This window comes from Phyllobates terribilis, unplaced genomic scaffold, assembly GCF_046119375.1.
Source record: "Phyllobates terribilis strain yellow unplaced genomic scaffold, ASM4611937v1 Scaffold_3__8_contigs__length_932513732, whole genome shotgun sequence".
Lineage (NCBI taxonomy): Eukaryota > Metazoa > Chordata > Amphibia > Anura > Dendrobatidae > Phyllobates > Phyllobates terribilis.
In genome coordinates this window covers 121128535-121272713 of record NW_027362763.1, presented here as the reverse complement: position 1 = coordinate 121272713, position 144179 = coordinate 121128535, and the positions used below count along the sequence as shown (strand labels likewise).

The 144179-nt window shown below is 46.1% G+C and overlaps 1 protein-coding gene across 1 annotated transcript; it reads right to left on the bottom strand.

The window, feature by feature from the left end:
* Positions 1-24787: 24787 nt before the first annotated feature.
* WDR35 (WD repeat domain 35) lies at positions 24788-143888 on the bottom strand. Its single transcript, XM_073674116.1, has 29 exons — positions 143737-143888; positions 136218-136335; positions 133168-133239; positions 132163-132255; positions 130859-130987; positions 128985-129118; positions 128726-128891; positions 127462-127607; positions 126590-126715; positions 122410-122595; positions 118024-118056; positions 117309-117332; positions 116978-117038; positions 93532-93676; positions 93383-93452; positions 90924-90977; positions 77893-78002; positions 62918-63128; positions 62665-62745; positions 62399-62535; positions 46080-46283; positions 44582-44728; positions 39850-39982; positions 39483-39593; positions 34563-34727; positions 31415-31555; positions 29958-30111; positions 25106-25346; positions 24788-24994 (listed from the first exon to the last, which is right to left on the bottom strand). The coding sequence occupies exons 1-29, from the start codon at positions 143758-143760 to the stop codon at positions 24844-24846; spliced, it is 3567 nt and encodes a 1188-aa protein (XP_073530217.1). The 5' UTR covers positions 143761-143888; the 3' UTR covers positions 24788-24843.
* Between the last annotated feature and the right edge of the window lie 291 nt (positions 143889-144179).

The window sequence follows — 144179 nt, the reverse complement described above, 5'->3', positions numbered from 1 at the left end:
CATCGTATTAAAGGGAGGATGGATGGGATCATGTATAGTGAGATTTTGGCCAACAACCTCCTTCCCTCAGTTAGAGCATTGAAGATGGATCGTGGCTGGGTCTTCCATCATGACAATGACCTAAAACACACATCCAGGGCAACCAAGGAGTGGCTCCGTAAGGCTAAGTGCCCACGATGCAGAAATGCTGCATATTTTTTCCACTTCTCCCTGGCAGGAAAAACGCATGCGGTTTTTACATGCGTTTTTCCTGCCAGGTAGAAGCGTTTATCAAGCGTTTTCACTTGCATTTCTGCATGCGGGTTATCAAGCGCTTTTCCAAGAGATTTTAGCATCACTTGGAAAAGTGCTTGACAACTTGTTCACACTATATAAATCCATGCAATCGGCATGAATTTATAGTAGTGTGACCAAGTTAGTTAAAAAAAAAAAAAAAAGAATAAGAATGGTAAAAAAAAAAAAAGATTATACTTACCTTCCAATGTCCTCCCGGTGTTTTCTCCGCTGCGTCCGGTGTTTTGGGCGGCTCGCGGTGTTGTGAAGGACCTGCGGTGACAGGTCCTTCACAACACCGCGACCCATACAGCAGACCAGACAGAGGGGAGAAAACATCGGGAGGACATCGGAAGGTAAGTATAATCTTTTTTTTTCAATTTTTACCATTATTATTCTTTTTTTTTTAACTAACTTTTTTTTATTTTAAATTCTTTTTTTAACAGTTTCTATGGTACCCAGGTCTGGATGAGAGTCTCCTCTCCTCCAGACCTGGGTACCATCCGCACATTGAACCGTGTGATATCCGCATGTACAGATGCATTGATGCAGATGTCACGCGGTCCAATGCAAGTCAATGGCGGCGATTACGCTGCGTGTCCGCAAAATTAATGGACATGCTGCGTATTTTTCCGCGATGATAATCCGCAGCGGAAATTTCCGCAGCATGTGCACAGCACATGCGAATTATCATTGGGGACCATGGGGCACGTATTACCAAGCGTTTTTTAAGCGTTTTCGCTGCGGAAATTCTGCGTCAAAAACACTTGAAAAACGCATAGTGGGCACACAGCCTAAGAAGCATTTCAAGGTCCTGGAGTGGTCTAGCCAGTCTCCAGACCTGAACCCAATAGAAAATCTTTGGAGGGAGCTGAAACTCAATGTTGCCCAGCGACAGCCCCGAGCCCTGCAAGATCTGGAGAAGACCTGTATGGAGGAGGGGGCCAAAATCCCTGCTGCAGTGTGTGCAAACCTGGTCAAGAACTACAGGAAACATCTGACCTCTGTAATTGCAAACAAAGGTTTCTGTACCAAATATTAAAGAAGTTGTCCACCACTTTATATGAACCCCCCAATGTATCTCCCCGGGGCCCAGAAGTGTTTTCGTAAAGACCTTGCGGTGCCTTTTCAGCCTCTGAGCGGCGCTATCGCTGGCAGCTCAGAGGCATTACGTGACCCGTCACTGATGTCACGTCAAGTGAGGCGTGACATCAGTGACGCACTCCCCGCGGTGGACGCTGGGCTGTGGGCAGGGTTACCCCGTGCGTCACACCTAGCATCCACCGCGCGCTTTCCCAGCGAATAAGGAGAGGGAGATTGCGCAGTGGATGCTGGGTGTGACGTGTTGGGTGACCCCGCCCACAACCCAGCAGCCACCGTGGAATGCAGAAGTGAGTACCCCCTGCTGCAGCCGGAACTTGACGAGACATCAGTGGATGTCAGAGACGGCTACAGCCGGGGGTCAAGTGATGCCTGTGAGCGGCCAGTGATAGCGCCGCTCACAGGCAGAAAGAAAAAGCACCACAAGGTATTTAGAGAAACACTTATGGGCCCTGGGGGAATACATTGGGGGATCATATAAAGTAGTGGACAACCCCTTTAAGTTCTCTTTTTCTATTGTATCAAATACTTATTTCATGCAATAACATGCAACTATGTAAAAATCATACAATGTGATTTTCTGGTTTTTATTTTTAGATTCTGTCTCACAGGTGAAGTGACCTACGATAAAAATTACAGACTTTTCCATTCTTTGTAGGTGGGAAAACTTGCAAAATTGTCAGTGTATCAAATACTTTTTTTCCCCACTGTGTATGTGGGGAAAATAAGATAGATATATAAATAGTGAAAATATAAGAGAAGTGAGACGTGTAATGATGAGACATATGAAAACTAGTGAAAATAAAAATGGTAAAAAATCAGAATTAAGATGAATATGCAAAATGAGCAACATGGTAATGCAAAAATTGGCAAATATTTTTTGTTTTTCTGCAAGATGTGAAGTGCAATGTGGAAAAAAAAGGTTTTGATTGTTTTTAAATATATCGCCGCCTTATAAATTCAGAGGTCTACACCAACAGTAAGTGATTATATAAGCCACTAAATGCACTAAAAAACAGACTGAAGATAAACTGGATCCGTATGACTTTATCTCACACCTTCACGATCCAAAATGAATCCAAGAAACAAAAACAAATGGGGGAAATATTATAACAGAATGCAACATATAGGAACAGATTACATTATCTACTGCCTTCCACAAAATGTTAAATGGTTCACTATTAAAGACAGTAGTGGGCTTCCTATCAAGCTTTTGGCAACTTGTTGTTAAGATGTCTAAATGCCACCTTCTGATATTTGGAGACTGGCCAGACCACTACATTTCCATCCTTGTCCATGTCTTTAATAACAATATTCTTCGTATTACGTAGTTCATGCAAAGCCCATAATTACTTTTTTTTCTTCTTACTTGCTTTCTTTTCAAGGACCGCTACTGCCTTCAAGAAAGGGGTACTGCAATGGGGGCGTCTTGCGCGCCCTCATATACAAACCTTTTTCTTGGTCATTGGTAGAGCGAGATCAATCCTACCGTAGGTGGTAAGGGCGATGTTCTGATGTGAACAAATGTTAGGAAGGGCTCCTAGATCAGCAATCGTCAATTTGGTAAATAATTCAACCCCAGGACAAGGAGTGATTCTTTTTAGAATCTTGTAAAAATTTGGAGTCCACAATGGTCTCCTGCTCTGCAAGCTGTCAGACAACAGTCAGTAATGCCTCCTGTTCGTCTGCTGCAGCACCACTGAACATGCCATGGTCCTGTCTAGAAAAATAAAGCAATTTGTGACTAAAACAAATACACATCGTTAATTGCTGTAAAACAGTAAAAGGCTTGACACCACGGAAAAAGTAAGGCCTGAGATTACAAAACTTCCAACTGGTTCCCACCAAGTGTCCTATTGGACAAATTTAATAGCTTCAAGTCATCCTTCATTTTTGTTGTCTTTCACTGATATAACGTTTTTCCATTTTTTGGAAGATTTTCGAGTCTCCATTCCTATGGTTGGTTGAGGACCCCGGATTGTCTTCCATGTTATGGTGTCTGCCCAAAAAACGAACCATTGAAGGACGTTCACCTGAAGATACGGATTCGTGTCTGGTTTTAGATCTAGTCCGTGATCTCGTATAGTGGTTTTGATACCACTTATACTCCCTGTTTTTTGATAGTCAGCTGTATCCCGCTGAAATTTCTTCATCATAACTTATTTTATATCAGGACTTGTGTGTCAAGCCCGGACAACCCCTTTAAAAACGCGTATGTGAATCTCTGACAGTGGTGAACAGAGCAGTTCCGGTCGGTGCTGTTAGAGGCAGGCTGTATAAGACAGCTGGCACCTGCAGTGTATGGAGTGGGCTCAGCTCCTGAGCCCGCTCCAAACACCCGTATCCCCCCTAGATCTTACTACTATGTCCTGGCAAGGGTGATCTACACATATTAGACACTTAGGGCTGATCTGCACGTACTTCAATGTGGATGTGCTCACAAAGGGCACCTGGAAGGGGCATTCAGTAGGTGTGATAGATCAATACCATTAACAAGCTTAGCAGCTCTTCATTAAGGGGGCCTGCCTGCTGAGAAATTCCCTTTAAGAAAATGCCCTGAGTCCACATCTGCTGGGTCGTCTCCCGGCACTCATAGGCCACGGTGTTACTGTTCCCATATGTAATCCCTGCGCTCGCTGCTTCCATCGCAGGAACAGTTTGTAAACCGTCATGTCTGGCAAACACTCGTGTAACACAACACAAAGAAGGCTTATTTTTTGGAAATGTAACAAATGGTAAATTGTGAAAATATTTCTTTGTGGTGGGTAATTACATATGTTTTTAATGCTACGTGAGTATAAAGCAATGGGTGAAAGTCTTTTACACTGTGGTAGGTGGGGATCAATCCAGAAAAACAGAGTCATGATGAAGTTACTGTTTGCCAAGGTCCAGGACGGCCGTGCCGAAATATCACACGATCATATCACAGTCAGACGCAGCACCGGAAACTCCGCATGGACGTAATGGTGGAAAAATCACATTCTCAGGTCAGAACGTGACAACTATAGACAAGCGGCGTCACGTAGGAGCTGATCAGCTCTCCTGCCGGAGACGCCACTGACAGACTGCGGTGTAGGAAGGGCTCCTTCATCTCGTGTCTGTCACTGATTGGTTAATAGGTAGCGTTCTCAATAAGAGGAGGTTCTACAGCAGCTGCTCACCACATAATACACACCTCAGCTGCTGCAGAACCTCATGATACACACCTCAGCTGCTGCAGAACCTCATGATACACACCTCAGCTGCTGCAGAACCTCATGATACACACCTCAGCTGCTACAGAGCCTCTTGATCCACAACTCAGCTGCTGCAGAACCTCATGATACACACCACAGCTTGTGCGGAACTTTATGATACACACCACAGCTGCTGCAGAACCTCATGATACACACCTCAGCTGCTGCAGAACCTCATGATACACACCTCAGCTGCTGCAGAACCTCATGATACACACCTCAGCTGCTGCAGAACCTCATGATACACACCACAGCTTGTGCGGAACTTTATGATACACACCACAGCTGCTGCAGAACCTCATGATACACACCTCAGCTGCTGCAGAACCTCATGATACACACCTCAGTTGCTGCAGAACCTCATGATACACACCTCAGCTGCTGCAGAACCTCATGATACACACCTCAGCTGCTGCAGAACCTCATGATACACACCTCAGCTGCTACAGAGCCTCTTGATCCACAACTCAGCTGCTGCAGAACCTCATGATACACACATCAGCTGCTGCAGAACCTCATGATACACACCACAGCTTGTGCGGAACTTTATGATACACACCACAGCTGCTGCAGAGCATCATAATACACAACTCAGCTGCTGCAGAACCTCATGATACACCTCAGCTGCTGAAGAACATCATAATACACCTCAGCTGCTGCAGAACCCCATGTTACAAACCTAAGATGTTACAGATCTTTCTGAGAAGGATGCAGAGTTTCAGATCAGTTAATGATAGACAAGACCCTGTCCTTCCCCTTTAACCCTTTCCCAGCATGTCACAAACATATAGGTCACATATCGGGTGTGGATTGGGTTCAGGAGCGGAGAACACACCATACAGTGCAGGATGTTTTATATTGCCAGCACTTACAGCTCCGACCACTGTTATTTAACCCCTTAACTACATTGGACATATGTCCAAGGTCGCACCCCCGTTTGGTGCGGACTCCAGCGCTGAGCCCGCACCTTTCCGGGGACATGACAGCTTGTCTGTTCAGCTGTCATGTGCCTTAACAGCCGCTGTTAACATGTTATATGCCGCGGAAGAGCGTCACTAATCCCACCCATCAGAGCTGGTGTCACATGACCCCGGGTCACCGATGGGTTGGCATGACAATCCACGGTCTGCAGGAGACCCCTGCGGTTGTCGTTGCTGCGATGCTTTAGCAAGTGAGCACTTTTGCTACACACACCAGGGCTGAAGCCCAGATTCAAACATGTCTCAACCGACATCTGATCCCAGGTCTCTTTTTTTACTTGTTTTCAGAGTTGGTGCATACTGGTCGACTCACTTTGGTATGTATATAGATTTTTCTTCAACTCTACCCACAAGTGTTCAATTCGATTGAGGTCTGGGGACTATGAGGGCCAATCCAGCACCTCTACTTCATTGTCATTGAACTACTTCTTTGCCAATCTCGATGTATGCTTCAGGTTGTTGTTCTGCTGGAACACTGTCGTCCTTTTCACACCCATTGTACTCGAGTGTACGAAGTAACTCGTAAGTAACTCATCTTGTAGATGGCAGCCCTGGCACACGATGCAAACATGTTTTCTCCAACACTGCTCAAGGTGCGCTGAGCGTCTGTGGAGAAAATCACTTTCAGCAGAAGACTTCATCCACTATAAGTTCATGCTCAAAACTTATAACTCTGCTCCCCATCTGACTAAACAAGTCTACTTTACCACCCTCATCACATCTCTAGCCAACAATCCTAAACGACTCTTTGATACCTTCCACTCCCTCCTGAGCCCTAAAGTACAGACCCCCGTCACCAACCTACAGTTGCTTCTCACAAAATTAGATCAAAAGTTAATTTATTTCAGTTCTTAAATGCAAAAAGTGAAACTCATATATTACATAGAGTCATTACAAACAGAGTGATCTATTTCAAGTGTTTATTTCTGTTAATGTTGATGATTATGGCTTACAGCCAATGAAAAAACACAAAATTCTTTATCTCAGTAAATTAGAATAATTAACAAAAAACACCTGCAAAGGCTTCCTAAGCGTTTAAAAAGGTCCCTTAGTCTGTTTCAGTAGGCTCCACAATCATGGGGAAAACTGCTGACTTGACAGATGTCCAGAAGGCAGTCACTGACACACTCCACAAGGAGGGTAAGCCACAAAAGGTCATTGCTAAAGATTATGGCTGTTCACAGAGTGCTGTATCCAAGCATATTAATGGAAAGTGGTGAGTGGAAGGAAAAAGTGTGGTAGGAAAAGGTGCACAAGCAATCAGGATAACCGCAGCCTTGAAAGGATTGTTAAGTAAAGGCCATTCAAAAATTTTGGGGAGATTCACAAGGAGTGGACTGCTGCTGGAGTCATTGCTTCAAGAGCCACCACACACAGACGTATCCAGGACATGGGCTACAAGTGTCGCATTCCTTGTGTCAAGCCACTCATGACCAATAGACAACTCCAGAAGCGTCTTACCTGGGCCAAGGAGAAAGACCTGGACTGTTGCTCAGTGGTCCAAGGTGATGTTTTCAGATGAAAGTAAATTTTGCATTTTGTTTGGAAATCAAGGTCCCAGAGTCTGGAGGAAGAGTAGAGAGGCCACAATCCAAGCTGCTTGAGGTCTGGAGTGAAGTTTCCACAATCAGTGATGGTTTGGGAAGCCATGTCATCTGCTGGTGTAGGTCCACTGTGTTTTATCAAGACCAAAGTCAGCGCAGCTGTCTACCAGGACATTGTAGAGCACTTCATGTTTCCCTCTGCCGACAAGCTTTTTGGAGATGGAAATTTCATTCTCCAGCAGGACTTGGCACCTGTCCACACTGCCAGAAGCACCAATACCTGGTTTATAAACAACAGTATCACTGTGCTTGATTGGCCAGCAAACTCGCCACCTTAATCCCATAGAGAATCTATTATAGAGAATCTATGGGGTATTGTCAAGAGGAAGATGAGAGACACCAGACCCAACAATGCAGACGAGCTGAAGGCTGCTATCAAATCAACCTGGGCTTCCATAACACCTCAGCAGTGCCACAGGCTGATCGCCTCCATGCCGCGCTGCATTGATGCAGTAATTGATGCAAAAGGAGCCCCGACCAAGTACTGAGTGCATTTACTGAACATACATTTCAGTAGGCCAACATTTCAGATTTTAAAATCATTTTTCAAGCTGTTGTTATAAAGTATTCTAATTTACTGAGATAATGACTTTTGTGTTTTCATTGGCTGTAAGTCATAATCATCAACATTAACAGAAATAAACACTTGAAATAGATCACTCTGTAATGACTCTATATAATATAGGAGTTTCACTTTTTGTATTGAAGAACTGAAATAAAGCCGGATTTTGGTAAGAACTTATCTGTAAAATCCTTTTCAGCGAAGGAAGGAAGGGAGACACAGATTCTCTACTTCGTGGGTAGGCGGAGCCCCATAGGATAGTCACCTCAGATTGGAAAAAGACGACCGGCCCCTCCAGTATATAGGCTCCTCCTACTCCCATGTTCATCAGTCCGTACACAAGCTAAGGAAGAGCAGACCAACCAGCAGAACAACATATCCCCTTCTGAAATTTCAGAAATGAGAGAAAACAGGTTATGTAATAGAAACACACAGTCTTAGGCATACCCCATTGGACCTGACAACTGTGTAGAGCTGGCGAAACTCGAAGGAGAGCCGTAGAGCGCTAAACCCAGTCCAGAAGATCGACATCAGGAAGGAGACGCGCTGCATCTAGAAACACAAAAAAACACTTCTGCCCTGGGAGGGTGCTGTGTCTCCCTTCCTTCCTTCGCTGAAAAGGATTTTACAGGTAAGTTCTTACCAAAATCCGGCTTTCAGCAGCAGAAGGGAAGGAAGGGAGACACAGATTCTCTACTTCGTGGGACGTCCTAAAGCAGTACCTACTTAAGGGTGGGAAATAGAGGCAGAAGCTTCCATACCCCAAAACTTAGGCAAGAGCGCAAACCGCGCTAAAATAACGGAAAACTAAGTAAAGGGATAACTTAAATTACCGCCGCCTGCAGGACCCTACGTCCCAGGGCCGCATCGGCTGAAGCACTTATGTCCACCTTATAAAACTTAGTAAAGGTGTGAACGGAGCGCCAGGTGGCCGCCCGGCAGAGCTGCGCTGCCGAGGCCCCCTGACGAAAAGCCCACGATGAGCCAATGGCTCTCGTGGAATGAGCTTTAACTTTAACCGGACAAGGCTCGCCCTTGAGCCGGTACGCTTCCAGGATAGCTGAACGGATCCACCGAGCTATCGTGTCTTTGGAAGCACGTTGACCACGCCGACGACCTGCCGGAATTATAAAAAGAGAGTCCGACTTCCGAAAACCTTGAGTGATCGTAAGATAGAACTTCAATGCCCGCACTAAGTCCAACGAGTGCAAGGCCCGCTCCCTTGGATTCTTAGGTCCTGGACAAAGAGAAGGCAACACAATGTCCTGATTAATGTGGAATTGTGACACTACCTTAGGCAAAAAATCTTCACGAGTACGAAGCACCACGCGATCCGGAAAAAATTCCAGAAAAGGAGGTGAGCAAGAAAGTGCTGCCAATTCCGATACCCTTCTCAAAGAGGTGACTGCCACCAAGAAGGCCACCTTCCAAGAAAGTAGTGAAAGTTTAGCAGAATCCATAGGCCCAAAAGGCCTATGCTGAAGGGCTTCCAGGACTAGATTAAGCCGCCATGGAGCCACAACTGCCCTCCGTGGCGGAAACTGACGTGCGACTCCGCGAAAAAAAGAGCGCACATCCCTACGAGAGGCAATAGCCTTCCTAAAAAGTGCGGAAAGAGCAGATACCTGTCCCCGCACCGTACTAACTGCCAAACCCCTGGCCAGACTAGATTGCAGAAAGGCCAAGAAGTTGGGGATGGAAAAAACCCTCGGGTTTCTTGAGGATCCAGAACACCATGAATAGAAAGACTCCCAAGTTCTGTGATAAATCCTGGACGTAGCTGGACTCCGGGCCGCCCGCAAGGTAGCAATGACCTCGGGCGAAAAACCGCGACGGGTCAAGATCTCGGTCTCAAGAGCCACGCCGTCAAACGAAGGGACCTCAGGTCCGGATGACGAATGGGCCCCTGAGTGAGCAAGTCCGGGCGAAGGGGCATCGGAAACGGAGGTGCCGCCTGAAGAGACACCAGCGTCGAATACCATGTCCTCCGCGGCCAGTCTGGTGCTATCAGAATTATTGATACCCTTTCGAGTTTGATCCGTCGGATCACCAGAGGTAGTAAGGATATCGGCGGAAACGCATAGATCAGCTTGAACTGACCCCACGGGGCCACTAGAGCATCCACCGCCTCCGGGTCCCTGTACCTGGACATGAACGTCGGAACCCTGGCGTTCAGCCTGGATGCCATCAAGTCCACCTGAGGAGTCCCCCAACGGGAACACAGCAGAAAAAACACTTCTGGATGGAGACTCCATTCCCCAGGGTCCACTTGCTCGCGACTGAGGAAGTCCGCCGAGATATTCAACACCCCTGGAATGTGAATTGCAGAGATTGCTGGAACTTTGGACTCTGCCCAGAACAGGATCCGAGAGACCTCTGACATGAGACTAGAACTCCTCGTCCCGCCTTGGTGGTTGATGTACGCGACAGCCGTAGCGTTGTCCGACTGGATCCGGACCGGTAGACCGCTCAATAAGACCGCCCAATGTTGGAGGCAGAGAAATATTGCTCTCAACTCCAAAATGTTGATCGGGAGAGACGACTCCTTTGGCGACCAGACTCCCTGAATCCAGAGGTTGTTCCAAACTTCCCCCCAGCCTGTCCGGCTGGCATCGGTTGTCACCACCGACCATCTCGGAGGAAGGAAGGATTTCCCCACGGATAGAGTCTCAGGACGTAACCACCATCCAAGAGATTCTCGCACCCTGCGGGAGATAGTGACCGAGAGATCCAGAGAAGTTAGCGATCGATCCCAATGGGTCAGAATAAGGCTCTGGAGATCCCGGGAATGAAACTGTGCAAATGGTACTGCTTCCATAGTTGCCATTTGACCCAGAAGGCACATGCATTCCCGAAGGGACATTGACAGCGCCGACCTCATAGCCTGGACCAGAAGACGAAGGTTCGTCTGTTTGACAGGATGCAGGGACACAACTGCCCGAACACTATCAAACTGCATCCCCAGGAAAAGAATGGACTGTGCTGGCTCCAATGACGATTTCTTCCAATTGATCAGCCACCCGAAGTCCATCAGGTACTGAAGGGAGAGATCGCGAGCCGCTATTGCCTCCTCCGCTGTGGGTGACACTATGAACAGGTCGTCCAGGTAGGGGAGGATTGTAACCCCCTGTCTTCGAAGAAGCGCCATGAGAGGAGCCAGAATTTTTGTAAAAACCCTGGGAGCTGAGGCCAACCCGAAAGGCAGGGCCACAAACTGGTAATGGGTTTGACCTATAGCGAAACGCAAGAAACGCTGGTGAGCCCTGCCGATAGGGATATGCAAATAGGCGTCGCGGATGTCTATGGACACCAAGAAATCGTACTGCGACAGGGTCGCTATCACCGATCGGAGAGACTCCATGCGGAACTTCCGTGTCCGGACGTTAATATTCAAATCCCTGAGATCCAGCCCCGGACGAAACTTGTCCTCCTTTTTGGGGACCACAAAAAGGTTGGAATAAAAACCCTTTCCCTGGTCTTCCGGAGGAACCTGAACCACCACACCCTGCTGTAGGAGAGAGTCGACCTCCTGAAACAGTGCGGCAGCCAGTCTTGGCACGGACGGAATGCCCGTCAGACGAAACCTGTCTAGAGGCAGCGAATGAAACTATGAAATAGCCTGCCGACATAACCCATGTCACCCAGGCGTCTGCTATGTGGGATGCCCAGATCGACCCGAATTGTAGCAGACGACCTCCCACCCGAGAGCCCTCGGGGGGATCCCTGGCGTCAGTCAGCCTTAGCGGACTTTTTATCAACCTCCCGTCTGTCCTGACGGGACCGTTGCTTCCAAGGAGTACAAGATTTCTGGGCGGATCTGCCGGAGGATGAGGGACGACCCAATCTCCAAGGCGGCTGACTGAATCGTCCCCTGGCCCGAAAGGACCGAAGACCTCTGCCGGGCCCTGTCCTGCTGGCTGTGGATGCCACTGCCTTTTTCCCAGGCAGAGTAACATCCTTAGCTTTAGCTTTGGCAATTAGTTCCGAAAGATCTGAACCAAAGAGCTGACCGCCCTTATATGCCAGACTAAGCAATCCCTGTTTGGATACTGCATCCCCGGTCCACTGTTTAAGCCACAGAGCTCTTCTAATCGTGACTGCCGAAGCCTGAGCCCTGGACAGAATTGAAGCAGTGTCCAGTACTGCATCTCTGCCATAACACATAGCTTCTTCCATTCGCTGAAAAAGCTTTTCCACTTCTGAACGCGAAGTCCCATCCTGCCACGCCGCACGCAGCTGATCCAACCACCGCAGAGAAGCCTCACCGGCCCACATGGCCCCCAAGGCCGCTCGGAAACCATGACCCGCGGCTTCATAGATGGATTTCGCCGCTGACTCCGATCTTCTGTCCAGAGGATCCTGAAGATTGGCTCTCCCTTTAACAGGAAGCAGGGAAGACTTGGTCAGCTGAGACAGAGATATATCCACCTCAGGAGAGGGAACCCAATTAGTAACCATCTCCTTGGCACAGGGATATAGGGCATCAAAAAAAAGCGTTCCTCGGAAGCGTTTATCCGGACACTGACGCTCCTTCTCCACCACTTCGTTAAGTTCCTCATGCGCAGGTAATGTAGAACGAACACGGCGTGTCTTCTGATACAGACGGCCCGACCTAGACGGTCTTGTCGGCTCTTCAGACAGCTCTAATACTTCCCGCATGTCCTTAATAAGCCCATCTACGCGACCAGAAAGAGAAACAGAGCGATCCTGTTGATCCTCCTCTTCGGACTCAGAAATTTCATCAACCGAATCTGTTGGTGAATCCGAAGCCTCTGATGCGCTCTGCGAGGGAGACAACGCCACCATAGTCTTGCGGCGCTTTTTATCTCGTGGCATTGGATGTGATCTAGCTGACACCCACTGTCCCAGGAGACTAGAGAGACTATCAATGGAGCGAGTGAGCGCCTCCACCTTAACATCACTGAGCGTTGAACTTGATGTAGTAGAAGGCCTGAGTGTATCAGAGGCGTGCGACTGAACCTGAAATGGATCAGGAGACCGATCCGCACTCCCAGGCCCCTGATCCGACATGCCACCCACACCAGATGCCAGGATGTACAACAAGGATGGCAAAAAAGTGTGAAAGCTGCACAGCCTGTTTTCAAAAAACTCACTTTTTTTTTTTTTTTTTTTTTTTATATATGCGACAATCTCTGAAGGGTTAAAGCTCACCCTTAGAAAAGAGCTACCCCAGAAAGCCGAGCAAAAATCAATAGGGGGAAACTCCCTTAAACACCATGTGTTTCCCCTAAAGTTCACTTTTTCAGAAGGGGTTAACATCACAGCAACTATAATACTACGCAGCCTAAAAGGTCAGTGAAGTAAATAGCTTTAGGAGAGAAAGCGGCAGTGCTCACGAGGACTCCTAATAGGTAGCCTGGAGAGACAGCACTGACAAAGAACCCCTGCCAGAGGCAGAGGGGACTCACCGGTACTGCGGCGACCGCTCCTCCTAAGTGTGTGGACGGACGGGGAGCAGAGAGCAGGAGGCGCCGCTGGACGCCGGAGGGAGAAGCAGGGACCGCCAGCGCACGCTCAACCAAGCGCTTCCTGCCTAAGTAATGACGGCAGGAAGCCAGGAGACGCTAAACCACGCCCCGCTAGGCCACGCCCCCCACCTTATTCAAACAAAAAATGAGGGCAGAAAACTTCCTACCTCTATGAAGGCAGGAAGCAAGTCAATAAAAGCAAGAAAACGCGCGCCAATACAGGGAGCTTCCTGCCTCAATGAAGGCAGAAAGCAAAAACGAAAAAGCATGCGCAAATAAAAATAAAAATAAAAATTACTGGCCTCCGTCTCTGCTCCCCAGTCAAGGCAGCGTCTGAAATAGACAAGAAACACACAGGCAGTACACTTGCCGTAGCCGTCAAAGATACTCTTTAGACCAAAGAGCACTTACCCGGCTGAACGCCACAGGGATCCTCAGGGATGTGTGGCGCCATGGCCCTTTGCTCCCCCCTATGGCGGAGCACGCAGGGACCCTCTCAGATGTGTGGTGTGCGCCTCCGCCAGGGAGCGCCCTGTATCCCCCGGGGCCGGCAGGCATAAGTGGGAACCTCCTCAAAGGGTACACAGAGCTGCCAGGGGAGGGTCAGGGGTCTCAGCAGCGCCGAGACCCCCAGAGACCTCTAGACCACGGGGAGTCCAGGACTCGCTGGATATAAAATAACAACTCTTCTGAGGAGCTGCCGAAGCAGCGACTATCCTCTGAGACCTCAGATAAAAAGACTGATGAACATGGGAGTAGGAGGAGCCTATATACTGGAGGGGCCGGTCGTCTTTTTCCAATCTGAGGTGACTATCCTATGGGGCTCCGCCTACCCCACGAAGTAGAGAATCTGTGTCTCCCTTCCTTCCCTTCTGCTGCTGAAATTAACTTTTTGATGATATTCTAATTTTGCGAGAAGCACTTGTAAGTGCTGACGATCTGGGCACTTATTTCCTACAAAAAATCAATCATATCCGTCAAGACATTCTTGCACAATCCCCTCAGAGTCTGGATCCCTTCCCTCCCGCACCTCAAGTTCACTTTCCATTTTCAAGCCCGTCACAGAAGAAGTGACCAGATTCCTCGCTTCTTCTCGTTCTACAACTTGCAACAGTGGCCCTATTCCCTCACATCTCCTTCAGTCCCTTTCCCCAGCTGTCATTACCCACCTAACTAAAATATTTAACCTCTCTCTTTCTTCGGGTATCTTTCCCTCTATCTTAACTCAAACATGCCATCATAACCATAGCCATCATAACTTAAAAAGCCATCCCTGGACGAGAATTGCACTGCTAACTACAGACCGGTCTCTAATCTTCCTTTCATCTCTAAACTCCTGGAACGCTTGGTCCACTCCCGTCTAATCTACTATCTCTCTGATAACTCTCTTCTCGACCCTTTACAATCCGGTTTCCGTACCTCACACTATACTGAAACTGCCCTCACTAAAGTCTCTAATGATCTACTAAAAGCTAAATCTAATGGTCACTACTCCCTGCTGATTCTCCTGGATCTCTCTGCCGCTTTTGACACTGTGGATCACCAGCTCCTCCTCACTATGCTCCACACTATTGGCCTCAAGGACACCGTTCTCTCCTGGTTCTCCTCCTATTTCTCTGACCGCTCCTTCATGGTATCTTTTGACGGCTCTTCTTCCTCTAATCTTCCCCTTACTATCGGGGTTCCACAAGGATCAGTCCTAGGTCCCCTCCTCTTCTCCTTGTATACTGCCCCTATTGGACAAACCATCAGCAGATTTTGTTTCCAGTATCATCTCTATGCTGATGACACCCAACTATACACCTCTTCACCTGACATCACCCCCACTCTAATACAAAATACCAGTGATTGTCTGTCCGTAGTCTCTAACATCATGTCCTCCCTCTATCTGAAACTTAATCTCTCCAAAACTGAACTCCTTGTTTTTCCTCCCTCTACTAACCTACCTATACCTGACTTTTCAATTTCCTTTGGTGGCGCCACCATAACTCCCAAGCAGCAAGCTCGCTCTCTTGGAGTCATAATTGACACACAACTTTCCTTTATTCCCCATATTCAATCACTCACCCGCTCATGTCACCTGCACCTTAAAAACATCTCCAGAATCTGACCTTTTCTCACCTTTGATACAGCAAAAACTCTTACGGTCACTCTTATTCACTCTTGTCTGGACTACTGCAACTCTCTTGTAATCCGTCTCCCTCTAAACAAACTGTCTGCTCTCCAATCCATTCTGAATGCAGCAGCCACGGTCGTCTTTCTATCAGGACGCTTCACCGACGCCTCTACCCTGTGCCAGTCATTGCACTGGTTACCCATTCACCACAGAATACAATACAAACTCATCTCTCTCACCCACAAGTCTCCCCTACAGTTCTGCACCGCCCTATATCTCATCCCTCATTTCAGTCTATCACCCCTCCCGTTGCCTCCGTTCTGCAACTGATCTAAGACTAACATCCTCCTTAATCCAAACCTCACACCTCCGTCTCCAAGACTTCTCTCGTGCTGCACCAGTTTTCTGGATTGCACTGCCCCAAACGATCCGACTGATATCTATCCCCCATGTCTTCAAATGTGCTTTAAAAACACATCTGTTTAGACAAGCCTATCACCTCAACTCACCAACCTAACTCTTCCCGGTTACCTCCTAAATGTTAATCTTAATCTGCTCCTGCCTTTTCATCTGTCTCCACATCCTCCATGCGCCAAATACCACATGGTAACTGCCGTCAGACAGATACTGGCTGATGACCATGTTCTACCTATTGTGTCCCCCCTTTTCCATATTGTTATGATCTGCTACAGAGACTAAGGAAAGACAGGAGATCTGTCCCTACAATGGAACTAAACTAGATCCCTACGATGTAACGGGGAACCTGATCCTGCGATCAGACCCGCTAAAGTCCTCGGCTAGTCTGTACGAAGGCCTATAGATGTGAGGGAGGAATCCCTACAAGAACTAGGGACTGGGAAAAGTAGGACACCTCCTAGCAGAAATCGTAGCAGTCAAAGACAAACACACAACAAAAAGTAAAGAGGTCAGAAGACCTAGCAAAACTAACAGAGAACGGCAACAGAGCACCAAGCTAGCTCAACAGTAGTAAATACAAATGAAGTCCAGCAATGCCAGGAGGGCGGAGCCGGATTAAATAGGCAAAACTGGTCATGAGACCAGCAAACTAAAAAAAAACTAACAGGAGAGTTGTAACAGTACCCCCTCTTCTAAGAGGATCCTCCAGATCCCCTAGGCCCAGGCTTACCAGGAAACCTCCTGTGAAATGCTCGGACAAGTCTGGAAGCAGAAACATCATCCGCCCTCACCCATGAGTTATCCTCAGGTCCGAAACCCTTCCAAGCGACGAGATACTGCAAACTCCCTCTATACCGTCTAGAATTTAGGATGCGGGAAATTTCATATTCCCCGTCCTCCACCACCGGAGGAACAGTGGCAGAGGCGTCACCATCCGACACATCAGCTTTTTTCAACAGAGAAACATGAAACACCGGATTAATCCTCCAGGACGTAGGAACCTCCAGCCTAACAGCAGATTGGTTAACTATCTGAACCACCTTAAAGGGCCCTACGAACTTGGGACCCAATTTTTTAGAAGGAATCCTCAATCGCAGATTCTTAGAGGACAACCAAACCATGTCACCAACAGCAAACAAAACCTCTTGCCGTTTCCTATCAAAGTACCTCTTAGATTTTTTGTTAGCCTCCTGAAGATTACCACGCACATCCGTCCAAACTCTCTCCAAACCACCGGAAAAACTCTCCTCCTCAGGCACAGCCGAAACCAATTTGGAGAATGACCCAAAAGACGGATGTCTCCCAGAACAACAAAAAAAAGGCGAACACCCAGCAGAAGAGGATGTATGGTTGTTAAGAGCAAATTCAGCAAGTGGCAGAAACTCAGACCACCCCTCTTGATTGTCTGCCACAAAACAACGCAAGAACTGCTCAACATCCTGGCTCTTCCTTTCTGTCTGGCCATTAGACTCAGGATGATATCCGGATGAAAACGACAAATGGACTCCCAACCTGTCACAAAAGGCACGCCAAAAACGAGCCACGAACTGAGGTCCCCTATCAGAAACAATGTCAGTAGGAACACCATGTAGTCTGACAATCTCCTTGACAAAGGCCTTAGCGAGTGTCTTAGCGCAAGGCAGTTTGATAAAGGGAACCAAGTGACATCTTGCTAAAATGGTCCACGACCACCCAGATGACCGTGAAACCTTCAGAGGGTGGAAGGTCAGTAATAAAGTCCATAGCCAGATGTGTCCAAGGTGCACTAGGAACCTACAGAGGGCAAAGCAACCCCGCAGCAGGAGCATGCGAAGACTTGGATCTAGCACACACAGTACATTGGCGCACCCACTTAATGACTTCCTTCTGCCATCCAGGCCACCAAAAACTGCGACCCACAAGTCTCTTGGTCTCAGAAATTCCTGGATGACCTGCCAACCGAGACTCATGACACTCAACAAACAAATCTCTCCTAAAGGTCCTAGGCACAAACAACCTCCCATGGGGAGTGTTAGATGGGGCATTCTCCTGTGCTTTAAGAATCTCATCCTCCAAAATGGAGTCCAAAGCAGCAATCACAACACCTTCTTGTAAAATGGTCTCCTCTTCCTCCTCAACACCGACCATGGGAGAAAAGCTGCGAGACAAAGCATCCTCTTTAACATTCTTGGTACCCGGGATGTAAGTAACGGAAAAATTAAACCGCGAGAAAAAAAGTGCCCACCTAGCCTTACGGGCATTCAAGTGCTTGGCAGCATCAAGATAGATCAGATTTTTATGATCAGTGAAAACCTGAATGGGAAAATCAGCACCTTCTAAGAGGTGACGCCAGTGTTCAAACGCGAGTTTAATCGCCAGCAATTCCCGATTACCAATATCGTAATTAAGTTCAGTCTCGGAAAAATTTTTTGAAAAAAAGGCACAGGGATGTACTCCATCCTTGTTTTCCTGAGACAACACCGCACCAACCCCCACCGAAGAAGCATCAACCTCAACCAAAAACGGCTTAGTCACATCAGGCTGCATAAGGATGGGGGCAGAGCTGAACCTCTCCTTTAAAAACACAAAAGCTTCAATGGCCTCAGAAGTCCACTGAACCGCATTAGCACCTTTCCTGGTGAGATCGGTCAGCGGTTTGACAATAATAGAAATTTTTTTTATGAATTTTCTGTAATAATTGGCAAAACCCAAAAACCTCTGTATCGATTTCAAACCAATAGGCCTAGGCCATTCCTGTACAGCCTGAACCTTCACCGGGTCCATCTCAAAACCTTCACTGGAGATAATGTAGCCCAAAACACTAATTCTCTGTACAGCGAACTCACATTTCTCCAGCTTAGCAAAAAGCGAATTGTCCATTAATAACTGTAATACCTCATGCACGCTCCGCCAATGAGACTTCAGATCCGGCGAATAAATCAAAATGTCATCCAAATACACAACCACATTTTTGCCGATTAAAGGTCTAAGGATGTCATTAATAAGATTCTGAAAAAATGCTGGAGCATTGGTGAGACCAAAAGGCATCACCAGATTCTCAAAATGACCCACAGGAGTGTTAAAAGCAGTCTTCCATTCATCACCCTCCTTCATGCGCAACAAATTGTATGCCCCCCGGAGATCAATTTTAGAGAACCACTTGGCCCCCACTAACTGGTTAAATAAATCAGTAAACAATGGCAGTGGGTAAGGATTGCGTACAGTAATTTTATTAATCTCACGAAAGTCCAGACAAGGACGTAAACCGCCATCTTTTTTTTTTACAAAAAAAAATCCAACAGCCACAGGAGACTTGGAAGGCCTAATGTGACCAGCGGCCAAGCTTGTCTGTATGTATTCCTCCAAAGCCTTTCTCTCAGGAATAGTAAGATTAAATAAACGACTCTTAGGAAGAGTCGCTCCAGGGACAAATTCAATGGTACAATCATAATCTCTATGGGGAGGCAAAACCTGCGACTCCTCCTCAGAAAAAACTCTCCAAAAATCCTGAATAGGTACAGGCAATTCCCCTCTATCCACAGCAGCAATACGTCCGTTACAACACTTGTCATAACATTTAGGGCTCCAGGACTTAATTTCATTGGTAGACCAATCCAGTACAGGATTGTGCAATTTTAACCAGGGTAACCCCAATATTACTGGAGAAGGCAAATTATCCAATACCACCAAATCCAAATTCTCTTGATGAATACCATTAATAGTGAGGGGAAATTCACAGACCTTGTGAGTAACACTCTTCAAGGGAGAGCCATCGACAGAAACCACAGCAATAGGGGATGACAAAGTTTTAGGTTCTAATCTAAGTTTTTCCAAGAATCCCCCATCAATCACATTCAGAGTAGATCCACAATCCACAAATACCCGAAATTCAATTAATTCTTCCTGAGCAGCGGTAGTAGCAGATAGGAATACTCCCTTAGAATTTAAACAGGCAATACGGGCATGACTGACCATTTTTTTTTTCTTTCTTCATACGAAGCACACAGCTCTTAATCAAATGACCAGAATTTCCGCAATAGAAACACAAGCCTTCAGAAAGTCGGCGGTCTTTTTCCTGAGAGCGGGGTGTTATCGCCCCAATTTCCATCGGCTCACCATTGTCAGCACTGAACCTCTCAGGACTCGAAGCTGACATAGCAGAGGATTTGCTTTCATTAACCCTTGCACGCAGTCTCCTGTCCACCCGTATAGCTAATTGCATTGCCTCCTGCAAGTTTCCAGGTGTGGGATAAGCAATCAGTAAATTCTTAACCCTTTCACCTAGCCCTGCAAGAAACAAGCTTTTCAAAGCTGAATCGTTCCACCCCACCTGGGCAGACCACCGACGGAAGTGAGAACAATATTTTTCCACATTACCCGATCCCTGCCTCAAACGTCTTAATTCAGACTCAGCAGATGAGACACGATCAGGATCATCGTACAATAAACCCAAAGCAGAAAAAAAAACTATCCACTGATCTAAAGCACGGATCACTAGGTTGGAGAGAGAAGGCCCATCCCTGAGGATCTTTGCGCAAAAGTGACATTATGAACCCTATGCGCTGTGATTCATCACCAGAGGATCCGGGTCTCAAACGAAAATATAATAGACAAGCATTTTTAAAAGAAAAAAAATCTTGTTGTTCGCCAAAAAATAGATCAGGCAGACGTACCTTTGGTTCCACAAAATGCGCTCCAGAACAGCTACTCACGTGTTGTTGGAGCTTGGTCACCTCCAGAGAGAGTCCCTGCAAGCGTTGAGCCAAATCTTGCACCGAGACCATGATGGAAAACTGGAGGTCTTTCCTTAGAGAAAAATTATTATTTTTTTTTTTTTTATGGCTGGACTTACTGTTATGATCTGCTACAGAGACTAAGGAAAGACAGGAGATCTGTCCCTACAATAGAACTAAACTAGATCCCTACGATGTAATGGGGAACCTGATCCTGCGATAAGACCCGCTAAAGTCCTCGGCTAGTCTGTACGAAGACCTATAGATGTGAGGGAGGAATCCCTACAAGAACTAGGGACTGGGAAAAGTAGGACACCTCCTAGCAGAAATCGTAGCAGTCAAAGACAAACACACAACAAAAAGTAAAGAGGTCAGAAGACCTAGCAAAACTAACAGAGAGCGGCAACAGAGCACTAAGCTAGCTCAACAGTAGTAAATACAAATGAAGTCCAGCAATGCCAGGAGGGCGGAGCCGGATTAAATAGGCAAAACTGGTCATGAGACCAGCAAACTAAAAAAAACCTAACAGGAGAGTTGTAACACATATAGATTGTAAGTTTGCGAGCAGGACCCTCACTCCACATGTAACTGTTGAAATGTGATACATTGTATTGTTTATATTGTCTGTACATGTCCCTACATAATTGTAAAGTGCTGCGGAATATGTTGGCGCTAAATAAATATAAATTATTATTGTTATATTGCTCACATATAGCTCAGCATTGAGACCACCATTGATCCTGGTCAAGTATCCAATGCCTTTGGCTGTGAAGGAATCTCATACCAGGCTTCCTTTACCGCAATTGACAGTTCTTCAATTTCTCGATCCATTAGCCCCTTTTTCCCTGGTTTCTTACAGACCCATTTGCACCCATCAGAGCCTAGTCTACTGACTTTCGTCTCATTGCTCCAAATCTCCCATTTCCAATCTTCCACTTTTTGTACTTTTTTGCTAACTTGAGCCGACGCTTATTATGCCGATATTGAAGTCGAAGCTTCTTCACCTTTTTTTGAGCCACCATTCCAGACTTGTGTAATGTGCGTCGCCCGATGCTTGCATGGACGTCTGTGATCTCACTATTATGAAGCATACGAGCCTCCTCCACTGCCGTGTTTGTTGCGCCAGACTTGATAGACCTTGTGATGAGCCGACTTGTTGACTCCGATATTTTGCCTGGACGTCCACCTCTTGGCTTTTGAATGGATGGACGGACTTCATTTCGTATTCTTCCAGCTGTCATGACATTCACATGATGCAGTTTGGCAATATTTGGCCGAGAGACCGCTATCGATGACCGGGATGATGCGGTTTCTCTTTTCTTGGGAAATCTTCTTCATGGTTGCTTCTCGATTTGAACCAGTGATCTTTCCCTTGGGAATCAACCTAATAACACACCGAGCTAATAGGGAATGTGAGAACAGGTTGTATTTTGTTGTATACAGGAAGAAAAAGATTATTCCACCACCAGGAGCAAAACCGTAACAATGCAGTGACATAACAAGAATCTGCATAACTAATCATATGCTAAATAGTTGCAGGTCAATAGCAGGTTATGTATTAGATAGCCAAGATGATTGTCTATAAAATGATGGTAGTCTCACGTTCAGAGAAGAAGTGGATGGTGAGATATGGAGCCTGAAAGTCAAAAGTTTAAAACATTGTTACCCTTTTGCTCTTTACTATATATAAAAAGAATTAATCCGATCGGTAAACGGCGTAACAAGGAAAAAAAAAATTTTTGGTCGCCGCAACATTGCAATAAAATGCAATAACAGGTGATCAAGAGATCGTATCCACCCCAAAATAGTATCAATAAAAAACGTCAGCTCTGGGCGCAAAAAATAAGCCCTCACCCAGCCCCAGATCACGAAAAATGGAGACGCTACGGGTCTCGGAAAATAGCGACTTTTTATTTTTTAAATATTTGGGATTTTTTTTCACCACCTAAATAAAAAAAAGCCTATACATGTTTGGTATCTACGAACTCATAATGACCTGGGGAATCATAATGGCAGGTCAGTTTTAGCACTTACTGAACATGGTAAAAAAAAACAATTATGGAATTGTCATTTTTTTGCAATTTCACCTCACTTTGCATCATTTTCCAATACAAGATATGGTAAAACCAATTGTGTCGTTCAAAAGTACAACTCTTCCCGCAAAAAAATAAGCTCTCACATGGCCATATTGACGGAAAAATAAAAAAAAGTTATGGCTCTGGGAAGAAGAGGAGCAAAAAACGAAAACACAAAAACAGAAATACTCAAGGTCGTGAAGGGGTTAACCATTTAGATGCTGCTGACAGTGGAAATCAGATGGTTATAAATATTGTGGGCCCTTGTCGCCGCCCATCGTCACACCACTTTCTTAACACAATCACTCGGTGCCAATATTGGACTGACAAGGGACAGTTTCAAGTCCACTAAAATGATGCGAAAAAAGTGATTTAAAGGAAGTTTTAAAACAGGTTTAAAAAAAAATAAAATAACTTAAAATCACACTTTTTTCCCAACATGAAAATAAATAAATAAATAAAAACATACTTGGTATCGCCATATATGTATTAGTCCACTATACAAACTATAGTGTGCCATGCTAAAAACAACAAATACAGCTCCATCAACGGAAAAATAAAACAGTCAAATCCACACAAATGTATTTATTTTTTTAAAAACTTCAGGGTTTATTTAAACCGCAAACATACACAGTGGGGAAATAAGTATTTGATACACTGCCGATTTTGCAAGTTTTCCCACCTACAAAGAATGGAGAAGTCCTGTAATTCTATCGTAGGTACACTTCACCTGTGAGAGGCAGAATCTAAAAATAAAATCCAGAAAATCACATTGTATGATTTTTACATAATTAATTTGCATTTTATTTCATGAAATAAATAATTGAACAGCCACCACACAATCATTAGAAAATGGAAGAAATACAACTCCACTCGCAGTGTTTGGAGGAAAAAGAAAGAGGAGTATAACCCCAAGAACACCGTCCCAACTGTGAAGCATGGTGGGGGAAACGTCATACTTTGGGGGTGCTTTACTGTAAAGGTGACAGGACGACTGCACCGTATTGAAGGGAGGATGGGGTCATGTATCACGAGATTGTGGCCAACAATCGCCTTCCCTCAGTAAGAGCATTGAAGAAGGGTCGTGGCTTGGTCTTCCACCATGACAATTATCCGAAACACACAGCCAGGGCAACTAAGGAGTGGCTCCGTAAGAAGCATTTCAAGGTCCTGGAGTGGCCTAGCCAGTCTCCAGACCTGAACCCAATAGAAAATCTTTAGAGGGAGCTGAAACTCAATGTTACCCAGCAACAGCCCCGAAATCTGAAAGATCTGGAGAAGATCTGTATGGAGGAGTGAGACAAAATCCCTGCAGCAATGTGTGCAAACTTTGTCAAGAACTACAGGAAACGTCTGACCTCTGTAATTGCAAACAAAGGTTTCTGTACCAAATAGTAAGTTCTCCTTTTCTATTGCATCAAATACTTATATCATGCAAATTAATTATGTAAAAATCATACAATGTGATTTTCTGGTTTTTATTTTTAGATTCTGTCTCACAGGTGAAGTGCTCCTACGATAAAAATGACAGACCTCTCCATTCTTTGTAGGTGGGAAAACTTGCAAAATCAGCAGTGTATCAAATACTTATTTTCCCCACTGTAAAACAAAATCTATACAAGTTTGGTCTTACTGTAGTCACACTCAACCGTAGAATCATGCTGACAGGTTGTTTTTACTGTACAATAGATGCCGTAAAAGCAAAACACAAAAAAAATACTTTATTTGGTAAAGTGGATGTTGTTCATCAAAATCACAACTTGCCCTGCAAAAAAACAAGCTCTCATACTGAGATGTAAAAGATAAAGTTTAAAAAAAAGTTTAAAGTTTAAAAAAATTTAAGTTAAAAAAATTAAAAATGTTATGGCTCATGGTACAATGCAATGAAAGAGCATAAGCACAAATTGGCTCTGAAAGGAAGAGGTTAAAAAAATAATTAATCTTAAAATTTGTGGTTTTGGGACATTGTTCCATGTTTGTATATATTTTTTCCCAGGAAAAGCGCGGCTTTTTATACAGTCTGTGTCTGGCATTGCAACTCCATCTTAGTCATTTATTTACTGCAATACTAGACTCAGCCTCTAGGACAAAAGTGGCGCTGTTTCTAGGGGACAAAAGTAATCTCAGTGTTTCCTAATTATCAGTCAGACTTAGTTATGGTATAAAAGTTGTGCAGAAGAGTGTGCAAAGTGATAACAGTGAATAATCAGAAGGGCGGTCAGTGAATATTACATATAACCTTTATTTACAACATCAAATGATCGGCCTGTGGGGAGGATCAGGATATGGAGCTGTGGCAGAGAGGGCAGAAGCTGTACGCGGCGATCTCGCGGTCCTGCACGCCGTGCTTACAGACGCTGCACATCCAGAACTGATACTCCGTGATGGCTCTTCCTGAAGCAATGCATGTTGGGAGTTTACCTTCCCCTCTGTCGGGAGAAAAAAGAAATAAAGCTAAGTGAATAATTCTGCATTATGGTTTTGGTGGTGCGATGGTGGTGGAGGGGTTGTGAGCTTCCAGGATGCACAGTGATACCGACCCTTCTGGGAACACGTCCACGTCTGACTTCCGGCTGTCCTTCGGGCTGTGCTTGGTGAAGATTTCCAGGGCGAGGTCTTCGTACTGCTGCCTCTGCTCGGGGACTGTCGTCTCTAATGATTCCAGTTTTATGAAGGCCTTGGAGGATGTACCGAACGCCCTGTTAGCGCAGCCGCAAAGTGCCACGAGGGAGTAGATCTCGACAGCAGGAATGATGTCCTCGTAGTCTCGTAGATGGAGAGCTGGAGATGACAGAGATACAGAAATGAACATTTCCTTTAAATTAGTCTTAATATATATCCTTAGGATAGTCATCAATGTGCGATCAGTGGGGTTCAACCTTGGGACTATCGCTGGGAATGTGCCGCTGTGATTGTGGTGTCTCTGCCGAGCGCTGAAGAACTCCCAGAGATCAGACCCCACCTGTTACTCACTGGTGGCCTGTCAATTTAAGAAAAACTCTTTAAAGTCTTTAAAAAAAAAAAAAAAAGCTTTAAACATTCTTTATTTAAGTAAATAGAACAGAAACAAATGACATCAGTGCAGCATATGGAATTATAGACAAGGAAATTGAGATATCATAACAATATCAATAAAAAGACAATAGTATCTCAATGGAACAAATCAAGGCACTTGAAACAATATATAACAAGACAAATACAAAACTAAAGCTAGTATACCTAGACAACAAGAGACCTAAGCTAGGGAAATGAATAATATCTGAATAAAGTATCAGAAAAGAATTAATACAAGGGAGCATAATGTATGAGAGACATCACATACCAAAACAAAGTTATGTGTTTCGGCATGTTGGCAAGATTAATAACCTGAATGAGGTAGGAGATAAACAGTAATGGGAAGGAGCAGGAGGTGCTCAAGATATGACAGAAGAAGTAGTAGTTATTTTTAACCCACAAAACTGCTAAACCAGCCAGGGAAACCAAACCTCAAGAAAATGGGAATGCCGGTAAGTCTCCCAACTAGTGAGCTCCTCCAACCGCCTAATCATCTCAACCTTATTCAACCACTCAAAGTGAGTGGGGGGTGTAACCTGCAACCAGTGCAGAGGGATCAGGTATTTCGCCGCCACGAACATTTTAACTCCTTAACTAACGGTGCCGTATTAGTACGCATATTTGCGTACTGCCCATTCAGTGAGGGCTGCTGCTCTGAGCCCGCGCTGAACCGAGCACATGTCAGCTGATTCTTACAGCTGACATGTGCCCGCAACAGCCGCGGGTGGAATCGCGATCCACCCGCGGCTGTTAACATGTTGAATGCCGCTGTCAATCTCCAACAGCGGCATTTAACGCGCGCTTCCGGGTAGCGCGTCATAAGCCCCGACCCACCGGCGACCCCGTCACGTGATCGCGGGTCGCCGATGGGCGTGCATGACAACCCAGGGTCTGCAGCAGACGCCTGTGGTTGTCATGATCTCGTCGCTATGAGCGCCACCTAGTGGTCGGCGCTCATAGCACAGGACCATTTCTGCTGCATGCAGGGGACCTGCTCGTCCCCTGTATGTAGCAGAGGCGATCGGATAGTTGCTGCTTCTAGTCTCCTATGGAGACTATTGAAGCATGCAAAAAGTAAAAAAAAAAAGTTTTTAAAAATATAAAAAAAATAAAAAAATATAAAAGTTTAAATCACCCCCCTTTCGCCCCATTCAAAATAAAATATAAAAAAAAAAACCTACATACACATATTTGGTATCGCCGCGTTCAGAATCGCCCGATCTATCAATATAAAAAAAGAATTAATCCGATCGGTAAACGGCGTAACGAGAAAAAAATTCTAAACGCCAGAATTACGTTTTTTGGTCGCCGCAAAATTGCAATAAAATGCAATAACGGGCGATCAAAACATCGGATCTACCCCAAATGTTATCAATAAAAACGTCAGCCCGGCGCGCAAAAAATAAGCCCTCACCCAGCCCCAGATCCCGAAAAAATTCTCTTGCAAAGATATGCACCTGAAGAATCCGTGGGAATTAGTAAGAATGGATTCGACTTCTTCATCCACCAAAGAGATGTTAAGTTCCTTTTCCCAAGAGTATATAAAGGAAGGTTTTTGGAAGGACTGAGTCAGGATCATATGGTTATATATCTTCGATATTCCTTTAGGAAAAGGGAACGAGAGTTTACATAGCATGTCCACCCATGAACCTCCTCCCGCACCCGGGAATTTAGATTTAAACATTGAAAGACTGTGGGTGACATGTTTGTGTTGTAAGAAATTAATGGGGCGCGTGGAGGAATTAACCGGCCATGAATCCAGCAATGGTATTTTATTGGTCAGGAACAGTTAGATTGAATAGTTCGGCAAATCCAACCAGAAATTATAGGGATCTGAATAATTTGGGTCTAGAAAGTACGGAATGGTAGAAATAGGGGCCTGAGCTGAGGGAAGTATGCTCTTTTTTAGATCTTTATCCAAGTCTCGTTTAATCTTGAGGGCAGTGGTAATAGTAATATCACTTATGGCCTCGGAAGTGGGGACAACATTTGCCCATATGTATTTGTGTGGATTATTACCCAGGAGAAGATCAATGTCTGAGGCTTCCCCTCTCTTGGATGCACTGGCTAATTTGAGCCATCTATTTAAGTTGATTGCTTTATAATAGTTTAGGACACTAGGAAGGCCAATACCCCATTATGATTAGATAGGGTTAGGATTTTATGAGGAAGTCTACATTTTTTATACTTTCAAATGTATTGGAATATGACCTGTTTTATTGAGGAAAAGAAGGCTAAAGGAAGATTTATAGGGAGCATATTCATGTGATAAATAATTTTGGGGAGGATATACGCTTTGACTACATTTTTTCTACCTATCCAGGATAACATAGGATTATCATATGTTCTAAGGAGGGATTTAATTTTCTCAATAAGAGGAAGTCTTTAAAGCTTTTTACCAGACTTATCTCCTCCATTCTTAGCTCTTAAATAGATTGTCCAGTCTTAAGGTACAAGTCTGCAGTGACTGGACAAAGACTGGACAACCCCTTTAAGGCTCCCATGTTGTCTGTCCATCACGAGGGTCTTCCCTATGTCAGTTCTATCTGGCAGCCAACATGGCACTGTACCCCACTACTTGTGCAGACACAGCACCCATTCTAAGGCTACGTCCACACGATCCGGAGCCGGCTGCGGCCCCGATGCGGAGCAGCCTCCGGCTTCCGCTCATTATGCAAATGAGCGGCGGCCGTTTTATTTTTTTTTCTCACAAGCAGGCTTTCCCCATAGAGATTAGGTCTATGTGGAAAGCCCGCTTGCGGACCTGCAGGAGAAATTGACATGCTGCAGTCTGGAAAGACGCGCCACATGTCAGTTTCCGCGGTCGTGCCGCAGACGCATAGTGGGCATGGGATTTGTATAAATCCCATCCACTATGCTGTAACATATGAATTGAGGTTTTTATTAATGGCATAGATATGATAGATTTGAAAGTCATATTTTCGGAGTTATGACGAAGTGGCGAAGGTAAAGCATTGTCACTGGGCGGTAACCATAACAACTTCAAATTAAATATCAGACAGATGGATGTTGCTAGCAATGCCATGTTTCCAATCTAAAGAAGAGGTAAAATCGTGATACAAAACATGGCAGTAATATCTCCCGCCTGGGACCTCCAGGGGTGGAGATATCGTAGAATTTGGGAATTTCATAATTTTCTAAGAAAGAGCCATATCCTATGGTTTTCTGAAGACCAGCACTGTTCTGTCCGTTGTCCCCCCCATCTAAAAAAAAACTGAAGAGCTCCTCTTTACAAATGCATAGCCAACCATGCGACATCAGGTTTTGTACATTTTGCCTGTTTATCCTTTTTATAACATGTGATTGTATATACCGTATTGCTATGTCCATTTTGTAACATCTTTGTATATTTTTATAAACACTGCCTACTTTTCGGATTAAATATATAAATTTAATAGCTTTGTTCCTCTTGCTCTGTAAACCGCACCCTTGAAGCCAAAACGCTACCTGTCGGGTGTCCAATCAGCCTGTATAAAGGATTGGTGGTGGCAGAGTTTTTCCTGGGTTATTGGGAAGCTTGGCTATGACCATACCGGAGTATATATATATTCCATGAGTTGGAATTGGATGTGTATATACTATATGTTCACTGTGAGCTCCCTAATATCCAGCCTAGTAGTGGAAGCAGCCGCGGCCTCGTCCATCAATCAGCAGCCAATTGATGATTGGAGGCGGCGCAGTACTGGTCCGTGATCATTTGGCAACGGCGGGCAGATATCTGTGGGATCTCCCAGCTGTTCCCTGACAGCTTGTTTTCAGGGATCGGCCTCAGACCCTTAGTTTCAGTGAAGGGAAATCTTAATTCTTCAGAACAAGACATTGTGGGCAATTGTAGCTTCCAACTTTGTGAGAACAGTTTGGGGAAGATCCTTTTTTGTTTCCATTATTGTGCCCAGTGCAAAAGGTCCATAAAAACCATAAAGACATGGAAAGGGAGCTGAGTGTGGAAGAACATGACCGGCAGCACAGAGCCTGGACCTCAACCCCATCAAACACCTTTGGGATGAACTAGAACGGAGGTTGTGAGCCCAATCTCTCCCCAATATCAGTATCTGACCTCACAAATGCTCTTCTGGGTGAAGGAGCAAAAGTTCCCACAGAAACCAAACTCCTGTAGAAATCCTTCTCAGAAGAGTGGAGGCTGTTATATCTGCAAATGGGAAGAGCCTATAGGACCTTTTTTGACCCTTCACTCCATGCAATCCACAGGCACTAATATGGAGCTGGTTCCCGCTTCATAGCTTCCAATATATATACATCTTGGTATACAGGAATTATGCATTGGCTTGTACACGTTACTAGTAGATCTCTACACACCTGTTCTCATGGCAGCATCTACATAGCCCTCGTAGAGCTGCCTCTGAGCCAGCAGGAAGAAGTGGTAGGCCTCAGCTCCTCGCCAGGGGGTGTCAATTATTCGATTATCTGATAAGCTATCCTCCTCCAGCAGACCAGCTATCGCAGATGTAGCCTGAAGAAAAAAATACATAGCATCATACAAGGAGTAGCGTTTCTCCTTGCGGAGAGTGACATGTTAAGCATGTCAACGTGAGGATACTTTTAAGCCGCAATGCTCCTCTGGGAAATATGCAAAATGGTCTCTTCAGAGAGGAAGAGAACTAGAACTCTAGCGCCTATAGGAAGTAGCAATCCTAAAAGTCAACATTGACTCTCCAATGAGCCTTGTTACATAACTTAGGATAATAGCCAAAACCAAAATCTCAATTTGCAGACACTGTTTCGGGGTACTGCCCCTCATCAGTGCAAAGTGTAAGATATGGTTTGCTCTCACCCAGCCAAACCATATCTCACACTTTGCACTGACGAGGGGCAGTACCCCGAAACACAGTCTCTGCAAATTGAGATTTTAATTTTAGCTATTATCCTAAGTCATGTGACAAGGCTTGTTGGAGAGTCACTATTGACTATTAGGATTGCTACTTCCTATAGATGGCGCTAGAGTTCTAGCTCTCTTCTTTTCTGAAGAGACAATTTGCATAGTAACAAACAGAAATTTTCATCACCTAAATTATGGACATGGGGAGAGAAGGAGTCACAGCTGCTCCTATCATTTCAACCGTTATTCAATAAGACATGATCAATCAGAGGATGAGAAATAAGATTTACAGGGTTTCCCATGTGTCACATTTGTATTATTATATGCCGTGTTAGTTACTCTGCAGCATTTATTTTTGCATGGTGGGGAAATCGGAAATACTATTAGGCTTTAGGCTGATGCTATGTACCTCCCCCATACTTTATACTGCAGCTCTGTGTGCTCAGATTGGCTCCTGTGTATAAGAACAAGCTCACCACAAAGTCAGTGCTCATTGAGATTACCGTATTTCTATTGAGAAATGGATAGACTGATTATATTGGCAGGCATTTTTCCGTTAACCTAGCCGTTTTAAAGGCAAGATTGTAGTTGGACGGGTTGCGGGCTTTTTTACACTCTTGGGGTATTAATAAATTAATGGCTCACTTCCCTTCATTTCTGATTTTCTTTTTTACGCCTTGTGCCATACAGTAAATATAATAGATTCCAGTGATACCATAGATCGATTATGGTTTATGGTTAAACTATTTGCAAGCAATACCATAACTTTGCCTAATAAGTGGTGTTTTTTTAATTATTGGTGTGTGTGGGGGGGGCGGGATTGAGAATTAATATCTATTTTGTTTTACATCACTTTAATCAGTGGGGGACATGAATCAGTATTCGATGTCTTGGAGTGGTAGTATTGGGCTCTGTGGAGCACGAATACTTGTGGTACCTCCGTCTGTTTGCCCTTGACTTTCCCTTTCTGTGTGTTCTTCACGTGTGTGTGATATTGCTCCACCAGTAAAGCAGCCAGGACGTACAACTTCTTCACACGCAATGGCTTTGTGCGTTTTTTAGCTTCATCTTCAGCGATCTGCAAAAAGGAGAAAAAGCAGATTATACTTAGGATTGCAGCTGAAACATGAAGGAATAACAAAGAAACTCTGCGGCCACAAACTCAGATGCCCAGGGCCTAATTCAGACTCAGATCATTGCTAGGATTAGCCGGTGTCCAGCATCTCCTGTGTGCATGTGACCGGAGGTGGTAAAGGGGGGGCTGCCTGGTCATTTCAGTTGCTAAACCAGCCACAATCTCTGTCCATGTTACGCCCACCGGTGGCGCATGTGGATTAGTGGACCCACTGTGCCACAGGGCCAGGCCATAGGTAGGGCATAGCTAAGCGGCTACCTGGTGTTTACTGGAGCTCCTGATGGTGGAGACAGGCCTGACTGCAGGTAGCCGCCAGGTACCACTCCTAGGCAGCGCCCTGTACTGCAGCAGTTGACCCCGGGGCTCAGGTTAGCTGACACAGACTAAGGCTCCATTCAGACTAATAATTTCAGGATCACTGCAGAACAGTTACTGACACAGAGACTCAGACGGGTATTTCAGAGATAGGTTGTAGCAGTCCAGATATATGGGATACTGTGATAAGGAAACGTTCTGATACTGGCTGCATCAGGACTAGAAAACTTTGGGAACAGGACTGGCAGCACCAGGACCAGGGCACAATGTTCAGGCACGGGCCGTACCAGGACCAGGGGACATAACTCACTAGTAGGGGAAACTAGACACTAATGAATATTGTTGCTTCGGCGACCGTGTACTAATTATGCTAAATGCCTCTCTCATTTACTATAAGCGTGCGCTGCCCCTTTAAGAGCAGGGCAGTGCGTGCACACTAGGCGCTGCCGGAAACTGCGGCACACACAGCACCAGAGGACAGGGAGCACGCCAGTGGCAACGCCGAGGGCCAAGGTGATGAGTAAGCCAGTGTCCCTGCATGGAGGGAGAAGGGGAAACCATGCAGAGGCACCGGCCATTACGCGACAGTCCATACATTGACTGTGACAGGGCAACATAGGTCACTTTGAAATCTAAGGGGTTACAGAGGGCTGCAGCTCCACAGGAGGGCAGCTGTCATTGACATCCATGGCACCTGCAGATAATGGTGCAAAAGCACAGCTCTTATTCCAACAATGTAAATGTCCTGTGAACTAAGGGGTCAACCAGCATCATTTGACTTTCAATGAGGCCTCATACATACGACAATATTTTCCACATCTGAGAAAAACGGACAGATTATTTTGATCAGATTTTGATCAGTTTGGTCCGAATCATTTTTCCTCATATGTGGAGAGAAAAAAAAAAAGGTTTCTCCACCTGTTCCTTTTTGTGAAAATCAGAGGGCACTCAGATGTCATTTGAGTGTGGTCCGATTTTTTCACGGACCCATAGACTTGTATAGCAGTTATTGATGAGACCCTTGGATCAAAATCAGACACATCTCCGATATTTTCTTTGGGCTGCTTGGTTCGAGGAAAAAAATTGGACATGTGCACAGCCCCATAGAATATCATTGGTACGAGTGCTATACGTGAACACCATGTGTAGCACTTGTATGAGAAATCAGACGTGTAAATGAGCCCTGATGCGCGGTATCAATTCTCCATAGCCACGTATATGTATGACGATTGTCGGGTGCGTGTGTCTGGAGCTCCATACACAGCAGGTGGAGGCGATATAATTCAGCTGATATCCACAGCATCTATGTGGTTAGACACAGTGCGATCATGGGGCACTGATGGGTTGTCATGTCTGCCGAAAGAGGTGGTGGTCTAAAAAAAAGGCAGAGCTTCTTAGGAGATGGCTAAAATGATCATACATTTCAGTACAGCAGTATCGTAGTGTATAGTGATTGGAAGTTCAAATCTTAGTTCAAGGGGGCTAAAAAAGAGAATTAAAAACAGTTTAAAAAGGTTAGATTTGAAAAATCTAAGAATTCCGATCGCCCCGCCCACATTTTTATAAATTATACAAACAAACAAACCTGCCAGCTGTTGCTGGGTTGGGTTAGTTGACACTTGCTGGGCCTGCGACTGTGAACTATTAAAATATTATGTCATTTATCCTACATGGTGAACGCAATAAAAAGAAACCAATGCCAGAGTTGCTGTTTTTTTCAGCTGTCCCTTAAGAAATTGTACTAAAAAAAAGCAAAAAAAAATGGGAAAAAAATGGCTCTCAGAAAATTCTTTTTTCTTATTTAAGTTTTTATATTTTAAAAGTAGAGAAAAAAAAAGCTACATTTATTTTAGAACCAAACTGATCCGCAGAATAAAGTTCCCGGGTCATTCTACCATAGTAAAAGCTGTAAAGACGTAACCCCAAAAAAATAATGGCAGAATTGATGTTATTTTTATTATTATCAATATCACCCAAAAAGATTTTTTTTCTGTAAGTTATGCGGTACATGCGATACGACCATGTCAATGCAAACTAAAAAAAAATCCTGGAAGACAAGACAAAAAAAATGAAGGCAAAAAAAAAATAAAAAACCTGTAGCAGAAAGGGATTTAAAAAAACAACAACTTTTAAACAAAAAAAAATAATTTTTGCAAACTGAACACAACCTTCTTTCCCTAAATCTCCTTGAACAGTTGTAGCAGGGATGATCAGTAGATGGCAGCACTCGTTCACTTACAGTGACATGTAAAAGTTTGGGCGCCCCTGGTAAAAATTCCTGTTATTGTGAACAGTTAAGCAAGTTGAAGATGAAATGATCTCTAAAAGGCCTAAAGTTAAAGATGACACATTCCCTTTATATTTAGGCAAAATATATATATATTATCATCTTTTAAAATTTTAAAAATTACAAAAAGGAAAATGGGCTGATGCAAAAATTTGGGCACCCTTGGAGATTTGTGTGCTCAGATAACTTGGACCAAGGTGTCAGACCTTAATAAGCCAGTTAGGGTTATGGCATGTGCACTATCATCGTTAGGATGCAAAGTTCCCGGCTTTATAAGAACTATACTGCATAACTAGATACTGCAGCGAGGTTCTGGTGTTGGGTCGGGATTCTATATTCCATCCTTACTTTGAACAGGAGTTTCGCTGCCTCCAGGAAGTGGTTGGCTTTCCGGTAAAGCTCAATGGCGTCCAGTATCTTGTTCTTTTCTAGTAAATGAGAAGCGTGCTTGGCAAGTAAGGATCCGATTTCTTTCATGTTGTGGTTCTTGGCGAGCTCGACTGCTTTATTCCACTGTAAAAAAGGAAAAAAAAACACTTTGGGTGACTTGTAATAGATTTAGCGATTGTTTGCCATGTATCATAAACCAGATATCCCATGGAGAGGAGAATATACAGTGCAGGGTTGAACAGAGCAGATGAAAACGGAAGTGCAACCATCCACCTGTGTGAAGTGCTGGAGGCCGAAATTCAGAACAGCCTGCAAATTCACTGGGATATAAAACTACTAAAGAAGCACAAGGCCCAGCATGCCTCCCTGATGTCTCACTGCTGTCAGAATGATCTAGACTGCTTAGGAGGAGAGGGGTCAAGTCCCCTAGGGGGACTAATAAATATAAATAAATAAATCAATAAATAAATAATATACAAAAAGTTCATATATCCCCCCTCCTCCTTTTTTCCACAGCATAAATAAAAAAAATTACATCTGTGCTATTACCGCAAGTGTAATATAAACTATTATAATATGTTTCCCATTTGGTGAACAACAACAAAAATCTAACTGAATTTATTGCTGTTTTATGGTCACTTTGTCTCCAGAGATCAGAAAGTCATACAGAATGGTATTGATAAAAACTACAGCTTGTACAGCAAAAAACAAGCCCCCCCATATAACTCTGCTCTTGAATGATGAGGAGGAAAATTAAAAAGTGAGCAGGTGCCCAAAGGCCACCATGAACCTGGAGCCGGCCCTGGCTAAACGGCTGTCAGCCCCTTCCGTAGCCCCATTTCCTGTGGTGGCATCATGAAAGGCTGAGATGGGAAAAACCCTTTAGTAATCACTGGGGGAAGGGGGGTTGTGCAATATCAGGATCCAACCCATACTAAGAAAGATGACGCTAAAGTGTTGCCCCTCTCTCTGTACAAGGGGACTCCCAGCCTCTGCAGTGTGGCTCCATTCATGTGACTATGGCTGGCTACGGCTGTGTGCATGGCTGGCTACGGCTGTGTGCATGGCTGGCCACGGCTGTGTGCATGGCTGGCTACGGCTGTGTGCATGGCTGGCCACGGCTGTGTGCATGACTGGCCACGGCTGTGTGCATGGCTGGCCACGGCTGTGTGCATGGCTGGCTACGGCTGTGTGCATGGCTGGCCACGGCTGTGTGCATGGCTGGCCACGGCTGTGTGCATGGCTGGCTACGGCTGTGTGCATGGCTGGCCATGGCTGTGTGCATGGCTGGCTACGGCTGTGTGCATGGCTGGCTACGGCTGTGTGCATGGCTGGCTACGGCTGTGTGCATGGCTGGCCACGGCTGTGTGCATGGCTGGCCATGGCTGTGTGCATGGCTGGCCACGGCTGTGTGCATGGCTGGCTACGGCTGTGTGCATGGCTGGCTACGGCTGTGTGCATGGCTGGCTACGGCTGTGTACATGGCTGCGTGGCAGGGAATCACAAAAACTGTGAGGTGGCACAGCATGGAAGGTCCCAGAGGTCAGACCCCCAGAGATGGGAAGACCCTTTAACATGATATAATATCTGGGGGGGGGGTATTTTGCAAAGCCATAATGAAAGTTAACAAGATTTCTGAAAATGTAGGTTAGAGTTGCACTTAAAAAAAACAAAACAAAAAAAAACAACAGACAGAGATTCTGGTTTATGAGGGGACATAATTCACACGGTCTACAATCCTGACTAGTTCACTCACTCCTATAGAAATCCAGCTGTTCTGCCATCGCCAGGCTGCAGAGCAAAACACGGAAGAAACAGTGAACGTCAGCCCCGCGGAGCGCAGCCAACATATACAGGGACAGATAGCGGGACGCAGAGTCAGGGAACTATAACCTTTCACCCCTGGTGTTGGCAACAATATTAGAGGTACTCCCACATCACGGGGCATGTCTACATCACGGGCGGGCGTGTCCATGTCACATGGAGGGGCGTGTCCATGTCACAGGGCGGGGCGTGTCCATGTCACAGGGCGGGGCGTGTCCATGTCACAGGGCGGGACGTGTCCATGTCACAGGGCGGGACGTGTCCACGTCACATGGAGGGGCGTGTCCACGTCACAGGGCGGGGCGTGTCCATGTCACAGGGCGGGACGTGTCCATGTCACAGGGCGGGGCGTGTCCATGTCACAGGGCGGGGCGTGTCCATGTCACAGGGCGGGGAGTGTCCATATCACAGGGCGGGGAGTGTCCATGTCACAGGGCGGGGCGTGTCCATGTCACAGGGCGGGGCGTGTCCATGTCACAGGGCGGGGCGTGTCCATGTCACAGGGCGGGGCGTGTCCATGTCACAGGGCGGGGCGTGTCCATGTCACAGGGCGGGGCGTGTCCATGTCACAGGGCGGGGCGTGTCCATGTCACATGGAGGGGCGTGTCCATGTCACAGGGCGGGACGTGTCCATGTCACATGGAGGGGCGTGTCCATGTCACAGGGCGGGGCGTGTCCATGTCACAGGGCGGGGCGTGTCCATGTCACAGGGCGGGGCGTGTCCATGTCACAGGGCGGGGCGTGTCTATGTCACAGGGCGGGGCGTGTCCATGTCACAGGGCGGGGCGTGTCCATGTCACAGGGCGGGGCGTGTCCATGTCACAGGGCGGGGCGTGTCCATGTCACAGGGCGGGGCGTGTCCATGTCACAGGGCGGGGCGTGTCCATGTCTCAGGGCGGGACGTGTCCATGTCACAGGGCGGGACGTGTCCATGTCACAGGGCGGGGCGTGTCCATGTCACAGGGCGGGGCGTGTCCATGTCACAGGGCGGGGCGTGTCCATGTCACAGGGCGGGACGTGTCCATGTCACATGGAGGGGCGTGTCCATGTCACAGGACGGGGCGTGTCCATGTCACAGGGCGGGGCGTGTCCATGTCACAGGGCGGGGAGTGTCCATGTCACAGGGCGGGGAGTGTCCATGTCACAGGGCGAGGTGTGTCTATGTCACAGGGCAGGGCGTGTCCATGTCACAGGGCGGGGCGTGTCTATGTCACAGGGCGGGGCGTGTCTATGTCACAGGGCGGGGCGTGTCCATGTGACAGGGCGGGGCGTGTCCATGTCACAGGGCGGGGCGTGTCCATGTCACAGGGCGGGGCGTGTCCATGTCACAGGGCGGGGCGTGTCCATGTGAGAGGGTGGGGAGTGTCCATGTCACAGGGCGGGGCGTGTCCATGTCACAGGGCGGGGCGTGTCCATGTCACAGGGCGGAGCGTGTCCATGTCACAGGGCGGGGCGTGTCCATGTCACAGGGCGGGGCGTGTCCATGTCACAGGGCGGGGCGTGTCCATGTCACAGGGCGGGGCGTGTCCATGTCACAGGGCGGGGCGTGTCCATGTCACAGGGCGGGGTGTGTCCATGTCACGGACGGCCGTGTCCATGTCACAGGGCAGGGCGTGTCCATGTCACCGGGCGGGGCGTGTCCATGTCACAGGGCAGGGCGTGTCCATGTCACAGGGCAGGGCGTGTCCATGTCACCGGGCGGGGCGTGTCCATGTCACCGGGCGGGGTGTGTCTATGCGATTCTCCGTGCCGACGCTGGGGGCAGCAGGCACATGACCACAAGTATGCAATTTGCTTACGTGCAATCACATGCTGACTAGACGTGCACGACCTCAAACAATACAAGTGTATTTAGCGAGCCCAAACATGTCTAGTCGGAATGTGGCCAGAAGTATGCAAATCACATATTTGGGGTTACATGACCACCTGCTGCCGGCACCGGGGAATCTTCACAGTGCACATAGAGTGACTGTACACTTGTACCCTAAGGCCAGACAACCCCTTTAAGGCTCTTGTGTTCGCCCACAATTCCTTTCCATGGCAGTTTCCTGGGATCTCCCAGACTGCATAGTGGTGGACTGTATGTGCGAGATAAAAAAATCTATTCGGAGTACAACTACGTAGCCTGCAATGAGATTGGGCAATCCTGGACCTTTCAAAATGCAAATATATTGCAAAGTGCCTTGTGCTTCCATGTTTTGCACATAAGGCAGAAGACACTTGATCTGGAAAACGTCTTTAAAAGGTTATTGTCAAAAAATCAATTTATTCCATTGAATATGGTAAAGCTTGCTGAGGGGGTCTAACCGCTAGGACGTCTAGCAATCCCAAAATCAGGGCTTTGGAAGCCTGAGAACTGCATGACCTTTCAGGAGCGGAGCTACGCGAGCTCGGCCTCCATTCATTGTCTATGGATCTGACACAAGTAGAGCAGAGCTTAGTAGTCCGAAAGACAATAAATGGAGTAATGCAGTGAAGGCCCCACTACATTCAGGACTGCAGAGCCCTATTCTTGAGCTTCCAAAGCCCCAATCTCAGGATCATTAGGGGTCCCAGCGATCGAAAACCCCAACGATCAGCAACTTCTTCCCAACCAGATATATAGGAAATAAGTTCTCAAAAAATCAAGTCATCTCCAAACCCAACCTATTGATATAGAGCCACACAAGGTCCTGATGACACTGCAGCTGAAAGAAGCCACAATCTCTTGGTATTATGGCCTGGAATTTCAAGCTAAATGTTTTTTGAGGGGGGCAAAACCTACATTTTAGCCGGTCATGTGGCTATTAACATGCTGTATTGAGAGAAGCCAATGAGAAGCTAGCCGGCATTTGACGGCCAGTAGACAAATGGCAGGAGTGGCGGTCACGTGATGACTCACGAGGGGGCAACAGAGGAGAATTCAGCATTTTTCAGTCACATAGAAATCTCTTAATTCAGCAAAGAAATGTTAAAAAGAAAATTATGAACATCTCCGGGTAGGTCCTTAAAAGTTCTAGGTATTTTTTTAATCTAGTGAGGAAATGTTCTTGGGGGCCACTGACCACCGCTCACCTGATTGAGGTGCATGCACGCATCCACCGCTGCTTTTGGCATGTTGCACTTCAAGAACGCGGCCACGGCTTGGTCACACATACCCACGGTGGCAAACATGCGGGCGATGTCCTGTGCATGAATAATGTCTATTAGTAACACTGTGCATACACATGATAATGGGCGGTAATCACTCACTACCGCTTACATAATATATAATGTATATGGAGGCATTAACATTCGTCAATACTGAGCTGAAAGCTCCGATCTTTTAATAAAGGTGCCATTCCACCGAAGATGTATCCCATCAGGAAACTCCTCGCCCCTAGATGTGTCCACACACTTTCCAGGACATTGTAGGAAGCCATACAGAGCGGAAGAAACTTACTGGGAGCAGTTTATTGTTTTCAGGTAAGGAATTAGCCAGGATCTCCAGCCCGTCATAGTCCTCCAGCATGTAGTAGCACTCCGCCAGGCGCTCCTGATTCCGGCCCTGCACGTAGTACTGCACCGCATTTACCCTACAGGGAGGAACAGGTTAATCACAGGCCCCAGCGTTATACATAACACACCCTGGCGGATCCATAATGTATACTGCCGCCCCCTGATGTCAGCACGTAAGGAGAAGAAGCCAGAGACACGCTGATGTTACTGTGTGCTGCAGCAGATTAGCCTGGTCTCCCTAATTAAAAAATAATTAAAATGCATGCCCGCCCAATTTGAGCATGCTTATTTAAAAAGTTGAGTTCAAGGAGATAGCTGGCGGTCTAGCTTCTTAACATCCTGACAGGGTGACCACCATTTTAAGGGAATGTCTTCAGAAAGTAACCTATTTTTTTTTTTTTTTTTTTAGATTTTTATTATAAAAATTTTGGAGATTTGTCTTTCATTTTCCATCAATTTTTTTAGTCTCATTATCACTAAAGACAGGAATATAATAACTGATACAGTAGATATACAGTAGATAATACAGGATCCACCATTCACAATAGGTGATGTTACAGCTCACCTCCTCCTCCTGTACAATGACTGATAACACCTCTATATACAGTAGATAACACAGGATCCACCATTCACAATAGGTGATGTCACAACTCACCTCCTCCTCCTCCTGTACAATGACTGATAACACCTCTATATACAGTAGATGACACAGGATCCACCATTCACAATAGGTGATGTCACAGCTCACCTCCTCCTCATGTACAATGACTGATAACACCTCTATATACAGTAGATAATACAGGATCCACCATTCACAATAGGTGATGTCACAGCTCACCTCCCCCTCCTGTACAATGACTGATAACACCTCTATATACAGTAGATAACACAGGATCCACCATTTACAATAGGTGATGTCACAGCTCACCTCCTCCTCCTGTACAATGACTGGTAACACCTCTATATACAGTAGATTACACAGAATCCACCATTCACAATAGGTGATGTCACAGCTCACCTCCTCCTCATGTACAATGACTGATAACACCTCTATATACAGTAGATAATACAGGATCCACCATTCACAATAGGTGATGTCACAGCTCACCTCCCCCTCCTGTACAATGACTGATAACACCTCTATATACAGTAGATAACACAGGATCCACCATTTACAATAGGTGATGTTACAGCTCACCTCCTCCTCCTGTACAATGACTGATAACACCTCTATATACAGCTGAGAACACAGGATCCGCCATTCACAATAGGTGATGTTACAGCTCACCTCCTCCTCCTGTACAATGACTGATAACACCTCTATATACAGTAGATAATACAGGATCCACCATTCACAATAGGTGATGTCACAGCTCACCTCCTCCTCCTCCTGTACAATGACTGATAACACCTCTATATACAGTAGATAATACAGGATCCACCATTCACAATAGGTGATGTCACAGCTCACCTCCTCCTCCTCCTGTACAATGACTGATAACACCTCTATATACAGTAGATAACACAGGATCCACCATTCACAATAAGTGATATCACAGCTCACCTCCTCCTCCTGTACAATGACCAATAACACCTCTATATACAGTAGATAACACAGGATCCACCATTCACAATAGGTGATGTCACAACTCACCTCCTCCTCCTCCTGTACAATGACTGATAACACCTCTATATACAGTAGATAACACAGGATCCACCATTCACAATAGGTGATATCACAGCTCACCTCCTCCTCCTGTACAATGACCAATAACACCTCTATATACAGTAGATAACACAGGATCCACCATTCACAATAGGTGATATCACAGCTCACCTCCTCCTGTACAATGACTGATAACACCTCTATATACAGTAGATAACACAGGATCCACCATTCACAATAGGTGATATCACAGCTCACCTCCTCCTGTACAATGACTGATAACACCTCTATATACAGTAGATAACACAGGATCCACCATTCACAATAGGTGATCTCACAGCTCACCTCCTCCTCCTCCTGTACAATGACTGATAACACCTCTATATACAGTAGATAACACAGGATCCACCATTCACAATAGGTGATGTCACAGCTCACCTCCTCCTCCTGTACAATGATTGATAACACCTCTACATACAGTAGATAACACAGGATCCACCATGTACAATAGGGGATATCACAGCTCACCTCCTCCTCCTCCTGTACAATGACTGATAACACCTCTACATACAGTAGATAACACAGGATCCACCATTCACAATAGGTGATGTCACAGCTCACCTCCTCCCTACGGGTCACAGAGTTTGCCCACTACACTTTCCCATAGAAGCCAATGAGTCAGATCCTGTCTGTTGCGGTCTATGATCCATGTGGCTGCATAGATCTAAATGTTAACAAAAAGCATAGTCAAGATGGCTTTCCCATAATCATATACAGAAAATAGAATAAAACAAAACTCTAAAATCAGAATATTAAATAGACTACACATAATTAATATGTATCAACATCTGATTTTCATTAGAAAAAAATATATAGGTGATGCATGTTTTTTAATTGTATGTAATAAGTACCGGAGTGGTCACAGAAACCTTTACTCCACGACTTCTGTGCCGATCGCAAGAAACTCACAAGTAAACTACTGGTCTTTGTCGATGGCGCCCCGCTTACTAAAGTGCCCAGACATAATAAATCTAAATATACACAGCTGCATTGGAAACTATATGTTCACTTTGTGGAGAAAAGATCTACAATGTCTGCTAATGATAAAAGCCCTCTATACATCAAGCAAAAAGGAAAAATGTAAAAATCTATTTATTCATGCATTGATAATATTACCAAACTACCAAATTACAATGTGCTGACCTTTTAACGGGACACTCTGAGCAAACTGATGCTCTGTGGTTTTACCTACCTACACAGAGCCTGAGTGGGGCAGAGCCTGAGTGGGGGGCGCAGCCTGAGTGGGGCAGAGCCTGGGCAGGGGCAGAGCCTGGGCAGGGGCCGAGCCTGAGCAGGGGCCAAGCCTGAGCAGGGGCCAAGCCTGAGTGGGGTGGAGCCTGGGCAGGGGCAGAGCCTGGGTGGGGCAGAGCCTGAGTAGGGCAGAGCCTGGGTGGGGCAGAGCCTGAGTGGGGGCGCAGCCTGGGTGGGGCAGAGCCTGAGTGGGGGGCGCAGCCTGAGTGGGGCAGAGCCTGAGTAGGGCAGAGCCTGGGTGTGGCAGAGCCTGAGTGGGGGCGCAGCCTGGGCAGGGGCAGAGCCTGGGTGGGGCAGAGCCTGAGTGGGGGGCGCAGCCTGGGCAGGGGCAGAGCCTGAGTGGGGCAGAGCCTGAGTGGGAGCGCAGCCAGAGTAGGGCAGAGCCTGGGTGGGGCAGAGCCTGAGTGGGGGCGCAGCCTGAGCAGGGGCAGAGCCTGAGTGGCGCAGAGCCTGAGTGGGGGGCGCAGCCTGAGTGGGGCAGAGCCTGAATGGGGGCGCAGACTGAGTGGGGCAGAGCCTGGGCAGGGGCAGAGCCTGAGTGGGGCAGAGCCTGGGCAGGGGCAGAGCCTGAGCGGAGCAGAGCCTGTAAAAATCTGTCTTAATTTATTCATGCATTGATAATATTACCAAAACTACCAAACTACCATGTGTTGACCTTTTAAAGGGACACTCGAAGCAAACTGATCCTCTGTGCTTTTACCTACCTACACAGAGCCTGAGTAGGGGCGCAGCCTGAGTGGGGCGGAGCCTGGGCGGGGGCAGAGCCTGAGTGGGGCGGAGCCTGGGCAGGGGCAGAGCCTGAGGGGGGCAGAGCCTGGGCAGGGGCAGAGCCTGAGTGGGGCAGAGCCTGAGTGGGGCAGAACCTGAGTGGGGCAGAACCTGAGTGGGGCAGAACCTGAGTGGGGCGGAGCCTGAGTGGGAAGAGCCTGGGCAGGGGCAGAGCCTGAGTGGGGCAGAGCCTGGGCAGGGGCAGAGCCTGGGCAGGGGCCGAGCCTGAGCAGGGGCCAAGCCTGAGCAGGGGCCGAGCCTGAGTGGGGCGGAGCCTGGGCAGGGGCAGAGCCTGGGCAGGGGCCGAGCCTGGGCAGGGGCCGAGCCTGGGCAGGGGCAGAGCCTGGGCAGGGGCCGAGCCTGAGTGGGGCGGAGCCTGGGCAGGGGCAGAGCCTGAGTGTGAAGAGCCTGGGCAGGGGCAGAGCCTGGGCAGAGGCAGAGCCTGAGTGGGGCAGAGCCTGAGTGGGGCAGAGCCTGAGTGTGAAGAGCCTGGGCAGGGGCAGAGCCTGAGTGGGGCAGAGCCTGGGCAGGGGCAGAGCCTGAGTGGGGCAGAGCCTGGGCAGGGGCAGAGCCTGAGTGGGGCAGAGCCTGGGCAGGGGCAGAGCCTGAGCATGGGCAGAGCCTGAGCAGGGGCCGAGCCTGAGCAGGGGCAGAGACTCAGTGGGGCAGAGACTCAGTGGGGCAGAGACTCAGTGGGGCAGAGACTCAGTGGGGCAGAGACTCAGTGGGGCAGAGACTCAGTGGGGCAGAGACTCAGTGGGGCAGAGCCTGGGCAGGGGCAGAGAATGACACAGATTGAACTAGGGAAGACCAGCTCCGCTCCTGAGGTCTTGACTGAAACATTACATGGTTTATAAGCTTTGCTCATTGATCTTGTGTGTTATATACTCTCCAGGGGAGGGGGGGACAGCATCCACTTATCATATCCTACCATTTCTGTCTGTCTGCAAAGTAGTCACCGATGGCGTTGTACGCCTGCTCCAGCAGAGAATCATCCGAGTCTCCGGATCCCGTCCTCAGCAGCTGCAGCACCCGAAACCAGTCTCCCAGCTTTATACGTAGACTGATAGCGAGATCTCTGGGAAAGGGATTATAGCCACAAAGACATGTATGTTCCCTATAATTTATTAAGTGCACATATGCCCCAAACAAATACACAAAAAAAAGTTTAGAAATAAGGCCTAGGGTCACACGGCGGTATTTCAGGGTCGCATTTCACTAGCCGTGTCTACATTTGCAATGAGAGTGCCGAAATCACTGATACCCCAAAAGTCTAGGTTTGCTTTAGAAGTTATCACCTACGAAAAGGAGAGATGATAGTTTACTGATCAGTGGGGGCCTGCTGGGACACCTATCGATCCAGAGAATAGGGCTCTGACTGAATCGAGAGGTGGTAACACATGTGCTCCACAGGGCTGTGGAGTCAGTAAGCCAAACTTCCGACTGCGACTCCTCCATTTCCATGAGACCGACCCCAACTTCGACTCCACTCCCTCATACATGGCTCATGTTGAAGTAAAAAATTTACTGTAGCACAGATTCATCTCTGCTAAAAGTCTGGACCAGTGTTTCCCAAACCCCATCCTCACGGCCCCCCACAGGTCATGTTTTCAGGATCTCCTTAGTATTGCACAGGTGAGAGAATTCCTGATGCCTTGATGATACTTCAATCACCTGTGTAATACTAAGGAGATCCTGAAAACATGACCTGTGGGGGGCTGTGAGGATGGGGTTTGGGAAACACTGGTCTAGACCCCTAGATCAAGAATAGGACAGACATTTATAGGACATTTCATAACTTTCCCAAATTCTTATGAAAAAATATTCCCCAAAAACTGCATTGAACTACTGCACCCAATTTATTATATATTTTAGGAGTTGGAGTCGGTCCATTTTATACCGACTCAGACTCCACCAAAATGGGCTCCGACTCCGACTCCACAGCCCTGGTGCTCCACCACTCCTCTCATTCCCTATGGGGACCGCTAGGAAAAAACAAGAGTTGTAGTCACCAATCCCATGCAGTCTCATAGACAATGAATGGTGCGGTGGCACACGTGCGGTCATGGCTCCATGATGATGGTCATTTCAGAGCCCCAGTCACGTGATCAGTGGGGGTCCCAATGCTCAAACCCCCACTGATCAGCAAGTGATCACCTATCCAGTGATTAGGTGATAAGCTATTTCCAACATGAGAAGTAATTAAAACTAAATGCCAACATATGCATGGCAGGTAAAAAGTAATGCTTGGCTTATCACCATAACTGGGGAGGTCTCATGAACAATTTTGGATGCTGAACAGAGGCAGCGTATAAATTACTATGTCAATTTCTAGGCACAATTGTTCTATAGTACAAGAACCCTTTACCCACAGAGTAGAAATACCCTATAGAACTCAATACAAAAGCAGTTTCCAGGTAACTTCTTACCTCCTGTCCATGTCCAGATACATCCTCTCTGCTTCCTCGAAACGGCCAAAATAGGCGGACACCTCGGCTTGTTTCATGGGTTCACTCTGCAGATTGCCGAGCCGTTTCACAAATTCTATGCCCTGGTAATCCTTACACCGGACAAAGGCTTGTTCCGCGGTAGGAAGGTCCAGTTTCTGCAGCGCAGCTTCAGCAAGTAAACGCCTGTGTATGGGAAAAGATAAATGGTCCAAAATCAGCTACACACTAAAATACTTAGAAAGAGAAGTGTGACTCTAGTCAAAAGCCAGGAGGGTACGTCATAAACAGAGGGGTGAGGCAAAAGCATAGTCAGGTCACAGTCCGGGGTCAGAATTCCAAGAATGTAGCGGATCAAGGTAAAAGGGGCTAGGCAAACGGATTGTTAATGCAAATCGAATGTCGGTTAACAAAGGTCAAAATAACAGAACTCAAAGCACAGAGCAAACACAAACCAAACTGAGCAGAGCTACAACTGGCAGAGATAAGAGCAGACATCCAGCTAAATAATCTGGGAATCATTACAAACTGGAGGCACCTGTAGGAAATTCAACGCACCTCGGCCCTGGGTGCCTGGACAGTACTCACCAAAATCACAGTTCAGCACGCCCAAGCCCCAGATTGAATGGCTGAGCTGCCACTCACCACACAGAAGAGAAATTGTGAAAAGAAGCTTACATTTCTTAAAGCGCACCCGTTTTTTCACACAAAGTCAGTAGAGAAACATGGTCTGGTTGCCCACATCAAAATAAAAGTGCTTACCAATCTAATGTCCGGGACCCATCTAAAATCTCACGCTCTGTAACCTGCCATCCACTTTATTTGAGTGGTCAGATTTCTCTTGATCAGCATTCTGCCAGAACTATAGGAGTTGGAACATGCTTTTTCTAATTTCCTAGCAGGAACTGTGCTTGATATTATCAATGGCTTGCCTGCCCCTAACTGAAAGAGCACCTCTCTAATACGCCTGCATGCCATATGAAAGAAAGGAGAGCAGGAGCAGAGAGACAAAGACCTGCGCTCACTTCCTGTAGCCAAATAAAGACCACTTATTGTAAAGAGATAAAAACCTGGAACCATTTCCTGTAGAGAGATAAAAACCTGGCTCAACTTCCCAAAGTGAGATTTAGACTCCCTCCCACTTCCTGTAGAGAGATAAAGACCTACCCTACTTCCTGTAGAGATAAAGACCCGCCCCACTTCCTGTAGAGATAAAGACCTGCCCCCACTTCCTGTAGAGATAAAGACCCGCCCCCACTTCCTGTAGAGATAAATACCCGCCCCCACTTCCTGTAGAGATAAATACCCGCCCCCACTTCCTGTAGAGATAAAGACCTGCCCCCACTTCCTGTAGAGATAAAGACCCGCCCCCACTTCCTGTAGAGATAAAGACCCGCCCCCACTTCCTGTAGAGATAAAGACCCATCCCACTTCCTGTAGAGATAAAGACCCGCCCCCACTTCCTGTAGAGATAAAGAACGGCCCCCACTTCCTGTAGAGATAAAGACCTGCCCCCACTTCCTGTAGAGATAAAGACCCGCCCCCACTTCCTGTAGAGATAAAGACCTGCCCCCACTTCCTGTAGAGATAAAGACCCGCCCCCACTTCCTGTAGAGATAAAGACCCGTCCCACTTCCTGTAGAGATAAATACCCGCCCCCACTTCCTGTAGAGATAAATACCCGCCCCCACTTCCTGTAGAGATAAAGACCTGCCCCCACTTCCTGTAGAGATAAAGACCCGCCCCCACTTCCTGTAGAGATAAAGACCTGCCCCCACTTCCTGTAGAGATAAAGACCCGCCCCCACTTCCTGTAGAGATAAAGACCCATCCCACTTCCTGTAGAGATAAAGACCCGCCCCCACTTCCTGTAGAGATAAAGAACGGCCCCCACTTCCTGTAGAGATAAAGACCTGCCCCCACTTCCTGTAGAGATAAAGACCCGCCCCACTTCCTGTAGAGATAAAGACCTGCCCCCACTTCCTGTAGAGATAAAGACCCGCCCCCACTTCCTGTAGAGATAAAGACCCGTCCCACTTCCTGTAGAGATAAATACCCGCCCCCACTTCCTGTAGAGATAAATACCCGCCCCCACTTCCTGTAGAGATAAAGACCTGCCCCCACTTCCTGTAGAGATAAAGACCCGCCCCCACTTCCTGTAGAGATAAAGACCCATCCCACTTCCTGTAGAGATAAAGACCCGCCCCCACTTCCTGTAGAGATAAAGAACGGCCCCCACTTCCTATAGAGATAAAGACCTGCCCCCACTTCCTGTAGAGATAAAGACCCGCCCCCACTTCCTGTAGAGATAAAGACCCCCCACTTCCTGTAGAGATAAAGACCTCCCCCACACACTTTCTGTTGAGTGATAAAGACTCACTTCCACTTCCTCTTAAAAGATAAAAACATGGCTCACTTCCTGTACACACAACAACACATCACCACTTCCTGTATAGAGACAAAGACCCGCCTCCACTTACTGTGGAGGGATAAACCCGCCCCCACTTTTCATAAAGAGATCAAGACCCGCCACCACTTTTTGTAGAGAGATAAAAAACAGTCACCATTTCCTGTAGAGACGTAAAGACTTGCAAAGATTAGCCTCGACTTCCTTTAGAAAGATAAAGACTTAGCCCCTGGTACTGTAATCCATCCCAGCATCTCTGTTGTTAGACATGGATTGCACTTGACAGCAGGCAAGCAATGCAGAGCACATTACACAGAAGGGAAACCCCTATTGCCCGGTACTATGCAGTGATTTTTAGGTGGTAAGAAAACATAATTTATAAATAAAATAACATTTTGCAGGTCATCCGTCTATAACAATATGATGACGTTGTGTGAAGGTGCAGAGCTCATCTAATATGATCTGTAATAAATTAAGCTGCGTTGTTGTTGGATGCTTTGAACAAGGCCAGTATTCATAAATCAGGAAGTCTAACTTTGCGGTCCCAGAAGTTCTCTAGACAATTTATAAGCTTTTTGCCTTGGGGGAACTCCTGACAAAGTTTTTCACTACCCAGGTACTCCTACTTTACTTTCTTTTCTACCTCACAATGCTTAGTGTAGATGTAGGTGAACAATGGGATAATTCTGGCATCCAGTCTGACCCAGATGTGATGACCATTTGCCTTCATCTTTTAGCATGTTGAGTATTTTGCTGCAGATCTTCCACGGTGGAAAACTCCATATTCTATAGTATAGATTTTGCTTCTGAAATCTTGTGCATTTACCATGGTCATCGGTGTAAGTTGACTTGTTGCAGAAGACAAATACAGGCAAAAAAATCTGTTGCGTATCTGGAGCATGCGGATGTACCCTTAGAGGGGTTATCATGGCTGAAATGAAAAGTCTGCAGACACTATATGCGATGAGCACACTTCGCAAGATTTCCCAAAAATCCATGGATATCGCACTATTGTCTTTGAAGCTGCACTGATCAGTGTGCTGCTTGTGTCTCTTCACATCTGATCTGGTAGGAGAATGCAATTATTTAAAGGGGTTGTCCGGGGTGAAATGAAAAGTCACACTTTTTACGGTACGTGCATACTGCATGCAGATGAAGCAATGATAGAACAGGGAGGCTTCAGTCACCCTGTGCGTACGAGGTCTGATGTCCCTACATAACGCCTGCTGTGCGGAGCATCAGGGCTCAGGCTGCAGAGATCAGAGCAGTGGGGGAACGGGGAGAGGCGAGTAATTTTTTTCTTTCTTTTTTGTATTTTTTTTTTATCAAAGTGTGGGGACATTTGGGGGCCATCTACTGTATGTGGGGGTCACCAAACTGTGTGGAAGGCTATGCTGGAGGCCATTATTCTGTGTGGAGGGCTGTGTGGGGCCATTATACTGCGTGGAAGGATATGCTGGAGGCCATTATTCTGTGTGGAGGGCTGTATGGGGCCATTATACTGTGTGGAGGGCTGTATGGGCCATTATACTGTGTGGAGGGCCGTATGGGCCATTATACTGTGTGGAGAGCTGTGCGGGTCCATTATACTGTGTGGATGGCTATATTGGGGCTATTATTCTGTGTGGAGGGCTGTATGGGCCATTATACTATGTGGAGGGCCGTATGGGCCATTATACTGTGTGGAGAGCTGTGCGGGTCCATTATACTGTGTGGATGGCTATATTGGGGCTATTATTCTGTGTAGAGGGCTGTATGGGCCATTATACTGTGTGGAGGGCTGTGCGGGTCCATTATACTGTGTGGATGGCTATGTTGGTGCCATTATTCTGTGTGGAGGGTTGTATGGGCAATTATACTGTGTGGAGGGCTGTGCGGGTCCATTATACTGTGTGGATGGCTATATTGGGGCTATTATTCTGTGTGGAGGGCAGTATGGGCCATTATACTGTGTGGAGGGCTGTGCGGGTCCATTATACTGTGTGGATGGCTATATTGGGGCTATTATTCTGTGTGGAGGGCAGTATGGGCCATTATACTGTGTGGAGGGCTGTGCGGGTCCATTATACTGTGTGGATGGCTATATTGGGGCTATTATTCTGTGTGGAGGGCAGTATGGGCCATTATACTGTGTGGAGGGCTGTGCGGGTCCATTATACTGTGTGGATGGCTATATTGGGGCTATTATTCTGTGTAGAGGGCTGTATGGGCCATTATACTGTGTGGAGGGCTGTGCGGGTCCATTATACTGTGTGGATGGCTATGTTGGTGCCATTATTCTGTGTGGAGGGTTGTATGGGCAATTATACTGTGTGGAGGGCTGTGCGGGTCCATTATACTGTGTGGATGGCTATATTGGGGCTATTATTCTGTGTGGAGGGCAGTATGGGCCATTATACTGTGTGGAGGGCTGTGCGGGTCCATTATACTGTGTGGATGGCTATATTGGGGTTATTATTCTGTGTGGAGGGCAGTATGGGCCATTATACTGTGTGGATGGCTATATTGGGGTTATTATTCTGTGTGGAGGGCAGTATGGGCCATTATACTGTGTGGATGGCTATATTGGGGTTATTATTCTGTGTGGAGGGCAGTATGGGCCATTATACTGTGTGGAGGGCTGTGCGGGTCCATTATACTGTGTGGATGGCTATGTTGGTGCCATTATTCTGTGTGGAGGGTTGTATGGGCAATTATACTGTGTGGAGGGCTGTGCGGGTCCATTATACTGTGTGGATGGCTATATTGGGGCTATTATTCTGTGTGGAGGGCAGTATGGGCCATTATACTGTGTGGAGGGCTGTGCGGGTCCATTATACTGTGTGGATGGCTATATTGGGGCTATTATTCTGTGTGGAGGGCAGTATGGGCCATTATACTGTGTGGATGGCTATATTGGGGTTATTATTCTGTGTGGAGGGCAGTATGGGCCATTATACTGTGTGGATGGCTATATTGGGGTTATTATTCTGTGTGGAGGGCAGTATGGGCCATTATACTGTGTGGAGGGCTGTGCGGGTCCATTATACTGTGTGGATGGCTATATTGGGGCTATTATTCTGTGTGGAGGGCAGTATGGGCCATTATACTGTGTGGATGGCTATATTGGGGTTATTATTCTGTGTGGAGGGCAGTATGGGCCATTATACTGTGTGGATGGCTATATTGGGGTTATTATTCTGTGTGGAGGGCAGTATGGGCCATTATACTGTGTGGAGGGCTGTGCGGGTCCATTATACTGTGTGGATGGCTATGTTGGTGCCATTATACTGTGTGGAGGGTTGTATGGGCAATTATACTGTGTGGAGGGCTGTGCGGGTCCATTATACTGTGTGGATGGCTATGTCGGGGCTATTACTCTGTGTGGAGAGGTGTGTGGATCCATTATTCTGTGTGGAGGGCTATTTCAGGCCCATATTCTGTGTGGAGGGCTATTTGGGGCTATTATTCTGTGTGGAGGGCTAGATGGGGGGGGGCATTATACTGTGTGGAGGGCTATGTGGGGGCCATTATACTGTTGAGGGCTGTGTGGGAGCCTTTATACTATGTGAGACATCGTACTGTATTGTGGGACTGTGTCGCGGTCACTGTAGGCCTCATAACATGTGTGGGGGACTGTAGAGACATCACTGTATTGATAACACAGATGGGGCATCAAACTGTACATGTGGAGGGTACCGTAGAGGAATTCATTGTAGGGGTATCATATTATATTTGGGGGGCATTTTTCTGGCATCATACTTCATGGAAGCTATGAAAGGTTTATCGTACTGGGTGAGAGCATAGGGGAAAAATTACTTTATGAGTAATATATGTCCTCTGCCTTAAAAAGTTGGGAGATCTGCCCTACTATTACGAGGCCTATGTGCCATGACCCCATCCACTCCACTGAAATGGTGATCTATAGCAAAGCTAATTCGTTTTTCATTTTAGATGCATTGGGGTTTGAATTACCTTGATTTTCCCCAGTTAAAAATAAATTGCAAAAATAAACATAAAATAGAAATCTATCAAATTATTTTGCTGTAGGGTAAACTGTGTAAAGAAAAAAAAATGAGAACAGCAGAATTGTGTTTTTTTGGTCATCACTCCTAACAAAAAAATGCACTAAAAACGATTCTAAAGATTATATGTACAACCAAAATGATCCCAATGAAAACTTCAGCTCGCCACAGAAAAAGCTAAATTTCACACAGCTCCATCAACGGAAAAATAAATGAGTAATGGTTTTCAGAATAAGGCGACACAAAACAAATAATATGAAATAAAAGAATAAAAAAAACTATATGAGTTAGTACTGACGTAATTGTACTGACCTGAAGAGTAATGACGTCGGGTCAATGTACGATGTACAACATAACCCAAAAGCAATGGGGTTTTTTTTTTTCACCATTATATGGTAAAATGATTGAAGTTGATCAAAACTACAACTCGTCCCGGAAAAATAACTCTTCGAATAAAGGAATTTGCAACTCAATACCTTCCTGTGGCTTTGAGATAGCCGGAAGCACAACATCAATGTCCGGAAAAAGCCCACCGAAGCCTAAAAGGAAATGAAGGCTACTGTATGGATCTGTTAATCCCAGGGAAAAAACAACCCTGGACGGGGGATAAAAAGAAGAAGTTCTGTTTATTTTCCCTCTGTCTAATACAGGAGCGGAGTCCCGGGCTGAACTATCCGCATATCACTGTGATAGGTTTATGGCCTGTGTAACACCTGGGCAGCAGGTGTCCGTGTAACAAAAAGCAGCCTTGTGGCGGAGTTTATTTTCATACTTCGCTCCATGAGACGACTGTTTCCATGGGTCCGGCATCAGGCGGCATTCCTGCCGCAGTCTAGACCTCAATATATCCGACATTCCTCACCGCCATGCTGGAAGTAACACATACAGTACAAATCCCCTCTATGACCATCGCAGTATAAATCATCCCCTAATCTGAAAACAATCCCATAAATTAGTCCTTTCACAGGGAGAAAAAAAAACAAAAAAACATATTTTTCAAGTTGAAGATCACAGCGCATCCTACGTGGTTTATATTTGTATTTTTTTCTGCTGAAAATCATTTCGGAGTTTGTTCGGTCAACAACAACAAAAAAAAAAAAAAAGCAGAAATCTTTAAAACAAAACCTTGAAAGTTAAAATACAAATACTTAACTTTTTTCACTTTGCTATAATAAAAAAAATTCCTTTAAAAATAATGTTTTCCAGTTTTTAAGGGTCCGATGGCATCAAGAAGATGACCGCGTTATAACTCCTTCATGACCAAGCAAATTATCCTTCTTTATTTTTTATGCACTTTATTTTTTTTTTCCTCCTTATTCCAAGACTAATAACCTTTTTATTTTTCCGTTGACATAGCTCCATGACATAGAGTTGACATAGCTCTATTTTTCTTTTTTCTCTGTTCGCCATTTGTGGGCGTGCTTTTTTGTTTTTCAAGATATTTGCAGCTGATTTATCAATTCTAACGTTTAAAAAAAAAAAAACTCCACATTTTGCCTTAAATTGTTGAGTGCATCATTTTAACCGCTTGTCTGACTTTTTAAAAGCAAAAAAAGAAAGCCAAAAGTAAAAAGCATTTTTTTTCTATTATGCGTGAAATTCATTAATGGAGTTTGACATTAAAGAGTCTGACGCAAGAGATAGCAAAGAATACCACAAGCCAAAAAAAAGAAAAGGGACTTAAAATAAAAAATGATGAATCAGGCCCAAAGCGTTCAATTGTAAAGTAGGAAAATGCAGCCGTTACAGAATTCCCAGCAAACACATCTTGCTGCGGATAACCTAGACCAGGGATGTCAAACTTAGAACACACAGAGGGCCAAAATGAAAAACTTGGACAAAGTCACAGGCCAACCAGTATACAGTATAATGGGCCTCACATAGTCCTCCATACAGAATAATGGGCCCCACATAGTCCTCCATACAGTATAATGAGCCCACAAAGTCCTCCATACAGAATAATGGGCCCCACATAGTCCTCCATACATAATAATGGGCCCTACATAGTCATCCATACAGTATAATGGGCCCCACATAGTCCTCCATGCAGTATAATAGCCCCACATAGTCCTCCACACAGAATAATGGGCCCCACATAGTCCTCCATACAGTATAATGGGCCTCACATAGTCCTCCATAGAGTATAATGAGCCCACGCAGTCCTCCATACAGAATAATGGGCCCAACGTAGTCCTCCATACAGTATAATGGGCCCCACATAGTCCTCCATACACTATAATGGGCCTCACATAGTCCTCCATACAGTATAATGGGCCAGTATAATGGGCCTCACATAGTCCTCCATACAGTATAATGAGCCCACATAGTCCTCCATACAGAATAATGGGCCCCACATAGTCCTCCATACAGAATAATGGGCCCCACATAGTCCTCCATACAGAATAATGGGCCCCACATAGTCCTCCATACAGAATAATGGGCCCCACATAGTCCTCCATACAGAATAATGGGCCCTACATAGTCCTCCATACAGTATAATGGGCCCCACATAGTCCTCCATGCAGTATAATGGCCCCACATAGTTCTCCACACAGAATAATGGCCCCACATAGTCCTCCATACACTATAATGGGCCCCACATATTCCTCTATACAGTATAATGGATCCACATAGGCCTCCGTATAGAATAATGGCCCCACATAGGCCTCCATACAGTATAATGGGCCTCACATAGTCCTCCATACAGTATAATTGACCTCATGTAGTGCTCCATACAGAAAAATGGGCCTCACATAGTCCTCCATACAGTATAATGTGTAGCGTCGGCGTCCCTGCCTCCTGCTAGGCAGGGACGCTGTTCCCCTCACCTCTCCGCTCCGGGCCCGGCGTCTTCCTCCCGCTCTGCTGGCAGCGCGCGCTGCTTCCCGGCCACTGTGCTTAGGGCGCGCGCGCTCCCCCTCTCTTAACGGGGCCGCGCGCGCCGTCCTAAGGAGTCCCCGGCCAATGGCCGGAGTACCTCACCATATATAAGGCACCTCCTCCAAAATGGAGGTGCCCGAGCAATGTTGTTGCATAGCCTATCACTCTGCTTCAGCCCTCAGGTCCCATTACCAGATACCTGCCAGTTACCTGCCAGATTCCTGCTTGATACCTGCCTGATACTTGTCTATCTACTTGCATTCCTGCGGTCCGACAGTCTGCCTACCAGCCCTGCCAGTCTGTCTATGGATCTGATTGCCCGCTCACCTGGGAGCGCTCATCTGCTACCTGCCTGCTAGCCTACCTGGAGGCTCTGCCGTCACGTGCTGTGACCACCTGCCTGTCCAGAGACTCTTACCCGCTCACCTGGGAGAGTCCGCCTGCTACCTGCCTGCTAGCCTATCTGGATGCTTAGCCATCACTTGCCGTGACCACCCGCCTGTCAAGAGACTGTCCCGGTCACTTGCCGTGACCTCCTGCCCTTCTACCCAGAGACTGTCCCCGTCACTTGCCGTGACCTCCTGCCCTTCTACCCAGAGACTGTCCCCGTCACTTGCCGTGACTACCTGCCCGCCTACACTAGGAGCCACCCGCTTCCTTACAAGGACTGCCCCTTTGTATCGTTGCTCAGAGGTTCCACCTCCCAGACCCGTTACAGTTTGCTCGGGCCATGGAACCCGGTGGCACCCAAGCTCCCTCGCTCTCGGACTTGTGTCATGAACTTTCCCGTCAGAGGTCCCAACAGGATTCCATCCTGAGTCATCTGCATAGTGTTAACTCCCGCCTGGACACATTGTCTACCTCTTCGGGAGCTGCCTCCACAAGCACACTTACTACCCCGGCACCGCCGCAGCCCATCAACACCATGGCATCTCTTCCCGGTCCCCGCCTCTCCGCTCCTCCTCGTTTTGGTGGAGATCCCAGCCAGGCACGGGGCTTCATTAACCAGTGCACTCTGCACTTCGAACTGTTGGCACACCAGTTTTCCTCCGACCGAGCCAAAGTAGCCTTCATCATGTCCCATCTCACGGGAGAGGCACTGGCTTGGCTAAATCCTCTATGGGAGAGAGGAGACCCCCTGGTGTCCAACCTGCCAGCCTTTCTCACGGCTTTCCGGAAAGTCTTCGACGAACCAGGACGGAAGACCTCATCCGCATCATCTCTGCTACGCCTCCGTCAAGGAAATCTCACCGTGGGCCAATATGCCATACGGTTCCATACCCTTGCTTCGGAGCTGGCCTGGGATAACGATGCCCTGGTGTCTGTCTTTTGGGAGGGTCTGTCCAGCCGTATTAAAGATGAACTCGCCGGTCGGGACATTCCTACCACTCTCGACGACTTAATAACTCTTGCCACCCGGATAGACATCCGGTTCCAAGAGCGCGCCAAAGAGGTCACCCGTGAGAGGAGGTTTCCACGTCTAGCCCCTACCTTCCAGAAACCCATCACTTCTCCCGTTACTCCCCAGGCGCACTCATCCGAGCCTATGCAGGTCGACCAGACCAAGATGGTCAAGACCCGTCAAGAGTTACGCCGAGCCGAGGGGAGCTGCTTCTACTGTGGCAGTAAGGAGCACCGGATCCGTTCCTGCCCGGAGAGGTCGGGAAACGCCTGTGTCTAAGATCGCTCAGAGAGGTCGTCCTAGAAAAGAGTAAACCCTCTCCATCTCTGTTGCTGTCGGTCTCTATCATCTGCGGGGAGAACCGTTATTTTGAACTAGCCCAACTTGACTCTGGAGCTGCCGGAAATCTCATTTCTCAGTCCCTGGTAAAGAAATACCGCATTCCCACCAAACCTCTAGCTGTACCCTTGTCTGTCGCTGCCGTAGATGGGGGCCTCTTACCACATCCCATCCAACTCATCACCGAAACCATAACCCTGCAGGTGGGAATGCTGCACTCAGAGAGCATCTTCTTTCATGTTCTGCCTGGACTCTCTCACGCCCTCTTGCTAGGCCTAACTTGGCTTCAGAAACATGCACCCGTTCTTGATTGGCAGACCGGACAAGTCCTTCGCTGGGGACAGGACTGCCATAAGACTTGTTTAGTTCCCATCCATCCTGTCCGTCCTTCTCCTACCCCAGCCAATCTACCTGGTCTTCCGGTTCCCTATTGGTCTTATGCGGACGTCTTTAAAAAAAAGGAGGCAGAGACATTACCCCCTCATAGACCATACGACTGCCCAATCGACCTGATGCACGGAGCTACTCCTCCCCGTGGGCGTATTTACCCTTTGTCCGCTGCGGAGACCCGGTCTATGTCTGAATATATTGAGGAGAATCTGGCCAGGGGATTTATCCAGAAATCGACCTCCCCGGCGGGAGCAGGCTTCTTCTTCGTCAAAAAGAAGGACGGCTCACTCCGTCCCTGTATAGACTATAGAGGCCTTAACCAAATCACGGTGAAGAATAAATACCCCCTTCCGCTCATTCCGGAATTATTTGACCGTCTGAGGGGGGCTAGAATCTTCACCAAGCTGGACCTCCGTGGGGCGTATAACCTGGTCCGTATCCGTCATGGGGATGAATGGAAGACGGCATTCAACACCCGGGACGGCCACTATGAATACCTAGTAATGCCCTTCGGTCTCTGTAACGCTCCCGCCGTCTTTCAAGAGTTGGTCAATGACATCTTCCGGGACCTTCTCTACTCCTGCGTAGTGGTGCACCTGGACGACATCTTGCTCTTCTCTCCGGATCTTCTCACTCACCGGAGGGATGTTCGTCAGGTCCTGCTCAGGCTCAGGCAGAACCATCTCTACGCTAAATATGAGAAGTGCCTCTTTGAGCAGACCTCGCTTCCGTTCTTGGGCTACATAATCTCTCAGACCGGCCTACGAATGGATCCTGAGAAACTGTCTGCCATCCAGAAGTGGCCCCGACCAGAGGGGTTGAAGGCTATTCAGCGGTTCCTGGGCTTCGCCAACTACTACCGCCTCTTCATACCGCACTTCTCTTCCCGGACTGCCCCAATCTCTGCGCTCACCCGTAAGGGCACTAATCCCAGAGAATGGCCGCCCGAAGCAGAGGAAGCCTTTCTTTCCTTAAAACAGGCTTTCACTTCCGCCCCGGTGCTGCATCGTCCGGACGGCAACAAACAATTCTTCCTGGAAGTGGACGCCTCCTCCTCTGGAGCCGGAGCGGTACTTACCCAAAAGTCGTCTTCCGGAAGAATGGTAACTTGCGGCTTCTTCTCCAAACTCTTCTCCCCTTCTGAGCGCAATTATTCTATAGGAGACCGAGAGATATTGGCCATTAAGCTGGCACTGGAGGAGTGGCGTTACCTGCTCGAGGGGGCTCTTCACCCGATAATTATTTACACGGACCACAAGAACTTGGCTTACCTCCAGAGTGCCCAGAGACTTAACCTGCGCCAAGCTCGGTGGTCCTTGTTTTTTGCCCGCTTTGATTTCGTTCTTCATTTTCGCCCGGCAGACAAAAACATCAAAGCTGACGCCTTGTCCAGATCCGTTCTGGTGTCTGATCTAGAGGAGGAGCCTAAGCACATCATTGATCCCGCCAGAGTAATGCAGGTGGCCCCCGTGAATCTAAATCGTCTCCCTCCCGGTAAGACGTTCGTAACAGTACCTGATCGGAAGAAGATCCTACACTGGGGTCACTCGTCTAAGCTAGCTGGCCACGCCGGTCAGAAAAAGACCCTCCAGCTTATTACCCGGCATTACTGGTGGCCTACCCTGCACAAGGACGTAATAGACTTTGTTTCAACCTGTGTGTCCTGCGCCCGCAACAAGGTTCCGAGACATCAGCCAGCCGGTCGCCTCCTTCCTCTTCCAGTACCTGCTGCCCCGTGGCAGCATATAGCTATGGACTTTATAACGGATCTCCCTGTCTCTGCCGGTTGTACGGTCATTTGGGTGGTCGCTGACCGCTTTTCCAAGATGGCTCACTTCATTCCCCTGCCGGGTCTCCCGTCTGCACCCGAGCTGGCTAAAGACTTTATCCGCCACATCTTCCGTTTCCATGGCCTGCCCCTCCACATCGTGTGGGATCGTGGGGTTCAGTTCACCTCACGCTTCTGGAGAGCCACATGTAAGCTGCTTGACGTCACCCTGGACTTCTCCTCCGCTTACCACCCACAGTCCAATGGTCAAGTGGAGCGGATCAATCAGATCCTGACCAGTTACCTCCGGCACTTCGTTAATTCCCACCATTCGGACTGGGTGGATCTCCTACCATGGGCCGAGTTCTCTTACAATAATCACGAGAGCGAATCTTCCTCCAAATCCCCGTTTTTTGTAGTCTTCGGTCAACATCCTCGGATCCCATTTCCCGTCTCCACCTCGGTGGACAATCCGGCTGCGGAATCTCTCGTTAGCGAATTCTCCTCCATTTGGGAGAGTACCCGATCCGCACTCATTCAGTCGTCCGAGCGGATGAAAAGACACGCTGACAAAAAACGCCTGGATCCTCCACAATTCCGTCCTGGAGATAAAGTCTGGCTCTCGTCCAAGTATGTCCGGCTCAAGATTCCTTCCTACAAGTTAGGGCCTCGGTTCATCGGCCCACTGGAAGTTATCAAACAAATCAACCCAGTGGCCTATAAATTGAAACTCCCGGCCAACTTGCGGATCCCTAACTCCTTCCATGTATCTCTCCTCAAACCCGTGGTACTTAACTCTTTTTCCAAGTCTACAGGTACGCCTCCTGCTCCGGTTTCCGCTGAAAACGAGTTAGAGGTAGAGAACATTCTGACCACCAAAAGGGTAAGAGGAAAGACCTTTTTTCTAGTGGATTGGAAGGGGTTTGGTCCTGAGGAGAGAACGTGGGAGCCCCGGGAGAACATCCATGCCCCTCTCATCCTTGATAAATTTCTGTCTGGCGTAAAAAAGGGGGGGCCTAAAGGGGGGGGTACTGTAGCGTCGGCGTCCCTGCCTCCTGCTAGGCAGGGACGCTGTTCCCCTCACCTCTCCGCTCCGGGCCCGGCGTCTTCCTCCCGCTCTGCTGGCAGCGCGCGCTGCTTCCCGGCCACTGTGCTTAGGGCGCGCGCGCGCGCTCCCCCTCTCTTAACGGGGCCGCGCGCGCCGTCCTAAGGAGTCCCCGGCCAATGGCCGGAGGACCTCACCATATATAAGGCACCTCCTCAAAATGGAGGTGCCCGAGCAATGTTGTTGCATAGCCTATCACTCTGCTTCAGCCCTCAGGTCCCGTTACCAGATACCTGCCAGTTACCTGCCAGTTACCTGCCAGATTCCTGCTTGATACCTGCCTGATACTTGTCTATCTACTTGCATTCCTGCGGTCCGACAGTCTGCCTACCAGCCCTGCCAGTCTGTCTATGGATCTGATTGCCCGCTCACCTGGGAGCGCTCATCTGCTACCTGCCTGCTAGCCTACCTGGAGGCTCTGCCGTCACGTGCTGTGACCACCTGCCTGTCCAGAGACTCTTACCCGCTCACCTGGGAGCGTCCGCCTGCTACCTGCCTGCTAGCTTATCTGGATGCTTAGCCGTCACTTCCCGTGACCACCCGCCTGTCAAGAGACTGTCCCCGTCACTTGCCGTGACCTCCTGCCCTTCTACCCAGAGACTGTCCCCGTCACTTGCCGTGACCTCCTGCCCTTCTACCCAGAGACTGTCCCCGTCACTTGCCGTGACTACCTGCCCGCCTACCCTGGGAGCCACCTGCTTCCTTACAAGGACTGCCCCTTTGTATCGTTGCTCAGAGGTTCCACCTCCCAGACCCGTTACATAATGGGCCTCACATAGTCCTCCATACAGAATAATGGGCCCCACATACTCCTCCATACAGTATAATGGGCCCCACATAGTCCTCCATACAGTAGAATGGCCCCACATAGTCCTCCATACAGTAGAATGGCCCCACATAGTCCTCCATATAGAATAATGACACCACTTAGGGGTGGCGATTATGGTGTCGGGGACCAAATATAACCACCCTGTGGGCCAGATTTGGCCCACGGTCCAGAGTTTGACATGTGTGACATAGAATGTGTGTACCGTGTATACTGTCTCATGAACACCACCTCATTTTATATTGAAGACAATGACATGTTATCTTAGACCAACTAGAGTCCGATGGGTCCCAGAGCAAGATTTGGACCTTTGCCCCTCTTCCCCCCGCATGTTGGTCAGATGTACGGGCCCTGGTAGTTTTCTAAATCCTATAAGGACATACAAGTTTCACCCCTCCCCCATTATGTAGTAATATCTTTGGCTCCTTCCTGGTATGTCCCCCATTCAGGGCCCATCCAAGCATATATCTCCTCCGTCCTGGTATACATATCCCCCATCCTAATATATATACAGTACAGACCAAAAGTTTGGACACACCTTCTCATTTAAAGATTTTTCTGTATTTTCCTGACTATGAAAATTGTACATTCACACTGAAGGCATCAAAACTATGAATTAACACATGTGGAATTATATACTTAACAAAAAAGTGTGAAACAACTGAAAATATGTCTTATATTCTAGGTTCTTCAAAGTAGCCACCTTTTGCTTTGATGACTGCTTTGCACACTCTTGGCATTCTCTGGTATATATAGATCCCCCATTTTGCCTCTGTTCTTTAATGCAAAAAAAATAAATAAATGATTCTACTCACCTTCCCTCCGCTCCCCCGCCCCCTTCTGAAGCCGTCAGCTGACTTCAGCGTGCAAGCGATGGGAGCGCATGACGTCACTGCCATGCGCCCTCAGTCATGTGCATGCCGACGTCAGCTGCTGGTCTCTGATTGGCCGTCAGTGTGTATTGCAGCGCACATCTAGTTGGGTTTTTTACTGGTGTTGGCGGGCTCCTCACCTGCACAGACGCGGTTCAAGTCACGACTAAGATCGTTATGTCCCTGGTAAGACGGTTTCCACTGTTTTTGGCCTTAAAAAGCCTCTCCCACCAGCACCTCTTGTACACGTTCCATAACCACACTATGTGATGACATATCGTCAGAGTAATCCAGTTTATAGTCTCTTACCATAGTCTAGGGTGGGGGTTGTCCTCTATAAACTGTGAAGCGTCTTCGATCCCAACTTTTTCAATTAACGCTCGGCTGTCCCGTAGTGAACGGATTTCAAAGTTTATGATGTAATCCTTGTTAGGATGCTCAGGATCCTGAAAGAAAACGATTTATGTCCGAATTCTAGCATTATGCACATTGCTGCTTTCAGTGAAGTATATATACACTATTCTCCTATGGATACCATGATATATAAATTCTGTAGGCAGGTACGCAGAACATACCTTTAACAGTTCATCCAAAAGAACAGATTTTATCTCCAAGTCTTCGAAATTACAAATATATCCTGAAGTCTGAATGGGTTCCTAAAATAAATGATAATAATAATGAATAGATAAGAAGCAGAGGAAATATGTCATACAGCTCTACCATGGACCATACCAGAGCAATTCTGAGAAAGATTCAACAACTAGTAAGAAAGTGCTCCTGGCTGCGCAATCAATGGCTCAGGCGTGTGACCGGCTATGAATAATTTACCTCTGGATCCAAGTTCCTGAACACATACATCCTAGTCTTCTCCATCATGGCGAACAGGTCTGGGTTGTCATTGGCCCACCTCATGTCCCAGACGTCCTTACGCTCGAACTTCAGCTGCTCCCCGATCACCTGCTGCCCGGAATCGTCTGTGTACCGGGCTTCCAAATCCAGAAACGTGAGGACCCCATAAATATCTATAACAGCGAGGCGGCTGGAAAACGGAGGACAGAACATTGTGAATATGTCCTATTCTAATAATCAGCGGATATCATACACATGTCCTATTCTAATGATCGGCAGGTATCATACACCTGTCCTATTCTAATGATCAGCAGGTATCATACACCTGTCCTATTCTAATGATCAGCGGGTATCATACACCTGTCCTATTCTAATGATTGGTGGGTATCATACACCTGTCCTATTCTAATGATCAGCAGGTATCATACACATGTCCTATTCTAATGATCGGCAGGTATCATACACCTGTCCTATTCTAATGATCAGCAGGTATCATACACCTGTCCTATTCTAATGATCAGCAGGTATCATACACCTGTCCTATTCTAATGATCAGCAGGTATCATACACCTGTCCTATTCTAATGATCGGCAGGTATCATACACCTGTCCTATTCTAATGATCAGCGGGTATCATACACCTGTCCTATTCTAATGATCAGCAGGTATCACACACCTGTCCTATTCTAATGATCAGCAGGTATCATACACCTGTCCTATTCTAATGATCAGCAGGTATCATACACCTGTCCTATTCTAATGATCAGCGGGTATCAGACACCTGTCCTATTCTAATGATCGGCGGGTATCATACACCTGTCCTATTCTAATGATCAGCAGGTATCATACACCTGTCCTATTCTAATGATCAGCAGGTATCATACACCTGTCCTATTCTAATGATTGGCAGGTATCATACACCTGTCCTATTCTAATGATCAGCGGGTATCATACACCTGTCCTATTCTAATGATCGGCAGGTATCATACACCTGTCCTATTCTAATGATCGGCAGGTATCATACACCTGTCCTATTCTAATAATCAGCAGGTATCATACACCTGTCCTATTCTAATGATCGGCGGGTATCAGACACCTGTCCTATTCTAATAATCAGCAGGTATCACACACCTGTCCTATTCTAATGATCAGCAGGTATCATACACACGTCCTATTCTAATGATCAGCAGGTATCATACATCTGTCCTATTCTAATGATCAGCAGGTATCATACATCTGTCCTATTCTAATGATCAGCAGGTATCATACACCTGTCCTATTCTAATGATCAGCGGTTATCATACACCTGTCCTATTCTAATAATCAGCGGATATCATACACATGTCCTATTCTAATGATCGGCAGGTATCATACACCTGTCCTATTCTAATGATCAGCAGGTATCATACACCTGTCCTATTCTAATGATCAGCAGGTATCATACACCTGTCCTATTCTAATAATCAGCAGGTATCATACACCTGTCCTATTCTAATGATCAGCAGGTATCATACACATGTCCTATTCTAATGATCAGCAGGTATCATACACCTGTCCTATTCTAATGATCAGCAGGTATCATACACATGTCCTATTCTAATGATCAGCAGGTATCATACACCTGTCCTATTCTAATGATCAGCGGTTATCATACACCTGTCCTATTCTAATAATCAGCGGATATCATACACATGTCCTATTCTAATGATCGGCAGGTATCATACACCTGTCCTATTCTAATGATCAGCAGGTATCATACACCTGTCCTATTCTAATGATCAGCAGATATCATACACATGTCCTATTCTAATGATCGGCAGGTATCATACACCTGTCCTATTCTAATGATCAGCAGGTATCATACACCTGTCCTATTCTAATGATCAGCAGGTATCATACACATGTCCTATTCTAATGATCGGCAGGTATCATACACCTGTCCTATTCTAATGATCAGCAGGTATCATACACCTGTCCTATTCTAATGATCAGCAGGTATCATACACATGTCCTATTCTAATGATCAGCGGGTATCATACACATGTCCTATTCTAATGATCAGCGGGTATCATACACCTGTCCTATTCTAATGATCAGCAGGTATCATACACATGTCCTATTCTAATGATCGGCAGGTATCATACACCTGTCCTATTCTAATGATCAGCGGGTATCATACACCTGTCCTATTCTAATGATCGGCAGGTATCATACACCTGTCCTATTCTAATGATCAGCAGGTATCATACACCTGTCCTATTCTAATGATCAGCAGGTATCATACACCTGTCCTATTCTAATGATCAGCGGGTATCATACACCTGTCCTATTCAAATGATCAGCAGGTATCATACACCTGTCCTATTCTAATGATCGGCAGGTATCATACACATGTCCTATTCTAATGATCGGCAGGTATCATACACCTGTCCTATTCTAATAATCAGCAGGTATCATACACCTGTCCTATTCTAATGATCGGCGGGTATCAGACACCTGTCCTATTCTAATAATCAGCAGGTATCATACACCTGTCCTATTCTAATGATCAGCAGGTATCATACACCTGTCCTATTCTAATGATCAGCAGGTATCATACACATGTCCTATTCTAATGATCAGCAGGTATCATACACCTGTCCTATTCTAATGATCAGCGGTTATCATACACCTGTCCTATTCTAATAATCAGCAGGTATTATACACCTGTCCTATTCTAATGATCAGCGGTTATCATACACCTGTCCTATTCTAATAATCAGCGGGTATCATACACCTGTCCTATTCTAATAATCAGCGGGTATCATACACCTGTCCTATTCTAATGATCGGCAGGTATCATACACCTGTCCTATTCTAATGATCAGCAGGTATCATACACCTGTCGTATTCTAATGATCAGCAGGTATCACACCTGTCCTATTCTAATGATCAGCGGGTATCATACACCTGTCCTATTCTAATGATCAGTGGGTATCATACACCTGTCCTATTCTAATGATTGGCAGGTATCATACACCTGTCCTATTCTAATGATCAGCAGGTATCATACACCTGTCCTATTCTAATGATCAGCAGGTATCATACACCTGTCCTATTCTAATGATCAGCAGGTATCATACACATGTCCTATTCTAATGATCAGCAGGTATCATACACCTGTCCTATTCTAATAATCAGCAGGTATCATACACCTGTCCTATTCTAATAATCAGCAGGTATCATACACCTGTCCTATTCTAATGATCAGCAGGTATCATACACATGTCCTATTCTAATGATCAGCAGGTATCATACACCTGTCCTATTCTAATGATCAGCAGGTATCATACACCTGTCCTATACTAATGATCAGCAGGTATCATACACCTGTCCAATTCTAATGATCAGCGGGTATCATACACCTGTCCTATTCTAATGATCAGCGGGTATCATACACCTGTCCTATTCTAATGATCAGCAGGTATCATACACCTGTCCTATTCTAATGATCAGCAGGTATCATACACCTGTCCTATTCTAATAATCAGCAGGTATCATACATCTGTCCTATTCTATTGATCAGCAGGTATCATACACCTGTCCTATTCTATTGATCAGCGGGTATCATACACCTGTCCTATTCTAATGATCAGCAGGTATCATACACCTGTCCTATTCTAATGATCGGCGGGTATCAGACACGTGTCCTATTCTAATGATCAGCGGGTATCATACACCTGTCCTATTCTAATGATCAGCAGGTATCATACACCTGCCCTATTCTAATGATCAGCAGGTATCATACACCTGTCCTATTCTAATAATCAGCAGGTATCAAACACCTGTCCTATTCTATTGATCAGCGGGTATCATACACCTGTCCTATTCTAATGATCAGCAGGTATCATACACCTGTCCCATTCTAATGATCGGCGGGTATCAGACACCTGTCCTATTCTAATGATCGGCGGGTATCATACACCTGTCCTATTCTTATGATCAGCAGGTATCATACACCTGTCCTATTCTAATGATCAGCAGGTATCACACACCTGTCCTATTCTAATGATCAGCAGGTATCATACACCTGTCCTATTCTAATGATCAGCAGGTATCATACACCTGTCCTATTCTAATGATCAGCGGGTATCACACACCTGTCCTATTCTAATGATCAGCAGGTATCACACACCTGTCCTATTCTAATGATCAGCAGGTATCATACACCTGTCCTATTCTAATAATCAGCAGGTATCATACACCTGTCCTATTCTAATGATTGGCGGGTATCATACACCTGTCCTATTCTAATGATCAGCGGGTATCATACACCTGTCCTATTCTAATAATCAGCAGGTATCATACACCTGTCCTATTCTAATGATCAGCGGGTATCATACACCTGTCCTATTCTCATGATCTGCAGGTATCACACACCTGTCCTATTCTAATGATCAGCGGGTATCATACACCTGTCCTATTCTAATGATCAGCGGGTATCATACACCTGTCCTATTCTAATGATCGGCGGGTATCATACACCTGTCCTATTCTAATGATCGGCGGGTATCATACACCTGTCCTATTCTAATGATTAGCAGGTATCACACACCTGTCCTATTCTAATGATCAGCAGGTATCATACACCTGTCCTATTCTAATGATCAGCAGGAATCATACACCTGTCCTATTCTAATGATCAGCAGGTATCATACACCTGTCCTATTCTAATGATCAGCAGGTATCATACACCTTTCCTATTCTAATGATCAGCGGGTATCATACACCTGTCCTATTCTAATGATCGGCGGGTGTCATACACCTGTCCTATTCTAATGATCAGCAGGTATCATACACCTGTCCTATTCTAATGATCAGCAGGTATCATACACCTGTCCTATTCTAATGATCAGCGGGTATCATACACCTGTCCTATTCTAATGATCAGCAGGTATCATACACCTGTCCTATTCTAATGATCAGCAGGTATCATACACCTGTCCTATTCTAATGATCAGCGGGTATCATACATCTGTACTATTCTAATGATCAGCGGGTATCACACACCTGTCCTATTCTAATAATCAGCAGGTATCATACATCTGTCCTATTCTAATGATTAGCAGGTATCATACACCTGTCCTATTCTAATGATTAGCAGGTATCACACACCTGTCCTATTCTAATAATTAGCAGGTATCATACACCTGTCCTATTCTAATGATCAGCAGGTATCATACACCTGTCCTATTCTAATGATCAGCAGGTATCATACACCTGTCCTATTCTAATAATCAGCAGGTATCATACACCTGTCCTATTCTAATAATCAGCAAGTATGACACACCTCTCCTATTCTAATGATCTGCAGGTATCACACACCTGTCCTATTCTAATGATTTGCAGGTATCATACACCTGTCCTATTCTAATAATCATCAGGTATCATACACCTGTCCTATTCTAATGATCAGCGGGTATCATACACCTGTCCTATTCTAATGATCAGCAGGTATCATACACCTGTCCTATTCTAATGATCAGCAGGTATCATACACCTGTCCTATTCTAATGATCAGCAGGTATCATACACCTGTCCTATTCTAATGATCAGCAGGTATCATACACCTGTCCTATTCTAATGATCAGCAGGTATCATACACCTGTCCTATTCTAATGATCAGCAGGTATCATACACCTGTCCTATTCTAATAATCAGCAGGTATCATACACCTGTCCTATTCTAATAATCAGCAAGTATGACACACCTGTCCTATTCTAATGATCTGCAGGTATCACACACCTGTCCTATTCTAATGATTTGCAGGTATCATACACCTGTCCTATTCTAATAATCATCAGGCATCATACACCTGTCCTATTCTAATGATCAGCGGGTATCACACACCTGTCATATTCTACTGATCAGAAGGTATCAAACACCTGTCCTATTCTAATGATCGGCAGGTATCTTACACCTGTCCTATTCTAATAATCAGCAGGTATCATACACCTGTCCTATTCTAATGATCAGCAGGTATCATACACCTGTCCTATTCGAATGATCAGGGGGTATCATACACCTGTCATATTCTAATGATCGGCGGGTATCAAACACCTGTCCTATTCTAATGATCGGCGGGTATCATATACCTGTCCTATTCGAATGATCAGCAGGTATCATATACCTGTCCTATTCTACTGATCAGAAGGTATCAAACACCTGTCCTATTCTAATGATCGGCAGGTATCAAACACCTGTCCTATTCTACTGATCAGCAGGTATCACACACCTGTCCTATTCTAATGATCAGCGGGTATCATACACCTGTCCTATTCTAATTATCAGCAGGTATCATACACCTGTCCTATTCTAATTATCAGCAGGTATCATACACCTGTCCTATTCTAATGATCAGCAGGTATCATACACCTGTCCTTTTCTAATAATCAGCAGGTATCAAACACCTGTCCTATTCTACTGATCAGCAGGTATCACACACCTGTCCTATTCGAATGATCGGCGGGTATCATACACATGTCCTATTCTAATGATCGGCAGGTATCACACACCTGTCCTATTCTAATGATTAGCAGGTATCATACACCTGTCCTATTCTAATGATCAGCGGGTATCATACACATGTCCTATTCTAATGATCAGCAGGTATCATACACCTGTCCTATTCTAATGATCAGCAGGTATCACACACCTGTCCTATTCTAATGATCAGCAGGTATCATACACCTGTCCTATTCTAATGATCAGCGGGTATCATACACCTGTCCTATTCTAATGATCAGCAGGTATCATACACCTGTCCTATTCTAATAATCAGCAGGTATCATACACCTGTCCTATTCTAATTATCAGCAGGTATCATACACCTGTCCTATTCTAATGATCAGCAGGTATCACACACCTGTCCTATTCTAATGATCAGCAGGTATCATACACCTGTCCTATTCTAATGATCAGCAGGTATCACACACCTGTCCTATTCTAATGATCAGCAGGTATCATACACCTGTCCTATTCTAATAATCAGCAGGTATCATACACCTGTCCTATTCTATTGATCAGCGGGTATCATACACCTGTCCTATTCTAATGATCAACAGGTATCATACACCTGTCCTATTCTAATGATCGGCGGGTATCAGACACCTGTCCTATTCTAATAATCAGCAGGTATCATACACCTGTCCTATTCTAATGATCAGCAGGTATCATACACATGTCCTATTCTAATGATCAGCAGGTATCATACACCTGTCCTATTCTAATGATCAGCAGGTATCATACACCTGTCCTATACTAATGATCAGCAGGTATCATACACCTGTCCAATTCTAATGATCAGCGGGTATCATACACCTGTCCTATTCTAATGATCAGCGGGTATCATACACCTGTCCTATTCTAATAATCAGCGGGTATCATACACCTGTCCTATTCTAATGATCAGCGGGTATCATACACCTGTCCTATTCTAATGATCAGCAGGTATCATACACCTGTCCTATTCTAATGATTAGCAGGTATCATACACCTGTCCTATTCTAATGATCAGCGGGTATCATACACCTGTCCTATTCTCATGATCTGCAGGTATCACACACCTGTCCTATTCTAATGATCAGCGGGTATCATACACCTGTCCTATTCTAATGATCAGCGGGTATCATACACCTGTCCTATTCTAATGATCGGCGGGTATCATACACCTGTCCTATTCTAATGATTAGCAGGTATCACACACCTGTCCTATTCTAATGATCAGCAGGTATCATACACCTGTCCTATTCTAATGATCAGCAGGAATCATACACCTGTCCTATTCTAATGATCAGCAGGTATCATACACCTGTCCTATTCTAATGATCAGCAGGTATCATACACCTTTCCTATTCTAATGATCAGCGGGTATCATACACCTGTCCTATTCTAATGATCGGCGGGTGTCATACACCTGTCCTATTCTAATGATCTGCAGGTATCATACACCTGTCCTATTCTAATGATCAGCGGGTATCATACACCTGTCTTATTCTAATGATCAGCGGGTATCATACACCTGTCCTATTCTAATGATCAGCAGGTATCATACACCTGTCCTATTCTAATGATCAGCGGGTATCATACATCTGTACTATTCTAATGATCGGCGGGTATCACACACCTGTCCTATTCTAATAATCATCAGGTATCATACACCTGTCCTATTCTAATGATCAGCGGGTATCATACACCTGTCCTATTCTAATGATCAGCAGGTATCATACACCTGTCCTATTCTAATGATCAGCAGGTATCATACACCTGTCCTATTCTAATGATCAGCAGGTATCATACACCTGTCCTATTCTAATGATCAGCAGGTATCATACACCTGTCCTATTCTAATGATCAGCAGGTATCATACACCTGTCCTATTCTAATGATCAGCAGGTATCATACACCTGTCCTATTCTAATGATCAGCAGGTATCATACACCTGTCCTATTCTAATGATCAGCGGGTATCATACACCTGTCCTATTCTAATGATCAGCAGGTATCATACACCTGTCCTATTCTAATGATCTGCAGGTATCACACACCTGTCCTATTCTAATGATTTGCAGGTATCATACACCTGTCCTATTCTAATAATCATCAGGCATCATACACCTGTCCTATTCTAATGATCAGCGGGTATCACACACCTGTCATATTCTACTGATCAGAAGGTATCAAACACCTGTCCTATTCTAATGATCGGCAAGTATCTTACACCTGTCCTATTCTAATAATCAGCAGGTATCATACACCTGTCCTATTCGAATGATCAGGGGGTATCATACACCTGTCATATTCTAATGATCGGTGGGTATCATACACCTGTCCTATTCTAATGATCGGCGGGTATCATATACCTGTCCTATTCGAATGATCAGCAGGTATCATATACCTGTCCTATTCTACTGATCAGAAGGTATCAAACACCTGTCCTATTCTAATGATCGGCAGGTATCAAACACCTGTCCTATTCTACTGATCAGCAGGTATCACACACCTGTCCTATTGTAATGATCAGCGGGTATCATACACCTGTCCTATTCTAATGATCAGCAGGTATCATACACCTGTCCTATTCTAATGATCAGCAGGTATCATACACCTGTCCTTTTCTAATAATCAGCAGGTATCAAACACCTGTCCTATTCTACTGATCAGCAGGTATCACACACCTGTCCTATTCGAATGATCAGCGGGTATCATACACCTGTCCTATTCTACTGATCAGCGGGTATCACACACCTGTCCTATTCTAATAATCAGCAGGTATCATACACCTGTCCTATTCTACTGATCAGCGGGTATCATACACCTATCCTATTCTAATGATCGGCAGGTATCACACACCTGTCCTATTCTAATGATCAGCGGGTATCATACACCTGTCCTATTCTACTGATCAGCAGGTATCATACACCTGTCCTATTCTAATGATCAGCAGGCATCATACACCTGTCCTATTCTAATGATCAGCAGGCATCATACACCTGTCCTATTCTAATGATCAGCAGGTATCATACACCGGTCCTATTCTAATGATCAGCAGGTATCATACACCTGTGCTATTCTAATTGTAGCATCGGCGTCCCTGCCTCCAGCCGGGCAGAGACGCTGTTCACCTCACCGCCGCGGTCCTGCTCCAGCGTCCTTCCGCTCCCCTGCTGCTGTGGCTCGCTCTGTGCTTAGGAAGCACACGCCCCCTCCCTCTTAAAGGGGCCGCGCGCGCCGTCCTATAGAGTACCCGGCCAATGGCCGGAGGACTTCCCCTATATTAGACACCTCCTTCAATATGGAGGTGCCTGTGCAAGGTTATAGTTCCGTGTGCTAAACACTTGCTCCAGTCCTCAGGTCCCGCTGCCTGTCAGTCCTGCCTGCCAGCCTGTCTAACAGTTCTGTTCTCCAGTCTGTCTACAGTTGTGCCCGCCAGCCTGCTTACCTGGAGCATCTGTCTGTAACCTGCCGTGCCCACCAGTCTGCCTGCCTGGAGCACCTGCCTGTTACCTGTCGTGCCCGCCAGCCAGTCTACCCGAAGCACCCGTCTGGCTATCTTCCGAACCAGCCTGCTTATCTACCCGGTCCACCCGTCAGCCTTCCTGCCGTGCTCATTAGCTGTACCGGTCAGTTCCTGCCATCTGACCCGTGGGAGTCACCTGCTCTCACACAAGGTCGGTCCCAGAGTGGCACCTGGTCCACCTACCCGGTCCATGGAGTCGATTGAGCCGCCGTGCGACCTTGGTCAGGTCGTGTAGGCACTTAAGTCACGCCCCTCTGGTTCCTCCTTGCACCGAAGCACAGAGGTTCCACCACCTGGACTCGTAACAGTTTGCACAGGCCATGGAACCCAGTGGCCACCAGGCTCCTTCACTCTCTGACCTGTACCTGGAGGTCTCACGTCAGAGATCCCAACAGGAGACTATCCTGTCCTATCTGCGGACTGTCAACTCCAGCCTGGACACGCTGTCCACCCCGTCTGTGTCCGTCTCTAGCCGAGCAGCACCCGCTCCGACGGCACCTCAACCTACTGGCGCTATGGCACCCAGCTCTGGACCCCGCATCTCTGCGCCTCCACATTTTGGTGGTGACCCCGTCTTATGTCGGGGCTTCTTAAATCAGTGCACGCTGCACTTTGAACTACTGAACTACTGGCACATCAGTTCTCCTCCGACCTGGCCAAGGTGGCGTTCATCATGTACCACCTCACCGGTGAGGCATTGGCATGGCTAAACCCTCTGTGGGAAAGAGGGGATCCCCTGGTGTCCGATCTTCCGGCTTTCCTCACTGCCTTCCGGAAGGTCTTCGATGAGCCCGGAAGAAAATCTTCTACTGCCTCCTCACTTCTCCGTCTCCGCCAAGGGAGTCTCTCCGTGGGCCAGTATGCCATACATTTCCGAACCCTCGCATCTGAGCTTGCCTGGAACAAAGAGGCCATGGTGTCCACCTTCTGGGAGGATCTTTCCGGACGGATCAAGGATGAGCTAGCCGGTCGTGACATCCCTTCCACCCTGGACGACCTGGTGTCATTAGCTACCTGGATTGACATCCGTTTTCTGGAACGTGCTAAGGAGACTACCCGGGAGAGAATATTTCCGCGTCTCGCTCTTGTATTCCAAAAGCCAGCCTCGCAACCAGCAATTCCCCGGGCATGCTCGCCTGAGCCCAGAAAAATTGACCAAACCAGGATGGTCAAGTCTCGCCAGGAGACGCGCCGAGCCGAGGGTAGTTGCTACTACTGTAGCAGTAAAGAGCATCTGATCCGTTCCTGCCCGGAGAGGCCGGGAAACTCCAGTGTCTAGGACCGCTCGGAGAGGTCGTCCTAGGCAAGAGTAAATCCTTAGGGTCAGGAATGCCATGAGTCCTGTCTCGTTCCGGTTCGTCCAGCTTGACCCCAGTCTACTCCGGCTAATCTACCTGGTCTGCCGGCACCCTACTGGTCCTATGCAGACGACTTTGACAAAAAGAAGGCAGAGACACTACCTCCTCATAGGCCGTATGATTGCCCCATCGATCTGGTACCTGGTGCTTCTCCTCCCAGCGGGTGTATCTACCCCTTGTCGCTGGCTGAGACCTGGGCCATGTCTGAGTACATAGAGGAGAATCTTGCTAGGGGATTTATCCAGAAATCCACCTCTCCGGCTGGTGCAGGATTCTTCTTCGTCAAGAAGAAAGATTGCTCCCTACATCCCTGTATCGATTACAGGGGTCTTAACCAGATTACCATCAAAAACAAGTACCCCCTGCCTCTCAACTCGGAGCTGTTCGACCGCCTTAAAGGCGCGAAGATCTTCACTAAGCTCGATCTTCGTGGGGTGTATAATTTGATCGGGATCCGCCAGGGAGACGAGTGGAAGACGGCATTCAACACCCGGGATGATCACTATGAGTACCGTGTGATGCCCTATGGTCTCGGTAATGCTCCAGCCGTCTTCCAGGAGCTGGATAACGACATATTCCGTGATCTTCTGTATTCTTGCGTAGTGGTGTACCTGGACGATATCTTGGTCTTCTCTCCAGATCTGCCCTCACACCGGAGGGATGATAGTCAGGTTCTGCTAAGGCTCCGGCAGAATCGCCTATATGCTAAGTTCGAGAAATGCCTCTTTGAGCAGACCTCTCTACCGTTCCTGGGCTATATTATCTCCGAGACTGGTCTGCGGATGGATCCTGAGAGGGTGTCTGCCGTCTTAAAGTGGCCCCCTCCGGAGGGGTTGAAGGCCTCGTCCAGATGAATAGTAATCTGCGGCTTCTTCGCCAAGCTCTTCTCCTCGTCTGAGAACAATTACTCCATAGGAGATTGTGAGCTGCTGGCCATCAAATTAGCGCTGGAGGAGTGGCGCTACTTGCTGGAAGGGGCTCTGCACCCGGTGGTCATCTACACTGACCACAAGATTAAATCCGCGCCAAGCCAGGTGGTCTCTTTTCTTTGCCCGATTCTGCTTCACTCTGCATTACCGCCCGGCAGACAAGAACATTAAAGCTGACGCTCTATCCTGCTCATTCCTGTCTTCCGACCAAAAGGAGGAACCTCTACATATCATCGACCCCTCCAAAGTAATGACTGTGGCCCAGTTTGACTTGCCTCACCTTCCACCCGGTAAGACCTTTGTAGCAGTTCCGGATAGTAAGAAGGTTCTACTCTGGGGCCATTCATCCAAACTAGCCGGTCATTCCGGCCAGAAGAAGACCTTTTTGCTCATCGCCCGACATTTCTGGTGGCCTTCCGGACTGTGTAAGGATGTTGCGGACTTCGTCGCGGCTTGTTCCTCCTGTGCCCGTAACAAGGTTCCCAGGCACCTTCCATCCGGCCGTCTTCTTCCTCTTCCCGTGCCTTCCGCTCCGTGGCAACACATTGCAATGGACTTTATTACGGATCTCCCTGTTTCTGTCTGTTGTACTGTTATTTGGGTAGTCGCTGACCGCTTTTCTAAAATGGCCCACTTCATCCCTCTGCCTGGTCTTCCGTCTGCATCTGTGCTGGCTAAGGACTTCATTCATCACATTTTTCGTCTCCACGGCCTACCCCTCCACATTGTGTCTGATCGCGGGGTGCAGTTCACTTCGCGCTTCTGGAGAGCTACATGTAAACTGCTGGATGTCTCCTTGGATTTCTCCTCTGCTTATCATCCTCAGTCCAATGGTCAAGTTGAAAGTATCAACCAGATCCTTACCAGCTTTCTTCGGCACTTTGTCAACGCTCACCATAACGATTGGGTTGAGCTCCTGCCCTGGGCCGAGTTCTCCTATAATAACCATGAAAGCGAGTCCTCATCCAAATCCCCGTTCTTTGTGGTCTACTGTCAACACCCCAGGATTCCGTTTCCCGTCTCCCCTGCTGCTGTAGCTCGCTCTGTGCGCAGCTTCCCGGGCTCTGTGCTTAGGGCGCGCCCCCTTCCTCCCTCTTAAAGGGGCCACACACGCCGTCCTATAGAGTCCCCGGCCAATGGTCTTCCCCTATATTAGACACCTCCTCCAATATGGAGGTGCCTGAGCAAGGTTGTAGTTCCGTGTGCTAAACACTTGCTCCAGCCCTCAGGTCCCGCTGCCTGTCAGTCCTGCCTGCCAGTCTTCTGTCAGTCCAGCCCGCCAGCCTGTCTAACAGTTCAGTTCTCTAGTCTGTCTACAGTTGTGCCCGCCAGCCTGCTAACCTGCCGTGCCCGCCAGTCTGCCTGCCTGGTGCACCTGCCTGTTACCTGTCGTGCCCGCCAGCCAGTCTACCCGAAGCACCTGCCAGCTACCTGCCGTGCCCGCCTGCTCGCCTACCCGGAGCACCCGTCTGGCTATCTGCCGAACCAGCCTGCTTATCTACCCGGTCCTCCCGTTAGCCTTCCTGCCGTGCTCATCCGCAGTACCGGTCAGTTCCTGCCATCTGACCCGTGGAAGTCACCTGCTCTCACACAAGGTCGGTCCCAGAGTGGTACCTGGTCCACCTGCCCGGTCCCTCCCTGGTTCACGGAGTCGACTGAGCCGCCGTGCGACCTTGGTCAGGCCGTGTAGGCACTTGGTCACGCCCCTCTGGTCCCTCCCTGCACCGAAGCACAGAGGTTCCACCACCTGGACTCATAACACTAATGATCAGCAGGTATCATACACCTGTCCTATTCTAATGATCAGCAGGTATCACACATCTGTCCTATTCTAATGATCAGCAGGTATCATACACCTGTCCTATTCTAATGATCAGCGGGTATCATACATATGTCCTATTCTAATGATCGGCGGGTGCCATACACCTGTCCTATTCTAATGATCGGCGGGTGTCATACACCTGTCCTATTCTAATGATCGGCGGGTGTCATACACTGGTTCTAATAAATTGGTAAGGTGCACAAAAGCTGCCGATCGTCCTGGCAGGTATCTGTGGACGTCACTGTATCTGTGCCACTCATCTTCCAATGCAGAAGTGATAGGCCCTATAATTGTCCATCAAACGTTTTAGTGAAATACAGAAAGGATTATATGTGCATCATGTCATAACTACAGCGTCAGGGACTGAGAGCTAAAAATCCCCTAAAGGGTTATTCCAATCTTCATTTTAGGGTAGGGCTTAAAAAAAAAAAACAATTTTGAAATTTACTGCATAATAATAGTTGTATCCATTCTTAAAATATTTGTTTTGCTTACAGCTTGTTGCCAAGGAGACCGACCACCGCAGCTGTCTAGCTGGCTTGTAAGCACTGTGCAGAAGGTGGTCGGGATTAAAAGGTAACAGCGCGCTCCAGCAATCTTGGCCAGGCTTACAAGCTGAAGGGAAAAAAGAGCTGCACATATTCTGATGTCTAGCAGCTGTGGTCGGTCTCCTAGGAAACAAGCTGTAAACAAGAGACATTTTCGATAACAAGCCATTCAAAAGCTAGAATGGGGGTCTTTATTAAAGAGAAGATGAGACAGAGAGGAGAGAATATGACCAAGGCCTTACCTGGAGTTGCAGTTCATGCTCATCTGGTACGCTCGGCAGCTCGTGCTGTACTTTTGTACCAGACCCATGTTCGGTAAGCTGTATCTGTGCACTGCCCCAGACTCGCGGGCCTACAACAGCCAACAGACAACACTTTATTATAAAAGGTAGATAAGACTAGGACTCAGGAAACAACAGTAGCTTTTTCAGATACAAAGGTCTTCTGAGTGTAGCAAAAACGTTCAAAACCAGAAAACTATTTTTTTGGGCAACCAATTCCATAAATCCTTCAATGTTGTTAACATTGTAAATATAGCTCGCTAGTTAGAGGGTACATCGACACATCCAGGCCCCAACCTGTTATCACACAAGTTATGTGAGTTATCACACAAACTGAAAAAACTTTGTAGAGTAATGCAGTAATTCAACCAGATCAATACAAAACACACCAATTTCCAGTGTAATTTTCACCACTTTCAGCCTCTTTTCTGACTCTTTTGCAATTTTGGTCTCTTCTGGAGACCACACGTCCCACATCACCAGGAGCCAACAGAATTTCCCAGGGGTGAATTAAAGTCAGCGTCTGCTAATCCTCATCGCCTGTCTATGGATCAGATCTATATCTACTGTATATGGTCCATATAAAAAGTCTACACACCCCTGCTAAAAAGCCAGGTTTTTGCCATGTAAAAAAAATCTAGGAGGAGGAGGACAGGTGTATGATACCCGCTGATCATTAGAATAGGACAGGTGTATGATACCCGCTGATCATTAGAATAGGACAGGTGTATGATACCCGCTGATCATTAGAATAGGACAGGTGTATGATACCCGCTGATCATTAGAATAGGACAGGTGTATGATACCCGCTGATCATTAGAATAGGACAGGTGTATGATACCTGCTGATCATTAGAATAGGACAGGTGTATGATACCCGCTGATCATTAGAATAGGACAGGTGTATGATACCCGCTGATCATTAGAATAGGACAGGTGTATGATACCCGCTGATCATTAGAATAGGACAGGTGTATGATACCCGCTGATCATTAGAATAGGACAGGTGTATGATACCTGCACATCATTAGAATAGGACAGGTGTGTGATACCCGCTGATCATTAGAATAGGACAGGTGTATGATACCTGCCGATCATTAGAATAGGACAGGTGTGTGATACCTGCTGATCATTAGAATAGGACAGGTGTATGATACCCGCTGATCATTAGAATAGGACAGGTGTATGATACCCGCTGATCATTAGAATAGGACAGGTGTATGATACCCGCTGATCATTAGAATAGGACAGGTGTATGATACCTGCACATCATTAGAATAGGACAGGTGTATGATACCTGCTGATCATTAGAATAGGACAGGTGTATGATACCTGCCGATCATTAGAATAGGACAGGTGTGTGATACCTGCTGATCATTAGAATAGGACAGGTGTATGATACCTGCTGATCATTAGAATAGGACATGTGTATGATACCTGCTGATCATTAGAATAGGACAGGTGTATGATACCCGCTGATCATTAGAATAGGACATGTGTATGATACCTGCTGATCATTAGAATAGGACAGGTGTATGATACCTGCCGATCATTAGAATAGGACAGATGTATGATACCCGCTGATCATTAGAATAGGACAGGTGTATGATACCCGCTGATCATTAGAATAGGACAGATGGATGATACCCGCTGATCATTAGAATAGGACATGTGTATGATACCTGCTGATCATTAGAATAGGACAGGTGTATGATACCCGCTGATCATTAGAATAGGACAGGTGTATGATACCTGCACATCATTAGAATAGGACATGTGTATGATACCTGCTGATCATTAGAATAGGACATGTGTATGATACCTGCTGATCATTAGAATAGGACATGTGCATGATACCTGCCGATCATTAGAATAGGACAGATGTATGATACCCGCTGATCATTAGAATAGGACAGGTGTATGATACCCGCTGATCATTAGAATAGGACAGGTGTATGATACCTGCACATCATTAGAATAGGACAGGTGTGTGATACCCGCTGATCATTAGAATAGGACAGGTGTATGATACCTGCTGATCATTAGAATAGGACAGGTGTGTGATACCTGCTGATCATTAGAATAGGACAGGTGTGTGATACCTGCTGATCATTAGAATAGGACAGGTGTGTGATACCTGCCGATCATTAGAATAGGACAGGTGTATGATACCTGCCGATCATTAGAATAGGACAGGTGTGTGATACCTGCTGATCATTAGAATAGGACAGGTGTGTGATACCTGCTGATCATTAGAATAGGACAGGTGTGTGATACCCGCTGATCATTAGAATAGGACAGGTGTATGATACCTGCTGATCATTAGAATAGGACAGGTGTATGATACCTGCTCATCATTAGAATAGGACAGGTGTGTGATACCTGCTGATCATTAGAATAGGACAGGTGTATGATACCTGCTGATCATTAGAATAGGACATGTGTATGATACCTGCTGATCATTAGAATAGGACAGGTGTATGATACCCGCTGATCATTAGAATAGGACATGTGCATGATACCTGCTGATCATTAGAATAGGACAGGTGTATGATACCTGCTGATCATTAGAATAGGACAGGTGTGTGATACCCGCTGATCATTAGAATAGGACAGGTGTGTGATACCCGCTGATCATTAGAATAGGACAGGTGTATGATACCTGCACATCATTAGAATAGGACAGGTGTATGATACCCGCTGATCATTAGAATAGGACATGTGTATGATACCCACCAATCATTAGAATAGGACAGGTGTATGATACCCGCTGATCATTAGAATAGGACAGGTGTATGATACCTGCTGATTATTAGAATAGGACAGGTGTATGATACCCACCAATCATTAGAATAGGACAGGTGTATGATACCCGCTGATCATTAGAATAGGACAGGTGTATGATACCTGCTGATCATTAGAATAGGACAGGTGTATGATACCTGCTGATCATTAGAATAGGACAGGTGTGTGATACCTGCTGATCATTAGAATAGGACAGGTGTGTGATACCCGCTGATCATTAGAATAGGACAGGTGTGTGATACCCGCTGATCATTAGAATAGGACAGGTGTATGATACCCACCAATCATTAGAATAGGACAGGTGTATGATACCTGCTGATCATTAGAATAGGACAGGTGTATGATACCTGCTGATCATTAGAATAGGACAGGTGTATGATACCTGCACATCATTAGAATAGGACAGGTGTATGATACCTGCTGATTATTAGAATAGGACAGGTGTATGATACCCACCAATCATTAGAATAGGACAGGTGTATGATACCCGCTGATCATTAGAATAGGACAGGTGTATGATACCTGCTGATCATTAGAATAGGACAGGTGTATGATACCCGCTGATCATTAGAATAGGACAGGTGTATGATACCTGCTGATTATTAGAATAGGACAGGTGTATGATACCTGCTGATCATTAGAATAGGACAGGTGTGTGATACCTGCCGATCATTAGAATAGGACAGGTGTATGATACCTGCTGATCATTAGAATAGGACAGGTGTATGATACCTGCTGATCATTAGAATAGGACAGGTGTATGATACCTGCTGATCATTAGAATAGGACAGGTGTGTGATACCTGCTGATCATTAGAATAGGACAGGTGTGTGATACCTGCACATCATTAGAATAGGACAGGTGTATGATACCTGCTGATTATTAGAATAGGACAGGTGTATGATACCCACCAATCATTAGAATAGGACAGGTGTATGATACCCGCTGATCATTAGAATAGGACAGGTGTATGATACCTGCTGATCATTAGAATAGGACAGGTGTATGATACCTGCTTATCATTAGAATAGGACAGGTGTATGATACCTGCCGATCATTAGAATAGGACAGGTGTATGATACCTGCTGATTATTAGAATAGGACAGGTGTATGATACCTGCTGATCATTAGAATAGGACAGGTGTATGATACCTGCTGATCATTAGAATAGGACAGGTGTATGATACCTGCTGATCATTAGAATAGGACAGGTGTATGATACCTGCTGATCATTAGAATAGGACAGGTGTGTGATACCTGCTGATCATTAGAATAGGACAGGTGTGTGATACCTGCCGATCATTAGAATAGGACAGGTGTATGATACCTGCTGATTATTAGAATAGGACATGTGTATGATACCTGCTGATTATTAGAATAGGACAGGTGTATGATACCTGATCATTAGAATAGGACAGGTGTGTGATACCTGCTGATCATTAGAATAGGACAGGTGTGTGATACCTGCTGATCATTAGAATAGGACAGGTGTGTGATACCTGCTGATCATTAGAATAGGACAGGTGTATGATACCTGCTGATCATTAGAATAGGACAGGTGTGTGATACCTGCTGATCATTAGAATAGGACAGGTGTGTGATACCTGCTGATCATTAGAATAGGACAGGTGTGTGATACCTGCTGATCATTAGAATAGGACAGGTGTATGATACCTGCTGATCATTAGAATAGGACAGGTGTGTGATACCTGCTGATCATTAGAATAGGACAGGTGTATGATACCTGCTGATCATTAGAATAGGACAGGTGTATGATACCCGCTGATCATTAGAATAGGACAGGTGTGTGATACCCGCTGATCATTAGAATAGGACAGGTGTATGATACCTGCTGATCATTAGAATAGGACAGGTGTGTGATACCTGCTGATCATTAGAATAGGACAGGTGTGTGATACCTGCTGATCATTAGAATAGGACAGGTGTATGATACCTGCTGATCATTAGAATAGGACAGGTGTGTGATACCTGCTGATCATTAGAATAGGACAGGTGTATGATACCTGCTGATCATTAGAATAGGACAGGTGTATGATACCCGCTGATCATTAGAATAGGACAGGTGTATGATACCTGCTGATCATTAGAATAGGACAGGTGTATGATACCTGCTGATCATTAGAATAGGACAGGTGTATGATACCTGCTGATCATTAGAATAGGACAGGTGTATGATACCCGCTGATCATTAGAATAGGACAGGTGTATGATACCTGCTGATTATTAGAATAGGACAGGTGTATGATACCTGCTGATCATTAGAATAGGACAGGTGTATGATACCCACCAATCATTAGAATAGGACAGGTGTATGATACCTGCTGATCATTAGAATAGGACAGGTGTATGATACCCGCTGATCATTAGAATAGGACAGGTGTATGATACCTGCTGATTATTAGAATAGGACAGGTGTATGATACCTGCTGATCATTAGAATAGGACAGGTGTATGATACCCACCAATCATTAGAATAGGACATGTGTATGATACCTGCTGATCATTAGAATACGACAGGTGTGCGATACCTGCTGATCATTAGAATAGGACAGGTGTATGATACCTGCTGATCATTAGAATAGGACAGGTGTATGATACCCACCAATCATTAGAATAGGACAGGTGTATGATACCTGCTGATCATTAGAATACGACAGGTGTATGATACCTGCTGATCATTAGAATACGACAGGTGTGTGATACCTGTTGATCATTAGAATAGGACAGGTGTATGATACCTGCTGATCATTAGAATAGGACAGGTGTATGATACCCGCTGATCATTAGAATAGGACAGGTGTATGATACCTGCTGATCATTAGAATAGGACAGGTGTATGACACCCACCGATCATTAGAATAGGACAGGTGTATGATACCTGCTGATCATTAGAATAGGACAGGTGTATGATACCTGCTGATCATTAGAATAGGACATGTGTGATACCTGCTGATCATTAGAATAGGACAGGTGTATGATACCTGCACATCATTAGAATAGGACAGGTGTATGATACCTGCTGATCATTAGAATAGGACAGGTGTATGATACCCGCTGATCATTAGAATAGGACAGGTGTATGATACCTGCTGATCATTAGAATAGGACAGGTGTATGATACCTGCTGATCATTAGAATAGGACAGGTGTATGATACCCGCTGATCATTAGAATAGGACAGGTGTATGATACCCGCTGATCATTAGAATAGGACAGGTGTATGATACCTGCTGATCATTAGAATAGGACAGGTGTATGATACCCGCTGATCATTAGAATAGGACAGGTGTATGATACCCGCTGATCATTAGAATAGGACAGGTGTATGATACCCGCTGATCATTAGAATAGGACAGGTGTATGATACCCGCTGATCATTAGAATAGGACAGGTGTATGATACCTGCACATCATTAGAATAGGACAGGTGTGTGATACCCGCTGATCATTAGAATAGGACAGGTGTATGATACCTGCCGATCATTAGAATAGGACAGGTGTGTGATACCTGCTGATCATTAGAATAAGACAGGTGTATGATACCCGCTGATCATTAGAATAGTACAGGTGTATGATACCCGCTGATCATTAGAATAGGACAGGTGTATGATACCCGCTGATCATTAGAATAGGACAGGTGTATGATACCTGCACATCATTAGAATAGGACAGGTGTATGATACCTGCTGATCATTAGAATAGGACAGGTGTATGATACCTGCCGATCATTAGAATAGGACAGGTGTGTGATACCTGCTGATCATTAGAATAGGACAGGTGTATGATACCTGATGATCATTAGAATAGGACATGTGTATGATACCTGCTGATCATTAGAATAGGACAGGTGTATGATACCCGCTGATCATTAGAATAGGACATGTGCATGATACCTGCCGATCATTAGAATAGGACAGATGTATGATACCCGCTGATCATTAGAATAGGACAGGTGTATGATACCCGCTGATCATTAGAATAGGACAGGTGTATGATACCTGCACATCATTAGAATAGGACAGGTGTGTGATACCCGCTGATCATTAGAATAGGACAGGTGTATGATACCTGCTGATCATTAGAATAGGACAGGTGTGTGATACCTGCTGATCATTAGAATAGGACAGGTGTGTGATACCTGCTGATCATTAGAATAGGACAGGTGTGTGATACCTGCTGATCATTAGAATAGGACAGGTGTATGATACCTGCCGATCATTAGAATAGGACAGGTGTGTGATACCTGCTGATCATTAGAATAGGACAGGTGTGTGATACCTGCTGATCATTAGAATAGGACAGGTGTGTGATACCCGCTGATCATTAGAATAGGACAGGTGTATGATACCTGCTGATCATTAGAATAGGACAGGTGTATGATACCTGCTCATCATTAGAATAGGACAGGTGTGTGATACCTGCTGATCATTAGAATAGGACAGGTGTATGATACCTGCTGATCATTAGAATAGGACATGTGTATGATACCTGCTGATCATTAGAATAGGACAGGTGTATGATACCCGCTGATCATTAGAATAGGACATGTGCATGATACCTGCTGATCATTAGAATAGGACAGGTGTATGATACCTGCTGATCATTAGAATAGGACAGGTGTGTGATACCTGCACATCATTAGAATAGGACAGGTGTATGATACCTGCTGATTATTAGAATAGGACAGGTGTATGATACCCACCAATCATTAGAATAGGACAGGTGTATGATACCCGCTGATCATTAGAATAGGACAGGTGTATGATACCTGCTGATCATTAGAATAGGACAGGTGTATGATACCTGCTGATCATTAGAATAGGACAGGTGTGTGATACCTGCTGATCATTAGAATAGGACAGGTGTGTGATACCCGCTGATCATTAGAATAGGACAGGTGTGTGATACCCGCTGATCATTAGAATAGGACAGGTGTATGATACCTGCTGATCATTAGAATAGGACATGTGTATGATACCCACCAATCATTAGAATAGGACAGGTGTATGATACCCGCTGATCATTAGAATAGGACAGGTGTATGATACCTGCTGATCATTAGAATAGGACAGGTGTATGATACCTGCTGATCATTAGAATAGGACAGGTGTGTGATACCTGCTGATCATTAGAATAGGACAGGTGTATGATACCTGCACATCATTAGAATAGGACAGGTGTATGATACCTGCTGATCATTAGAATAGGACATGTGTATGATACCCACCAATCATTAGAATAGGACAGGTGTATGATACCTGCTGATCATTAGAATAGGACAGGTGTATGATACCTGCACATCATTAGAATAGGACAGGTGTATGATACCTGCTGATTATTAGAATAGGACAGGTGTATGATACCCACCAATCATTAGAATAGGACAGGTGTATGATACCCGCTGATCATTAGAATAGGACAGGTGTATGATACCTGCTGATCATTAGAATAGGACAGGTGTATGATACCCGCTGATCATTAGAATAGGACAGGTGTATGATACCTGCTGATTATTAGAATAGGACAGGTGTATGATACCTGCTGATCATTAGAATAGGACAGGTGTGTGATACCTGCCGATCATTAGAATAGGACAGGTGTATGATACCTGCTGATCATTAGAATAGGACAGGTGTATGATACCTGCTGATCATTAGAATAGGACAGGTGTATGATACCTGCTGATCATTAGAATAGGACAGGTGTGTGATACCTGCTGATCATTAGAATAGGACAGGTGTGTGATACCTGCACATCATTAGAATAGGACAGGTGTATGATACCTGCTGATTATTAGAATAGGACAGGTGTATGATACCCACCAATCATTAGAATAGGACAGGTGTATGATACCCGCTGATCATTAGAATAGGACAGGTGTATGATACCTGCTGATCATTAGAATAGGACAGGTGTATGATACCTGCTTATCATTAGAATAGGACAGGTGTATGATACCTGCCGATCATTAGAATAGGACAGGTGTATGATACCTGCTGATTATTAGAATAGGACAGGTGTATGATACCTGCTGATCATTAGAATAGGACAGGTGTATGATACCTGCTGATCATTAGAATAGGACAGGTGTATGATACCTGCTGATCATTAGAATAGGACAGGTGTATGATACCTGCTGATCATTAGAATAGGACAGGTGTGTGATACCTGCTGATCATTAGAATAGGACAGGTGTGTGATACCTGCCGATCATTAGAATAGGACAGGTGTATGATACCTGCTGATTATTAGAATAGGACATGTGTATGATACCTGCTGATTATTAGAATAGGACATGTGTATGATACCTGATCATTAGAATAGGACAGGTGTGTGATACCTGCTGATCATTAGAATAGGACAGGTGTGTGATACCTGCTGATCATTAGAATAGGACAGGTGTGTGATACCTGCTGATCATTAGAATAGGACAGGTGTATGATACCCGCTGATCATTAGAATAGGACAGGTGTATGATACCTGCTGATCATTAGAATAGGACAGGTGTATGATACCCGCTGATCATTAGAATAGGACAGGTGTGTGATACCTGCTGATCATTAGAATAGGACAGGTGCGTGATACCTGCTGATCATTAGAATAGGACAGGTGTATGATACCTGCTGATCATTAGAATAGGACAGGTGTATGATACCCGCTGATCATTAGAATAGGACAGGTGTGTGATACCTGCTGATCATTAGAATAGGACAGGTGTGTGATACCTGCTGATCATTAGAATAGGACAGGTGTGTGATACCTGCTGATCATTAGAATAGGACAGGTGTGTGATACCTGCTGATCATTAGAATAGGACAGGTGTATGATACCTGCTGATCATTAGAATAGGACAGGTGTGTGATACCTGCTGATCATTAGAATAGGACAGGTGTATGATACCTGCTGATCATTAGAATAGGACAGGTGTATGATACCCGCTGATCATTAGAATAGGACAGGTGTGTGATACCCGCTGATCATTAGAATAGGACAGGTGTATGATACCTGCTGATCATTAGAATAGGACAGGTGTGTGATACCTGCTGATCATTAGAATAGGACAGGTGTGTGATACCTGCTGATCATTAGAATAGGACAGGTGTATGATACCTGCTGATCATTAGAATAGGACAGGTGTGTGATACCTGCTGATCATTAGAATAGGACAGGTGTATGATACCTGCTGATCATTAGAATAGGACAGGTGTATGATACCCGCTGATCATTAGAATAGGACAGGTGTATGATACCTGCTGATCATTAGAATAGGACAGGTGTATGATACCTGCTGATCATTAGAATAGGACAGGTGTATGATACCCGCTGATCATTAGAATAGGACAGGTGTATGATACCTGCTGATTATTAGAATAGGACAGGTGTATGATACCTGCTGATCATTAGAATAGGACAGGTGTATGATACCCACCAATCATTAGAATAGGACAGGTGTATGATACCTGCTGATCATTAGAATAGGACAGGTGTATGATACCCGCTGATCATTAGAATAGGACAGGTGTATGATACCTGCTGATTATTAGAATAGGACAGGTGTATGACACCCACCGATCATTAGAATAGGACAGGTGTATGATACCTGCTGATCATTAGAATAGGACAGGTGTATGATACCTGCTGATCATTAGAATAGGACATGTGTGATACCTGCTGATCATTAGAATAGGACAGGTGTATGATACCTGCACATCATTAGAATAGGACAGGTGTATGATACCTGCTGATCATTAGAATAGGACAGGTGTATGATACCCGCTGATCATTAGAATAGGACAGGTGTATGATACCCGCTGATCATTAGAATAGGACAGGTGTATGATACCCACCAATCATTAGAATAGGACAGGTGTATGATACCTGCTGATCATTAGAATAGGACAGGTGTATGATACCCGCTGATCATTAGAATAGGACAGGTGTATGATACCCGCTGATCATTAGAATAGGACAGGTGTATGATACCCACCAATCATTAGAATAGGACAGGTGTATGATACCCACCAATCATTAGAATAGGACAGGTGTATGATACCTGCTGATCATTAGAATACGACAGGTGTGTGATACCTGCTGATCATTAGAATAGGACAGGTGTATGATACCTGCTGATCATTAGAATAGGACAGGTGTGATACCTGCTGATCATTAGAATAGGACAGATGTATGATACCTGCTGATCATTAGAATAGGACAGGTGTATGATACCTGCTGATCATTAGAATAGGACAGGTGTATGATACCCGCTGATCATTAGAATAGAACAGGTGTATGATACCTGCTGATCATTAGAATAGGACAGGTGTATGTTACCTGCTGATCATTAGAATAGGACAGGTGTATGATACCCGCTGATCATTAGAATAGGACAGATGTATGATACCTGCTGATCATTAGAATAGGACAGGTGTATGATACCCGCTGATCATTAGAATAGGACAGGTGTATGATACCCACCAATCATTAGAATAGGACAGGTGTATGATACCCACCAATCATTAGAATAGGACAGGTGTATGATACCTGCTGATCATTAGAATAGGACAGGTGTATGATACCTGCTGATCATTAGAATAGGACAGGTGTATGATACCCGCTGATCATTAGAATAGGACAGGTGTATGATACCTGCTGATCATTAGAATAGGACAGGAGTATGATACCTGCCGATCATTAGAATAGGACAGGTGTATGATACCTGCTGATCATTAGAATAGGACAGGAGTATGATACCTGCCGATCATTAGAATAGGACAGGTGTATGATACCTGCTGATCATTAGAATAGGACAGGAGTATGATACCTGCCGATCATTAGAATAGGACAGGTGTATGATACCTGCTGATCATTAGAATAGGACAGGTGTATGATACCTGCTGATCATTAGAATAGGACAGGTGTATGATACCCGCTGATCATTAGAATAGGACAGGTGTGTGATACCTGCTGATCATTAGAATAGGACATGTGTATGATACCTGCTGATCATTAGAATAGGAGAGGTGTCTCTTTCCTCATGTGCAGGCATTCCAGGACCTTAGGTATCCATGATTACGACCACTAGCAACTAGCTAACTAACTGTCACTATATCAGTGGTCGTAACCATGGATACCTAAGGTCCTGCAATGCCTGCACATGAGGAAAGAGACATAGCGAATAAGAAGAACTATGCTACATTTCTAATTGGAGGAATTTGCTAATATTATTATTATTATACCTACTACACATTGGGGTAGGATCTTGGAGACGGGAATAACCCTTTAAAGGTGATAAAAGCATTGAAATGATTCTTCTTGGTATGATTTTTTTTTACATGACAAAATCCTGGCATTTTAACACGGGTCTGTAGACTTTTTATATCCACAGTATTTATTATGATTGCTTACATAGTCCCATCATATTCCACAGCGCTTTACTGACGTTATGAACACTGTCCCCATTGGGGCTCACAATCTACATTCCCTATCAGTATGTCTTTGGAGTGTGGGAGGAAACGGAGAACCCGGAGGAAACCCCCTCAAACACGGGGAGAACATACAAACTCCTTGCAGATGTTGTCCTTGGTGGGATTTGAAACCAGGACCCCAGCACCATGAAGCAAAGAAACAGTGGAACATAAGTGTGTGGGGGCTGTGGAGGACATTATACTGTGAGAGGGCATTGTGGGGAAATCATACTGTTTGAGGGGCTGTATGGGTACATCATATTCTGGGGAGCTGTGCGGGAGGACATCATGTTTTTTGAGGTACTGTTTGGGGACATCATAATGTGTGAGGGACTGTGGGGACATCATATTGTGTTGGGAACTGTTGATCAAGGTACAAGGGCGGAATAACAGGAGCAGTATGATTTATAAACTAGTAAATTGTATGGTTCTGGTTAGCTGCTACTGATAAAGTTTATTGTAGCATGCATTCTTATCATAACATGTATTAACAGTAGCAGCGAGTCAGCATACTTTATTCTGCTCAGTATTACAGGATAAAAATTAATAAAACAATAATAATAATGATCAGAATTAAGTTTGGTCGGTTGGTTTGGACCTACACAACAGTCACAGTCTCTCATGTACCCCCTTGAGGAAATTAATTGCCCATCCCTGCTCTACAGCATATAATATGTAAGAGAGATAAGTAATGTGAACACGTACCACAATTAAGACTCTATCAGATGCGGTTACGGAGCAGATGAGATCTCTCGTTGCCTAAAATGAAAAATAACATTTACAATAGATAAGAAATTGAACTGAATGCAGACCCACGTTTCTGCGGGATCGGCTGACAAGCTTATGAGTATGGTGTTTGATTTCACCATGCCAATCGTTCAGGACTGTGAGAGATAATGTCCTGTCACTGCTTTGTGGGCACGTCATATTGTGTGGACGGCTGTGTGGGGACATCATACCGTGTGGACGGCTGTGTGGGGACATCATACCGTGTGGACGGCTGTATGGGGACATCATACCGTGTGGACGGCTGTGTGGGGACATCATACCGTGTGGATGGCTGTGTGGGGACATCATACTGTGTGGATGGCTGTGTGGGGACATCATACTGTGTGGATGGCTGTGTGGGGACATCATACTGTGTGGATGGCTGTGTGGGGACATCATACCGTGTGGACGGCTGTATGGGGACATCATACCGTGTGGACGGCTGTGTGGGGACATCATACCGTGTGGATGGCTGTGTGGGGACATCATACCATGTGGATGGCTGTGTGGGGACATCATACCGTGTGGACGGCTGTATGGGGACATCATACCGTGTGGACGGCTGTGTGGGGACATCATACTGTGTGGATGGCTGTGTGGGGACATCATACTGTGTGGACGGCTGTGTGGGGACATCATACCGTGTGGACGGCTGTATGGGGACATCATACCGTGTGGACGGCTGTGTGGGGACATCATACCGTGTGGATGGCTGTGTGGGGACATCATACCGTGTGGACGGCTGTGTGGGGACATCATACTGTGTGGATGGCTGTGTGGGGACATCATACTGTGTGGATGGCTGTGTGGGGACATCATACCGTGTGGACGGCTGTATGGGGACATCATACCGTGTGGACGGCTGTGTGGGGACATCATACCGTGTGGATGGCTGTGTGGGGACATCATACCGTGTGGACGGCTGTGTGGGGACATCATACTGTGTGGATGGCTGTGTGGGGACATCATACTGTGTGGACGGCTGTGTGGGGACATCATACTGTGTGGATGGCTGTATGGGGACATCATACCGTGTGGACGGCTGTGTGGGGACATCATACCGTGTGGACGGCTGTGTGGGGACATCATACTGTGTGGACGGCTGTGTGGGGACATCATACTGTGTGGACGGCTGTGTGGGGACATCATACTGTGTGGATGGCTGTGTGAGGACATCATACCGTGTGGACGGCTGTGTGGGGACATCATACTGTGTGGATGGCTGTATGGGGACATCATACCGTGTGGACGGCTGGGTGGGGACTTCATACCGTGTGGACGGCTGTGTGGGGACATCATACCGTGTGGACGGCTGTGTGGGGACATCATACTGTGTGGACGGCTGTGTGGGGACATCATACTGTGTGGATGGCTGTGTGAGGACATCATACCGTGTGGACGGCTGTGTGGGGACATCATACCGTGTGGACGGCTGTGTGGGGACATCATACTGTGTGGACGGCTGTGTGGGGACATCATACTGTGTGGACGGCTGTGTGGGGACATCATACTGTGTGGATGGCTGTGTGGGGACATCATACTGTGTGGGGATAATAAAGTATGGTTTATTGAGTTCAGTGTGCATGTGTATGGTGGGACCAGGGTAGAGAGCTGACTAACAGGGACTGCTGCGCTGCTGCTCTCCTGCACTGCAAGCTGCCAATGCTGCACCCAGTCCCATGCACTTGAATGGGGCAGTACTAAATTTCCCTTTGCACAGTGAGAAGCTGATGCAATACTGTGTAGGGAAAGACTGTAAAGGGGCCACAGCATTGAATCAGTGTTGCGGTCTACTAATTTTTAGGACAAATTAGGGTCTAAAGGTTAGACCCCAAACCTTTAATAGAGCTCCAATGGTTAAACAGTGTTTGAATGCAGAGTCAGTGGGCATGTCCGCTCCTCCTCGATATGCCGGTAAAGGGCAGGACAGGAGTCAGTAGTACATAGGTGATAAATATTTTTGGCCAGAATACATCTTTAAAGTAGAAAATGTTGACAAATGTTCTCATCATAAGGTACAATATGTCTTTGCATTTAAAGGTAACCTGTCAAGCGATTCATGCTGCCCAAACCGTGGGCAGCATGAATTGCAGCCTAGTTGCACTATTTCATCCAGGTAAGTATTCCTGGTAAAAAAAAAAACGTTGAAGATCCAGCTAAGGACCATAGCCAGAGACTAGGCTAATCCGGCTCTGCCCCTGGCCGGCTCTTCCCAGGGCTGCAGCAAGTGATTGACAGGTCTCGTCCTCGCATGCACATAGGGAAAGACCAGTCAATCACCTGCTGCAGAGCGTTCCAGAGAATAATATATGGTTTGGGCATCATGAATCGCCCGACAGGTTCCGTTTAATGTTAGACACCAGTGTAATCAATTACAACTTTCTACAATTGCTTACCACAAACGCTCTATTGACATCCATGAGCCCTTCCCCTGTTCCAGATGGGGCATCATCAATGTGAAATATCCTGCGAAACCGAAAGAGGAATAAATTACCCATTATCCTTCAACACTGTTGAAAAAGATACACATTATACTGACGCTTACCGTTCTCGTCCCTCTTTTCTAGTCCGCAGCAGTTGATTAATCTCCATTGCCGTTAGCTTCTTTGCTATTCGATATTGCCAAACATAAAAGGCTTCCTTGGATGCAGCTATGACATGCGTTTTTGTCATGGTGATGAACAAGGGTACTGCGGAAAAGCAAAAATGTAAGTTTGCACTAAGCAGCGATAGGACCCTCCAGCGATCAGTAAATTATCTTCGCTGCCATGGATGGGGCATAGACCACTAGAGCTGATTAAAATGCAATTAAAATTCACTCATAGCCTCCCCGAAATGTTTCGCCATGACTGGCCTCATCAGGGGACTGAGGCTAGACTGAGTCCCCTGAGGAAGCCAGTCAAGGCGAAACATGTCAGGGAGGCCATGAGAGAATTGTACAGCTTTAGTGGGCTTGCAACAGACATCTATAATTGTCTTTAGAAAAGCAACCCTAGCTGGTGGACTGCAGGTATTAATCAAAGTAAGAGATATATTAGCTTTAGGAGAGTGATATCCCATAGAGGAGTACCAAAGAAATGCTACACAGCAATACCAACGGAGTTATTTTAATCTTTATTTGTTAGATCATATTAATTAATTACAATAAAAGTCAAGTTTTAATCACTTTATCCCTTAAGTTGTGTCCATTTACCCTTTGAGTAATTTGTTAGTATATCTCATCCCTAAAAGGTTTTGTTAGATACTCGGTTCTCTAGACTTAAATGTAGTCACATGTTTATGGTGTTTATTTCCTCCTTGTGCAACAACCTTCTCCATGATCTGGAGGACAACACACCCCAAAATGCCCTGTACATTCACTGCTACCTAGTTCTCCGTTATCACTGTCTTTGGAGGGATCCTGTTTCACATGCTAGGCAGCAGATAATGCAGTCAGTAAAGGACAGAATAGCTGTGCAGGCAGTGATTAATGAAAGATCCATATTACACATTGGAATAAGGGGGGCACCCAGGCAGGACAAAGGAATATGGGGAGCTATAGTCTTTGACATCAGTAACCTCACCCAGCAAAGATATGCAAAATTGCATAAATAATTAATTCTGATCTATGGTTGTATCATTTTATGAGCATTCAGGCACATACAGATATGTTTAGTTAATACGGAAACCCCTTTAAGGGGCTGTATTACTATTACAAGGAATTATGTATTGCTAGGATACACCATCACTTGTTCATTATCCAGCATTCTGGTGATGGGACCCCGCCTATCCACCTTTATTCTTTACATATACAACGACGCTCCAGAGCTGCCCGACGTTCAGGGAACTGGAGCCCTATTTACTTAAAGCAAATGTAGTAACTCTAATTTATTTGTGATTATTTAATTCCCGATTCTTTTTTCCCCTATTTGGCCTGTTAACCTCAGTTCAAAGCAGTGGTGAAAACACAGCAAAACAGTGGTCTGGAGATTACTCATTGACCTCTAGAAATTAGTGTTGTGGCGATGCTCTGTGACCTGTGCAGGTTGTGGGCATGCTCTGTGCCCTGTGCAGGTTGTGGGCATGCTCTGTGACCTGTGCAGGTTGTGGGCATGCTCTGTGCCCTGTGCAGGTTGTGGGCATGCTCTGTGCCCTGTGCAGGTTGTGGGCATGCTCTGTGCCCTGTGCAGGTTGTGGGCATGCTCTGTGCCCTGTGCAGGTTGTGGGCATGCTCTGTGCCCTGTGCAGGTTGTGGGCATGCGCTGTGCACTCTGCAGGTTGTGGGTATGCTCTGTGCACTCTGTAGGTTGTGGGCATGCTCTGTGCAGGTTGTGGGCATGCTCTGTGACCTGTGCAGGTTGTGGGCATGCTCTGTGCCCTGTGCAGGTTGTGGGTATGCTCTGTGCACTCTGCAGTTTGTGGGCATGCTCTGTGACCTGTGCAGGTTGTGGGCATGCTCTGTGCCCTGTGCAGGTTGTGGGCATGCTCTGTGACCTGTGCAGGTTGTGGGCATGCTCTGTGCCCTGTGCAGGTTGTGGGCATGCTCTGTGACCTGTGCACGTTGTGGGCATGCTCTGTGACCTGTGCACGTTGTGGGCATGCTCTGTGCCCTGTGCACATTGTGGGCATGTTCTGTGACCTGTGCACATTGTGGCGATGCTCTGTGACCTGTGCAGGTTGTGGCGATGCTCTGTGACCAGTGCAGGTTGTGGCGATGCTCTGTGACGTGTGCAGGTTGTGGGCATGCTCTGTGCCCTGTGCAGGTTGTGGGCATGCTCTGTGCCCTGTGCAGGTTGTGGGCATGCTCTGTGCCCTGTGCAGGTTGTGGGCAAGCTCTGTACAGGTTGTGGGCATGCTCTGTGACCTGTGAAGATTGTGGGCATGCACTGTGCCCTGTGCAGGTTGTGGGCATCCTCTGTGCAGATTGTGGGCATGCTCTGTGCCCTGTGCAGGTTGTGGGCATGCTCTGTGCCGGTTGTGGGTATGCTCTGTGCACTCTGCAGTTTGTGGGCATGCTCTGTGACCTGTGCAGGTTGTGGGCATGCTCTGTGACCTGTGCACGTTGTGGGCATGCTCTGTGACCTGTGCACATTGTGGGCATGTTCTGTGACCTGTGCACATTGTGGCGATGCTCTGTGACCTGTGCAGGTTGTGGCGATGCTCTGTGACCAGTGCAGGTTGTGGCGATGCTCTGTGACGTGTGCAGGTTGTGGGCATGCTCTGTGCCCTGTGCAGGTTGTGGGCATGCTCTGTGCCCTGTGCAGGTTGTGGGCATGCTCTGTGCCCTGTGCAGGTTGTGGGCAAGCTCTGTGCAGGTTGTGGGCATGCTCTGTGACCTGTGAAGATTGTGGGCATGCACTGTGCCCTGTGCAGGTTGTGGGCATCCTCTGTGCAGATTGTGGGCATGCTCTGTGCCCTGTGCAGGTTCTGGGCATGCTCTATGCCCTGTGCAGGTTGTGGGCATGCTCTGTGCAGGTTGTGGGCATGCTCTGTGCCCTGGGCAGGTTGTGGGCATGCTCTGTGCCCTGGGCAGGTTGTGGGCATGCTCTGTGCCCTGGGCAGGTTGTGGGCATACTCTGTGCAGATTGTGGGCATGCTCTGTGCCCTGGGCAGGTTGTGGGCATGCTCTGTGCCCTGTGCAGGTTGTGGGCATGCTCTGTGCAGGTTGTGGGCATGCTCGGTGACCTGTGAAGATTGTGGGCATGCTCTGTGCCCTGTGCAGGTTGTGGGCATCCTCTGTGCAGATTGTGGGCATGCTCTGTGCCCTGGGCTATGCTGGATCTTGTGTCATCTGTCTCCAGCTTTATACTTCAGGTTCCCTTTCATTGCAATCCTCCTTGCGATGATAATTAGACTGCAGCTGAGTGATCTCTAGAGAACAGAAAGTATCAGCTTTTTATGAAGCTCAGTGGAAGATTTCAGGATTTTTTTTCTTTATTGGCAGACATGGAAAAATTAAAAAAAAAATCTTTTGGGGTCCATCCCGCCAAATTCGGCTCACCGTATAAGGGGCTTGCAAACAAAACGTGTCACGGGACATAAATATTGAATGGATGGAATTCAATCACGCGATCCTTTTCTTTGCTGGCCGTTACCAGATGATTCTCGCAGCAGATCACTCATTTAGAATACAGGAAGCCTCTGACGAGTGATCCTGTGTATGGGGGATTATGTAGAGATAACTGTCGGCTAAACAATAGTTCAGCCAACAGATATCCAATGTGTATGGCCAGCTAAAAGGAGCTGCCCACTACTTGGACAATCTACTGTATTCTCCAGTGTGAAATAATAAAACGATACTCACCTCCTGCACCGGCACAGATCCAGTGATACCAGCGCACCGTCTCCCAGGGCTCCCATGACATTGTTATGTCATACGATCTCTGCTGCCAATCAGAAGCCACTGATGGGTTGCAGTTCTCACACTGCCTTTGAAGATCCGAGATGACTGTTATACTGCGTAAGCACTGCAGCCAATGTCAGGCAAGCCTTGGTAAACCCGATGCACGTCCATGAGATATCTGTTCTTTTATTTTACCCTGGTGAATATAGTATAAGAAGGGGTTGTCTGAGTAGTGGACAACCCCTTTAAGTCAGTATTACAAGCAGACACATGACCATGCACCTGCTCTATACCGCAGTTGGTTGCAGGAGACCTCTACGTTTGGCATTACAGACATCTTCTTAGATGAGAGGCTGTCTTTAGGACCCAGTGGCTACCTCCCTCTAGCTAATTAGCTCTCTGGCCTGGGTGTATAAATACCTGGTGTGTCTGAGAGGGAGGTGCCAGCTATATTCATTACTACTTGTGAGGCTTAGCAGGAGCAGTACCTCGTCCTCTCTGGAGCTTGAGGCCGTGTGCACATTTGGAGTCGTCTAAAGCAGAGGTCCCCAACCTTTTTTGCACCAGGGACCGGCTTTAAGCAAGACCAGTTTTCCATGGCCCGGTGGGGGTGGGGGCGGGGCTTTGGTCATATGGGGGTGGGGTTATGGAGGGGTGGAGCTGTATGGGGAGGATGCTGGCGGGACCTCGGTGTACAGCGCTGCTAAGTAGCAGCATTGTACATTGAGCGTCAGTGTATACAGCGCTGCTGCTTAGCAGCGCTACACACTGAACACCGGTACCGGGAGCCGCGTCACTGAAGCCAGTCTGCTGCCCCAGCACGCCCCACATAACATGTTCTGCCGGGGGCGTGTCAGTGAGGAGAGCCTGCCGCCCCACCCCGTCAGGAACACACCATGCTGTGCAGGAGGGCCGCGTCACTAAGACCCGCCCCGTGACGTACAACAGGTACCATGCTGTGCTGTGGAGGGCTGCGTCACTAAGACCCGCCCGACGCCCCACCCCGTCCTGCATAATGTTCTCTGCCGGGAGCTGCGAGCTGTCACGGCTATGGCAGAAAACATTATAAATCCACACAGAGCGAGTTCTGACCAGGCGCAGGGCCGCGGAGCTAGCTGTCAGCGGCAGGGCCGCGGAGCTAGCTGTCAGCGGCAGGGCCGGCTCCAGGTTTTTCTGGGCCCCGGGCGAAAGAGTCTCAGTGGGCCCCTTTAACACATACCACGATTCATGATGCAGAGATACGGCGGAGAAATATATATATATAGTACAATGCAAAGATTTCACTTCATGAGTGATATCTATTGTAAATTCTACAATAGCTCAGAAACCGGTGAATCGCTCCACACAGAATAGTGGCCCCCATATAAGGCTCCATACGGAATACTGGTCCCCATATAACGCCCATACGGAATACTGGCCCCCATATAACGCTTCATACGGAATACTGGCCCCCATATAAGGCCCCATACGGAATACTTGCCCCCATATAAGGCCCCATACGGAATACTTGCCCCCATATAAGGCCCCATACGGAATACTTGCCCCCATATAAGACCCCATACGGAATACTGGCCCCCATATAAGGCCCCATACGGAATACTGGCCCCCATATAAGACCCCATACGGAATACTGGCCCCCATATAAGGCTCCATACAGAATACTGGCCCCCATATAACGCTCCATACAGGATACTGGCCCCCATATAACGCTCCATACAGGATACCGGTCCCCATATAATGCTGCATGCAGGCTGTTACCCCCCATATAATGCCCCATACAGGCTGTCCCCCCCTTATAATGCTCCATGAAGGCTGTTCCCCCCCACATAATGCCCCATACAGGCCCCTCCCTTTTAATGCTCCATGCAGGCTGTTACCCCCACATAATGCCCCATACAGGCTGCCCCCCCCTTATAATGCTCCATGAAGGCTGTTCCCCCCCACATAATGCCCCATACAGGCCCCCCCCTTTTAATGCTCCATGCAGGCTGTTACCCACCACATAATGCCCCATACAGGCTGCCCCCCCTCTTTATAATGCCCCATGCAGGCTGTCACCCCTCCTCTTTATACTGCCCCATGCAGGCTGTCACCCCTCCTCTTTATACTGCCCCATGCAGGCTGTCACCCCTCCTCTTTATACTGCCCCATGCAGGCTGTCACCCCCCCTCTTTATAATGCCCCATGCAGGCTGTCACCCCTCCTCTTTATAATGCTCCATGCAGGCTGTCACCCCTCCTCTTTATACTGCCCCATGCAGGCTGTCACCCCTCCTCTTTATACTGCCCCATGCAGGCTGTCACCCCTCCTCTTTATACTGCCCCATGCAGGATGTCCCCCCCTCTCTTTATAATGCCCCGTGCAGGCTGTTCCCCACCTTATAATGCCCCATGCAGGCTGGTCCCCACCTTATAATGCCCCATGCAGGCTGTCACCCCTCCTCATTATAATGCCCCAAGCAGGAATCCCCCCCTCTTTATAATGCCCCATGCAGGCTGGTCCCCACCTTATAATGCCCCATGCAGGCTGTCACCCCTCCTCATTATAATGCCCCAAGCAGGAATCCCCCCCTCTTTATAATGCCCCATGCAGGCTGTCACCCCTCCTCTTTATAATGCCCCAAGCAGGATGCCCCCCCTCCCCTCTTTATACTGCCCCATGCCTCCATACATTAAAAAAAAAAAAAAAATCAAATACTCACCTCCCTTCTCCTCACCTGCTACCTGCTGCCCGCCGCTCGCTGCTCGGCTCCGAACTCCAGCGTTGTCGTTTCTTCCCGCTCAGCGCTCCCTGTGACGGCTCAGGGGAGGGCGCGGTGTAAAGACGTCACCGCGCCCTCTGACCTGAGACGTCACAGGGAGCGCAGAGCAGGAAGACAGCTGATCTGCGGAGGCACGGGGAGAGGTAAGTATCGGGCTGCCGGGGCCCTGAGCAAGCGGCGGAGAAGGGCGGGCGCTGACACCGCTCTCCTCCGCCCATAGCCCAGCGGGGTGCGCGACCGCTAGTGGGCCCCTCTGCCTGCTCAGAGCCCCGGCATTTGCCCGGGTGCTGACGCCGGCCCTGGTCAGCGGCGCCGCGGACCGGCTGAAAAACCCCAACGGCCCGGTCCTGGTCCGCGGACCGGCGGTTGGGGACCTCTGGTCTAAAGCAGTGGTCGGCAAACTTTTTTGCACCAGGGACCGGCTTTAAGCAAGACCAGTTTTCAATGGCCCGGTGGGGGGTGGGGGCGGGGCTTTGGTCATATGTGGGTGGGGTTATGGATGGGGTGGAGCTTAGTGCATACTTATCATATAATTATGACATTTATAATGAGAATGTGAATCAACTTACCATAGGTTCAGAATGAGTGGGACACCAGGCTTGTTTCCCTGGATCAGTGGGAGCACTGGGCTTGTTTTCCTGCAACAAGACGGTCCCATCTAGGTCCCATCTGATGATGATGACCACTACTGCTGCTACTGGACACAGCCACTGCTGCTATGAATTTTCACTGTTATTTGCTTTTTTCACTTTAACCAGAAAATCTGCTGCTGGGCCGCACGACACCAGAACACAGCTACAAGAGTCATAAGGGTGGGACACCTGACGTCATATCTAGCTGCCCATTAGCATCCAGAGCCCCTCCCCCTCCAACTCGCAGCTAGCAGGAGGGGAAGGAGCGCTGGACACACATGACCTGCTTGTCCCTGCTCCTGCCTGAGCACATTCTGCGAGTAGGGCCGCATGGCTAATTATCTATTCACTGCCAGTCCCTCCTCCTCTTTTCTTATAGGCTACTGATCACATGCTGGCTTTCTCCCTGCTGATCCTCTACAACTGTCAGCGGCGCCGCGGACCGGCTGAAAAACCCCAACGGCCCGGTCCTGGTCCGCGGACCGGCGGTTGGGGACCTCTGGTCTAAAGCTCAGCAATTTCCCCCTGTTTGTCTACTCTTGTTGTCTATAGAATTTAGTGGAGATCGACTAGTGCTCATCTCCTCCCATCCCTAGCCTTAGGCATACGCCAGGGAAAGTCAGGGCGAGGCATGCGTGCGGAAATTGCTGAAGAGGCAATATAGGGACGGTAGTTGAGACAGGGTGACACTAGACCAGACTAGGAGGTCTCCACTCCCCCCTTTCCCTAGTGTCTGGGCTCTCTTTCCCTCTTCCCTCTGTGTTGCACTAAGTCTTCCCCACACCTGCCATTACAGGCAGGTGACATATCACATGCTTCTTATCTACATGTTCCCTGGCTCTAAAGGGATTGTGTTTTACACTCTGGGCAGCAGATTCTACAGTGTCTAGTAAGGAAAGAAGAGCAAAGAGGTAAAAGAAAAAAAAAGAGGTAAAATGCATATTAACACAGATTTCCATTTTGAAACCTCGCCTTGGTGAGGCTCATATACTTTGTAAACAGCTCATTCCACCATTACAATATATATATTTTTTAGTATATTATTATTTTAAAGGGGAAACGCACGAATAATAATGATAATTATTGAGGATCTATAAAAAAATCCGTGACATAAAACTCAGAAATGAAATGATCCATAGAGGGCTGATGTGTTTGCATTCCTCGGTGCCATGGAAGCTTCTTACCTAGGTCTAGAGAGGAGCTGCTGAAGCCGCCATCTCCGGGATAAGGAGGAATTTTACAGGCGGAGGATAAAATAGACATGTGGCTGTGTTTACCGTGGAGCTATGAAAGGTCCGCTTGTTGGATGTAACAGAAGAACTGGGAGAATATTGGCGGCCCGATGAATGGACGTACTGCGGTTTACTTGACGCGGAAGGCGACGGACTTAAAGATATAAATTCTCACTTGCGAGCGCCGGGACCTGAGCATTGCTGGATATTATGTAATAAAGTAGCACCTACTGAATAGGAGAGTATAAAACAGCAAGCAGGCGATTTATTTAATGTTCTGGGTCATGGAGCAGCGGGGGTAAATGTTATGCAATGGTCTGAGATGGATTCTGCAAGCGAGTCATGTATATTCGTGTATACAGCCACAGGTCCGTGCACAATAACCCTGTGTGACTGTATAAGTCAGGCATTATATAGGACTGCAGGTGAGCGGACCACATTCTCCAACATCAAAAATCCACATATGGACCAATGAGTTTTTTAAGTGGTTTTCGAATTTAACTCTATAGATTAGGGCGTTATTCACACGTCAATGTATAAAAATTAAAAAACTAAAAAAACATTTTACAGGGCTGCTCATGTCGGATTTTGGGGAGCCATATCCTTATCTGGTCCGTTTTACATGCAAAACTTATTCATTCACGTGACATCTGTGTGCAGTCCGTTTATCACGGACCGAATGCAAAGCAACACTTAGGCAAAAGAGAAAAAAACGGGAGGAGATCAAAAACTGATAAAAAAATAAAAACTATCATAAGGATAAAAAACATCCCTCCACGTCACTTCTTTTTAATGAAGCAGTAAATTTCCCGTAATTGCAGTAGCAATGCAAATTTAACATTAAAATTAATTTTGGTCGCATTTCCATAGGACAAAGAAAAAAAACCTGTTTGAACATACCCTAAGGCTGGGACTCAATGGGGTCTTTGGTCGTGTACAGATCACAAGTTCGTTGCGGAAAAATGCATATGGATGGCAACTCACAGGATGTGGCAACCAGAACAAGCAAGGCGTGAAAAATCCAACGGATTCCAACTTTCTGTGATTTCATCGTCGTGGTACCTCATGGGTCACAGTGCGACCCCATTCACTTGTATTTTGCTGCGATGTAGCGGTGGCATACAGAGATCTACAGCTGCACGCTGTTGTCGAGTACCCACAACCTAAAGAAGTGCCGTATTTTTTGGACTATAAGACGCACCGGACCATAAGACGCTCCTAGGTTTTAGAGGAGGAAAATAGAAAAAAAAAATATAAGCAAAAAATGTGGTCATGTTGCACTGTTATGGGGGAGGGGATCGGCTGCTGACAATGGTATTGGGGTAATGTCCCCCAATTCTCTTAATATCCTCCATTCTGGTATGTATGGCCCCTCCTTCCTGGTATATGTGGCCCTCACCCCCACCCCATCCTGGTATACGTGGCCCTCATCCCCATCCTGGTATGCATGGCACCCCAATCCCCCATCTTGGTATGCATGGCACCCTTGATCCCCCATCCTGGTATGCATGGTACCCCTTGATTCTGGTATGCATGGCACCACTTGATCCTGGTATGCTTGGCACCCTTTTATCCTGTTATGCATGGCACCCCTTGATCCCCCATCCTGGTATGCATGGCATCCCTTGATCCCCCATCCTGGTATGCATGGCACCCCTTGATCCCCCATCCTGGTATGCATGGCACCCCTTGATCCCCCATCCTGGTATGCATGGAACCCCTTGATCCCCTATCCTGGTATGCATGGCACCCCTTGATTCCCCCATCCTGGTATGCATGGCACCCCTTGATCCCCATCACGCCGCCCACAAAAAAAATAAACAATCATACTCACCTCCTTTCTCCTCCAGCGCTGCGTCCCGTTCTGCTGCCGACACGCTCACTGTGTGAGCCGCAAATGGCAGGGCGCGCATGCCGTCTCTGCCATGCACCCTCACACAGTGTGAGATGCTGTGCTGGAATAGTCACTGCTGTGACCATTCACTCTCTTTAATAGCCGACACACTGTAGCTGCAGTGCGCTCCTGCTGCCGCTCTGCGGTCAGTGTGCCGACTATTAAAGACCATGGATATTCACTACATGGGAGTGGGTTGTAGCAAATATTCATGAGCTTTAATAGCAGGCACACTGACTGCCGAGCGCAGCAGGAGCGCGCTGCAGCTACAGTGTGTTTGGCTATTAAAAAAAATGAATATTCATTGCTCTCCACACCTATGGGCGTGGGGAGCAGGGAATATTCATTTTCTTTAGCAGCGGGCACAGCTTAGGCTGCAGGAGGATGCTGCTGTCTCCTGTGCCCTGCTCCTGCGCCGCTGCCGCTCCCCCCAGTTCCCCACCACCCACATCCACAGAACATATGTTCGGACTATAAGACGTCCCCCCCACTTTCCTCCAAAACTTTAGAGGAAAAAAGTGCATCTTATAGTCCAAAAAAAGGAGATTTTTGTGTACTCACCGTAAAATCTCTTTCTCTTAGCCTCTAATTGGGGGACACAGGACCTTGGGGTGTTATGCTGCTGTCCACTAGGAGGTGACACTATGCATAATCTGAAACAGATTAACTGTGGCTCCTCCCCTGCAGTATACACCCCTAGACGGCGTCAGCCATCTTCAGTTTTGTGCAAAAGCAGTAGGAGGAAAGTAACATAGATAACATAGTCATGCCTATGAAAAGGCAACTATATAAGAACTCAAAGGAAAACCAATATGAGAACTCAACTTAACGGCCCGGAAGGGCAACAGGCTGTGTCCCCCAATTAGAGGCTAAGAGAAAGAGATTTTACGGTGAGTACACAAAAATCTCCTTTACTCTGTCGCCTCATTGGGGGACACAGGACCTTGAGACGTCCCAAAGCAGTCCCTGGGTGGGAAGCAATGGACGAATATTGTGTAGACGGGTCCCTATAAGTAGGGTACTGCCGCCTGCAGAATACGTCTGCCCAGGCTCGCATCTACTGAGGACTGGGTATGCACGCTATAGTAATTGGTAAACGTGTATAGGCTGGTCCAGGTGGCTGCCTTACACACTTGTTGCGCCGAAGCCTGGTGCAGAATGGCCCAGGAGGCCCCTACCGCACGTGTAGAATGTGCCGTAATACCTACTGGAAGAGGAGAATTTTTGAGGCGGTAGGCCTCTTGTATGGTGGATCTGATCCACCTAGCAAGGGTAGCTTTAGAAGCTGGCAGACCCTTGCGGCCACCTTCCAGAAGGAGGAAAAGAGAATCAGATTTCCGGAAGGGCGCAGTGCTAGACACATAGATACGCAATGCCCTGACAAGGTCAAGCGAATGGAAAGCCTTTTCCACTCTATGAACCGGAACCGGACAGAGGGAAGGTAGCGAAATTTCTTCATTGAGATGGAAGCTGGACACAACCTTCGGAAGGAAGGATGGAACCGTACGGAGAACTACCTTGTCCTGGAAAAAAATCAGGAAGGGCTGTGTGCAGGAGAGTGCCGTGAGTTCAGACACCCTGCGTAGCGAGGTGATTGCCACGAGGAAAAAACCACCTTCTGTTATAGAAGACGGAGTGGGACTTCCCTAAGGGATTCAAAGGGTGATTCCTGCAATGCAGTCAGCACCAGGTTGAGGTCCCACGTTTCTAGTGGTCGTCTGTAGGGGGGAACCAATCGGGAAACCCCCTGAAGAATGTTCTTACTTGCGGTTTGCGAGCAATGCACTTTTGAAAAAGCACTGAAAGAGCAGACACCTGGCTCTTAAGGGAGGCCAGGGATAGTCTGGCTTCCAGACCCGATTGGAGAAAACCGAGTACCCTGGGTAGGGAATAGGGTAGTGGGGTTTGGTTACGAGATTCGCACCAGGTAAAGAAGGCTTTCCAGGTACGGTAGTAATCTTGGCCGAGGTTGGTTTTCGTGCTCTGATCATGGTTCCAATGACATCTGGCGAAAAACCTGCCTGGGTTAGAATCCAGGTCTCAATGGCCACGCCGTCAAATTGAGGGCCTCTAAGTTCTGGTGGTAGAACGGGCCTTGTGATAGAAGATCCGGGAGGTCGGGAAGACACCAGGGAACGTCTGCTGTAAGTCGTACGATGTCGGCGTACCATGTACACCTGGGCCAGTCCGGTGCGATTAGGATGGTTGGTACTCCCTCCTGTTTGATCTTTCTCACCACTCTGGAAATCAGGGGGAGAGGTGGAAAAATGTACAGGAGCTGGAACTGGGTCCAGTCCTGAATCAGGGCATCCTCCGCTAGCGCTCGCGGGTCGCGTGATCTGGCCATGAAGTTGGAGACTTTGGCATTGAGGTGAGACGCCATTAGGTCCACGTCCGGAGTACCCTAACGATGGCAGATCTGTTGAAAGATTTCGGGATGGAGAGCCCACTCTCCCGAGTCTATTCCTTGCCGGCTTCCCAGTTGTCTACACCCGGAATGTGGACCGCAGAGATAATGGAGTCCGTTTTTTTCCGCCCAGTGAAGAATGTGTGTCACTTCTCTCATCGCCCGGACACTGCGGGTCCCCCCTTGGTGATTGACATATGCCACGGCCGTCGCATTGTCCGACTGTACCCTGATGTGGGAGGCTGCCAGTAAGTGATGGCAGGCTCTTAACGCCAGGAGGATGGCACGAAATTCCAGAGTGTTGATGGGCAAGGTTGCTTCCGCTGGGGACCACTTGCCCTCTGACTGCGGTGAAGGGGAAATGCACCCCTACCCGTCAGGCTTGCGTCGGTGGTCAGGACCTTCCATTGACCTGGGAGAAAAGAAAGATTTCCCTTTTGTTAGAGAGGTCTGCTTGATCCACCAGTGAAGGGACTTCCTGGTTGACAACGTCAGCTGGAACTTCCTGTCGAGAGAAGAAGGGTTCCTGTCCCATGACTTGAGAATGTCTAATTGGAGAGGTCTGAGGTGAAGTTGGGCAAATGGAACCGCTTCTATTGCCGCCACCATCCTGCCAAGGACTCTCATGGCAAACCGGAGAGATCGAGGGGGTTTGCTGAGAAGGGTGCGAACTACTAAACAGAGAGGCAGTGCCTTGTCCTTGGAAAGGAGTATTAGACCCCTGGAGGTATTGAATAGCATTCCCAGGAATGTCAGAGACTGGTTTGGGGCTGGTGACGACTTTTGTAGGTTGACTAACCAGCCCAGGCGACTCCGAATGTCGATCTTGATTGAGACACTGAGCTCGTAGTCCTTGAAGGTGGGAGCCTTGACGAGGAGATAGTCTAGGTATGGAGTGACCACTATGCCTGTGGAGTGTAGGACGTGGATGGTGGCTGCCATGACTTTGGTAAACACTCTGGGGGCCGTGGCGAGTCCGAACGGGAGAGCCACAAACTGGTAGCGGTCCTGGCCGATTGCAAACCTGAGAAATCTCTGATGGGCAGGTGCCATCGGTATATGCAGGTATGCATCTTGTATGTCTATATTCTCCTTTTTCCATGGATGCGATGATGGAACGAAGAGACTCCATACGGAAGTGACGTACTCTTACATATTTGTTGAGCTGTTTTAGATCTAGTATGGGCCGTGCCCCACCTCCTTTCTTGGGGACTACGAATAGATTGGAGTAGAACCCCTGGAGGCGCTCGGCTGTTAGGACACGTATTATGACACGTGCTTGAAGGAGCGAGGAGACCGCTTGGTGAAAAGCTTTTTCTTGCGGTTTTGGGGGAAACAGATATAAGGAATCTGTTTGGTGGGTTGGAAGTAAATTTTATTTTATATCCTGAAGACACTAGTTCCCTGACCCACCTGTCTTCTGTAATAGGTAGCTAGACGTGATGAAAGAGTAAAAGTCGGCCGTCTACAGTCATGGCCAAAAGTTTTGAGAATGACACCAAAATTATATTTTCACATGATCTGCTGGCCTCTGGTTTTTATTAGTGTTTGTCTGATGTTTATATCACATACAGAAATATAATTGCAATCATATTATGAGTACCAATAGGTTATATTGACAGTTAGAATGAGTTACTGCAGCAAGTCAATATTTGCAGTGTTGCCCCTTCTTCTTCAAGACCTCTGTAATTCTCCCTGGCATGCTCTCAATCAACTTTTGGACCAAATCCTGACTGATAGCAGTCCATTCTTGCATTTTGCCAGAATTTGTTGGTTTTTGTTTGTCCACCCGTCTCTTGATGATTGACCACAAGTTCTCAATGGGATTAAGATCTGGGGAGTTTCCAGGCCATGGACCCAAAATCTCTATGTTTTGTTCCATGAGCCATTTAGTTACCTTTGCTTTATGGCAAGGTGCTCCATCATGCTGGAAAAGGCATTGTTGGGCGCCAAACTGCTCTTGGACGGTTGGGAGAAGTTGCTCTTGGAGGACATTCTGGTACCATTCTTTATTCATGGCTGTGTTTTTAGGCAAGACTGTGAGTGAGCCGATTCCCTTGGCTGAGAAGCAACCCCACACATGAATGGTTTCAGGATGCTTTACAGTTGGCATGAAACAAGACTGGTGGTAGCGCTCACCTCTTCTGCTCCGAATAAGCTGTTTTCCAGATGTCCCAAACAATCGAAAAGGGGATTCATCAGAGAAAATGACTTTTCCCCAGTCCTCATCAGTCCACTCCCTGTACCTTTTGCAGAATATCAGTCAGTCCCTGATGTTTTTTCTGGAGAGAAGTGGCTTCTTTGCTGCCCTCCTTGAAACCAGCCCTTGCTCAAAGAGTCTCCGCCTCACAGTGCGTGCAGAAGCACTCACACCAGCCTGCTGCCATTCCTGAGCAAGCTCGGCACTGCTGGTAGTCCCATCCCGCAGCTGAAACAGTTTTAAGATACGGTCCTGGCGCTTGCTGGTCTTTCTTGGGCGCCCTGGAGCTTTTTTGACAACAATGGAAGCTCTCTCCTTGAAGTTCTTGATGATGCGATAGATTGTTGACTGAGGTGCAATCTTTGTAGCTGCGATACTCTTCCCTGTTAGGCCATTTTTGTGCAGTGCAATGATGGCTGCACGTGTTTCTTTAGAGATAACCATGGTTAACTGAAGAGAAACAATGATACCAAGAACCAGCCTCCTTTTAAAGTGTCCAGTGATGTCATTCTTACTTAATCATGACTGATTGATCGCCAGCCCTGTCCTCATCAACACCCACACCTGTGTTAATGGATCAATCACTAAAACGATGTTAGCTGCTCCTTTTAAGGCAGGACTGCAATGATGTTGAAATGTGTTTTGGGGGTTAAAGTTCATTTTCTGGGCAAATATTGACTTTGCAAGTACAGTAATTGCTGTTAAGCTGATCTCTCTTTGACATTCAGGAGTATATGCAAATTGCCATTACAAAAAATGAAGCAGTAAACTTTGGAAAAATTACTATTTGTCTCATTCTCAATACTTTTGGCCATGACTGTACAGGTGGAGTGTCTTTTTGAGTCCGTGAGTCATGATGAGAAGAAATTTTTTGGATTTCCCTTTTTGATTTTGATTGGCCTGCATTTGACTGCCAGGTCTTGTCCGACTTGTGTCGATCTCGAGTCTTCCCTGCGTGTGAAGCGGCTGTTATTTTGTGCTGGCCGTGAGACGGACCAGCCGGAAGAGTTCCGAAAGGATCGGAATCTAGCTTGGTTACGCTTGTTATAATAGCGTTTGGTTTTCAGTTGGGGAAGAGAGGTACTCTTACCCCCGGTGGCGTTGGATATCATTGTGTCCAACCTTTCACCGAAAGCCGACCGCTGAGGTATGGAAGTTGCGTGAGGGACTTCTTAGAGGCTGCGTCCGCTTTCCATTCACGCAGCCAAAGGATACACCGAATAGTGATGGCGTGTGATATTACCCCCGCTGCACCTCTTGCAGAATCCAGAGCTGCATGAAGCATGTAATCTGCCACAACTGGTATTTGAACTGCTTGTTCCGACAGTTCAGGGGCAGAAGCTTGAAGGCCAGTTTGTAAATTTTTTGCCCAAGCCAGTATGGCCTTGGCTGCCCAGACTGAAGCGAACGCGGGAGCTAGGGAGGCTCCTGTGATTTCGCAAATTGAACGAGCCATACTTTCTACCTGCCGGTCTGCTGCATCCCTGAGGGTTGAGCTATCTGGCAGTGAAAGAAGTGTCTGTGCTGCCAGCCTGGAGACTGGGGGGTCCACTGCTGGTGGGTGTCCATTCTTTGAGGATAGATTTTAAATTCTGAATGATTCAAGAAAAACTTAGGCGGCTTCAGGGCTCCTTCAAATGAAATGTTATCTTGTGGTGCGTCCGGGGTCGGATCAGAGATATCCAGCACCCGATGCATGGACGAGATTATGTCCTCAACTAGCGCTGTATTGCTAGGTGGGCTTAGAGTTAGGGATCCATCAGTTTCTTTGTCTGAGTCGGAATCTTCTGACTCCTGTGTGTCACTAAGGTGTCTCCTAGGTGAATCAGAATGGAGTATTTCTCTGGACGGGGAATGGTGCGGAGAAATATAATCCCTGTCCCTGGTAGGGGACTGTCTAGATGACCTGGGACTACGGTATCTGTCCCTAGACAGGGATGACCGTGTGCTGTGTGATGACGCAGATGAGAGTGACCTGTGAGTGCGCTTGCGTCCTGACCCTGATGGGTCAGTATGTGGCCGAGTCAGACTTTCCCTTAGCTGGGTAGTCATTCATAGCAGAGGTATGGCTTTGCAGAGCCTGAATCAATTGTCGGTCATGTTATCTATGAACTGTGTCATAGATTGTGACATTTGAGTGGCCCATTCCACTGAAGGGTAGTAGGGGCTGCTTGGGACTCTGGCACAGTAGTCTGCGTACAATCCTTGCAATGCGGATATGCCGCTGGGAAAAGCATTACTGCAGGCTTCTCACCGCTCTGGAAAAGCAGTCCTGCCTGGTTTTCTTAGACTTTGAGCCCGGCATAGTGCACCTGGAGTGGCTATGCAGAACTTACCCCACCAATGTGCCCCTGTGAGCAGCGCTGAAAAAGCCTGGTCCTGTGCCTCCCCGGAGACCTGGCTGGCCTAAGAATGTCCTGCAGCTGTAATGGCCGCCATAACTCTTCTCCTGTATCCTGAGGTGAAGGAGAAGGGGGGCGGAGCGCTGCAAGGGCAGCAGTTGCTATGGAGATGCGCGCCCTGCAGCCTAGATCCTCCCCCTGTGTGACACCGCAGAGTGTCAAAATCGTCATCCGGGGGGAGGGCGGAGAATGGGCGGAAGCTTCGGCTAGGCCGAAGCTGCGGTCTAAATTTATTCTATATGCCCAAAAGGGCTCCAGGCCGGCGCGGTAGTCCGGGGGGGGGGAGCCGGATCAGAACCAGACCCCCCCGGATTGAAAGGCAGAGTGGCGGTGGGGGCATAAGTGGAAGGGGGGCTCTGAAGAGAGTCCCCCTTAGGCGCTTTTAGGCAGAAAGCTGCCGCAGGTGCAGAGCCTGTGAAGGGCTGTGCCTGTGTGTGCCATGGCTGCCTGTACTCCCCCCGGCTCCTACAGGGTCCCGCAGTCAAGCTGGGGCTCCTGTATTGCTGCTGGTCCTCGGCTGCAGTGTGCTGGCTGGTGAGAGCTGCAGATGCTGCCGTCCAGGCCCTACCTGATGGTGTCTCAACCTAATACCCCCAGGGGGGATTAGGGAGGGTGCCGCTGTCACCTGTCAGGGGGCTTTGTCCTCGCCTCAACTTCGGACCAAGACCGAGGGAATTGGGGAAGGAGGGGGATTCTCAACTTCAAGCCTGACCCGAGGGGCCGGAGAAGGAGCAGCATGGTGGCTACGCCATCTCAACTTCAACTGTGCACCCTATAGTAGGGGGCAGAGGAAGGAGTGCTTATTCTCACTACACTTACTGCACTTTCTTTCAGATTCATCCGTGATGTTTTCTACAATAAATCCTCAGTCGTTGGTATGTTATGCGTATAGGACAATGTGTATAATCACTCAGCTATTGCATTTTCTCCAAATCTGCAGCAAATCCACAGTGCCAAATTCGCACTAGATTTTGCAGATTTGTGTGCAGATTTGGTGCAGTGTATGAATTTTACCCATTTCCATGTGGTAACGATAACTTAACCCTTTCGCAACCTTGGGTTTTGTCGTTTTTCCGTTTTCGTTTTTTGCTCCCCTTGTTCCCAGAGCCATAGCGTTTTTATTTTTTGGTCAATATGGCCATGTGAGGGCTTATTTTTTACTGGTTTTACCATATTGTGTATGGGAAAACGGAAAAAAAATTCCAAGTGCGGTGAAATTGCAAAAAAAGTGCAATACCACAGTTGTTTTTTATTTATGACACTGAATGCTAAACCTGACCTGCCATTCTTATACTCCAGGTCATTACGAGTTCGTAGATACCAAACATGTATAGGTTCTTTTTTATTTAAAAAAATTCCAAAATTTGGTAAAAAAAAAAAATAGCCATTTTCCGAGACCCGTAGCGTCTCCATTTTTCGAGATCTGGGGCTGGGTGAGGGCTTATTTTTTGCATGCTGGGCTGACGTTTTTATTGATACAATTCTGGGGTAGATCGGATGTTTTGATCGCCCGTTATTGCATTTTATTGCAATTTTGCGGCGACCAAAAAACGTAATTCTGGCGTTTAGAATTTTTTTCTTGTTACGCCATTTACCGATTGGATTAATTATTTTTTTATATTGATAGATCGGGCGATTCTGAATGCGGCGATACCAAATATGTCTATGTAGGGGGTTTTTTTTATTACTTTATTTTGAATGGGGAAAATGGGGGGTGATTTAAACTTTTATATTTTTAAAAACTTTTTTCACTTTTTGCATGCTTCAATAGTCTCCATAGGAGACTAGAAGCAGCAATAGTCTGATCGCCTCTGCTACATACAGCAGAAATGGTCCTGTGCTATGAGCGCAGACCACTAGGTGGCGCTCATAGCGACCAGCTCATGACAACCGCAGGCGTCTGCTGCAGACCCTGGGTTGTCATGCACGCCCATCGGCGACCCGCGATCACGTGACGGGGGTCGCCGATGGGCGGGGCTTAGGACGCGCTTCCCGGAAGCGCGCGTTAAATGCCGCTGTCGGAGATTGACAGCGGCATTTAACATGTTAACAGCCGCGGGTGGATCGCGATTCCACCCGCGGCTGTTGCGGGCATATGTCAGCTGTAATAATCAGCTGACATGTGCTCCGTTCAGTGTGGGCTCACCACCGGAGCCCTCACTGAACCGGGGGATTACAGCCTGTGCGTACTAATACGTCACAGGCTGTAAAAGGGGGGGTTTTCCCACGAACAAAGTTAATTTTAAAGTTCCTTTTAATCAATAGATCTTGGAATAATAATAGCTTCCACAATTAGATGTGATTAAATAAAATGCTCCTGTGCTGAGATAATCTTATAAATGTGCCCCTGCTGTGTACTGTGTAATGGCTGTGTCTGACCGTACAGCAACATGGTCTGATCATACCACATCTCCTGGGCAGAGGAGGAAGCAAAAGACAATACAGACAGGACAGCATGGGGTCACAGCTGATTCTTTTTGTGAGGTAAAACATTTCCCTGCCTGTTTTTAAACAATGTTTTACCTCACAGCAAGAATCAGCTGTGATTGATCCACTCAACCTTCCCACAACAAATGACGTTTATGGCGTTTTTTGACGTCCCCACTGAACGCAATGAGGAAAATCCATAACAAACAAGCAGCCATTTCACAACACAAATGATCAAGCTGCAGTTTTAAAGATCTACCCTTTTGGTCAATTTCCGCAGGCACGAGCATGTGAATGAGATTGTCTGCTACTGAATTCCCCTTCAAATTTCCCCATCTGAAAATCTGGACAGAAAATCCACTGCATTTCTATAACGTGTGAACATAGCCCAACTTTTTATACTTGCCTACCACTGGATACCTATTCAATTCTTTTCATATAAGACTCCATCTTTAAAGGGTTATTTCCATGTTCACAGTGTGTAATAATGAGCACTTTTGCAATTTACGGTTTAGTAAAATTTTCCGCCGTTCTTGACATATTAACACTTTTCATTTCTTTTGTTTACAACTCGTTGCCTAGGAGACCGACCACCTCAGCTGTCTAGATTGTAAGTACTGCACTGGCCAAGATTAGGAGGTAAAAGCGCACTCCAACGATCCAGGCCGGCTTCAAAGCAGTGCTCGGTAGAGAAAAGCAGGTGGACACTGAGTGTTCTTCCACTGCTGCTAGACACCCACAGTGGTCGGACTCGCGTGCAACGAGCTGCAAACAAAAGATATGAGAAAAGTGATCATATCTCAAGAACGTCAGAAATTTTAATAAACAATAAAATAAAGATTGAAATAAGACTTTGATGCCATCTAGACAATGTAATAACTATTCTGCGGAGAATGTTCTTTTACTCCTCCATATAAAGCATTTTGTGCTCAGATGGTCTGTGATGGTCCTCACACCCGTCTACTTTATAAAGGATTTATAGATGCCTTTTTCATTACTTTTGCCCCCAGTTTAACATATTTAGAAATGAGTTAGGGATATTTCCTGCTTCTAAAAAATAGATATGATTATTCTTGTCGGGAATTGTTTATGCAATATGGGTCTAAATATGCAGGCTCGGACTGGCCCACAGGAGAATCCTCCGGCCGGGCCCCCAACTCCAACTAAATGAGAAGTAGACTTGTTTAACTATGTACAGACAAGGGAATCATTTCAACATTCATTTAACAAACTACCCAGTTTATTATTATACAGAAACTTAGGCAAATTTGTAAATGAGGGTAATATGATATTTGCATATAGCTGAACAGTGGGCCACCAGAATCAATGTTACTGGTGGGCCCTTGGCACCCCAGTCTGGCAACCCAGGGGTTGTGATGTGGGTTGCAAAGACTTAATATGACACGCAGTTGTGCTCAAAAGTTTACATACCCCGGCAGAATTTTTGCTTTCTTGGCCTTGTTTCAGAGAATATGAATGATAACAAAAAAACTCTCTCTCCACTCATGGTTATTGGTTGGGTGAAGCCATTTATTGTCCAAAAACATCCAAATGACCCTGATCAAAAGTTTACATACCCTGGTGATTTTGGCCTGATAACATGCACAGAATTTGACACAAATGGGTTTGAATGGCTACTAAAGGTAACAGCCTCACCTGTGACCTGTTTTTGCTTGTATTCAGTGTGTGTGCATAAAAGCTGAGTGAGTTTCTGGGATCCAGACAGACTCTTGCATCTTTCATCCAGCCACTGACGTTTCTGGATTGTGAATCATGGGGAAAGCAAAAGAATTGTCAAAGGATCTACGGTAAAAGGTAGTTGAACTGTGTAACACAGGAAAGGGATACAAAAAGATATCCAAGGAATTGATAATGCCAGTCAGCAGTGTTCAAACTGTGATTAACAAATGGAAAATCAGGGGCCCTGTAAAATTCAAACCATGGTCAGGTAGACTGTGAGTAGCTGCCCACTTTCTAAAGACTATGATACTTTTCCAGCAACGGACCACCATTTTTGTTTATATTATTATTGTGTTTTATTAGTGATTTACTTGTTATGTTTTATATAGTTCTGCTAACTTGCCAGTATGTGCACTAGATTCACTTGTAAAATGTCCAGCATTCCACTAATCTGTATCTCAGGAGTATCTAACCATTGTTCTAATAGCCAATAATCTCATTATGTGTGTGTAGATGGAGCCGTCACCACAGGGGGTCTTACATGCAGTCTCAGATGAAGGCTTCTAGAATATTCTTCATTGTTTTAGCGAACAGTGACTGTTCAAGGGGGAGGGTGTGATCACTTCTGACCTGGGAGGGGACTGATCCCAGTGGAAGAAAGTGAAGACATGTTTTAGAGAGTTGTGTGGAAGGATTGAAGGAAGAGGATGGAGACCGTGGACTTTGAAGGATAAATGGATAAACATGTTACCATTATGGATTATGTCGTTTGGATTTACACTTTCTTAAAAGGACTGCTGCTACTGGAAACCTGTGCTTTCATCGTTTTATCTGCCGTCTAGAGGATCATGGACTGTGGCTACAGACTATACTGGCTGGAGATACGAAATGTGTGTGCCAACCAAAAGTTGGGAGACAGTGAGCATGGCCTGATACAAAGCCAGTGGAACTACTGAACCCAGATTGGGAACTTGAGGACTGAGAGAACAGTATTTTGGCCATTTACCTGGAATTGCTTTATTACCATGGCTGTGATCAATAAAATATTGTGGCATCGTTAACCTGCCTAGGTGATTACTTACAACCCACAACCTCAGATCGTTATATAGACCAACAAAAATTTTGGCCACAGCTGCCAGGAAAATTGTTTGTGATGCAAAGAAAAACCCACAAATAACATCACATCAGCGGAAATTCAGGACTCTCTGAAAACTAGCGGTGTGGCTGTTTCAAGACGCACAATAAGGAGGCACTTGAAGAAAAATGGGCTGCATGGTCGAGTCGCCAGAAGAAAGCCATTACTGCGCAAATGCCACAAAGTATCTCGCCTACAATTCTCCAAAACAGCACAGACACAAGCCTCAGGACTTCTGGAACAAGGTAATTTGTAGTGATGAGACCAAAATTGAACTTTTTGGCCAGAACCATAAACGTTACATTTGGAGAGAGGTCAACAAGGCCTATGATGAAAGGAATACCATTCCTACAGTAAAGCACGGAGGTGAATCGCTGATGTTTTGGGGATGTGTGAGCTACAAAGGCACAGGAAACTTGAAGTTGAAGTTGTAAAAGTTGAAGGAAAGATGAATGCAGCATGTTATCAGCAAATACTGGAGGCAAATTTGACAATACTGGAGGCAAATTTATTTGACAATAAATGGCTTCACCCAACCAATACCCATGAGTGGAGAAAAAGATTTTTTGTTATCATTCATATTCTCTGAAACAAGGCCAAGAAAGGAAAAATTCTGCCGGGGTATGTAAACTTTAGAGCACAACTGTAAATGTACTGAATTTGTATAAGGAGAAACAAGAGATCTTAACTAAATTTGAGCAAAGTTAAAGGTTGGACACATCTGTATCACATGACAGAACAAACCTTCCTTTACCTTTACCCCTTCCCTCAATTTTACTTGAGTGCTTTGATTGCAAAATGTTACTAAAAACAACAAAAAAAGCTGAAACTATAAAATGTACATCAAGGAAGATTTTAATTATAAGTCAATAAACCTCGAATATATTGGTTGTGCTTACCGATATCTATGTACTTGGAATCCAATGGTGTTCCGATGGAATTACATAAAACAAGCACGTACTAGAAAGAGCAAAAACGGGTAACATTAATATATAAAAAAAAAAAAGCATCTTGATGAAGTGTGCGCTGGAATAGGAAAGTACATTAAGAGACGTGCAGCACTAAACAAGTTTGGTGCATCTTCCAGCTGCTGTGCGCCATCGCCAAAAGTATTACTCCAGTCATAGACTGGAATACATTTCACCTGGGCTGGACAATGGGGGGCATTGCATTAATATAGTGACAGAAATATGGATTGATAGCATTGCATAGAAAATTATAATAATTTACCTGCGCTCCAGACGCTGATACTCCCTAAAAACAAGGAATCAAATATTCAAGATTTAGCAAAGAACAAAAAAAAAGAATTATAAATATATATTACATATAGAGCGAAGTCAGATGGAGCTAGATCAGACCGCAGTGCATGGACTGACCGAGCGCGACAGCTTCATATATTTCTATGTACTGTCACACTCAGGTAGGTAGAGCCGCCTGCCAGTCCGTGCACTGCGTTCCGATCCCTTATGGTTTATTATTAAGTAATCAGCAAATAATAAAAATAATTATTTTTTTCTTGAATCCCACAAGGATTTTTATTATTTTTTTATATTTTTTTTTGTCATTACAGTAGTCTTTATACTCATGCCGAGGTTTGCCCTAACAACAAGTACAGACAGCCATGTGGTCCTTCAATGTTTGTCTATCATAGGTAACAATGATACTGTAGATCTCATTTAGGGAGACTGTAAGAAACCATTATACATGGTACATATACACATATGAAAGAAAGAATGGAGATATTAAGTCCTGATTTCATAAGGATCAGAAAGGAAGAAGAAGTGGAAGTAAACAACTGTACAGAAAGGTGCAGCACTCAGGATAGCCACATACGCTATTTCTCAAATGGTGAGGGTCCCAGTAATGAGACCCCACTGTTAATACATCAGGGTATGCTGTGTGACTACCTTCAGATACACGAGGTGATAAAAGTAAGGAGCGTTACCTTCAGCCTGCTGGTCTCTGTTTCACTGTCCTCCTGAAAAGAAGAAAACCATCATTACAACAATGTATCCCAATATCCCAAATAATAGTGCCGGATATTGTACAGCAAGCTAAAAAAATGGATTTGTGATGTGTTTTTGTAACTGGGCACCTTTCTAGGACACAATGTAACCAGATCTGGTGAATCCAAGCACATAAAATGACCTATAGGTGGGTTACTGATAAGAAATATCCTTTATTCAACACACAATTCATATGGCTCGTTATTCAAATGGTTTTACATTTGTGATCTGTATGGTTATGCAATGCACACACACAAAAAAAAGAATGTATATATACAGTGGTGTGAAAAAGTGTTTGCCCCCTTCCTGATTTCTTATTCTTTTGCATGTTTGTCACAGTTAAGTGTTTCAGGTCACAAAACAAATGTAAATATTAGACAAAGATAACACAAGTAAACACAAAATGCAGTTTTTAAATGAAGGTTTTTATTATTAAGGAAAAAAGAAATCCAAACCTATAGGGCCCTGTGTGAAAAAGGGATTGCCCCCTAAACCTAATAACTGGTTGGGCCGCCCTTAGCAGCAACAACTGCAATTCAGCGTTTGCGATCACTGGTAATGAGTCTTTTACAACACTCTAGACGAATTTTGGGCTACTCATCTTTGCAAAATTATTGTAATTCGGCCACATTGGAGGGTTTCGGAGCATGAACCGCCTTTTTAAGAACATGCCCCAGCATCTCAATTGGATTAAGGTCAGGACTTTGATTAGGCCACTCGAAAGTGTTAATTTTGCTTTTCTTAAGCCATTCAGAGGTGGACTTGCTGGTGTAGTTTGGATCATTGTCCGACTGCATAACCCAAGTGCACTTCAGCTTGAGGTCACGAACAGACGGCCAGACATTCTCCTTCAGGATTTTTTGGTAGACAGCACAATTCATGGTTCCATTCACCACAGCAAGTCTTCCAGGCCCTGAAGCAGCAAAACAGACCCAGACCATCACACTACCACCACCATATCTTACTGTTGGTATAATGTTCCTTTTATGAAATGCTGCATTACTTCTATGCCAGATGTAATGGGACATACACCTTTTAAAAAGTTCAACTTTTGTCTCGTCAGTCCACACAGTATTCTCCCAAAAGTCTTGGCGACCATCAAGATGTTTTCTGGCAAAACTGAGACGAGCCTTTATGTTCTTTTTGCACAGCAGTGGTTTTCGTCTTGGAACTCTGCCATGCATGCCATTTTTGCCCAGTCTCTTTCTTATGGTGGAGTCATGCACACTGACATGAACTGAGGCAAGTGAGGCCTGCAGTAGCTTGGATGTTGTTGTGGGGTCTTTTGTGACCTCTTAGATGAGACGCCACTGCACTCTTGGGGTAATTTTGGTCGGCCGGCCACTCCTGGGAAGATTCACCACTGTTCCATGTTTTCACCATTTGTGGATAATGGCTCTCACTGTGGCTGGCTGGAGTCCCAAAGCTTTAGAAATGGCTTTATAACCTTTTCCAGACTGATAGATCACAATTACTTTATTTCTCATTTGTTCCTGAATTTCTTTGGATCGCAGCATGATGTCTAGTTTTTGAGAATCTTTATATTATTTATGGGTGATATTTATTTATGGGCGAGACAGTTATTATCCGCACTCTGACTGTACAATCTATTTTAATCAACTTTCAGAAAAGACAAATACATAATTTTTTTTACATCATCTCTCGGCTTTTCAATACAATTTGTCCATCTGTCAACAAGATTTTTTATTTCCACATCAAAAAATATTTTAGGCTAATCTCTGAGCCACGTATGCACCTCTTCGTAGTGGCTGATTTGCAAATGATTTGCTACATAAACCAACAGCACTCATCTATCGAACAGAATGAGTTCACGTACATGCTCAATGTTGTTGTCGTCCGCTACGGACGGGTTTCCAGCTCCTTCTTCTTGGCTGACGTCCTTCCTTGAACTTCTTCATGTCTTCAGGCGGGAATGGGTTAGCTGCTCACTATAATCATAATTGGTTTATCTGTATATGACCTGGCCAGTAACAGTTTATTACACATTATGTGGCCTGCTGGTAGGGATGCCCGAAGAGCATCAGGTGGAAGTCCCTCACCAGGCAGAAGATACCATCCATTTGGAGAATACTCGAAAAGTCCCCGGAAAAAGTTACTAATGGGGAAACACATTGGGACAAAGCAAAAATGAATAGCAAATTTACCCATTTGGAAACATAGCCATATAGAGGTTTGGAAGGAAACACAACCCAAAAAGGCGCCCACGACTGGGCATTTCACATCAGAATTGGCTGTAAGCCATAATTATCAACATTAACAGAAATAAACATGCAAAAAAAACCATGGCCTTACTGGCAAAACAACAAACCAAAAGATAAACGATAGCACAGTCTATATGTGCGGTTTGCTCACACAAGCTATGTCAAGCCTTCAGCTCCTCTCTGAGCTAGGACTATCCAGTCTAGAGACCTTGCCTCTCCAAACACAACACAGAGAAAAAAAAACAGGACTGAACATTTAAAGCTTGCTCAGCCACACCCTGAGGGGAGTTATGGGGAATGACTTCCCTCCCATTTCTACGTCATTCACATAAAACCACACCCTTTAAAAGAGGTAACCCCCAGCATATGGCTATGTGCCCACAATGCAGAATTGATGCAGATTTTTCCTGAGCATTTCCGCATCTCCCTGGCAGAAAAAACGCATGCGGATTCTACATGCGTTTTTCCTGCCAGGGAGAAGCGTTTTTAAGCGTTTTGTGCATGCATTTCCGCATGCGTTTTTGTCAAGCGCTTTTCCAAGCGATTTTGAGCATCACTTGGAAAAGTGCTTGACAAGTTGGTCACACAATATAAATCCATGCAACTGGCATGGATTTATATAGTATAACCAAGTTATGATGCTGTAAATGCAGCATCAAAAGTAAAAAAAAAGAATTAAAATGTTAAAAATAAAAAAATACATTATACTCACCTTTCCGGTGGCCCGTGGTCACCTCCCTGGTGCGTCCTGTGTCCTCGGCGTCCAACGGTGGTGTAAAAGAACCTGCCATGCCGTCATTTAGTCATGTGACATGTAACGCGTCCGCTGACGTAGGCGGTCGCGTCACCTGTCACATGACTAAATGACGTCACCTCAGGTCCTTTTAAACCACCGCTGGACGCCGGAAATGCCGCCGCGGAAACGCATTAAATCCGCATTGTGGGCACACAGCCAATAACATGCTGTGCTGGCAGAAATTCAGTAGGTCTCAGTTCACACAGAAAAGCATACTGAGTGACACATACCTCCCCTCGCATATAATACCAGTGACTCCATCACAATATGCACACACATAAGCACCTGTGTATGTGTATACACATTATATATATATATATATATATATATATATATATATATATATATATATATATATATATATATATATATATATATATATATATATATATATATATATATATATATACACACACATATATATACATATACACACACACAGGTGCATCTCACTAAATTAGAATATCATCAAAAAGTTAATTTATTTCAGTTCTTCAATATAAAAAGTGAAACTCATATTACAAACAAATTATACGTATAATTGTTGTTCAGATGAACGAGGCACCTTCAGGTATCTTGAAATTGTACCCAAGGATGAGCCAGACTTCTTGGCTGATTTCTTAGACTTTCCCATGATGCTACACAAAGAAGCAGTGTGTTTCAGGTGTGCATTAAAATACATTCACAGGTGTGTCTCTAATTAACTCACATGTTGCCCAAAGAAGCTTCCAAACACCTGACATCATCATATGGGCAGTCCAGAATTGTTAAAAGGCATAGTAATCTTAGTGTATGTAAACTTTTGACTTTGCAGTAAGTAATAAAAATGCCTTAAAACATTCTCTCTCTCTCATTATTCCGGCATTTGGCAAATATTAATAATTATGGTAATATTAATTGACCTAAAACGGGAAAAGTTTATTCTGATTTCATGTCAGATATTGAGAAAAACATTCATATGTGTCTTTTTATATAGTGTATGTAAACTTCTGGTTTCAACTGTATATATTGTCAGTTAGCAAGATTGTGCGGTGATCGTGCCAGACAGTTGTGAATAGTACCGGACATGGGATATGTGAGAGCGTCCTGTTAGAAATATCACAATGGACTGTACATTACACCACTGGTTGTGTGTTTGTACTGGGGATTTTATAAGACGTTAAAAGAAAGTATATATTTTAATTGGGGTTTAATGTAAATTTGCAGTGAAAGGTATTTACATGTACAATAATACAGGTAAATACATGTAATAATACACTTATCATATACAAATCTAATATAAGGAATGATAACATGAGGATACAAACCTGTGGATGGTTCTCGTCAGCTTTAGTAGCCAATATACAGAAATCTCCGCACGTTGTAACAGAGATCAGGCTCTTCACATACTTCACATATTTTTCATTGTTTTTGGTGTCCCAGAAAACGACGCAGTATTCGGGGCGATCCGGCCTGGTGTAAGCGTACACCACCGTGTTCGAGCAATAGCCCCACTGTAAATCACAAGACAAAGTGTTTACCATGTAGCTATTATTACGGTAATTTATGTGGACATATGTGCTGCAATAATGTGTGTGCCGGGACATCTCCAAATTCGGCAGAGAGTTGGGACTGTTATGAAATGTGTTCCCTTCCACTTGAATCCCCGCTCTAATCATCTCCTCCAGGACCAGAAGTGATGACCCATTCATAAGCCACCTGAGCAAGTCATTAGTCATACATTTATATGTGATTACTGAGGCCAGTGATTGGCTGCAGTGGTCAAATGATCGATGAACTGGACATCATGCTACTACAAAAGATGATATTACGGGGAATTTGAGTGATGAGTAACAGCTACTTCATTATTTTCTAACTCTCCTTACTCTGTGCCATTCTCGAAATTCATGGAAATCCACTTGAGGAGTGCATCTGTTTTTATTACTTTTTTTCACAATCCCTTCTGAAAACTGTAACTTTTTTTATTTTTCTATAAGTGTTTGCATTTTTATTATTCTCTTTGTGCGGTACAGGTTTTTTATTCTTTTGGAAGGGTGGATAAATAATTGTTCACAATGTGATATCAATGAAATGATAACTCGATTCTTCGGTTCAGTACAATTATGGAAGCACCAAAAGTACGCAGGTTTTTTTTTTAGGTTTTAATATTTTTGCACAATTTGATCTTTGATCACTTTTTATTCAGTTTTCTTTTTTGAGGCAAGATGATACCGCTTGTACCTACACAAGCGGTATCCAAAAAGGTGGAGCTTTACCCTAGGCCTTCCACAATGGTCAACCTGATCCAATTAGAAATGGTCATCTTGTGTGGTCCATCAAGGGGTTACAAAGAGAGAATAGTAACGTAGGAAGGTTTCCGAGACAGAAAGGTACACTTTGACAAGATGCAGACAGTGGAGAGAGAGCTCCCGGGGATGAAGAGGACATGGGCAAAAGGAGGGGAGAACGATGTCCTCATTGATATGAGAGGTCAAAAGCACCTTTGGAAGAAAAGATAGCAAGGGGGAAAGATGAAGAACAAAAAGGTAGGTGTAAGGTGTAAGAGAAGGTAGCGAACTCAGACACCCTGGAAATAAATTTTGACACTTTCCAGGAAAAGAACTTTGAGGAGATGTTGCGAAAAGGCTCAAAGGGAAAAGCCTGAAGTACATAGTACCAGGTTGAGGTCATAAGGTTAAAGAAAGGGATGTCACATGGGGGCAATGAGCCATCCCCATGAAGGTCCTAACCGGTTTGCAAAAAGTCAGCATACGCTGAAAGAGGATGGTGCCCCTGCAAAAATATAACTGGGTGAAGATCTCAAGGAGAGGAGACCAAGTTTCTCCATCCAGGGTTTATTGAGTGAGAGAGTCTGCAACCCAGTTTTCCGCACCAGGAATGTTAAGTGTGGAGAACGCTGGAACGTGATGCTACACCCAATAAGGAATCCTGGTATTTTCCCTCAAGGCCGATGAGCTCCGGGTACATCCCTGGTGGATCAGATAGACCACAGGGTCGATTTGTCTGTCTGTACTTGAAACAGACAGTCCTGGAAAGGGAGGAAAAGTGGGAAGGAGACAGGAAAAATGGCACTCAAATTCAGAAAGTTGATCTGCAAGCGAGATTTCTCCAGTAAGATGGTTGACACCACTCCCCAGCCCGACAGACTGGCATTGGTCATCACCATTTGCCATTGGGGAGGAAAGAAGGATCACCAAAGAAGGTCTCTCCAGACTCAAACAGGAGACACATGCTATGATGTAAGGTGTCCACTGACTTGCTCCATAGAGACACAACAGATTGCTGTAATGCACGGCTGGGAAACTGGCAGAAGTGACAGCTTCAAAGACTGAGACCTCAGAACTTTTACACAAAAACAGATGGCATATGAAGTTTCTATCTACAAATGAGACACTCCGACTCAAAGAAAGGATATCTTGTCTGAGGGGATAAATACCCGACCCACCAAGGTGTTGAAGGTCATGTCCAGAAATTTCGGACGGTGAGATGATGTTAACTTCTGTTGGTCAATGATCCAACTGGAAAGGTCCAAGAAAATTCAAGATTATTTGGAGATTTTACAGATTCTCATATCTGTACATAGCCTTCACAAAACGATCCTGATATAGGATGATTGCCACCCCAATGGCACGGAGAAGAGCCATTAGAGAAGTAAGATTCTAGGTGAAGACCATGGAAGCTGTCAAGTCCAAAAGGCAGTGTGACAAAAAGGAAATGAAGGCAATGATGTGAATTTGAAGATATACATCACTTTCATCACTTTTGTACCGAAGAGAGGAATTCTTCTGACTTCAGTGATGTGACTACAGATCTAAGGAGTTCCATGCGAAACCTTCAAACTAGGAAAAATCAGTTGAGCTTCTTCAACTTGGAGTAATATGCCTGCAACCATTCTGTGTCTGGAATGACTCCTTGAAGCTCGAAAGAAATTTGACAGAGGTCGAGCCTTCAAAGTGAATGAAGGAAAAAACAGTTTGGGGGCAAACTCCATCTTGTAACCCAAAGATACCACCACATCGCTGCCACAGGCCGCGAGAGCCATCCAAGTCTTTCTGAAGGAGAGAAGACGTCCTCGCACCTGAGAAGATGTTTTGAGTGGTCAAAATACTTAATGCAGTGGAGGACCTGGAAATGGAGTGCTCTGCAGCCTTGAGGCAGAAAGAGAGCTGCCTGGAGTTGGAGGGTTGACAGAATTTATTGTTGCCTCCACGGAAAAAAGAGTAACGAATTGAGTAAAATCCCTGGGGTTGCTACATGGTTGGCATCGATGAGAAAGCAGAGCACTCATGTACCTTATGGCATCTTTGGTAAGGGCCTAGACAAGATCATCAAAGAGTCTGTCACTCATAAAAAGGAGCAAAGTAAGGGGCTTTTTGAATGCGGATTCTGCTGACCAGGATCCATGAGCCAAGTGAAAAGCCAAACCGCCACAGAATTGGCTGCAGTGCGTTATGGAAATTATTCTACCTCGAGAGAAGCCTCAAAAAAGGAATTTAGAGGCGTGCAGCAACTGAGAAGACAGATGATAGTTTCATCGTTTTAAGGGTGAAAGAAGTCCATTGACTTTACACTATAACCTAACATGTTAATTCAGAGGAAGGCAGATGCTTTATCGCCCCATATTAGTGGAAAAACTCCTTCCTGGCTACATATATGGCAGTCAGACAAGTCCCCTGGATCAATGTCATCTCCAAAATCTAGTGCCCATATGTACATTGTAATGAAATCGCCCCTAAGCCATTGTTTTTCCAAACTGAATAACCCCAAGTATGATAACCTAGCTTGGTATTGCAGTCCACCCATTACTTTAATAACTCTTCTCTGTACCAGCTCTAGTTCAGTTACGTCCTTGTTATACATCAGAGACCAAAACTATACACAGTATCCAAGTGTGGCCATCTAGTGACTTGTATAGAGGCAAAACTATGTTCTCGGCATGAGCACCTATGTCTTTTTTTAAGCATCCCATAATTTTCTTTGCCTTGGCAGCAGCTGCCTGACACTGGTCACTAAAGTGGAGTTTGCCGTCCAGCCATACACCCAGCTCTTTTTCAATGACAGTTTTACCCAATGTTTTACCATTTAGTACATAATTATGCATTTAGTTTCCTCTGCTCAAGTGCATGACCTTACATTTATCTACATTAACCCTTTCGCTGCCAGGGGTGTTTCAATATTTTTGCGCCTCTGGTAACCAGGACAATTTTTCTACTTTTGACATTAAATTACTTTAAATGAAAAAATTGAAATTAACCCCCCAATACCTGTATATTTTCTGAAATTATTTACTAACTAAATATGTAAAAAATAAAAGATTGATATTGGTGGCTAGGAGGGTCAGCCGAACAGAAAATTACATACCCCACAACTCCATAAAAAAAAACATTTCTCAGACCACTTTTGCCTAAAATCATCAGAAATGGGGAGACCGTTTTTTGGGGGGTTTTTTTACATTTTCAAGAAACTTTCAAAAGCCTGATTTTTTACCTTGTAGTCAGGCCTGATGTTGGCAAAGTAAATGAATGAATCCACCGCCAAACCGATTCTCAGACCACCACCTTCCCACGACACGGCAGACATCTGTTTCCCAGGAACCTTCAAGGTGCGCAGGTGCTTCAGAGACAAACAGATCATTAATATTAATGGTACAGAGAAAGCAGACGGACATATATGTGAGCCCATCTCTGTGCTAAGAACTGAATTTAGGCCCTTAGAAAAACAACAGACAAGTAAAACATAATAATAGCCCCCCCAAAAATGCAATAAAAAGCCATCAAAGCATCACATCCACCCAGAAATTGAATGAATAAAAATGACAACTCGGTGCGCAAAAAATAAAGCCCATCAACGGGGAAATTAAAAAGTAACGGGTCGCAGAAAATCATGACACAAACAAAGCTTTTTAGAATTTTTTCACTACTTAAATAATAAAAAAAAAACTATGCACGTTTGGTTTCACCATAATCGAGGCAGATCTCAAGAATCATTTCAACAGGTCATTTTTATCGTAAAAACAAGACCCAAAACAATGTAAGAAACGTGGGGGGTCTCCACTATATTACTGCACTCGTCATGCATAAAACTAGCCCTCGTTTTAAAGTATATGCATCAAACAAAACTTATTCTCTAAGAATGTAACGGTTACGTTTTATAAAATAAAGAACAAAATAAAACAAAAAAAATAATCGACTCCTTGTAGATGGAAAAGTGGAAAAAAAATTGTGACCCTTGGATGGAAAAGGGATACAAAAAACAAAAGTGCAAAAAAGCAAATTGCCTATGGCAGGAAAAGGTTAATGCCGGTAGTCTCACTTAGACATTCGCTCTCCATAGGCCTTGATACAAATGTGAGCAGATACCTCTCCGAATGGGGTGTAGAACTGGACGATATTGATGTCTTTATCTTGATTGCTTGTCGTCTGGGATCCGGCCACGGCCAGCACACTGCCACAGTGATTCCACTGAATGCTGACCACGATCATACCCGTGTCAACCAAAACTGGGTCTGGAAAATCAGAGGAAGGATTGTGACTATTAATTCTGAAAGCATTAAAAGGGTATTCCCATCTCCCAATATGGAGTAGGTGTAATAATAGTAATATTAGTAGATACTTCCAATTAGAAATGTAGTATAGTTCTTCTGATTCACTATTTCTCTTACCCCATGTGCAGCAGCTTAGGTATCAATGGTTACAACCACTAACAGCTGTCACTATGAATGGTCGTAACCATGGATACCTAAGCTACTGCAATGCCCTGCACATGGGGTAAGAGGTCATTAGATGCGATGTTTTGACATTACAATCATGACCGTGTGCAATACTTATTGCACAGCAAATCTCTAAGCTGTCGTACAAGCAAAAACATTAAAGCGACTTACTCTTGTGCGTCTATTTTTGAGCAGCAATTTGGCTATAGAAAAGAAACCAAATGACACATAGGTTGCATGCGAGTGACAAGTTGAACCCTACAGGGGCAAAGTTGTACCCAAAAAATCCAACCATTGCCTGCGATGTCACAAGGGTCTTAGATGCGATGTTGCACTGAACATCCCAATCCACATGTCGGTAACTCATGTCGCTGTGTAGACCCCGCCTAAGCATCGGGCCTCATTCAGACGTACGTGTTTGTTCACGAATGCAAAAAAAAAAAACAGTCCAATTGTCATCAGTGCCTGAACTTTTTGTCAGTTTTTACCATCAGTGTTTCATCAGTGATTATGATCTAAGGGGTAACGTTTCTCCTTATGTAGAGTGACAAGCCAGGACTGGCATGTCAGAGTGAGGAGACTTATAGGCCATGCATGCAGCTGTGGAAACTTAAGTATGATTTTCACGTATGGAAAAATAAATACATGTCAAAGCTTTTCCTATACATTATATACAATGGTAATTCCAGCACACATGTTGTGCACTGATACCATCTGTGTGCTGTTCGTGATTTTCACGAACCCATAGACTTTTTTCGGGTGTCTGTTGTCCGTGACACCCATAAAAAATGATTTTTTTTTTTGCAGATGAACAATCCACAAAAAAATAAGGACATGTGAACAGCCCCATAGAGTACAATGGGTACACGAGGCCTTATAGTTTGCCCTTTGGTAAAAGAAAAAAAAAGACTTACTCTCATCGTTCTCGTGTCTCATGATCTGGCACCGCCCGTTATCAAAACATATAGCCAGGCAGGGGCAATCTGGCTCCACGTAACCTTTACTGCCCGGATACCAATGCATGCCAGCGATACTCAGGGGACCCGTCACATTCACCAAACAGCTCAGCACCATTTTTACCTATGGAAAGACAATCCGTGACAGTGAGTTCAATCCTGATCAAGAGCAATGATGGACCCGGAAAATGAACGTGAAGAATTTACCAAAACTTACAATGAAGTTGCCTTGGTTGTCGTAAAGGTGGATTTCTCCATTTGCCATGCCGAAAAGAAGAATTTTGCTGTCTGGCGACCAAGCGACATGGCACAGCTGTATGCCCTTCAATTCTTTGCCCCAAATACGATTACCTGGATAATATTAAGGATAAAAGTAGTCAGACAGACGGACATCAGCAGAAAACACAATGATGACAGGTCGTTACTGAATACCACAGCCATGAAGGGGGGCACTTGGTCTGTACAATGTCAGACAGTTGGTACGGGTCACATCCAACCACATGATGCCAAGGTTTGGCTGCAGAACGTTTCCTCATCACTCTGCCTCCGCCAGCTTGTCTTCTTCCCATAGTGGGGCCACCTCTTCCCCAGGTAAGCGACGCACGCATCCAATGTGATTCCTCAGACCCGGCCACTTTCTCCATTACTCCATGGGCCACTTCTGATGCTCACGTGCCCGCTGTAGAGGTTTCTGGGCATTGATCTATCATCAGGAACATTCTCAGCACTTTATTTTACAGTAGCCTTGAGCGCCTATGACTCTGGAACACCCCACAAGACCACCCAGTCGTTAAGCCATCACAATTTGGCCCTTGTCGCTCAGGTGCGTACACGTGTCCATTTTTCCTGCATGCAATATATCAACTGTTCGCTTGTTCGTAGTATATTACACCCCTTGACAGATGGCGCTGACATAATGTTACTTACTTCACCTGTCAGTGGTTTTACTCTTGTAGCGGATCCTTGTATATCTCACTGCATATATAGAACCAACTCAGGGTGACCCCAAGTGCTGCCACTCTCTACACGCACCCAAACCTCTACCCACCGCAATCCCCAAGGGCTGCAAGATCTAGAAACCAAATTGTGCGGCCATTGGGGATCACGTTTCATACATAGATAGTATTATCACCCTGAGGCCGGGGGTCACATGAGCGATGGTTCTTTCTTCCGAGAGAATCGGATCGATTATGGTAATGACAATGATCAAACTCTGACCCGAGTGTCATCTCACTGTCAGAGTGCGGAGAAGACGGAGAACTTAAATCTTCTCCATTGTCTGAGTCCACGTAAATCAGACAGCATTCGGATAACATCCGAGTGCAGTCCGATGTTTTACATGCACCTATAGACTTGTATGGGTGCACGTGATCCGATTTGTAGAACCACGCGGAGCATGCCGAATCGGCATGAGAAAAAAAAAAAACACAAATGTGCACTGCCCCATAATATCACATTGGGCCGAGTGCTATTAGATAAAATATCAGAGAGCACTCGTCTGAGTTATACGCTTGTGTGAGTGAGCCCTAACTCTGCAGCTCAGCGCACAGGATCAATCCTTCAGGTCAGTCCCTAATATCAGCGATGTGTGGGCAGAAAGTGAAGAACTAGGAGGATCATGTTTGGGGACACATAAGTATGAGCAACATTTCATACTTTGTGAGCCGACTTGTACACATCGTATCATAACGACCCTGAAAACAGGCATCATGTACATCAAAAGGAGCGATGTATATATTTGCTGAATATGTAGAAAATATAAAAAGGGGTTTTCTACTAAAAACATGATTAGAACTCCACAGGATAGGTGATAAATCTATGACTGCTGGAGACTCAATCACGGAGCCCCCCCATCGATCCGGAGAACAGAGGGTCCCAAAGTCCTCAGTGTGAAAAGAATAGCACATCTCATCACAGCTCCAGTCACTTCTATGGGACTGCCAGGACGACTATCACCATCAGTCCTATAGAAGAGAATGAAGGGGTGGTCACGGATGTATTTAGCTGAAAACCTCTTTAATCCAAAGCAGAGCTTTGCTTCATCCACCATGAGTAAGGTAAAGGGGCACCTGGAAGACTAAATGTCCTTACCGTCCACTGAACCAACAATGACAGCCCCGTCCTCATACACAATGCAGATCTTCTGACCATCCGCGTTCCAGCTCATGCTGCGGACAACAGATTTGTTCCTGTTGTTGATCATCTCTTCGTACCATGAGCCTAAAAGACAGGCGCACCATCTAAATGAGGCAAAGCCGAGGGTCGCATCAGTCCTGGCTGATTTTGGTTCCAGCTCTGTAAACAGCCATCATGTTCCCTGGAAGAGTCGGAAGCAGGCCAGGCCAGCAGCGGTATTGTGATACAAGCTATAATATAGTAACTAAACTTTTTTTTATAGAAATCAATAGTTCGAGTGAATATCAGAAACTTTCTAATATATCTTATCAGAGAAATCTGCCTCTTTCTCCTCTTATCAGTCACCTTTTGTCTCTTGCACTGATTATTCACTCTCAAAAACTGCTCAAATCTATCTACAAATCTGTCTGCAGTGAGGGATCAAATGACACCCGCTGCCTATAAAAGTCTATGGAGATAGGAGGGAGGAGGAGCTGGAGGGAAGCACACAGAAAGGCACAGGGATAAAGCAATGAGGCTTCTTGTGTAGAGGGGAATACTGCTAAAAATGCAGGACACAAGCTGTGTAATGTCCGGTCGTAGTGTTATTCCTCATGTACACGCACAGGGCAGCGTATCCCTCACCTGGAGGTACAGCTACACGATAAGATACTGAGGCTGAATGGCTCTGACTTTACAAAAGAAGACTTCAAGCAGCTGACTACTGCACCTAGCATCCAGTCATTTGGTGGGTAGTACTGCCAGAGCTGTACGGTGACAGACAGCAGCTGATAATATTCATACAGATGTCCTTTTCAGTTGGATGCCAGGTTCAGTATGTAGCGCACTAAATACTGATTTGAGGTGGACCCTAATTTAACCCTTTAATAATCTAATAATTGAACCTTTATCACTTCTGTAACTCCGGCCCCCATACACATTAGATTAAGGTTGGCTAAACTGACAATTTCGGCAGGATCAGTTGGTCATCTAATGTGTCCTGACTCTCCCCTAAAAGATTAGGATCAGGCGGTTTTAATTTTTTTTCCCTGGACTTCTGTTTTGCAGGCAGAGGAGCAGATGGTAGAAGATTCTGACAGCATCTGACTCCACTCTCCCCATAGGGAACACAATAGCTTTACAGTGTGAAGATATCGGGTGTACTTATTTTATGCACAGGGATAAACTTTCTCACGACTCCAAATATGGTCTAATGGATCACACATACTGTATATAATCAGCCACGCAGTCACTAATGTACAGAGAAGCTTTAGTGTTACCCTTGTACAGCATCCAGACGATGATCAGCCCATTCTGGTCGCTTGTCGTCAATTTCTGGAAATGTTCATTCCAGGTCACCACCTGTACGGACCCTGGAGGAGAAACACAGAATGAGGAAGACTTGCTGTCATTTCTAATGTCTCTTCTTTTACACCTTTACTACAGTATTTAAAGGGGTGTTCCCATCTCTAAGATCCTATCCCACTATGTAGTAGGTGTAATAATAATAATACTAGCAAATACCTCCAATTAGAAATGTAGTATAGTTCTTCTGATTCGCTGAGTAGCTTATCCCAGGCGCAGAGCATTGAAGTAGCTTTGGTATCCATGGTTACAACCACTGATACAGTGACAGTTAGTTGTTAAGTGGTCGTAACCATGGATATCTGCTACTGCAATGCCCTGCACAAGGGGTAAGCGACATAGCGAACCAGAAGAACTATACTACATTTCTAATTGGAGGTATTTGCTTATAATATTATTATTATTATTATACCTACTACATATTTGATAGGATCTTGGAGATGGGAACACCTTTTTAACTTTCATAAGTTGTAAACTTTGTTGAGTCCTTAAAGGGGTTGGTTGTTGAATAGCACAACACCTCTGTCCATGAGGCCTATGGACAACATAAAGGGGGTCCCCACTCAGTATTTTCCTCTAGGAGTCAAAATAAAGATCTTCTGTAAAGGAGTGTCTTCTGCCTGATGGACTGGAGACATCTTTGTTTTATTACATATCCCTCGATATGAAATACCTTGATAGTGTCGTTTTCCCTGTTAAAACGACCTGATCAGACAACTCCGTTGATACGTCCTGTCATGGCATGCTAAGCTAACAGAGCTGGATGGTAGCCACAGACATTTCTAGAGTGACCGACAAGACACAAATAAAATTTGATATGACCCTCTAAGCTGGAGGTGCCCTTTAAGAGTGAATGGTACAAGACTCGGAGCATAAACGACAAAAAGACACTTGGTCCCCCAATCTGTATCCCCCATTACCACTGTGTCCCTCCAGGGTCTGATTCATGGACAGATTGCTGGGTGCAGCGAGCCCTTTCACCTTGGCATCGTCTGGAAAGAAAAATCACGTTTGGGTCAATAATAGTTAATAAAGGGAAATAAAGACATAATTGTGATTTTTGTTAATAAACAGAAACTGGAAACCACAGAAACAAAAAGGTTCATTAAGTGATAAACAATGAGGGTATTATTGAGAAAATCATACGATGAGCCATAAGCAATGTAGACATGCCATTTATAATTACTGACAATGAGCGAAAGCTACCACTAAAATGTAGATGCAGGGAACAGCCCAATAGTAGCACCGAACCGTTTTGCTTCTTTGTCCTATACTATGTGACATGATGTTTCCATTGCTCGTACATCAATAGTTATAAAGCGCCATGCGTGCCATACAAAGACTGCTCAGTCTGGGTCCCCGGAGTCCAGTGGGCGGGACTACTCGGTCTGGGTCCCCGGAGTCCAGTGGGCGGGACTACTCGGCCTGGGTCCCCGGAGTCCAGTGGGCAGGACTACTCGGTCTGGGTCCCCGGAGTCCAGTGGGCGGGACTACTCGGTCTGAGTCCCCAGAGTCCAGAGGGCGGGACTACTCGGTCTGAGTCCCCAGAGTCCAGTGGGCGGTACTACTCGGTCTGAGTCCCCGGAGTCCAGTGGGCGCAACTACTCGGTCTGGGTCCCCGGAGTCCAGTGGGCAGGACTACTCGGCCTGGGTCCCCGGAGTCCAGTGGGCGAGACTACTCAGTCTGAGTCCCCAGAGTCCAGTGGGCGTGACTACTTGGTCTGGGTCCCCGGAGTCCAGTGGGCGGGACTACTCGGTCTGGGTCCCCGGAGTCCAGTGGGCGGGACTACTCGGTCTGGGTCCCCGGAGTCCAGTGGGCATGACTACTCGGTCTGGGTCCCCGGAGTCCAGTGGGTGGGACTACTCAGTCTGGGTCCCCGGAGTCCAGTGGGCGGGACTACTCAGTCTGGGTCCCCGGAGTCCAGTGGGCGGGACTACTCAGTCTGGGTCCTCGGAGTCCAGTGGGCAGGACTACTCGGTCTGGGTCCCCGGAGTCCAGTGGGCAGGACTACTCGGTCTGGGTCCCCGGAGTCCAGTGGGGGGAGCCAACTCAATGAATGACCGCTATCTCAATATGCAGACACATACAGAGAAGGCTTTTCACGGATAGCACTTGTACCTATAATAGTGAACTGGGCCATTCACATGTTCGAGTTTTTTGCAGACTGCGATCGGTGAAAAATCGTGAAGACGTGTCCGATATTGATCCGAGTGTTGGATCAAAATCAGCAATGCAAGTCTAGGAGTCCAGGAAAAAATGTGGATGCCTTCTGAGAGCTGTCCATTTTTTATGGACTAATAAATAAAAAAAGATAAAACTAAACTTTTTTGTTTGTTTGTTTTTCGTCTTGGAAAAACTGATGAAATCGGACCAAACGCTGATGGTAAAAACTGACCAGACTCTAATAAGAAGAAACACTAATAAAACTCGGCCCGATTTCCTCTTACAAGACGTCTGAAGACGTCCTTATTTTATCGGCGGAAAAATATTCTTGGATGAGAAAGTGCAGAATTCAAAGCCTTCTTATCCTCAGGAGCCGGATTATCGCTGCCGGTGTCCAGATACTGAGAACACGTCTGAACATATGTGCTGTCCTGCGGTGGCTTACAGAAAGGTGGCCTCCAGGGACGCTTCATCTCATTTCGTGAAGGCTGAAGAAAAGCTAAAGAATCTGTGTCCTTGTCCTGGCGCTACGACATATAAACATTCCCCAGCAGACAGGTATCTGTTCTTTTAGGAAATGATATTAAGCAAAGTGAAACGCGTCCAAAACGTCCATGAAAAATTCATGGACGTATCTACAGGAAAGCCATCAGATACAACCAGATATGTTCCAACCCTACGGATAGAGACCAACACCTTGGTGGCCTTTTTGAATCATGGCTACCATCCAAGAACAATTGAGAACCAGATTACAAGAGCCACCAGAATATCAAGCAATCATCTCCTACATTACAAAACTTAACAAGAAAGCAACCGGGTGCCTCTAGTAGTCACCTACAATCCAATATCTGGAGGCGCTAAGAAGAGCTGCACGGAAACTACAACCCTTACTACAAAAAGATGTCCGATTACAATCCATATTTCCAGACCCCCCACTTCTGTGGTTCAGGCAGCCCCCAAATCTAAGAAGCATCATTGTCAGAAGCTCCCTGTCATCTCCTCCAGCTACAGGTACCTTTCCTTGCAACCAGAAAAAATGTAAAACCAGTCCATATATAATGACCACGGACAAGATAAAGATCCCCAACTCACATCAGGACTACAAGATCCCAGGTACGTTCAGCTGTATCACATCTAATGTACTGTACTTAATTATATACACCAATGTCCAGCTGGGGGTCTGTATGTAGGGGTACAGGGCATAAACTTAGAACAAGGATGAATTCTCATCGCCACACAATAAAAGAAAAAATAATAGATCTACCTGTGGCCAAACATTTTTGTTTCCCAGATCACAGCACCATTACTCGTATTAAAAGGTAACTTCAAATCTCAGAGAGACAGAAAAGTCTGGGAATATAAACTCATAGTGACCTTTGACACCTTCAGAGCAGGAATGAATGTATTGTATGGATTTATGTCATTCTACATCAACTAAGGAATGTGCTCCTCAGACCATGTGGGGTGATCACAACCCTGGACCAGACCTCAATCACCGGGTAATGAAACTTTCACACTCCTTAGCTATGAACTATTCCAATATTTACGGCCACAACTGTTTATCCATCTCCTATAGTAATAATTCTGCTTTACGTCATTTGCCTCATCTATTGCATTATTTCTGTGTCTTGCGGTGTATAAATATGTGACTCTTCAGATTTTGTGTTATTCTCTAACTGATGAAGAGACCTGAGTAGTCTCGAAAGTTTGCAATTTGTTACCATCTTTTCAGTTAGCCATTAAAAGGTATCAACCACTGAGGACTCTCAGATCTAAATATTTTTCATGAAAAATTCATTCATTCACCTGTTTGCATTTCCAGCTTGAGGACCTTGAGTAGCCCAGATTCCCCTCCGCAGGCGATGTAACCCTGGTCCTTGTTCCATGATATGCATTTTAACCGGATGTTGTTAGGAATGGCAATCTATAGAAAAAACACAAGAAATAAAAAAAAGCTAATATAACAAGAAACATGGCTATGACACCAAAAAGGTACCCCACCGGATGTACACTGGATGACATTGTGATTTCTGCAGCTAATCACTCCAGGGAGGGCTCCTTTCTTTTACCCTTAGATGAACCAATCAGCTTTGACTCAGAAAACTTTGTGTGTGGGGAAATTATAGCTTTGGGGGTTTTTTTAATAAAGTTTTGAGGTACAAAAACGCTCGTGGTTAAAGGACTAATCCAATTTTAAATGCTAAGAAAGGGGTAAAATTATATTATAAGCAACACTCCGTTCCCTTGCTAATGCTGCCCAGGGTCATGTGATCAGCTGCGTCCAAATGAGAGCATCAGTCAGCATGGCTTGTTTTAATATTTCCACCCATCCTAAATGTTATGGAAAAACAGAATATTCCACAATATAAGATTTTTGTGTCCGATATCATTACATCTGAAATTGTTTGTCAGGGGGTTACGACAACAGAGAGCGGCCAAAAGACCACGGTGTCTGGTTTCACGAACTGCTGCACTGGATAGAAGTACAGTGGGTACGGAAAGTATTCAGACCCCTTTACATTTTTCACTCTTTGTTTCATTGCAGCCATTTGGTAAATTCTAAAAAGTTCATTTTTTTCTCATTAAAGTGCACTCTGCACCCCACCTTGACTGAAAAAAAAAAACAGAAATGTAGAAATTTTTGCAAATTTATTAAAAAAGAAAAACTGAAATATCACATGGTCATAAGTATTCAGACCCTTTGCTCAGTATTGAGTAGAAGCACCCTTTTGAACTAGTACATCCATGAGTCTTCTTGGGAATGATGCAACAAGTTTTTCACACCTGGATTTGGGGATCCTCTGCCATTCTTCCGTCCAGATCCTCTCCAGTTCCGTCAGGCTGGGTGGTGAACGTTGGTGGACAGCCATTTTCAGGTCTCTCCAGAGATGCTCAATTGGGTTTAGGTCAGGGTTCTGGCTGGGCCAGTCAGGAATGGTCACAGGGTTGTTATGAAGCCACTCCTTTGTTGTTTTAGCTGTGTGCTTAGGGTCATTGTCTTGTTGGAAGGTGAACCTTCGGCCAAGTCTGAGGTCCAGAGCACTCTGGAAGAGGTTTTCATCCAGGATATCTCTGTACTTGGCCGCATTCATGTTTCCTTCAATTGTAACCAGTCATCCTGTCCCTGCAGCTGAAAAACACCCCATAGCATGATGCTGTCACCACCATGTTTCACTGTTGGGATTGTATTGGGCAGGTGATGAACAGTGCTTGGTTTTCTCCACACATACTGCTTAGAACTTTTTGGTGATAATTCTATCTTCATCTCATCAGACCAGAGAATCTTATTTCTCATAGTCTGGGAGTCCTTCATGTGTTTTTGAGCAAACTCTATGCGGGCTTTCACATGTCTTACACTGAGGAGAGGCTTCCGTCAGGCCACTCTGCCATAAAGGCCCGACTGGTGGAGGGCTGCAGTGATAGTTGCCTTTGTGGAACTTTCTCCCATCTCCCTACTGAATCTCTGGAGCTCAGCCACAGTGATCTTGGGGTTCTTCTTTACCTCTCTCACCAAGGCTCTTCTCCCATGATTGCTCAGTTTGGCTGGACGGCCAGGTCTAGGAAGACTTCTGGTGGTCACAAACTTCTTCCATTTAAGGATTATGGAGGCCACTGTGCTCTTAGGAACCTTGAGTAACGCAGAAATTCTTTTGTAACCTTGGCCAGATCTGTGCCTTGCCACAATTCTGTCTCTGAGCTCCCTGGGCAGTTTCTTTGAGCTCATGATTCTCATTTGGTCTGACTTGCACTGTGAGCTGTGAGGTCTTATATAGACAGGTGTGTGCCTTTCCAAATCAAGTCCTATCAGTTTAATTAAACACAGCTGGACTCCAATGAAGGAGTAGAACCATCTCAAGGAGGATCACAAGGAAATGGACTTAAATATGAGTGTCTGAGCAAAGGGTCTGAATACTTATGACCATGTGATATTTCAATTTTTCTTTTTTAATAAATTTGCAAAAATTTCTACATTTCTGTTTTTTTCAGTCAAGATGGGGTGCAGAGTGTACTTTAATGAGAAAAAAATGAACTTTTTAGAATTTACCAAATGGCTGCAATGAAACAAAGAGTGAAAAATTTAAAGGGGTCTGAATACTATCCATACCCACTATACTTCACCATCTTATTAAACAGTGCAGTTTTTTTCCTTGTTAGCAGTGCAATGGTTAATATGATCAGATGAAGCTCCTGGAGCTTTCCTATCTGGATTGTCTCAGCTGTTCAGTGTTGGCCACTCCCCTCTGCTATATATGCTCACCTCTAGCACTTAGGAATTGCCAGTGTTAGTTCTTACTGCCTGGTTCTGGAGTTAGAGGTGTAGTTCGTGGTTGGAGTTAGCTTTGGAGATTTGTTCAGGTGATTGTTGCTTGGAGTTTTGTCTGTGTGCACATCCTCATTCTCTCCCATTTGGTTTTTACTTCCTTTAACTCCTCTGCGTCCCACTCTGTTGTTTGGTGTGTGTCTTTTGTATGATAGTTAATTTCATTAATCCCTGTCAGTCTTCCCTTGTTTGCTTAGTGTGTTTATATATACCTGCGCTTCCCAAGTTCCCTGGGTAGGGGAGGGGACAGGGGATTAATATAGGAGTATAGCAAGGCACAAGAATCCGGCCTCTCCACCTTCAGGAGTAATCCGGGGAACAGGGAAAGACTAGGGCGCCCCTAGTTCTAGGGACCTGGTTAGCGCCCACAGTCCCAAGGCACTGCGTGACATGATTCTTCCTGTTTGATAGGGGATTTATTAATGTCCCTCTTTTTGGAAGAATTTTTTTATGGGGTGGAAATTTTCTGCAGAAAATTCACAGCAAAATTAATGCGATAAATAGGAAATGTGCTTTTAACAAACTTTGCATGTCAATAGTACTAGCGAATATAAACAAAAACTTTGTAATATATCTTATAAGAGAGAGGAAATCTGCTTCCTTCCCCACTTATGAGCCACTTCTTCCCCATCTTCTGCCTTCTGGACCTGTCATCCACTCTGAAAACAGCTCAACTCTGTCCTGTTCAAGACAAGGAGGACAAGTAGCAGAGTGAGGTGTCAGGATAGGGGGTGGGGAAGGAGGAGTGAGGAGCACAGTGATAAAACAAGCAGAGGAAGACACAGACAGATTGTGTTCGGCTTTCAAACAAGTCTTTTAAATCACCGTAGAGCAGGATTTACATCTACACTGATCAGTACTGCTTCATAATTTTCTTCATGCTGCTGTTGATTGTGTCTGTGTGCTAAATAAAGAATGAAGAGCAGGAATCCTATGCTATGCTGTATATGGAGACTTCATAGAAACTAATCCCCCCCTACCAGCTGAATCAACTGCAAATTATAGAGGAACTTTCACTAATTTGTTTATGTTGAACTGGACACACGATGGATTAGGTGTTGCAGAGCAGAACAAAATTTTTTTTAATTTTTTTATTTTGCCTCTCAGTTGCGGAGATATTAGTAATCAAAGTATTAGGCATCTAAACAGTTAATTCTATTTAAAGTCAAAGTGGGCATTACCAGAGAGATTTTACTGGAGGGCGTGTACTTAGCCTCTTCCAATGCTGACCAATCATAAGCAGGCAGCAACACCCTGGGGGAAGAAAAACACGCCCCCACAATACTGCAGAGTGATGAGGTGCTGGAGCACAGTAGACCTGAGTGTGAGTAATTGACAGATTCCAGCTCTCGTCTCTGTCAGTCAGTGTGGTTGCAGGGACAGTGAAACAGTGTTCAGAGTTGAGGAGTCTCCAGTGTGAGACATGTAATGGAAGACAGTCTGATCTGCTCACTAATTTCACCTGGGAGTTGTGTGTGATTACAAGTGCTGGAAGTAGAGCAGAGATTACTAACATCTTTCAGCTTTCATCTCATGGCAGTCAGTGTGAGGGGAGGAGATGCATCAGTGACAGCACTGGGAAAGAAAAGTTGCAGTTGGAGACGTGTTTGCAATGAGACAAAGCTCAGCTCTCCTGTACTGCTTCTCCTTCTCTACACAGCCAGGGTACATTATTTTTTTTCTGGCACCTGCCATCTTAGTCCTCTTTTGAAACCCAGGTTACAAAGCAAATAAAATAAAACTAATAAAAAAGAAATGTAAAAACAATAGAACAGTATAAACCACCCTTCTTTACCCAAATGAAAAAAAGAAAGAAATGTAAAAAATAAGTATGTTGGTTATTGTAGAGTACCTAAGGCTATGTGCGCACGGTCCATATTTGAAGCAGAAATTTCATGAGCATTTCCACATCCCCGTGGCAGGAAAAACGTAAAATAACAAACAGCCATATCCCTTACCTGTCCGCCGTCAACGACGTAGTCCACGATAACCGCCGAGCGTCCCACGAAGATCCGTGTCACTTCTACAGCAGTGACATCAGCCATCACTGATGTCACTGCTGTAGAAGACAGCACTGTATACTGACAGGGGTGTAAAATCACCCCCATCAGTATACATTGCTGTGCAGGAGGTCACTGGGGTTCATCAGCTGATGACCTAACCAACGTGGAAGCATTCTTCAGAATGCTCCCAAGGGAGGTCACGTGAGCATCAGCTGATCGGTCACATCACCGCAGGAGACGGGAGCGGCGGTCGGACGAGCGGAGTTGTAGTGCTCCTCTGCCGACCTCTTCTACCATCCGCAGCGCGTTTCCGCTGCAAATTGGCTTTAATTGAAAAGCAGCAAATCCGCAAGTATAGATATTATACCTGTGGGTTTGCTGCGATTCAATGCAAGTCAACAGGCGCAAATTCGCTGCGGAAACGGCCAAACAATGGTCATGCTGAGGTTTTAACGTAATTCGAATCCGGAGCGGAAATTTCCGCATCATGTGTACAGCACATCCGGATTAGCATTGCTATAGCTGGCAGACCTATTAACAAGCGTTTTCACAGCATTTCCATGGCGGGAAAAACGCCACGAAAACACATCAAAAACACTTTGTGTGCACTTAACCTAAAAGTCTGATCTATCAAAATATAAAATTGTTTGAACAACAAAAGAAGAAAGAAAAATAAATGAAAATGCCAGAATTGCCATTTTTTTCTTTTGATTGAATTTTTGAAGGGAGGTATGGCAATGAATATGGAATAAACAAAAACTACAGCTCACCCCCTAAAACGCAAGTCCTCAAGCAGGAGGAGGCGGCGCTGGGTGGGGAATAGAGCTGGAGTGACAGAGGCTTCAGATCTACCATAGCTCTTCAGCCTCATTTGCATATCAATTGAAATGATGATTTCTCAGAAAGGAACAGACTGTCTAGGTAAAGTTATCGCTGGACTTATCTTTGAAGGAGCTACATGCACATATACCTAGTTTGTGGGTGAGATCCTGCAGACAGATTCCCTTTCATCATACCTATGGTCGGAGCACTTCGAACCTAATGGAGGATCTTAATAATCGTATCTATTTCTTAAGTACTTTGAAACTTCCAATAGATCCAAATCGCGTCAGAAACAGGATTCAGGAGTATTTACAGACATTTTTTATTGTGATTTTAAGGAGTCGTCTAATAAAAATGAGATTTTCATTTCCCCTGCAGATTCTGGCCCACAGTCTCTTCAGCACCTTACGTCCGGGCTCCGGTGAGCTGATGTGCTCTTCTCATTATATCACAGAAGGGGAGACAACATGGAGAAACCTAGATCAGGAGGAGCGCCCGCTTCTACACCACTGAATGACGGCAGTCACCTGCAGCCCACTCCCTGGGGGCACTGAAAGGGGTCCTACGAAAGGGAAATTATCTGCTGCCATGTGAGCAGCAGTATGATGTGAGAGGAGGATGATCTGGGCGGTGCGGTCACACTGGGGGCTGCAGTCACACTGTGGGGTGCGGTCACACTGGGGGCTGCGGTCACACTGGGCGGTGCGGTCACACTGGGCGGTGCGGTCACACTGGGCGGTGCGGTCACACTGGGGGGTGCGGTCACACTGGGGGATGCGGTCACACTGGACGGTGCGGTCACACTGGGCGGTGCGGTCACACTGGGGGGTGCGGTCACACTGGGGGATGCGGTCACACTGGGGGATGCGGTCACACTGGGCGGTGCGGTCACACTGGGGGCTGCTGTCTCACTGGGTGGGACGGTGCGGTCTCAGTGAGCGGTGCAGTCTCACTGGGGACTGGGGTCTCACTGGGCGGTGCGGTCACACTGGATGGTGCTGTCTCACTGGGGGCTGCAGTCACACTGGGCGGTGCAGTCACAGAGAAGGCTGCGGTCTCACCGGGTGGGACGGTGCGGTCTCAGTGGGCGGTGCAGTCTCACTGAGGACTGGGGTCTCACCGGGCGGTGCGGTCACACTGGGCGGTGCGGTCTCCCTAGGAGCTGTGGTCTCACCGGGTGCTGCGGTCACACCGGGGGGTGCAGTCTCACTGAAGGCTGTGGTCTCACTAGGTGGGACGGTGCGGTCTCAGTGCACGGTGCAGTCTCACTGGGGACTGGGGTCTCACTGGGCGGTGCGGTCACACTGGGGGCTGGGGTCACACTGGGCGGTGCGGTCACACTGGGGGCTGGGGTCACACTGAGGGATGCGGTCACACTGGGGGATGCGGTCACACTGGGCGGTGCGGTCACACTGGGGGGTGCGGTCTCACTGGGGGGTGCGGTCTCACTGGGGGGTGCGGTCTCACTGGGGGGTGCGGTCTCACTGTGGGATGCGGTCTCACTGGGCGGTGCGGTCACACTGGGCGGTGCGGTCACACTTTGGGATGCAGTCTCACTGTGGGATGCAGTCACACTGGGCGGTGCGGTCACACTGGGCGGTGCGGTCACACTGGGCGGTGCGGTCACACTGGGCGGTGCGGTCACACTGGACGATGCGGTCACAATGGGCGGTGCGGTCACACTGGGGGATGCGGTCACACTGGGCGGTGCGGTCTCACTGGGGGATGCGGTCACACTGGGCGGTGCGGTCTCACTGGGGGATGCGGTCTCACTGGGGGATGCGGTCACACTGGGGGCTGCGGTCTCACTGGGGGATGCGGTCTCACTGGGGGCTGCGGTCTCACTGGGTACTGAGATCCCCCTTGGCAGCACGCTTGTCCCCGCAGACATGAGCGGGGTTATGGAGCCCCCGGCGTCGTGTCCTTTCTGCTCTACACTGACACCGCCGTGTCCCCGCTATTCAGGCCGCTGGGGTCCCGGTGACACCCAGTTATAAAGCCGATGGCGGCCATGTTGCTCTCATACAGAAGTGATTTATTTATGGGGGAGATTAATTATATCACTCTCCCCCCTTCTAGGCCTGTAAAACTACAATTCCCAGCAAAACATCATGTAATCAGTAAATGCAAAGCAATACCAGAACCCCAGTCCTGCGCCCCCTGGTGGCAGCGCCCTCACCTTCTTGCTCAGGTATATGAACATCCTGCCGGTGTCCGCCCGGGGTCACAGCGGAGGAGCCAAAGCGGCAGCAACGTAACTAAGATGCCGAGTTCTCCCGTCTCTAGGCAACCAGGATCCCCGGCAATCGGCGCTGACGTCACTTCCGGTTCTGAAATTTGCGCGCGCAGTCACTAGAGGCCAATGTGTAAAAATGTCGTCGGTGCGGCAGAGGAGCGGCCATATTTGTGGAGACCAAATGGCCGAGACTGCCCCTATAATCACTGCCTGCCCGTATCCAGCTAATGAGGGTCCCATTACCAGCACTCTGACAACTGCAGCAAGAACACGGTGAAGGCTTAGTAATACTCTGGTGCATCAGTGTCACCTCCAAAACAGCCCTGCTGCCTTCACCGACATAATCAGACCTTGTATGACGACTAAATAAAACCTGTTCAGGTGTA

What these genes read in the sequence shown, in the direction of transcription:
- WDR35 (XM_073674116.1), bottom strand. Translation starts at nt 143,760, where the DNA reads ATGTTCATATACCTGAGCAAGAAG. An exon ending in GAGACACGAGAACGATGAGA is followed by an intron (nt 127,608 to 128,725) that starts GTAAGTCTTTTT and finishes CTGATTTTCCAG; the next exon opens with ACCCAGTTTTGGTTGACACG. An exon ending in ACATCAGGCCTGACTACAAG is followed by an intron (nt 122,596 to 126,589) that starts GTAAAAAATCAG and finishes TGTGATTTACAG; the next exon opens with TGGGGCTATTGCTCGAACAC.